Genomic DNA, 144,179 nt, shown 5'->3' with positions numbered 1-144,179 from the left:
TTATCAATAGGGGCCTTGCTGTGTCTGCGCATTCCCCCTACCATCGCATCATCAAAACTGGCACATGAAGCATGCTAGTCGTGACCTGCTAGGAGGAGAATGGGGACATGCACGCTACTTTTAAAGTTTCTCAGCATGCATATAGATTTTGTACACACGGGAACCCCATGAACAGTTTATTTTTTATTAGAACTTGTTGATTTTCTGAAACGGCCCTGGTTTATAGGTATATACAGTGGCTATAGAAAATAATCACCCCCCCTTAAAAATGATCATATTTTGTTGCTTTGCAGCCTGCAATGAAGACACCATTTTTGTTTTATCCAGCTGTATTTACTCAATGTAACTTATAACATCCAAGTGAAAGATAGAACACCAACACGTCAGAAAAAAAAATTCAAAAACAGAATCACTGAGTTGGAAAAAAAAACCCTACTAAAAATGACTTGCAAACTCAATAGGTGTAGCTAATCACCTTCTCAATGGCACACAATGCCATTTCACTTACTACTGTGATCAGCTGTGGCCATTTGATTAGCTCGGCATGAAAAGCGCTTTCCTGGAGCATTTCAGTCCCCGGTAGTGCAACTAAAGCAAACCATCAACTATAAGTGGCAAGGCACTGTCAAAAGATCTCCGAGATAAAGTTTTGGACAGTCACAAGTCAGGAGATGGATGCAAAAAAGTTTCAAAGGCTTCATCAATGCCTAGAAGCATAGTGACGTCTATTATTTATTTATTTCAGGTACTTATATAGCGCCGTCAATTTACGCAGCGCTTTACATATACATTGTACATTCACATCAGTCCCTACCCTCAAGGAGCTTACAATCTAAGGTCCCTAACTCCCATTCATACATACTAGGGACAATTTTAGACAGGATCCAATTAACCTACCAGCATGTCTTTGGAGTGTGGGAGGAAACCGGAGTACCTGGAGGAAACCCACGCAGGCACAGGGAGAACATGCAAACTCCAGGCAGGTAGTGTCGTGGTTGGGATTCGAACCAGCGACCCTTCTTACTGCTAGGTGAAAGTGCTACCCACTGCACCACTGTGCCGCCCAACTATAGTTGGCAAGGCACTGTCAAAAGATCTCCAAGATAAAGTTTTGGACAGTCACAAGTCAGGAGATGGATACAAAATTTTCAAAGGCTGCATCAACGTCTAGAAGCATAGTGACGTCTATTGTTAAGAGGTGGAAGGTATTTGGTACAATAGAGACCCTCCCTGGATCAGGACGTCACTCCAAACTGGATAAAAAAGCCAGGCGGAAACTTGTCACAGAGGCTACCAAGAGGCATACATCAACTCTGAAGCAGTTGCAGGAATGTATGACAAAGAGTGGCCATTGTGTGCATGTGACAACAATATCAGAAAATTCTCAACAAATGTGGCTTGTATGGGAAGGTTGCAAGAAAAAAAGCCACTCCTTAAGAAAGGCCACATGGAGTCAGGACTGAGCTTTGCTAAAATGCACCTTGAAGATTCTGAGGCTGCATGGAAAAGGGTGTTGTGGTCTGATGAGACAAAAATTAAATTATTTGGCCTGAACACCAAACAGTTTGTCTGGCAGAAATCCAATACAGCTCACCATCCAAATAACACCATTCCTACAGTAAAGCATGGAGGTGGTAATGTCCTGTTATGGTGATTAGGGATGAGCTTCGAGTTCGAGTCGAACTCATGTTCGACTCGAACATTGGCTGTTCGCAAGTTCGCCGAACAGCGAACAATTTGGGGTGTTCGCGGCAAATTCGAATGCCGCGGAACACCCTTTAAAAGTCTATGGGAGAAATCAAAAGTGCTAATTTTAAAGGCTAATATGCAAGTTATTGTCATAAAAAGTGTTTGGGGACCCAGGTCCTGCCCCAGGGGACATGGATCAATGCAAAAAAAGTTTTAAAAACGGCCGTTTTTTCAGGAGCAGTGATTTTAATAATGCTTAAAGTCAAACAATAAAAGTGTAATATCCCTTTAAATTTCGTACCTGGGAGGTGTCTATAGTATGCCTGTAAAGGGGCGCATGTTTCCTGTGTTTAGAACAGTCTGACAGCAAAATAACATTTTGAAGGAAAAAACTCATTTAAAACTACCCGCGGCTATTGCATTGCCGACAATACACATAGAAGTTCATTGATAAAAACGGCATGGGAATTCCCCAAAGGGGAACCCCGAACCAAAATTAAAAAAAAAAAATGACGTGGGAGTCCCCCTAAATTCCATACCAGGCCCTTCAGGTCTGATATGGATATTAAGGGGAACCCCGGCCAAAATTTAAAAAAAAAAATGACGTGGGGTTCCCTCTAAATTCTATGGATTTTAAGGGGAACCTCGCGCCAAAAAAAAAAAAAAACGGCGTGGGGTCCCCCCAAAAATCCATACCAGACCCTTATCCGAGCACGCAACCTGGCAGGCCACAGGAAATGAGGGGGGGACGAGAGTGCGGCCCTCCCCCTTCCTGAACCGTACCAGGCCACATGCCCTCAACATTGGGAGGGTGCTTTGGGGTAGCCCCCAAAACACCTTGTCCCCATGTTGATGAGGACAAGGGCCTCATCCCCACAACCCTGGCCGGTGGTTGTGGGGGTCTGCGGGCGGGGGGCTTATCGGAATCTGGAAGCCCCTTAACAAGGGGACCCCCAGATCCCGGCCCCCCCCCCATGTGAAATGGTAAGGGGGTACTTACCCCTACCATTTCACTAAAAAACTGTCAACTGTCATGCAGTGCATGACTTGGCTGGCTGCACACACAGGAGGTACGGAGAGTGAAGCTGTGGGGGGGATGGGATTGGGATCTAAAGGAGGACATTACTGGGACTGGAGCCGGGAGAAGTAATATGATGGTGAATAGAGTACATCAGTCTCTGTCCCTGGGCCCTGGCTGCATGGCATATGCAGGGGACAGAGACTGTCCACATCAGATTCATCAGTGTGCTGTGTCCTCCTCCTGTACCCCTTTCACCTCTCCACAGGTCAGGGCAGAGGTGGAAGGGGTACAGGAGGAGGACACAGCACACTGATGAATCTGATGTGGACTGGAGAAGTAATATGATGGTGGACAGGGGAGGAGGCTGCTGTGAGGATGTGTCCTGTCTGCAGTCTTTGTCCACCTCCTGTAGTATGTCCGCAGCCTCTGTCCCCCTCCTGTAGTATGTCCGCAGCCTCTGTCCCCCTCCTGCAGTATGTCCGCAGCCTCTGTCCCCCTCCTGTGGTATGTCCGCAGCCTCTGTCCCCCTCCTGTGGTATGTCCGCAGCCTCTGTCCCCCTCCTGTAGTATGTCCGCAGCCTCTGTCCCCCTCCTGTAGTATGTCCGCAGCCTCTGTCCACCTCCTGTAGTATGTCCGCAGCCTCTGTCCCCCTCCTGTAGTATGTCCGCAGTCTTTGTCCACCTCCTGTAGTATGTCCGCAGCCTCTGTCCCCCTCCTGTAGTATGTCCGCAGCCTCTGTCCCCCTCCTGTAGTATGTCCGCAGCCTCTGTCCCCCTTCTGTGGTATGTCCGCAGCCTCTGTCCCCCTCCTGTAGTATGTCCGCAGCCTCTGTCCCCCTCCTGTAGTATGTCCGCAGCCTCTGTCCCCCTCCTGTAGTATGTCCGCAGCCTCTGTCCCCCTCCTATAGTATGTCCGCAACCTCTGTCCCCCTCCTGTAGTATGTCCGCAGCCTCTGTTCCCCTCCTGTAGTATGTCCGCAGCCTCTGTCCCCCTCCTGTAGTATGTCCGCAGCCTCTGTCCCCCTCCTGTAGTATGCCCGCAGCCTCTGTCCCCCTCCTGTAGTATGTCCGCACCCTCTGTCCCCCTCCTGTAGTATGTCCGCAGCCTCTGTCCCCCTCCTGTAGTATGTCCGCAGCCTCTGTCCCCCTCCTGTAGTATGTCCGCAGCCTCTGTCCCCCTCCTGTAGTATGTCCGCAGCCTCTGTCCCCCTCCTGTAGTATGTCCGCAGCCTCTGTCCCCCTCCTGTAGTATGTCCGCAACCTCTGTCCCCCTCCTGTAGTATGTCCGCAGCCTCTGTCCCCCTCCTGTAGTATGTCCGCAGCCTCTGTCCCCCTCCTGCAGTATGTTTGCAGCCTCTGTCCCCCTCCTGTAGTATGTCCGCAGCCTCTGTCCACCTCTTGTAGTATGTCCGCAGCCTCTGTCCCCCCTCCTGTAGCATGTCCGCAGTCTTTGTCCACCTCCTGTAGTATGTCCGCAACCTCTGTCCCCCTCCTGTAGTATGTCCGCAGCCTCTGTCCCCCTCCTGTGGTATGTCCGCAGCCTCTGCCCCCCTCCTGTAGTATGTCCGCAGCCTCTGTCCCCCTCCTGTAGTATGTCCGCAGCCTCTGTTCCCCTCCTGTAGTATGTCCGCAGCCTCTGTCCCCCTCCTGCAGTATGTCCGCAGCCTCTGTCCCCCTCCTGTAGTATGTCCACAGCCTCTGTCCCCCTCCTGCAGTATGTCCGCAGCCTCTGTCCCCCTCCTGTAGTATGTCCGCAGCCTCTGTCCACCTCTTGTAGTATGTCCGCAGCCTCTGTCCCCCCTCCTGTAGCATGTCCGCAGTCTTTGTCCACCTCCTGTAGTATGTCCGCAACCTCTGTCCCCCTCCTGTAGTATGTCCGCAGCCTCTGTCCCCCTCCTGTGGTATGTCCGCAGCCTCTGTCCCCCTCCTGTAGTATGTCCGCAGTCTTTGTCCACCTCCTGTAGTATGTCCGCAACCTCTGTCCCCCTCCTGTAGTATGTCCGCAGCCTCTGTCCCCCTCCTGTAGTATGTCCGCAGCCTCTGTCCCCCTCCTGTAGTATGTCCGCAGCCTCTGTCCCCCTCCTGCAGTATGTCCGCAGCCTCTGTCCCCCTCCTGTAGTATGTCCGCAGCCTCTGTCCCCCTCCTGTGGTATGTCCGCAGCCTCTGTCCCCCTCCTGTAGTATGTCCGCAGCCTCTGTCCCCCTCCTGCAGTATGTCCGCAGCCTCTGTCCACCTCCTGTAGTATGTCCGCAACCTCTGTCCCCCTCCTGCAGTATGTCCGCAGCCTCTGTCCACCTCCTGTAGTATGTCCGCAACCTCTGTCCCCCTCCTGTAGTATGTCCGCAGCCTCTGTCCCCCTCCTGTAGTATGTCCGCAGCCTCTGTCCCCCTCCTGCAGTATGTCCGCAGCCTCTGTCCCCCTCCTGTAGTATGTCCACAGCCTCTGTCCCCCTCCTGTAGTATGTCCACAGCCTCTGTCCCCCTCCTGTGGTATGTCCGCAACCTCTGTCCCCCTCCTGTAGTATGTCCGCAGCCTCTGTCCCCCTCCTGTAGTATGTCCGCAGCCTCTGTCCACCTCTTGTAGTATGTCCGCAGCCTCTGTCCACCTCTTGTAGTATGTCCGCAGCCTCTGTCCACCTCCTGTAGTATGTCCGCAACCTCTGTCCACCTCTTGTAGTATGTCCGCAGCCTCTGTCCACCTCTTGTAGTATGTCCGCAGCCTCTGTCCACCTCTTGTAGTATGTCCGCAGTCTTTGTCCACCTCCTGTAGTATGCCCGCAACCTCTGTCCCCCTCCTCTAGTATGTCTGCAGCCTCTGTCCACCTCTTGTAGCATGTCCGCAGCCTCTGTCCACCTCTTGTAGCATGTCCGCAGCCTCTGTCCACCTCTTGTAGCATGTCCGCAGCCTCTGTCCACCTCCTGTAGCATGTCCGCAGCCTCTGTCCACCTCCTGTAGCATGTCCGCAGCCTCTGTCCACCTCCTGTAGCATGTCCGCAACCTCTGTCCACCTCTTGTAGTATGTCTGCAGCCTCTGTCCACCTCCTGTAGTATGTCCGCAGCCTCTGTCCACCTCCTGTAGTATGTCCGCATCCTCTGTCCACCTCCTGTAGTATGTCCGCAGCCTCTGTCCACCTCCTGTAGTATGTCCGCAGCCTCTGTCCTTCTCCTGTAGTATGTCCGCAGCCTCTGTCCACCTCCTGTAGTATGTCCGCAGCCTCTGTCCACCTCCTGTATGTCCGCAGCCTCTGTCCTTCTCCTGTAGTATGTCCGCAGTCTCTGACCATCTCTTGTCTCTTATCATGTCTGCAGTCTTTGTGGGGGTCCTAGAAAGGATTCAAGAGTGGGAGTGCTGCCGGGATGGGGGTTACGGGAAGAGACAGACACGTGTGGACTGTGGAGAGGTGACTATAGAATAGCCACCAAGCTGGAGCCATCTGACTGAGCCCTGCTGGGTGCACCTGAGAGGAGGTCAGTGACAGTGCCGCCAGGCCAGTCTGGGGGAGTCACTGATGTAAGGCGGAAGTGAATACAATAATGTAAGGGGGCACTGATATAAAGGTTCCCCCCCTATATTAGTAATCCCCCCCTTACCTTAGTGTATTCACACTGCGGAAGGTGGTCTCTGGTCACCATCCTGCAGACTCTGATGTAAGGGAGAACTCTCTGCTGGCCGGGTTATAGTAACCTGACCTTCATGTAAATTGAGAAATATGTTTTTTGACTTTTGTTTAACTTAAACACATTGCTAATAGCACTAGCTATGTGTTTATAGTTCAAATATTAATATTTGCAATGTTTAGCACTAAAAACAGTAATTTTAGGTATTTTTTTTGCAGTGTCAGTAAAAAATGTGGATGTGCCAGTAAATTTCATGTTTTTTTTGTCAGTAAAAAATGGGCACCGTTTGTAAATTTTGACGTTCTGCCAGTAAATTTCACTTCGGGGGGTTAGCAACACTGCTGGCCGGTGGTTGTGGGGGTCTGCGGGCGGGGGGCTTATCGGAATCTGGAAGCCCCCTTTAACAAGGGGACCCCCAGATCCCGGCCCCCCCCCCCGTGTGAAATGGTAAGGGGGTACTTACCCCTACCATTTCACTAAAAAACTGTCAAAAATGTTAAAAATGACAAGAGACAGTTTTTGACAATTCCTTTATTTAAATACTTCTTCTTTCTTCTATCTTCCTTCATCTTCTTCTTCTTCTGGTTCTTCTGGCTCTTCTGGCTCTTCTGGTTCTTCCTCCGGCATTCTCGTCCAGCATCTTCTATCTTCTTCTCCTCGGGCCGCTCCGCACCCATGGCATGGGGGGAGGCACCCGCTCTTCTCTTCTTCTTTTCTTCTCTTCTTCTCTTCTTCATTTTCTTCTCTGGGCCGCTCCGCACCCATGCTGGCATGGAGGGAGGCTCCCGCTGTGTGACGGCGCTCCTCGTCTGACAGTTCTTAAATAACGGGGGGGCGGGGCCACCCGGTGACCCCGCCCCCCTCTGACGCACGGTGACTTGACGGGACTTCCCTGTGACGTCACGGGAATGCCACAGGGAAGTCCCGTCATGTCCCGTGCGTCAGAGGGGGGCGGGGTCACCGGGTGGCCCCGCCCCCGTTATTTAAGAACTGTCAGACGAGGAGCGCCGTCACACAGCGGGAGTCTCCCTCCATGCCAGCATGGGTGCGGAGCGGCCAAGAGAAGAAAATGAAGAAGAGAAGAAGAGAAGAAAAGAAGAAGAGAAGAGCGGGAGCCTCCCCCCATGCCATGGGTGCGGAGCGGCCCGAGGAGAAGAAGATAGAAGACGCCGCGGAGGAGATGCTGGAGGAGAACGCCGGAGGAAGAACCAGAAGAACCAGAAGAACCAGAAGATGAAGGAAGATAGAAGAAAGAAGAAGTATTTAAATAAAGGAATTGTCAAAAACTGTCTCTTGTCATTTTTAACATTTTTGACAGTTTTTTAGTGAAATGGTAGGGGTAAGTACCCCCTTACCATTTCACATGGGGGGGGGCCGGGATCTGGGGGTCCCCTTGTTAAAGGGGGCTTCCAGATTCCGATAAGCCCCCCGCCCGCAGACCCCCACAACCACCGGGGACAACATGGGGACAAGGTGTTTTGGGGGCTACCCCAAAGCACCCTCCCAATGTTGAGGGCATGTGGCCTGGTACGGTTCAGGATGGGGGGGGCCGCACTCTCGTCCCCCCCTCTTTTCCTGCGGCCTGCCAGGTTGCGTGCTCGGATAAGGGTCTGGTATGGATTTTTGGGGGGACCCCAAGCCGTTTTTTTTTTTTTTTTTTGGCGCGGGGTTCCCCTTAAAATCCATACCAGACCTGAAGGGTCTGGTATGGAATTTAGGGGGAACCCCACGTCATTTTTTTTTAAATTTTGGCCGGGGTTCCCCTTAATATCCATATCAGACCTGAAGGGCCTGGTATGGAATTTAGGGGGACTCCCACGTCATTTTTTTTTTAAATTTTGGTTCGGGGTTCCCCTTTGGGGAATTCCCATGCCGTTTTTATCAATGAACTTCTATGTGTATTGTTGGCAATGCAATAGCCGCGGGTAGTTTTAAATGAGTTTTTTCCTTCAAAATGTAATTTTGCTGTCAGACTGTTCTAAACACAGGAAACATGCGCCCCTTTACAGGCAGACTATAGACACCCCCCAGGTACAAAATTTAAAGGGATATTACACTTTTATTGTTTGACTTTAAGCATTATTAAAATCACTGCTCCTGAAAAAACGGCCGTTTTTAAAACTTTTTTTGCATTGATCCATGTCCCCTGGGGCAGGACCCGGGTCCCCAAACACTTTTTATGACAATAACTTGCATATTAGCCTTTAAAATTAGCACTTTTGATTATTCATGTTCGTGTCCCATAGACTTTAATGGTGTTCGCGTGTTCGAACGAACTTTTTTCCTGTTCGCATGTTCTGGTGCGAACCAAACAGGGGGGTGTTCGGCTCATCCCTAATGGTGATGTTTCTCTGCAGCAGGAACTGGAGCACCTTTCAGGATAGAAGGAAAAATGGATGGGGCAAAATACCATCAAATTCTTGAGGAAAATGTGCTGCCCTCTGCCAAAAAGTTGTGAATGGGAAAAAAGTTTAACTTCCAACATGACAATGACCCAAAGCACACAGCAAAATGACCACACAGTGGTTGAAGGAGAAAATGGTGAATGTCTTTGCATGGTCTAGTCAGAGCCCAGGCTTAAAGCGGAGTTCCGACTAAAAAAAAAAAAAAAATTTAAAAGTCAGCAGCTACAAATACTGCAGCTGCTGACTGTTAATAATTAGACAGTTACCTGTCCCATGGTCCAGCGATGCGGGGGAACGAAGCCCCGCTCGTCTCCCCCTCCCTGCAGCGCTGGCATTGTCACTGTGGGCACACACTGCGCATGCACGAGCCGCGCTGTGACTGGCTGGGTAATCATCCAAATGTGGCATGTCAGGGGGTCACCTTCCCTTTAAAGTGGAAGTTCCATTTTTGGGTGGAACTCCACTTTAAGCCCCATTGAAAATTTTGGGAATGACTTGAAGACTGCAGGCCACAAACAGTCTCCCTGTATAATTAAACTGGACTAAAGCAGTTCTGCAAAGAAGAGTGGGCAAATATTGCAAAGTTAGTAGAGACATATCCCAACAGACTAAAGGCTGTAATTTAAAGCAGAATGTAGTTCAACAAAATACTGACATAAGGGGAGTGATCCTTTTTCCAACTCAGTGATTCTCTCTTTGAAATGTTTTTTTTTTTTTTTTGCTGACATGTTGGTGTTATATCTTTCACTTAGATTTTATAAGCAAAAACAGCTGGATAAAACAAAAGACTGTCTGTCTTCATTTCAGGCGGCAAAGCAACAAAATGTGATTATTTTAAAGGGGCGGGGGGGATGATCCTTTTCTATACCCACTGTAGTTGGTGTTGATGCAAGTGGTGCTTGGTAGAGTTGCAAAGAGTGTTGAAAAAATACCTATGATCTCATCTTGATATGTCTTTTACCACCTGTAGCCAATCTCACATGGAATTGGGATCTTGGAATTCTTTAGTGCAGCAGTTGAGGACATACATAGGGGAGCTCGTACCAGATAATCGCCAGGCCGAAGAACAGAAGACAGAGATAGCAGAACTCAAGAGTACGATTCAGGTTTGGCCTTCTGCTGATGTCTGATGCTTACTTTGTAGATTTCTGGTTGGGAGCAGTAGATTTGCACTAACTTCTGATTGTGTAATCTTATTTAACTCAAGTGCTGAATCTTAGCATATTATCTGCCTTGGTGTAATTATTACCCAATTGCCTAACACTAATGTATTAATTTTATGCATGCATAGTCTGACCACTGTCAAGGTGTGCTCTCTGCAGAGCCGTGCATACATTTAAAGTTGGCCTTTTCAAACCTAATAGTTTATACAAAAGAAGAAGGAAGGGATGTGGAGTTGAAAGCAGTAGGCCACCGCAGGCTTACTGGGGAAAACAGAACAGGACAGGTTCACACTTCTTTTTTTTTTTTTTCTCCTTCCTCCTGACTGTGCCAAAGTTGGGTATCTCCAAAAGAGATTCAATCATCACCTAATCTGATACAAACAAATAGCCACTGCTTTCACATATAACTGCACTTTGCAGCATGGAGCACATGGAAGGGCAAAGCATGCAAAACAAAACCAAATTCCCAGCTCAACCTACCGACCAGCTTGCAAACAACCAAATTATCCTGTTTAACAGTATGCGTTAAAAACAGGGGTTTTGTTTGCACACATTTGCAAATGCATGCGTAAGCTACACAGCCCTGTCGAGGCACCCCGGTATTTTTTGTAGTCCTAACTCTAAATTTTGAGGGCCTCCACAATGGAAGCACATGCATTATAATAGGCAGCGGGCAGATGAGCCTGGAGGGAGCCCACCCTTTGCCTATCCATTATAATGCATGTGTTTCCACTGTGCAGGCTCTCAAAATTTAGAGTTAGGACTACAGAAAATACCGGGGTGCCTCGACAGGGCTGTGTAGCTTACGCATGCATTTGCAAATGTGTGCAAACTAAACCCCTGTTTTTAACGCATACTGTTAGGATAATTTGTTGTTTTGCAGGCTGGTCGGTACGTTGAGCAGGGAATTTCTCTGGTTTTCTTTATCACCTAATCAGATGACTGTCATCTTTTGTTTTATAGAAGAAAGTGGTTTAGTTCTAAAAGGGGAGTTGAAATGTCAGGTATTTTACAGGTCTGCTTTATTTATCTTAGGAAAGTGCAAATGTGTTTTGGGAGTCAGGTACGTTCCCTTCATCAGAGCCATGGTAAATCACTAAAGTCGGACCTAGATGGATTGAAGTTCAGCAGGAACCAAACAGAATTTTGGTCTGTCTATGGGCAGGCAGGTTGTACTGAAGCCAATCTATCAATCAACTTCAGTATAACCAGCCTGTCGTTTTTTTTCATATGATCACTGCCGATGGCTATAGCCGGCAGGAGTGAGCATTGTATTCTGATGCGATGCCAGGGAAACGTCCCACTGTCAGAATACAATAGCGGAGAGGGAGGGATTCCCCCATCAACACGGTCAGTGTGGTTGAAGGAAAGAAAATTTCATAATGTATGGCCAGCTTAAGCATAGTATGGATGGTATCACACCCAGAGTTCAAACACACTATTCTGGTAGCTGTGGACAAATGGTAGCTTTTGGTCTAATACTATTTTTCAGTACTAAGCTTACTAGTCACTATACACTTCCAGACAAACAATCCGATCCATTGACTGCCACTAACCTCTTGATCTTATGTTTATGGAGTTCAGTGATGCCTGAACACAGGGCTTTCTTTAAACAATAGTACCCTGTGAAGGGACACAACCCAGTTAAGGGCCACACGAAGAATGGAAGTATAGAAATCACTGGATACTGATTTTTTTTTTTTTTTATATATTGGAATGTTTACATCTGTGTCTTTGGGTATTTCCAGACTCTGGAGAAGGAGCGAGAAGCTTTGCAGACCTCTATGTCTCTCCTTCAGACCCGTTTGTCATCTCTCACACACATATTGACGCTACAAGAAAACGATCTTTGCAAAAAGACAGTAAGTCATTTTATGATTTATCCATTTGAAAATATAAACCAGTAAATGGAATGGTCTGTCAAGGCTTTCATGTAGTTGTAATAAGCTTATGGAGGCTGCCGTTGTCAACCACTTCTGAAAATAACCGCTGTCATGCTGACACTTTGGCTTCAATGTTTTACAGTCAGGGATTGATAAGCCTCAGATTGCTGCATCTAATTCCTTACATTGCTTTTAAAAGAAATGTGAAGCAGATTGAAATGAGGAACAACACCAATTAATTAGTGTTTAGCATCCAGTACGTGAAGGGATATTTAGCTTAACCACATCCATTTTATAATTTAGTTTCCATTTTGTGTTTTTCCCTGTACTCTATTTCACATATTACTAGGAGTGTAATGTAATCTAGTTTCGTTTCTCACATCCCAGTTATCTTTTGTGTTTCGTTTCCTGTAAAGCATGTGATATGTTAAAAATAATTAGTTTCACTTTTGTCATAAATTGTTTCTGTATTTTATTGGATAATTTGTATGACGCGGTCAAGGGGCGGTAGTTTCTGAAAGCCCCCTTTAAATATTCACAACAAAGAATAAAGATTAGATTTGCTCGGCGAGACTTTTGAAGTTTTTTATCATTGTCTCAATGGGCTAATCTCACAGGCCTGTGGGGATTGTAAGGTACATCTTATGACTTATCGAGGGTCTAAAAATATACCTAGACAATCTACATTTGCCAACAGATGGCGGCTCGTCCCAGATTGATCATAATACGTCCGGTGATTTTGATTTATATTTATTTTTCTCTTGCCGTGATTTATTTAGGGATTGATTCCTTTTAAGGGACCTGTAATTAGTTTTTTTTAGACCTCGATAGATAAGCCCTGGGTGGGCTTCAAGAAACTGTTCTGAGAAACAGTAAGATAAGCCCTGGGTGGGCAGAAAATTGCTCTGAGAAGCAATAAAAAAAACCTGGGTGGGTTTTAAGGACTTTAAGGAGAAGTCCATAGAATAAGACTGCAGCGGACTGTTTTGGGTAAACAGTAGAAAAAAAGCCTTTGGGAAAGGTATACAGTACTGTAATTATAAGAAAAAGTCTGATAAGGTGTGCCGGACAAAACCCGATCTTTTTGCTTATCTTCCTGTTGCGTAGCTGTCATAAGATAATTTGTAATCTGTGTAATGTTTGTCCGTGTGGAATTTGTCGGGTGTCATAAGGTAAGATGACACCTTTTCCACTGCACTGTTTATTTTTTAATGATTTATATATGAATGCTTTGACTCTAAAGTTTAAGATATAACTTGTATCATATTGTAATCGGCAGAATGATTCTGGCATTGTTTCAGTGAGTAAAAATATTTTCTTTTCCTTGCAGTAATCAGACTATGAGTGTCATTTTAGAGAAAGAACTAAAAAGAGAACTAAAATATTGGGTGGTCTGACAGAACTAAGTCTTATACCGGAATTATTGTTTTAAGGTTTATTGGTGTTTAGTTTCTGCTGATTTATCTGTATAGAGTTGAATAAGAATTTTAGAGTTTATAAGGAACCCTGGATTGGTGAGTATCCAAGTTAATTTTTCTCTTATGTACTAACAAATGTCTCTGAAGTGTCCTGATTGTATTACTGGTTTGTTATTCTGTTATATTGGTCCTCGGACATATCTTGTAGCCAATGTCCCAGGAGGGTATAATTCTAAACTAGGTAAGGGACCCTTATTTAGAGAAGGTAAACCAAGGGTTCAAGTTTTAAGGTTTAATTTACATAACAAATTTGTGTTTCAAGAACGGTTGACAGTGAAGGGAGTAATGTCACTTATTCAAAGAGCAGGGGAGACTTATCAAGTCTGTCCCGGGTCTTTGATGTATTGTGACATTAGGGACGTTTTTACCAATTAAAATATGGGTAGAGCGTTAATAACACTTAAGGTAATACATAAATTGGTGAGGATAACTTTTGACCAAAACGTGCTATTTGAATAATTCCTTTTACTACTGAAATCTCTTGCGAAGGGGAAGTCAGGTGCAAAATTTGGATTTTTGGCTTTTTGCCAACAGGGTTCAAGTGCTAATATCTCACTGACCATAATAGATAGTGGGGAATTGTTTGCGGCATTAGTGCTACCGCAATTGAAGGCACTGTTTGAACCTGTTGGCACTCTGCCAAAAATTTGAAATTTAAATAAAAATTGTTTGGTTATAAACATAGGAAAAGTAATAATATACAGAGACTTTAGTATCTACAAGAATTTAGAATGTTTAGAAAGAAAAATAAAGATGAAAATAAAAATGCATGCTGTGGAGATCCTCCGGCTGGACCGAGGCTCCCTATAGCATCCTAGCCCAAACATTGTTCACGATGGGTTTAGCAGAGTCATAGGATGGTAAATTTAAGGGTTAAATCATCCTTCTCTATGCTTGTACTGTGTTCCCCGCCTCCTCCCCCTTACATTCCAGAACCAGATAAAGACTTCATCACATAAAGACACACAGCAACATTTATTTTTTTTTAAACAGCTTGCAAGCAAAAGTTAGCAGAATCCGTGTTAGAATGCTGAAAAAAAAATTTATAGACGTTTGGACACAAGAGGCAGGATTTGTTCAGTATAACATGCACAGTCTCTTAATACAGACATATCCCAGCAACCTTAGCCTTAAACATGCACTTATAGTAAGACAGCAAATATCAGAAGCTGACAGAGAAGGATGCTGCAGGATGTTTTGACATTCCTAAACAAACACCAGTGCAGACACATTATCAAAATGATTTCTCAGGAAATCAAAAGGGGAAACTTTTATACAAAGAGGGAGGGGGCAAGGACATACAGAGAAAAAGAGGATTTCTTAAAGAAAGAAATCTTAAGGGAAATTGTCTCGCCCTACAATACTCCCATTAACCTGGTAAAGAAGGAAAATGGTGACTATAGGTTTGTACAAGACCTAAGCACCATCAATAGCCTAGTGGTACCGATTGCCCCAATAGTGCCTGATGGGCCATCAATACTTACCGCCATACCCAGGGGCGTAACTACCACCATAGCGACCCATGCGGGCGCTATGGGGCCCACAGCCGAGTGGGGCCCAGTGAGGATGAGAGCACCGCCGTCACAGTCTCCCAGCCAGGGGAAGAGAGAGGAGAGAAAGAGGCGAGTTGTCCGTATCAGCAGAGAGCTGAGTTGCCCGATGTATTAGCTTTCATTAGAACTTCCAGTGTTCCCGGGGCTCACGTCACATAGCTCCACCTCTTGGCCCGGCACCTTTGATAGACAGAACGCCGATCCAATGCGGGACATGTGACATCATCAAAGGCGCCGGGCCAAGAGGTGGGGCTATGTGACGATGAGCCCCGGGAAGACGGGAAATTCAAATGAAAGCTATTACAGCGGGCAATCCTGCTTTCTGCTGATCCAGGTGGCTTGCCTCTTCCTCTGCATAGGTGAGGCTGTATGGGGCACAGGCAGACCAGGCTGTATGGGGCACAGGTCACGCTGTATGGGGCACAGGTCACGCTGCATGGGGTACAGGTCATGCTGTATGGGGCACAGGCAGACCAGGCTGTATGGGGCACAGGTCACGCTGTGTGGGGCACAGGTCACGCTGCGTGGGGCACAGGTCACGCTGCATTGGGCACAGGTCACGTTGCAAGGGGCACAGGTCATGCTGCATTGGGCACAGGTCACGCTGTATGGGGCACAGGTCACGCTGTATTGGGCACAGGTACCGCTGTATGGGGCACAGGTCACACTGCATGGGGCACAGGTCACGCTGCATGGGGCACAGGTCATGCTGCATGGGGCACAGGTCAGGCTGTATGGGGCACAGGTCATGCTGTATGGGGCACAGATCATGCAGTATGGGGCACAGGTCACGCTGTATTGGGCACAGGTCACGCTGCATTCTGCACAGGTCACGCTGTATGTGGCACAGCTCACGCTGCATTGACACTAGGGCAGCTGTGGGGGGGGCTGTTTGCAGGGGGGCCCCATACAACATTTTGTTATGGGGCCTTGCTATTTCTAGTTACGCCCCTGGCCATACCATACGATGCAGAGTATTTTGCTGTGATTGATTTAAAGAATTTTCTTTTTCTCCGTCCCTGTAGACGAGGAGACATGGCCACTCTTTGTTTTTACTGTGTCGATTGACCAACACAGTCGTCAGTTTATCTGGTGTAGAATGCCGCAGAGTTATATAGACCTGTGGTCTATTCTATAGTACTCCAAGCCACCCTCGGGCCTTGGACTGCTCCTCATGGTTCTGTACTGTTGCAGTATGTTAATGATCTTTTGATTTGTAGTTCTTCAGAGGAGGACTGCCGAGCTGATAGCCTTTCCTTATTGAAATGGTTACATGTATGTGGTCACAAAGTGTCTAAGAAAAAGTTACAATGGTGTAAACAGGAGGTTGAGTACCTAGGGTTTGTGATATCTCCGGGAGTTAGGAAAGTCAGTCAAAAAAAAAAGAGTTGTCGCTCTTGTGGGCTTGCCCCGCCACTTACCAAGAAAGACATGCTTACCTTTCTTGGAATGATTGGTTGCTGCCACTAATGACTGACTGTTCTTTCTATGACAATATATTGAGACAAGCAACCCTCTCTGAAATGTCTGATACTGTAAAATGGCCTGATGAAATGTTAAATGTTTTTGCCATGTTGAAATGTGCAATGGTCTCCCTGAAATATGGCATAATGTATAACTTGTTTGCCAGGGAAAATTGCAGAACCATGGCGGAAGTACTGGCCCAGGAACATGGTGGGAGACTGCGCCCTGTAGTTTTTATTTTTTTCTCAAAGATGGTCCCGGTGCAGGTTCAAGGCATGCCCGCGTGTCTCAGAACTCTAGCGTCCTGAACGATGGTAGTTGAGGTGGCCACTTCTTTCACTGTGGGACACGACACCACACTTCACACCACCCACAATGTGTCAATCCCGTTGAAAAATGTACATACACAGCACAAGTCTGCTCAGAGGTTGAGCGGATATGAGGTGATTTTGCTGTCCAATCCAAAATTGCACATCAAATACGCTTCTCCCACTGCAGGCCCAGCGCCAATTTTAAACGCCCTTTTAGGATTAAAAGGTGAACAGGATGAGGTCATGCCACAACATGACTGCATTAACCTCATTCACCGAGACACATCACCCAGGTCTGATTTGTCTTCCACAGCACTACCAGACACACAGAGTGTTTTTGTGAATGGTTCTTGCTCTAGGCCAAATGATCACACATACCATGCAGGGTATGCAGTTGTGCAGCTTCCAGATGTTATACTTGAGGCCAGGCCTATCTCATGTCAATCAGCACAGGCTGCTGAATTGCACTCACTAGAGCATGCCAGCTCTTTGAAGGTGAGGATGTAAACATTTGCACTGACTCGAAGTATGGGTACGGCATGGTACACGATTTCGGTGTGATATGAAGTAGGCGTGGCTTTGTGGCAGCAGATGGAAAGAACATTTCACATTCTTCTTTGGTAATGTTATTGCTAAAAGCTATCCAGCTACCTAAAACACTGGCTATAGTACATTGCAGAGCACATACAGGCCAACAGACAGAGATAGCCAGGGGAAATGCTCTGGCTGACTTTGGTGCTAAACAAGCTGCTATCTCACAGACAACAGACATCCAAATGGCTATGCTGATACCTGACCTATCCCCATTTGAACGGTCACCTGCAGATCTCCAGGATTATGCCTCAAATTATGAGTTAGGGGACTGGGATAAAAAGGGTGTGCAGAAAGATCCAAAAACTGGACTTCTCTGCACAGAGGGGAAACCATGTATACCAGCGGTACTGTGGTACTGTGAGATGAAGAGTACTTGCATCACTCTTCATCTCACAGTACCACTGAATAGGCCACGCAGGTATACAGGTCACGGCTGACCTGCTGATCTTCTGAGTAGAGATTTTTATATTCTCAAGATGGGTCGAACTTTTCGTGACCACAAAAGAAGATGCACAAACAGTAGTGAGGATCCTCACGCAGGAAATCATTCCTCGATGGGGATGCCCACTTCGAATAAACTCGGACAATGGTCCAGCTTTCATGGCCAGGGTCTGCTAGGACTTGGTAAAAACTCTCAAGATAGAATGGAAGTTTCATATTCCCTACCACCCTCAAAGCTCAGGGACAGTAGAAAGAATGAACAGAACAATAAAAGACAAGAAAGGCCACAGGAGGAACCTTTGCCAACTGGAAAAAGGTACTCCCAGCAGTCCTGGCAGAAATAAGAATGACCCCATCCAAAACAACAGGGTAGTCACCTTTTGAAGTTTTGATGGGTAGACCTTTCCCTACCCCATGGGCCAGAGCACCTTTAATAGTAGAAAAGGGAGATTTAGACTTAATACAGGAAGAATATGTAAGAAAACTGGTTGAAACATTGGATACAGTCGAAAGAAATGTTGCTCGCACCTCTCCTTTTTCTTCACAGGAAGCTACTCACCCCTTCAAGGTGGGAGACACCATGGTGGTCCAACAGCTGAACAGAAATAAGAAGCAAGAGTATCCCTTTGGACCTCCTACCACAGTAGTTGCAGTGACCAGAACAGCCATCCTAGTGGAAAACTGCCAGTCCTGGATCCATGCCAGCCGAGTAAAAAAGGTTGCCCAAAGCCCCAGGAGCAGGAAGGAGACCTTGGATAAAGAAGGCCCTCAAGCAGAAGTCCAAGCAGATGAAGGAGGAGTTCCTGGGAAAGCAGGTCCGGCCAGAGAAGATGACCTCGCTTATTTCACCACAGACTTCTGACAAGGCATTTTGCCTCCTGATCCTGATCTCTCTGATAGTGTTCCTGCCCACCTGGATCATCACTAACTGTATCTACCACCCTGAAGATTTGGGTGCATTTAAAAGTATCTGTGGGAACACACACACACACAAGAACATTACAGTGACACAAGCTCGAACAAAGAGAGATTGGAGATAGTTTTACTGATAAGATGCTTTTGCTAAAATTTAAGTATGCTTATGCTCAAAAATCAGGATGTGAAGAATGTTGGATATGTAGCAAATTACATCCTAGTACTGCCCGAATTCCCTTTTGGCTGTACCTTTAAATATTTCCTCCTTCCTCAACGAGACTCCTCCTGTCTTCTTAACTAACATATCCACTCTGTACATAAATAACACTGTTACCTTTCCAATAGCAGGTAAAAGTCATTCCCCTGATTTGTGTTTTAATTTAGGGAATGAGACACAGACTAACTCCTCCATTTGTAGTAGGTCAATATTTAACATTTCCATGTGCGAATCTAGAGGCCAGTATACACCCCAGATACCCCCTCAAACACCGCAACAAAAGGGAATTGTTCTATAAACAAGATATTGCCTGGGCATGGTTTCCTTCTTGGACAGGATGGGGTATAGACATGATGAAAAGATTGAACAATTATTCAAGTATATTGGATGAGATAATGGAGAGGAATTCAGATGACATTGCTATGTTAAACATAGAAACTAGAGCAATTGAAAAACAGCTAGAACTACATGAGTTATCTATAGAAAGCATGAGTGCAGCTCTCACAGGTTTATGTGAAATGACTGAGGACTACGAATGCTGTACTTGGATCTCTAACACGAGTGCTAAGGTGCCTGACTACTATGATATTTATCCTTGCTCTGATTCTTTACCTCTGCTTTAAGTGTTGTATTTGCATAATTGCATGCATTCAATCTCCTGATAATAAGGTTCTATCTTACCTGGCATACATGAAGAATCATCAGGCAATCTATGCCACAATCACAAAGACGTACTAGAACACTAGATAGAATGTAGAGATCATCTTATATGATCTAAGAGGGGATTGAAGGGATATTTAGCTTAACCACATCCATTTTATAATTTAGTTTCCATTTTGTGTTTTTCCCTGTACTCTATTTCACATATTACTAGGAGTGTAATGTAATCTAGTTTCGTTTCTCACATCCCTGTTATCTTTTGTGTTTCGTTTAATGTAAAGCACGTGATATCTTAAAAATAATTAGTTTCACTTTTGTCATAAATTGTTTCTGTATTTTATTGGATAATTTGTATGACGTGGTCAAGGGGTGGTAGTTTCTGAAAGCCCCCTTTAAATATTCACACCAAAGAATAAAGATTAGATTTGCTCGGCGAGACGTTTGAAGTTTTTTATCATTGTCTCAATGGGCTAATCTCACAGGCCTGTGGGGATTGTAAGGTACATCTTATGCAGACTTATCGAGGGTCTAAAAATATCCCTAGACAATCTACATTTGCCAACAGTACGCACTGCACGCTTCAGATAATACAACCCTGGCCAAGAGCAAGTATGCAGATAAGGACGTCCTGATCTGCATACATGTTTTAGGTTTTTACTTTAGAGCAGCATGTAACACATACCATTATTATGTTCCATCATTTGGGCTGCTTGTGTGGTTGTCAGGTCTGTTGATTTTGTTATTTTTCCTCTGTAAGGGAACCCATATTTATGGACAGAAGACACAGATGCTGCTGAAGCGATGGCGAGAGAAAGTGTTTAGTTTGATGGTGCAACTAAAATCAGAAGAAATGAACAAGGAGATCGATGAACGGAAGATGCAGCAGAGGGTAAGTTCCAGGTGCAAGGTTTGGTAAAAGAGAAAAAAAGATAAATTTAAGGTAAAGTTGTGGGCTGTTTAAACATCTTCAACTGTCCAAGGAAGTGTGCAAGGATTGCACATGGTTGCGGCATGGTCCCAATACATGGGTCACATCCGACTGGCAGTATTGCCTGACAAATGTGACGAGGGATAGTCTGCTGTGAAGAAAAACATCACCAGCGCCATACGTACTCCCCCATACGCTGCCTTTGCAGCTTAAGGGAGAGCAGTTGAGCAGTAAAAATGCTGCCCCAATGGCCAGTGTAAATGAGGATATAGGTAGTCAATGGAGAGTTAGGATTCCTAATGTTTCAGGAACTCTAATAGTAAAATCTCAGCAGCTGCATTTGAAGGACTGTACACCTGCTGTTGCCATTATGAGGAGACAGGAACAGTCGGCATTATGGTAGGGAGAGGTTGCATTCAGACCAGCCCACCAGGCTCTTTTTATAACTAAAATATCTTCTTTGGGTGGACTGACCCTTGCAGATTGTTGATCGGACTCTTGGAGCTGAACCCTATCCCTGGGCTACTTTGTAAGTAGTAAAGGGATTACCCTCTATTTTTCACCTTTAGGATAAAATGCCTAGTTAGCTATTAAATCCATCAATTATTCCTTTACTTTATAGCTTAATACCTGCATCCAACCCCTGACGATTGGCACAAGGCCATGAAACGCGTAGAGTGTTCATCCAGGGTTGCCAAGCCACGTGCCAATAATTCTAACCAATCATGTTTTCTATCTGTACCTATTATGCGAATTATGCATATATTATATATTTTCTAATATTTTTTATCTGTATTTATTTGTTTTCTGCCATGTAATAGAATGTGTGTCACAAACCATGTTTAGTGAATAACCTTGTATCAATAAATTAATTATTATTATTATTATATCAACTTATGTTGAACCCTTTTTATGATTATATATCTCCATCATAAATGCTTTATTATACTATTGAATCATGTTTACTAATATCACTATCATGAGTTATCCTCTGGGATTGTGACACTCAATTTATTTACATTCTATACAAATTATTAAATACACCCACATGCCTCAATTAAAGCCCCAATTTACCCCTTTCCCCCTTTTTACATATATATATGCAGGGATGGAGGCATGTGGGTGCTTGATTAAAGGTTGAGACAGGTCATATTCATTTTTTAGTTCATTTGGGTTTAGCTGTTGTACATCAGATGACCTCCCTGCTTAAAGTTGCCTTCTTGACCATAACCAGGTGTTTTGGTAACATTGGTTGTTGAACAATTTCTTTTTTTTTTCCAACTGTTTTTAACTCTGCTCATCATTTTTGGTTCTTTACTGTCTTAATGCAAGAGAGATGGTTGCCTAGAATCCAATGACAAGACGCTGCACACCTCTCTATCAGCACTTATGAGAGCTTGCTGAAGCTCACTGCCGTGTATACAGTGTTCCCTGGATAGCATTATCACCATACTGCTTTACAATCATATGTTGCTTCCAATTACTCCTTAATATTTGGGTTGTAAGAGAAGTAAGAATATTCTTAAAGAGAGACTAGCCATAAACTTCAAATAGGATTACACGGGATAGGGTTTTTTTTTTATATGTTTATCTTTTTTGAGCATGTATTATTTTTTTCCCATATTAGATACTGTATTTATCGGCGTATAACACGCGCCGGCGTATAACACGCACCCCAAGTTTAGGAGGGCATTTTAAGGAAAAAAACTTTTAGGAGGGAAGTTTAAGGAAAAAAAACTTACATTTAAATGCCCATCAATGCAGCCTCATCAGTGTTCATCTGTAGCCTTGTCCATCATTGCAGAATGATCAGTGTCCATTTGCAGCTTGCCCAATGCCGTTTGCTCCCTTGCTAAGTGCCATTTTCAGCCTTGCCCATTGTCATAAGCAGCCTTGCCCTTAGTCATATGCTGCCTTGCCCAGTGCAGCCTTGCCCAGTGCAGTCTTGCCCAGTGCAGCCTTGCCCAATGCAGCCTTGCCCAATGCAGCCTTGCCAAGTGCAGTCTTGCCCAGTGCAGCTTTGCCCAGTGCAGCCTTGCCCAATGCAGCCTTGCACAGTGCAGTCTTGCCCAGTGCAGCCTTGCCCAATGCAGCCTTGCCCAGTGCAGTCTTGCCCAGTGCAGTCTTGCCCAGTGCAGCCTTGCCCAGTGCAGCCTTGCCCAATGTAGCCTTGCCCAGTGCAGCCTTGCCCAATGCCGTGTGCCGTTTGCGCCATTTAAATCTGCCGCTCGTCACGCTGCCCCACCTCCCTGCTGAGGATGAGAAGTGAGCACTTCCGAAAAAGACCAAGCCAAGTATACTGTGTACTTGGCTCGGCTCGCAGTCCCGCCCAGTCCTGCCATTGGACGGAGTGTTATGTCCATCAAAGGAGCTGGGCAGGACTGCGAGCGGAGCCGAGCCGCATACACAGTATACTCGGCTCGGTCTTTTTTGGAAGCGCTCGCTTCTCATCCTCAGCAGGGAGGCGGGGCGGCGTGACTGCGAGTGGAGCCGAGCACTCGGCTCGGTCTTTTTCGGCGGCACTCGTTTTTTTCCATCGGCGCTCGGTTTTTTTTCGCGGCGCTCACTGTTTTTTGGCACACAGAGAGTGGGGATCGGCGTATAACACGCACCCACGATTTTCCCCTGATTTTAAGGGGAAAAAAGTGCATGTTATACGCCGATAAATACGGTATATTCTCTTGAAAATTCTTTGCAAGAGAGTAATCAGCAGTTGGTCCTTCACTCACATGCACTGCAAAACCGGACAGCCGAGTTAGAAATGGAGAAGCTTCACAGTAAGGTGAGGAGGAATTAGAAACATGAGAAATTACCACTGAACTGATAATGTATAGTTAACCTAACAACCAAAGAGACCCTATTGAGAGATCTGCCAATCACGGGGTGGAGACTGGGATACTGGCATTCATTATATAAAAGCTGATATAAGAAAGTATGTTGTCTACACCAACTGAACATATACAGTGATTTTCACACCTTCGCTAGAAATATCAATGGAATTTGGTTGCTTTGGCAACACCACTTTTCACACATGGCGCTCTTAATTTGGTATGCAGTGTTATGTGTCTGTGCATGGATTAAACAAAATTCAATTTCTTCTGTAGTCTCTGCAGGATGAGCTGTGTGCCACACATATTGCATCTACCAGTATTTCCAGTCGAGCTGAGAAAGCAGAACAGACATTGCTCAAGCTGAAAGAAATGATTGATAGGTATGAATGTTTCTCTGTCCACATTTAGAAGATTAACTTTTGGGTGGTTGCATCTGTTGTCATTGTCCAGTATATTAAAAATAAAGCCGGGAACACATTAACAGGTTTTTTTTGTGTAACCCAGAAAAAAAAACAAAAAATCTGACCGCTCTGGTCAGAGCCGCTGTAGTAACCATGCAAGGTTAGTCCAGCAATCTCCCCCCCGCTGAGCTGTTGTGATCTGACAGGGGGACGGCCCCCCGCCAAAACACTCAGATCAGCGCTCTCTGCCATTGGCTGAGAGCGCTGATCGTGAGTCGGTCGGCTGCTGGTTTTCCAGCATGCACGTCTGACAAAAGCTGGCCGAACGGCAGGCTTTTGTATGACAGACCGACAAACACACAGTCAGAATGTCGGCTGTCTTTTTTTTTTTTTGAACCAGCAAACGTCTTCTGACATTCTGCCCATGTGTACGGTGCTTTACTCTATTTCTTGAACAATTAACAACTGCATACAAAATATCTCCACCCAAAACTGACCTTCTTTGATGTGTTTCACCACTCCTGGCTCGCTCACAAGGATAGAGAAAGTCGGGGAGGGAAAGGAATGTAAACTTCCACTAATCAAAATAGCCACGGCTCTTGAGCACTCGCCACAGGTGCAGCATTAACTAGCTATTTATAGTGTGGTTCTGGGGTGGACCTTTCCAGAGACAACCATCTTGCCCTGCTTGGGCAAGGTGGCAATGTCTCTTTAATCAGCTTCCTTTAAAGATTGGCCCTAGTTTGTGCCTGCTTGACTGTGTTGGGGAAATTCGACTGTAAGCTCTTTGAGGCAATGTCTAATGTGGAAGATTTTTTTTGTATTCTGTGGAACATATCAGTGCTGTATAAATAGAGAAATGAACTCCCGGGTGACTATCCCTATTCACATGCATTTCCATATTTACAGCCCGTTTTTAAGCTTCTGGGTTTTTTGTAGATGCGCCCTCCCCCCCCCAATAAAAAGGAAGCCTCCCCCGGGACCCTGGGTTCACAGGAAAATGACAATGGCACTCAGATAACTCTATAAGCGCAGCATTGAGACCGCCCATCAACACCTCGGGCAGATAAAGAGAACCCTGGGCAGGCATGTGACTTATTGGGCAGAAATACTTAAAAAAATACTGGGTTGGAACTGCAGTCAAGCTTTAAATGTGCCCCCATATTTAATCTTATTAATTGTGGATGTTGGTAGTTTTGTACAGGTAATGGAATTTCAGGAAAAGACCTTCAGGGGTGCTCTGCAGCGGCTGGTTACCCTGGGCCAGAGGGTCTCTTTTGCTACCAAGAGAGTTGATACTATACAAGGTAAGAAACTGTGCAGTACTGGAAAATAAACATTAGATTTTTCTTTCTCATTTACATGGTGCCAACATATTCAACTTTCTTTAAAAAAAAAAAAAAAAAAAGAGCCAAAAACACCATTCATTTCTGTCCCAGCAACCAAATATGATTTAAAGTGTAATGTCTCTAGCTCAGTTACACACAGTAGGTAAATTTGGAAGTAAGCTAAACCTACGTGGGTGGAAATTAGGGCATTGTGAGAAGAGTCATGCAAATTAAGGAAGCACATATGACATACAGTTATGGGCAAAAATATTGGCACCCCTGCATTTCTATCAGATAATGCACCACTTCGCACAGAAAATTATTGCAATTACAAATGTTTAAGCATTCTCATGTTTATTTCTTTTTTGTATTGGTATGACACAAAAAAGTGGAGAAACAAAAAGCCAAATCTGACACATTCCACGCAAAACTCCAAACATAGACTGGACAAAATTATTGGCACCTTCTTAAAATTGTAAGAAATAATTGCATTCCAAGTTTGTGACGCTCCTGTAATTTATAATTAAACTCACCTGTATCAATTAACAGGTGCGGACAATATAGAAATCACACCGGCAACCAGTTAGGGCCCTTTCACACGGGCTGTCTGATCAGGTCTTCCTGTGTATTTTCCATGTGGACCTGATCGGACCTTCCAGTCTCCCCTATGGAGCGTCGGATGTCAGCGGACACACATTCGCTGACACCTGCAGCCATCTGATCCGCAAAAATAAGACGGATAGTGGGCCTATTTCTCATCCGTCCAGCGGATCAGATTGGATGGACAGCTGGTCTGTTTCCATCTGATTTCTCCATAGAGGAGAGTGGGACTGTGTCAGTGTCCGCTCTGCACAGTGGAGCAGACACAGACCTGTCATCCGCCTACTCAACGGGGATCAGCGGTGCGATCCCCTGCTGAGCAAGCGGAATCTGCTACACAGACACGCCCCTGTGAAAGGGGTAAAATGGTGAAAACTTTCCTCAAACTTTCTGTTGTGCATCTGTGTGCCACTAGGAGAATGGAGAAGAGAAAGAGCAGCAAAGAATTGTCTGAGGATTTGAGAACAAAAATTGTGGAAAACCATGGACAATCTCAAGGTTGTAAGTCCATCTTCAGAGATCTTAAAGGGTTACTAAACCCTCGTGGTGTGTGTGTGTATTTTTTTTTTTTATAACGAACCTATCATACTTACCTTCGCCGTGCAGTTGGTTTTGCACAAAGTGTCCCTGATCCTCCTCCTCTGGAGTCCCTCAGCGGAGCTGGTGGCTCCTCCTCTTCTTGAGTGCCCTTTCGGAGAAGCGCTCTCCTTCGGCACACCCGTGTGGGTGCGCTCCTGAGTCCTGCTGCTGCGTCCATTGACACAGACGGCAGGACTCTGCCCCGTCCCCCGTGTCATTGGATTTTATTGACAGCAGTGGGAGCCAATGGCTGTGCTGCTATCAATCTAACCAATCAGGACCCAAGACACCGGCCATAGCTGGTGTGCTTGTTCCCATCGCGGGAATTACGGGGCTCAGGTTAGTAAAAGGGGGGGGGGGGCTGCTGCATTAGAATGAATTAAGGTGAAAAACCTCGAGGGTTTACAACCCTTTTAATGTCCATGTGTCCACGGTGTACAACATTGTCAAGAAGTTTACAGTCCATGGCACTGTAGCTAAGGAGACGAAAGAGAAATGTTGATCAAAGCGTTTGCCAAAACTTACCTGAGGAGGAAGCCAAAATCCTTTTGGGAGAATGTGCTGCGGACAGACAAAACAAAATATACAGCTTTTGGTTAAAGCCCATCATTTTACTGTTTGCAGAAAAACAAATGAGGCCTTTAAAGAAAAGAATACAGTATCTATAGTCAAACATGGTGGAAATTCACTGATGTTATGGGGTTGCTTTGCTGCTTCAAGCACTGAATGTCTTGACTGTGTGCATGGCATTATGAAATGTGAAGACTACCAAAGAATTCTGGGGTGCAATGTAGGGCCCAGTGTCAGAAAGTTTGGTCTTTGTCAGAGGTCATGGGTCTTACAGCAGGACAATGACCCAAAGCACAGTTCAAAAAGCACCCAGAAATGGTTTAAGACAAAGCACTGGAGAGTTCTGAACTGGCCAGCAATGAGTCCAGGACTAAAACCCATAGAGCACCTGTGGAGAGATCTCAAAACAGCAGTTGGGAAAAAGAAACCTTCCAATCTGAGAGACCTGGAGCAGTTGGCGAAAGAAGAGTAGTCTAAAATTCCAGTAGAGAGGTGTAATGCCGCGCACACACGAGCGGACTTTACGGCAGACTTTGTCCTGTGGACTTTTCGACGGACTTTACGACGGACTTTCTGAATGAACGGACTTGCCTACACACGATCAACCAAAGTCCGAAGGATTCGTACGTGATGACGTACGACCGGACTAAAACAAGGAAGTTCATAGCCAGTAGCCAATAGCTGCCCTAGCGTCAGTTTTTGTCCGTTGGATTGGCATACAGACGAGCGGACTTTTCGACCGTTCTCGAGTCCGTCGGACAGATTTGAAACATGTTTCATTTCTAGGTCCGTCAAACTTTTGAGAAAAAAAGTCCGCTGGAGCCCACACACGATCGAATTGTCCGACGGACTCAGGTTCGCCGGAACAAGTATGCCATAAAGTCCGGTCATGTGTACGCGGCATAAGAGACTCATTGATGGTTACAGGAAGAGATTGATTTCAGTTATTTTTTCCAAGGTGTGCGCTACCAAATATTAAAGGGTGCCAGTAATTTTGTCCAGTTCATTTTTGGAGTTTTGAATGGTATGTGTGAGATTTGGCTTTTTGTTTCTCCACTGTCTTGTGTCCATACCAATACGAACAAAAGAAATAAACATGAAAATGCCTAAACATTTGTAATTGCAACAATTTTCTTGGTGAAATGGTGCATTATCTGACAGAAATGCAGGGGTGGCAATATTTTCTGCAATGACTGCATACAATGTCCTTAGTTGCACTAAACCCAGAATGCCAGTGCTAGTTACTTAGTAGCCTTTTTCTGAATACTCCTAGCTGAATTGAGTTCATTGGTTTAATTTGTATCTATCTCTGATAACACTAAACCATCTTTTAATTCAAATCCATAAAAACCAGATGAATTTCTGGATTTCAAACATTATTTGAGATAATCGAGCTGTTTTTTATGTCCTATAAAATACTGGATGCGTCAGGGAGTTGAAGGCACTGAATATAACACAGGGAGATTTCCAGCTTGTTGGAGGAAAAAACTCTCCCTCTGAGCGAGTAGGCCAGATTCTTCACGGTATGGAGCAAGGATTGTAGATATTCCTGGGCATCATACCACTTATTCAAGGAGAGGTAGATATGTACTTGTTCCTCATTCTTGAAGTGATGTCGTACTGTCTTTGGCCAGGGCCGTTTTTTCCACTGGGCAGTTGCCCGGGGGCCCCACTTGTCTGGAGGGCCCCATCCTCAGCTCTGCAATCTGCTGCTTTAGTTGACTGACTGCACTGGTTGCTCACTTGCTAGAATCGCCGGCCGCCCGGCATCTAGCTAGCAACCAGTGACGTCAGTCAGAGGCCGAGGCCGCCCCAGCATTCATAGCACCCCACGGCCGCCCCAGCTGCTAGTGAACAAGCTCCGCCCACCTCTGCCATGTTCTTCAGACAGCGTGGAGAGGGAGCGGAGCAGAAAGATGGCCTCAAGTAAGTCTAACACTAAATACTTAAGTAAGTTCAAGTTGTGCATCAAACACAGCCACTCTCTGTGCCCCTCAAAAGCTGCCACTGTGCCCATCAAATGCAGCCACTGTGCCCATCAAATGCAGCCACTGTGCCCATCAAACGCAGCCACTGTGCCCACCAAACGCAGCCACTGTACCCACCAAACATAGCCACTGTGCCCATCAAAAGCTGCCACTGTGCCCATCAAACTCGTGTTATATTGTCCAAACGTTGTGTTAATGTTTAAACACTGATTTTGTTGGAAGTACCAAGAAATATAGCCTTATTGATAATTTGCATTTTTATTCTCGTGCGCGATTGTGTAGACAGGGCCCCAGTGCACTGTATTGCCCGGGGGCCTATTATGCTCTTAAGATGGCCCTGTCTTTGGCCATCCTTTAACATTGTGTAAGAGTATGAGATGGTAATATGTTGGCCCCATAAAGTATAGTCAGGGGAAATTTAGTTACAAGTGACAGGGAAAAGGTAACTGTGTTAAACACATTCTTCTCCTTGGTTTTTACAAAGGAAAAGGAGTATAATAGACTAGATAGTATTGTTAATAGCACAACATGGAAAGACTTGAAAAACCTATTTTGAATAAATTACCAGGACCAGATGGCTTGCACCTGAGAGTCCTCAAAGAACTTAGCCAGGTTATTGCTGCACATTAACATTTTCTCAAAAGTGAACTTCTCCTTTAAGAGGAGATATGATGGTGATATACAAATACAGTAAAACCTTGGATTGCAAGCATAATTTGTTCCGGAAACCTGCTTGTAATCCAAAGCACTTGTATATCAAAGCGTCTTTCCCCATAAAAAATAATGGAAACTCAGATGATTCGTTCCACAACCATTTATTTAGTCATTAGTCCTTCAGTTTGTAGTCCATATAAAAAGTTTATAGCAATGTGATAGATTGTGTAACCATAAAATATCCATTCACAAATGGCAGCCTCCACAAGGGGATTAGAAGCAAAATCCAGCAGGAGCTACAGAGTATAAAAGAGAAGAGAGGCACCTCCTAAGTGTAGCAATATGATGGCATTTAATGAAGGCAGGGCCGGACTGGCCTACCGGGATACCGGGAAATATCCCGGTAGGCTGGCTGCACTAAGTACCGCTGGGGCCGCTCGCTGCCTGTGTCAACAATCTAAAGAGCAGCGGCGGCTGCCGCAGTATGCAATGGCTGTGTCACTGGTCAGTCACTGTCTGTGTGTCCTCCGTTCCGGCGCGCCGCCCACCACATTCATCTAGAGCAGTGTTTCCCTAAAGTAATATGCCTGTGCCTGAGGGGGAGGAGCAGGAGAACGCCGTGCTGCTTCAGCACCGCCCACTAACTGCACGAGGAGAATAGAAGTGAATGGCCGGCCAGCTGCAGCACAAGAATTAAGGTATTAAAAAAATCTCTCTCTCTCTCTTTCCTCTCTCTCCTCTCTCTCCTCTCTAAAGCTGTTTACCATCAAACTGTGCCCATAGATTGCCAACACTGTGCCCTGCCCATCAAACGCAGCCACTGTACCCATAAATTGCCACCACTGTGCCTATAAATTGCAGCCACTGTGCCCCATCAAACGCAGCCACTGTACCCATCAATTGCAGCCACTGTGCCCATTAAACGCTGCCACTGTACCCATAAATTGCTGCCACTGTGCCCCATCAAACGCAGCCACTGTACCAATCAATTGCAGCCACTGTGCCCATTAAACACTGCCACTGTACCATCAAACACAGCCACTGTACCATCAAACACAGCCACTGTGCCCATAGATTGACAACACTGTGCCCTGTCCATCAAACGCAGCCACTGTACCAATCAATTGCAGCCACTGTGCCCATTAAACGCTGCCACTGTACCATCAAACACAGCCACTGTACCATCAAACGCAGCCACTGTACCCATAAATTGCCACCACTGTGCCCATTAAACGCTGCCACTGTGCCCATCAAACGCAGCCACTGTACCCATAAATTGCCACCACTGTGCCCATTAAACACAGCCACTGTGCCCATCAAATGCAGCCACTGTACCCATAAATTGCCGCCACTGTGCTCATTAAGCGCTACCACTGTGCCTATCAAACGCAGCCACTGTAACCATCAATTGCCACCAGTTTGCCCATTAAATCCTGCCAGTGTCCCCCCCGCCCGGCACTTACCTGTCTCAGGTCAGCGCGTTGCTCCACGCTCCCTCCGATAGGCATCCAATCACAGCGCCTGTCGCTTCAGCCAATCAGGTGACAGGTAACCAGATCCAGTGCACCTAATTGGCTGAGAGGCGGGTCAGTGTTAGGGAAGTGATTTATTTGATTTCCTAACACAGCACTGTGTAAGCAGCGAACGCACAGCAGTGTGCCCGCTGTTTACCAATTTGGAAGCCTATTAGAGCCGACGGCTCTAATCAGGCAATTCTAAAAACACCCCCGCCGCTGTAATTCAGATGCCCGATGCCCTTTATATATATATATATAAAGCCCTATGTGCTTTTATATGTGTCTTATCTATATATAATGCACTCTTTAAATGTGCTTTAAAATGCATGGTTTTCCATTTTATGAACAAGAAAATAATGACGTTATGCTGTTGGGCTGGTATAATAATGCTATGGGGCTGGTATGACATTTTTTCCAGGGCTGGTTTTCATTCCCAGTCCGGCCTTGAATGAAGGTATAACATTTAGCAACTCACATGGTTGATGATTTAAAGAGGCTAAGTATGCAGGCATCTGGGGTAAAGCTGTCCACATCCTCCGCACCACCGGCTCTCACCGCTGTCAGTCTGCAATAGTGACCGGGAAGACTACCCTGCAGTAAAGCAATCTTGAAGCACTTGAGTGGAGCGTGGACAGGATGACGTCCATGGTGGTGCGGAGGACGGTCTATGTGGACGTTACCCCGGATGCCTGCATACTTAGCTGTGCCTGTTTTAATCATCAACCATGTGAGTTGCTAAATGTTACATTAAATGTAACCATATTGCTACACTTGGAGGCGCCTCTGTTCTATTTTTTCTTTTTCTAGTGCTGTCTCTTTTTTCCTAAATGATAAATAATTCTGATAAAGTATGTTCCTAGTGTGCCACATCCCATGAGAATAAGGAAGGAGAAAAACGCCTAGGGGTGGGACTTTAAAGGCACTACGAAAAAACAATGAATTATATAAAAATATAAATATTTTCATATAATTCATTGTTTGTTTTTTGGTAGTGCCATTAAAGTCCCACCCCTATGGGGTTTTCTTTTTCCTGTCTCTTTTTCATATGGTTTATATTTGAGAGTTTCTTGTAGGCATCCATCTTACGAGGACCTGAAGAATGAGGTACAGCTCTTAAATGAAGAGAGAGACCATCTGAGCACCGAACTGAAGCGCAGTGCTCTCATCCTGGAGGAAAAAGTGATAGAAAAATGTAAGACTGATTCCTAGGGTGTGCAATTCGAAATGTATGTGTTTGTTCTTCATCCTAATTTTGATTCCCTGTGTTATTTCTGCAGTGGAAGCAGAGATAGCAGAGTGTCATGACACTGTCTCACTTCTCCGCCAATCTCTCCATGAGACAGAAGAGAGAGAGAAAGTCCTGACAATGCAAGTGATGGAGCTAGAAAGAAAACTACATGAAGCTTGTGAAACTGCTGAACAGCTGAAAGAACAACTGCAGGATCAGAATGGGGAATATGAGAAAGGTACAGAGGCATTTTTAGCATGCTGCCTGGCAAGAGAAGAATGTCCTATTCATATAAAATGTAGTCCTTAAGAGACAGAGTTTTAGGCTGCTTGCTAAGATGTTAGAAGTAGCTTATGCCCTTTTAAGATTCAGGTGGACATTTTTCAAAGGTTCCCTCTTCGTTTGGAGCTTGTCATGTGTGCACTAAGGCTGATGTCACCCAGGCAGGTCTGTACTCCTAGAAAAGTACAGGGAGCTCTAAGGCAGAAATGTTGACTTAAAGGCTAAGTTCACCTTTCATAACAGATTACATGTTACATTTTTATCCAGGGTGTAACATGGAACATGATACTAAATGAGCAGCCCCCGTTGTGACAGTGGGCTGGGGATCTTCTCCCCCCCCCCACCCCCTGTCACAATTAAAAAAAAATGTGGCCATGCGGGGCTCTGCCCACCTGGCTGCGTCATTCATTCAGAGTTCTGTGAATGGAAGAACTGCATCTGACGGGTTGTAGTTGTCAATGAACTACCAGGGTGCTGATGAGCACTCTAGGTAGTTCATTGATTCTTTGTGTCATTCAGTATCTGCCTGCCTGTACAAGGTATGGGCAGACAGCTACTCTGATAGTCTGAAGGAGCCATGCTTTGCTGATCTGGGATGCAATGCTCTGCAGGCTCCTAAAAAAAAAAATGAAATAAACGCACATTTTTTTTACTTGCAAAAAAAGCCTTTAAAGGGCAAGCTCACTTTTTTGAAGTTCTCCTTTAAATTGTGCCCCTCTGAACCCCATGTAGTAAATACTTACTTTCATTCCCATTCCTGAGAACTTCATTGTGTGACTTGCTCGGCACCAAACAACCTTTGCAGAAAAAGTTCACAGCCATGGCCAGTCCTACCATGCATATGCGTGGATTGCCCCAATAACTTCATATGGCTTGACCAGTAATTCTCTGGATGGCTGGGGATACCCATGTGTATGGACCACACAGAAATAAACAAAGCAAAGCTGCACACATGTGCAGTAGGATCTGTATTCAGTCAGGTGTTTTTAATGCAAAGATGTGCTGTACAGTGCAGGATCACACAACAAAGAACTCAGGAGCAGGAACAAAGGGAAATGTTTTACTACTTGGGCTCCACTGAGGGGGTATAGTAACATAAAAGTAGTCAGCTGTATTCAAATTACCCACAAGTTATGTATTTGTTTTTTTTAGTGTTAGCTTTTGTTTTGTGGCTCTAACCACAGTCTAGTCTAGGGTTTGTTTTTACCTCCAGTGCATCTCACTGATCCTTTATCATTTGCTAATAAAGGCTTAATTTCTCTAATTTTGGCATTAAGGCCCACCCCGTACCTAAACTTTAAATAAAGGTCTTGTGGAGACAGGAATTTACTTTTAAAAAAGTAAAATGGCTGACCAACTGGGCTGATATAGTGTAGTGCACATATAAATGATTTCATACACTAAATACATTATTATGTATTAATAACTTATACGGTTGCAACACAAGCTATTTTGCTATTACTTTTAATTTAATCTGCAACCAGTATTCATTTAAAATGCCATGGCTGGCAGAGGGGGCTCTCTTGATATCATAGTAGAATTGTCATAGCTGTTGGTTACACACTCTACATGTTCATCAAATTTGATTTGCAACATCCCAGCTGTTACAGCTGTAATGTAGAGGGAGACAATGCAGAGATCATAAGAGGGTTCCGCTGACAGCTGTGATGGTCTATTAGGAACAATTGGGAGAGATGTTAGAGTAAAAGCTCTGTATATGAACAGCAGAGTGAACTTTGATATATTCTGTACTCAGTCTTCACTCTGTGTATGGCTTGTATAAGAAAAGAGTTCTTGGCTATATTCTCTGCTTTCTGTATACAGCTCTGTTTATATCCTGAAAAGAGACAGCAAAGAAGTCTCTGATACATTTTCTGCTTAGTAATAGCTCTGTGTATGGCCTGTATAGGAACAGCAGAAAGGCCTCTGTTACATTATCTGCACAATGTCAGCTCTTTGTAGGTCTTGTACAGGAAAAAAGAGACCTTCAGTACATTGTATCAGAGCAATGGTAGCTTTATTTTATAGCAATGAACTAGATTACATTTTTTTTTAACCAAGTGAGGTGAGGGAAGTAGAGGAGAAAACAACTCAGCAACTGGCAGAGATGGAGAAACATCTGCATGAGACGAGGAGAGAGCACACCAAAGCAGGTACCTTACTTTTTTATATATATATATATACACACACGCACGCAAAAAGTATTTTGATTACCAGCTACACATCCTCACCCTTCGTTTGGCCACCAGAAAGATGAAAAAATACTTGGCACTCCCTTAAATGGAAAAGCACAACTCATCACCTGTGACAATTCCAGGCACTCCATGCTGTTACATACGGGTGGATTTAAAGTCCTTCAACTATCATTGTACATGGAAGGTTTATTTTCATTGGTATGTAGCTTTGGGGGCTTCCCTACATGTGGGTCATATTCTTCCCTTCCTTCAATTGGGGGTGGATTAACATTTAACCCTTAGAAATAACAAGGATCAGGTATATGCCTACCTAATCTTTTTCAACATCATCCTTAGGCTACTTATTCTTTCTGTTGTACTTTCATTCAAGGAGTTGCTCATGTTGTTCCCCCTGTTTAGCCCCCAATCCACCCGTGGGATTTAAACCTTGTCAGTTTTACAAAAAACAACATTTTGAGCCTATTCATTCCTTTAACATTATCCTGTAAGGTACTGGTCTTTGTGGCTGTCACTTCGACTAGAAACCTCTCTGAGTTATTGGCTTTAGTTTGTAAGGAGTCCTATTGGATCTTTTGAGACCAAGGACTTCCTTTTTTACCGAAGGCAGTCTCTGCTTAAATGTGGGAGTGCTAATGTGATGAAAATAGATCTCTTCCAATTTAGCGATCTCTTTGTTAATTGCTCTGCCAGTTGGTGCCTGTGTCAGATTTAAATACTATTAGCTCTCGCCAGCACTAGACTGAGAAACCTAGGGATTGTGGGATATGTACTTTAATTATCTTCATCATCATTTTAAAATAGAAAAGCAAGAAAGTGTGTGTGTGTATATCCTTTTTATTCATTTATTTTTTAAGTGATCACATAACCTCTATTCTCAACTGCATAAGAGGCTTGGAGAGGGGGAGGTGGGGGGGGGGGTCGTCATCAGGAAGCAGAGAGAGCAATACCTTCCCAGTAAAGAGCTGTGCAGTGGAGTGTGTGTCAACATAAGTTTTATCCATTGGAGGACAGGCAGACTGTGCTCCCAGCACATCCAGAAAACTAACAACACTGGGAAGGATGTGCTTCAATGCCTAGCATTTGCAATAGGTAAGCAGGGGACAGGCAGGATCTCCAGGTATTTCAAAAAGAGAACAGGATACTTTTTAACAAAAGTACATGGTACAACAGACACATGTTAGGAATATGAAATGTTGAGTGTAACAAATACTTTAAGGGACTTTGACCAGTCGGCTAGGGTTTGGCAATGCAAGGTCACAGATGGGGTGGAAAGCAGAGCCCACCAGGAAGAATAGAAGTCTAGAGAGGGCTTCCAACTGTTTAGCAGCTGCGTCTTTAAAAAAGAGGTTCATTCTCAACCCATATGGTAGTTGCTTTAAGGTGGGACACTGCTGGATCTACAGTGGGGGCAGACCATTTTATTACAGAGTTCTCTTTAAATGGGTACATCCATGTGTTTGTAATCTCCATGAAGAAATATTAGAAAAGTGGGTGTGCTGAGAAAGTCTGGGGTTTTAGGAGCTCTAAAGGACCCAAAACCGGGAATAGCACTGATAGAAGCAACAGGCTGATCCTCTACTTTTAGACTGGTGAACACCACATCAGTAGGAGCCAAAAGTCTGAATTTGGGAGTAATTGCAGAAACCTATGATTCCCTGAAGGCAGGCTCGTCGGGTTGAAACTGAAAAAACTCAGAATCAGGCAATCTCAGTGACTGATGTTTCAGAGGCCACCAATGCCACACAGGTCATATACAGAATGGTGACCCTACCCTGCTGTAGAGTGTAGACAGGGATCTTGGCTGATGAAGAAAATAATGCTATAAAAAATAGATTGTCTTTTGAAACAAAAAAAAAGAATATTCAGCCTCCTAGAACACTAGCAACAATGTGAGGCATGCTGGTAGTAGGAGGGGTTATCCTGGGCTGGCCTACAGTCCAATCCTCCTCCTGTAGGTGGCAGTATAGCCTGTGCCCGTAATAGATGAAAAAAGTTCAGTTTCTTTAAAATGCCGATATGGTTATGTGGTCATATTGCATATGAATAGTTCTTATGTACAGGGCATAATCTACCTCCTCGTCAGGCTAATTATGCTTTTTGCCCAAATACTTCTAATGCTATTGTTTTGTATAGTAATTATCATATTGCATTCTCCTAGTCGTGGCTCTTCGGCAAACAGAGCGCCAGATGCAGCGGGAGAGGAATCGGAGTCAAGAAACTATGCGTACACTAGAAGATGCCACACGAGTGCACGAGGAGCAGCTGACCCGGCAGTTACGGGATGCTGAAAGGGACAAAAACCTCATGATTGTAAGTTTTGCTAGTTCTGGAAAAATCATTGTTTCTTTTTAATCGCAACCCCATGCCTGTAAAACTTAAATTAATTTTATTCTTCAGGCTTGATACTAGCAATCTTGTCCTCCAAACCCATTTTTGTTTTATTTTGGCTTTGAATGTGGTGTGGCTTTTCTTCCAGGCCACACTTCGGCAGGAGGGATTATTTGCCACGTACCAGAAAAACCGGACAGTTGCAATCCAGTCTGTGGATACCCACACTGAGAAGGGACAGGGGCCAACAGGTGCTCCAGGGGCTATCGGAGCAACAGGAACTAAAGGTGAATTCTCCATACTTTCATACCCTACTGGGCACATGGGATGAGCTTCCTAATGAAGGCTTTCTACAACTGTAGTCCCTAAGGTTTGACCAGAGAATGTTCTTGCCAAGAATAGCCAGCACTCTGGATGAAAAGCATAATGAAACGTTACATAGGCGTGGGCATACCCTAATCACCCTGTGTGGTGCCGATTCCCCTTGCTTTCCTGATGTCTCCTGTCTTTCCCTTGCAGTGCTGCCAGCTTCCCTCCTGTCCTGCTGGCTGCTGCGGGGGATGTTTCAGGATGGATGGATGGATGAATGAATGAACACAGTGAGCGTCCTGTACCAATATCACCTGTGTTGCTTCTTAACTGAAGCATAGTAAACAATGTTTACTATGCTTCAGTATGTGCATGAACAGGAAGCCGCTCCAGCAAAGAGCACTTTCCGTTCGTTTACAGTCCAGTGCAGCTGAGACTGCAGAGAAAGGGACTGGGTAAGCCCTGTCCTCAGTTCCTTTCTCTCTGTTTAGACCCTTGACCAAAAGCCCCCCAACGGGGCTCCTAAAAGATTGTAAAAATAAAAAATAATATTGCATAAAAAAAAATATAGTAAAAAATAAGAATAATAAGAACTGCTGACACCGTCCACTGCCCTAATGACACCAGTCTCTACTCTACTGACACTGTCCACTGCTCTTCTGATATACACACGTGTGTTTGTGCTCTGGGGTGCACACCTAATAGGCTGCACACACCTATGAAACGTTAGCATAGGGATCACTAAAAAGGAACAACATACCCTGGGAAAATTATTACATCTCTGTACTTTAATAAATGGCTCCTGTAAAATTATGATGGTTGTAATGATCCAAACACTCTCATCTAAAACTACCTAAATAAAGACATTTCACTCCAAGCATAGCTTACTACCTAAACTCTGAGTGTATATTAACACAAAAAAATATATTGCAGCTTTCCTGTTTTGCATCTAGTGATCTTGCCAATAATCTGCTTCCTGTCCTAGGGTGACAGTACTATCACACTGTATTGTATCTATGGAGGAACAATGATGTCACCCTAGGCGCTGCTCTCCTGATTTGGACTACAAATATCCCACTGCACTTCACTTACATTACATGGAGAGGAGGGGTTGTGTAGTTCACAGCAGGGAGCTGGGAAAGCTGATTTAAAAAAGACATGTCTAATGATGGTTTGTGCTTACAGAATCATATTGCATATGCCTTATGTTTTTTTCTTATTTATCAGAATCTCTTTCCAATATGCTGGCCAACCTGCAGAGCCTCGGAGCTGCTCTGCTTAAAGAGGATGTTGATCATGAAGAGGAGGATGAAGAACTGATGTAGCCACCAGGGGGCAGCATATGTAATGTTATAACAGTGTACTTTTTGCACAAGATGGTCCATTTATATGCAGGGTGATCAAAAAGGAGTTTACTACCTCAGTGATATTGGCATTATTTTTAAAATTAAATCTATACTGGGAGTAATATGTAAGCTAACATGGCTGACTTTCCTGAAAATGCTAGTTGCCTGGCTGTCACACAGCCCCAGTAGCTAAGATATCTATTAGATTGTAAGCTCTTCTGAGCAGGGCCCTCTTAATCCTATTGTATTGTATTGTATTATTATAACTGTATTGTCTCCCTTTTATATTGTAAAGCGCTGCGTAAACTGTTGGCGCTATATAAATCCTGAATAATAATAATAATAATATTTGTAGTCTCTGACACAGAACAGTTCTATCTTTGCATACAACATGCTTGTTCCAGGTCAGTGACTCAAGTACTGAAGCTAGACAGGGCCAGGCAGTTGACAAAGGCAGCCTACATATTGGTCTCAGGACATTTATTTTAAGTGCAAAATTTGTAGATTTGTCTGGAATGTCTCTCATTAGCTTTTTAGGCTGGGTTTCTCCTATCGGTCACAGGAGTGCAATTTGCACTCCCGTGACCCGTTTTCAGCGGAGAATGGTCTGAAATCTGCTCTCCATTGACGACACTAAGATCATTTCAAGCAGCGTGTTATCCCAACTTAGGCAGTCTGGATCCACCAGCTGCCTGGACTAATGGCAGTCTCGGCCTCTCAGTGAGCCGCTCCCCACCCCTCCACAGCTCAGCGCTCCAATGAGTGTGGAGGAGCAGAGCAGGAAAGATGCTGACTGACAGGCAGCAGCTTTCCGCTGGGGAAGGTGAGAGAACCGAGCCATCGGCTGTATTCGGTGGCTCGGTTCTCAGTGAAGAGGCGGCGGGAGACAGATGCAGCATCGGTCTGATGCTGCATCCACCAAGGTAGGTATGAAAAGCCCATAAAAAAAAAATACTTCTCTTTTAAAGCAAGGATCAATGTGCATGATGCAGTAACCAAACTCAACCAATCAGAATTAATATATCAATTAGAAAGCTCTGAGCTACAAATCCAGCCATGTCATCAGTGTGTTGCACTATTGCGTTGTTATGGTCAAAATTGAAAATCATAGATTAATTTGCACATTGTATTTCATTTATTTATCGCCTATTAATCTGAATGATCTGGAAATCTGTAAACTTTGTGAAGATCCCCACAGTTTGCTACTTTGAATTCTATGACACATATTCACTATGCCCTGTGGATAGGCACTGGTGTGTCACACATTTCACAGAGCCTGCCTTCTATACTACAGAGGTGCTGAGAGGAGGAGTTTAAGGAGGCGGAGTCAGTGCAGGAAACACTGCTTGCAGACAGCAAGGTGTTGTGGGATATGAAATTGGAAGTAAACAGAGGAGAAGCTGTAAAGCATGGAGGGAACCCAGGAAGTTGTGGGAAGAGAAGGTCAGCAGGCAGGCAGCACTCGCAACAAGCAAGGAGATGTTGGATGGTCAAATATCACTATGGTTATGTTACACAATGCTGATGTTTTAAAGTGAAAGTGTATGCTATGATCATAGAACAAGTCAGTTGAGTGGAATGCTTGCGAGAAGTTGAGATTTACATAACTGAGCTAACAAGACCCATTTACCAGGTATAAGACCAGCACACGTTTACATTAAATAATCCAGAAAGCCAACACCTGATTATCATTCTCCTGTGCCTACAGTAAGTACCATGTATGTTTTAGGACCAACCAAAGATTGAAGTAGAGTATTTTACTGACAAAAAAAATGACCTGCTTAGAGTATAACTAAAACCTTTTTTTTGTCCCGTTTACTGTAATGGCTAAAATTGGGAGTGAAAGAAAATCCCACATTTTGGGCTGTCCCTAGAACAGGAAGGCCTGTTTCACACGAGAATCAGCTCGTGTAAGAGCAGTGTGAACAGCAAGCTTTTACAAAGCATTTATGAAGCTTTCAGCAAGCTTTGTTGAAGATTTTTAAAGCACTCCTAAACTCCAGTTTGAACATGTTGAACACAGTGTCTAATGGGAGTGCTACTTGTCATTTTAAACAAGCTGCTAGCAGGCTTCTGTGCTACTTGAAACCTGTTTAAAGTGACAATCAGCACTGCCATTTAAGATCTCTGTATTACATTTCCAAGCAGGAGTTGAAGGGTGCTTAAAAGACTAAGAGAAAGCGTCTCAAAGCCTGCTGAAAGTTTGATAAAAGCTTGCTATTCACTCTGCTCTTATAGCTGAAGCCTGCAACAGGGTAATCCTCCAATGGGGACACTGATTTTGATAACAATCACAGATTCCCTCCCTTTTGGAGGGGTTTCCTCTCTCTTACTGTTTTGGTTTCGGGACAGTGAATGGAGATTGGTGTAATGGGACACAGGCGGCGGCAACACCCTCCTCCCTTTTTCTTTTCTCTATCCAAAATGACACTAAAAGTGTTGCCTTTAGTTCTTAATTAATGTAAAAAAAAAAAATAGACTGTTGTCACCAAAATGATTTCCCCTCACCTCTTGTTTGGTGATTCCTGCCAGTATGCTGTAAAGAAAAACTCTTTCTATGGGGAAGCAGTGGTCTGGTGACAGAGGTCCTACATCCCCCTACTAAGTCAGAGCTAAAAATCTCCAATCAGCAGCGACCATGAGCTTTGCTGATTAGAGAGCTCTTGCGCTGAGTCAGCAGGGGGTGTGCCAGAACTCTACAGAGAGAACACTGCTTCCACACAAAGGGCAATTGTCTTCTTATCAGCATACTGGCAAGCAACATACTTTACTACTTGGGATGTAGCTGCTTTCTAAAGAAAGCAAACTGAGGCTTTGAACACATTTTTGTTTTGATGCACCTGGAATGTACTTATACCTATGTGACCATAAAATAAATCAATCTATAGTGTGTAATTAAAAAAAGCTATATATATTTATTTATTAAGGTGCTAGATATAATACATTTTTTTATATTCTAAAGTGCAATTAATATACACCAAAATATAAATTATGATTTAATATACAATTCATGCACCATGTGACTCCTCTTCCCCTCCAAATTTTTTTTTTAGATGTAATCCAAGTGTTCTGCTTCAAACATCACACACCTCCCAGTCAGTACTTTATCCCTAACCTTCCCTCTTTCCACTCTGGTTAAACAAACTCACCAGATGGTAGTGAAATCTATTTAGAAAGTAGGTCTATTGCACTTACTTATTGTGCCTTATATGCTTGAATCCTTGCTGCCAATCGCCTGTCTCACATGGGGAAGAAAAACACAGAGAAGAGGAAGCCAATAATGGCATTTATAAAAAAAAAAAAAAAAGACAATATTAACACATAAGTAATGATAGTAACCCACAAAAAAAGCACTGAGGAAACTCTTGACTAATCATGTAGACGCTGCCATATCGCCATTCTATGCATTAAGATAAAAAAAAACCTTGTGCAGCACCCCTAATACTTGTCTGAGCCTGTCTTTATAGTGATGTTGCAGGATTGTCTAAGCTGCCCAGGACTTCCCTCCTCCATTGGCTGAGACAGCAGCGTGGCATGATTGACACAAGCGGGAGCCTATCATTTAGCCAGTCAGAAGAGAGGGGGGCGGTCCCAGGCTGCGGCTCCGTTTCAGAATGGACAAAGGGAGCTGTAACTCGGCTTTGTGCCCGCATAGCAAGCTGCTTGCTGTGGGGGCACTTAACAGGAGGGAAGGACCTGAGAAGAGGCAGATCCAGACTGCTCTGTGCAAAACCAACTGCAGGCAAGTATAACATTTGTTGTTTTTTTCTATAAAAGAGACTTTACAATCACTTTAGTTGCATGTTACAATATGGTCTCAAAAATAAATATATATATCACAATCTATTAATTTATTTTGCTGTCATATGAATAAGCAATGTACATATTTTTTTGTTAGATTAATGTGATTTACATTAAAGTTACAGATCTATTATAGTGCTAGTCTTGGAGCACAGTACTTTGTTGTGTGTAGTGAGAAAAAAAAACAAAAAACTTCTTTTATAAGGGTTTAAGCCCAAGGAGGTGTAAACCACCTCTTGGACTTATCTTTTGTTCACAATTTTACAGAGCGTAAGGAGTATAACTGTTTGGAGAGCAGCCACTCTGTCCCGACTCTCTCCTCCCACAGTCTATGCACTCATTATGTGACTGGATTTACATAAATGCTCCATAGCTTGACAGGAAGAGGAGGGGTGGGCAGAGTGGCTGCAAAAGACTCCAACTTCTGTGGAGAAGGCCCAAACATCCAGTGGTGAAGCACTGGACATACAGTATAACATTAGCTATACTCCCAGCTCGCTGTCAAAGTGTAAAATGTAAATAAAAGAGATGGGTCGAGGATGTGGCACACACCTCCTTGGACTTAACCCTTATAAGCCAGCACAGTTTTAAAATGCATACATTCCTGTTCATTCTAGGACTGGAAACAGTGTTAAATCCTAAATGAAGGTTAACTGCTTGTAAATAAGGTGTATGTAAATACTTATTTTTTTTCCAAGATTTGTAATGGACAAAACCTTTTATAGAGATTAAATTACAAACGAAGATCATGGTATCTTTTTTTTTTTTTAAATTTGTACAATTTTTATTTCTATATGCATGACCCTATTAGAGCTTATGTGCATGGGCGGGCCAGTTGAGCCTGTTCAGCGTAACTGCCCGTGTATTTCTTCCGCCCAAGTGCAGCATACGACCTGTCTTTGACATGAGTAGCTGTGCGCAACTGTACTTGTATATAAGGCAGTGCCATCGTAAACACAAGTACAGTGTACAAACATATCTTAAAAAAAAAAAAAAACAGAGAGAAAGGAATTTTGACTTGCCCATAAATTTCATACTTTGGAGTACAGTACTTGGATTCTTTGCACGCTGTCTGTATCTGGAACTATACACCCACACAGATGTCGAATTGGGAGCAGCATCTAATTGACATCAATGGGCCTGCCTGCAAGGGGATGCACAGAACACCTAGGGTGGGATAGACATACACTTTGTGTGAACAAAGCCTTAAGATATGGAATTAGCTGGTAAGTCAAAGATCCTTATCTTTTAAGTAAAACACAGGTTCCAGATGACCCTCCCTTCCATTTCTTGGTTATATGCATGACTTGCTACAAAACTCCATGGAGTAGAGTAGGATTATAGGGGAGTTGCCCAGGGGCGTGCCCTCAAATTCTTTGCCAGTGTTCAGTCGCCTAAAGGTACGAGAAGGGTAGGCAACAACTATGCAAAGAGAACTATGCCAACAGGCCCAACAAGGGTCAGACCCAACTTCAGAGCGCTGCTCTATCTGCAGAAGACTCGACATCCCCCTGGTAGAACTTTGGAAAAGCATGAAAAGAGGACCTTGTGGCAGCCTTAAATAACTAGGGTATAGAGGCCTGGTGCCAAAATGCCCAGAAAAATCCAACTGATCTGGAGCAATGGCTGCGTAAAGGTGCCGTAGGAGATTTGTCCTTGAAAGAAGAATGTCCTGTCCGTGGGTCCTGAGAACAGGACAAACAGGGAATCCATGTAGACAACCTTGTATGTGTAAAGTATTGAAGAATGGCTCCTTACAGGTGAGGGTCACCAACTCAGAGATACGTCTGACTGACTTGATGAAAACCAAAAAGGATACTTTGCAGGAGAGATCTTCTAAGAGAACTATCCCTGATGGGTTCAAAGGGTGGTTTCTTCAGGGCAAGTTAAGATCCCAAGGAAGCACAGGTTTCTGTAAGGGGGGCTTAAAGCGGGGGTCCACCTATCTATCGTTTTTTTTTTTTGGAGTTCATTCACAAACTTTTCTTCTCATGATTATCTACTCACATGTTCTGTGTAATAAGTCCGCCTGTGTCCGATTTTGTTGTAAAGAATAACTTATAAAATTCACTGAAGGCGGTTTCCATCTTCATTGTGGGCATTTGAAGCCCACAAGCATGTATTTTCTGGATGCGGTGAATGCTGTGCTCCCAGCATTCACCGAGATGTTGTGATGACGCTGTTGCACAATGCATGCTGGGAAGCCTGAGACTAGCTCCCAGGGGACTGTGGGAGGTCTGGGAGAGGCTAGAAACACGCCTACTCCCATGGGAGGAAAACCAGGAAGTGCTAAGAAGATTAGAAAAAAAAAAAAGGTAATTACGGCGATTTAAATTTTTTTACACAGCATGTCAGCATCTAGGCAAGGAAGAGAATGCATAGAGATAATGTTCAAAATTTGGGTGGAACCCTGCTTTAATGCAAGAAACCTTTTGAAGAAACAATTTTATAAGGGAGAGCAAAGCCAAGGGGGCATTGAAAGAGAGTGGCAGAGGCCAAGTTCTGGTCAAGACCAGATTGCAAGAAGGCCAGAATGTACAGTACAGTGTAATCTCTGGGATGGAAGTGCCTGTGTTCACACCAGACAAGGAAGGATTTCCAGTTTTCTTGCTTATAGCAAGGTAAGAATAACCAATGTGGAGACCCTACTTTTCTTTTTAAAGACTTGGGCTTCAACAGTCTTCCTTTTAAAGCCAGAGACTGAAGAAGGATGGTGTCATGGAACCCCGTCGCACTCTGCTTGCATGCTTCCGTCAGTACACAGCCTCCTCCAGTCTAGACCTTCAGATCTTACAGCCAAATGTACAACACTAGCTTGAAAGAACATGGAATCTTTATTGGACAAGAAATACAGGCTTTTATACATTTGAGAAGAACACTCCCCCCTCCTGATCATATTAATCTAACAATACAACTGTAACCAGAAACATAAATTAATGTGAGCTAATTAACTGATCATTTAACTTGCCAGGGCAGACTTGCCATCTTTCAGCTCAGAGGACACAACACACATTATCATAATCATAAGCACAGGACACCTTTACACAATAGCAGGAGATCCCAGAATTAGCAGACGGTCTGTCTCCTACATTGCAGATCATGTAATCCACATCCAAGCAATGCTTTGATTAATCAGGGATTGCAGACGGCATGGCAACAGTCTACAAAACTCTTACAATGTGCTATCATTCTGATACAGTGGAATTAAATGTATCATAGATTTCTTGAGGGATAACATATTGTTGATAAATATTACTGTTCCATTCTAAGTAATCCAAGCCTCATTCTTAATGTCCATTATTTTCTTGGTCACCCTGTGCCCCTAATAGACACAGGGTAACTTAGTCATAGAAGGTGCATCGGGAGCTGAAGCAAGGATTTCCAAACCTCTCCAAGGGATTCTGGGTTCCACCAGCCCCCTGCCCAAAGTTACTCCCGTCACAGATGGGTCAGAAGTTGAGAAGAGGCCAGGGATCATCGAGTATGTCTGTGTACCAGGTTCGTCTGGGCCAGTTTGGTGCAATAAAGCCCCATACACACGGTAGGACTTTGTACAAACTTTCCCTTGGATTTTTGTACAAAGGGCGATGGCCATAAATTTGTATTGCAAACAGACGGCAGGACTTTTCCAGCCAACTTTTACCAAATCACGTGGTTTTTCAGCTCTTTACCACCACCCTTTGGTCAACTTCTGTATTGTTGTCTGATATTGTGTCAAGCTCGCCACTTTTATCGGCGAGATTGACACCTTTTGAGCCGGGTTCACATTGGTGCGGGGATCCGACTTGGATCCCCACCAATGCCAGGCACTGTGTTTGGTATGAATCTTGAGGGGGAACTCCACGCCAAATTTTAAATAAAAAAAACGGCATGGGTTCCCCTCCAGGGGCATACCAGACCCTTACATCTGGTATGGATTTTAAGGGGAACCCAAAATCCATACCAGACCCTTATCCGAGCACGCAGGCCGGCCGGTCAGGAAAGGGGGGTGGGGACGAGCGAGCATCCCCCCTCCTGAGCTGTACCAGGCCGCATGCCCTCAACATGGGGGGTGGGTGCGGCCCCCCTTCCCACAAAGCACCTTGTCCCCATGTTGATGACAAGGGCCTTTTCCTGACAACCCTGGCCGTTGGTTGTCGGGGTTTGGGGGTGAGGGGCTTATCGGAATCCGGGAGCCCCCTTTAATAAGGTGGCCCCCAGATACCGGCCCCCACCCTTTGTGAATGAGTATGGGGTACATCGTATCCCTACCCATTCACCTAGGGAAAAAAGTGTCAATAAAAAAAAACACAGTACACAGGTTTTTAAAGTAATTTATTAGGCAGCTCTGGGGGTCTTCTTCTGACTCCGGGGGTCTCTCCGGCGTCTTCTCCCGGTGTCCGGATCTTCTGCCGCTCTTTTGCTAGCGGTGGCCCGGACTTCTGGATCGGCTTCTTCCCTCTTCTCTTCTTCTGATGTTGACACGACGCTCTCTCCAGCTGGAATGCTCTCCGAGCACTCCGCAATGGACTTATATAGGCGGTGACCCCGCCCCCTATGAGGTCACAGTCCCGGGGCATGCTGGGATTGTGATGTCATCGGATGACCACACCCCCTTATGAGATGACAGTCCCAGCATGCCCCGGGATTGTGACCTCATAGGGGGCGGGGTCACCACCTATATAAGTCCATTGCGGAGAGCTCGGAGAGCATTCCAGCTGGAGAGAGCATCGTGTCAACATCGGAAGAAGAGGGAAGAAGACGATCCAGAAGTCCGGGCCACTGCTAGCAAAAGAGCGGCAGAAGATAGCGGAGGAGCCGGCAGAAGATCCGGACACCAGGAGAAGACGCCGGAGAGACCCCCCGGAGCTGCCTAATAAATTACTTTAAAAACCTGTGTACTTTTTTTTATTGACACTTTTTTTCCCTAGGTGAATGGGTAGGGGAGGGTTGGTATTTCCCGACTGTAATTAGGAAGGAGTGATGGGAGCGAAGGTGGAACCTGATGGTAAAGCTCCCTGAACTTCATGCCTTTCTGCCTGGGGTGGGGGCAGCTGTGGTCTGGGTCGTTGGTCAGGGTTGGTCCTGAAAGTCTATGGAGTATGTGCCCCTGGAGTGGCAGTCCAGGGGTGCCAATCACTTTGATTTGAGGCACCATGGTCACTGCACCATAGAACACGCTTTTTTTTAACACCTGCCTCTTGGCTGAGACCAGAGGAATTTTTTATTCCTGGCCGGAGGGCCTGGTCATTGTTTTACACAATGGCCACCTTTTTCACTTTCCTCTTCACTATCCCTTCCCCACTTTATTATATTTATTAAGCCTAAGTTTATCCCTTTTTGTATTTTTATGTTTGTTGCACTGTGTGATGAGTAGGGACAGGGGTCCTCGGGCCAGTACTGAAAGTCTTGGGAAGGGGTGGACATGGCCTTTTGGCTTAGTTTGCCCTCTCTCATGGGGTCTCCCTTCGGGGGAGCCTCACCTAGTACTTGGGTAGGTCTGTTTCAGCAGGCCCTCCAGAGAACGGGGGCCGTCTGGTTTCGGCCAGATGGACCAATTGTAAAGTACCCTTGTCCCCGTCTGGAGCCTAACGCCCGGGGATTCAGGGAAAGGTACTCTTGTGTACCTGTTTGCTCTTTTTTGTGTTTCTCTCTTTATGTGTGCACATTTTTTGGCACCGGGTGAAGTTTTTTGGGTGTGTTATGCACGCCATAGGCTTTCAAAAAAAAAAAAAAAAATCTGTTATCTTTTTCCAGTTATATGAAGTTCCATGCTTGGCTGGACAGGACCATAGGTAAGTTGAGAGAAGGAGTGTGCTTGTGTCAGATCAAAAGGATGTTGTGTTGGAAAAGTCTTAAATGATAATAAACAAACACTTTGTGAACAGGTTTCTTTATACCCTTTCATGGTGAGGAGGAGAATAAGGCCTCATGCACACTGGTCGCTTAGACTCCTTTCCTCATGGGAGCAGAGTTTTGGCAGAAAAAAATGCCTGACATCTCATGGAATGTGTTTAGAAGCTAATTCATGTCATGGGCTAGAATAATAATTTATTCTAGCTATTGCAATAAAGTAACGCTCAAGCGCCTAGTGTTTAGGTGCGACAAGCAGTTTTTCAGCCAAAACACTGCTGCTCTTCTGCTGAGCGCATTTTCGATTGCGGTTTTGCAAAGGCTCCCTTCACATAATCTCTTCCCTAACTATGTATGAGGGTAGAGGAAGTGTGTCCAAAAAGAGAATGCAACAAGTCTTGTGTACACCATTCTATAACAAATCCTCATGGGGGAAGGAAGTGCCTGAGTATCCTATAAGGACTCTAGGCGATAAAATGTGCAACTTGTAAGTCACACCTGGTCATTCACCCAAGACTAAACTCTGAGTGGTTGAGTTTTTTGGACCAAATTTGAAAAGTTTACACTGTAGTGAATACAATTCAAGGATTGCCCAGTTTTTAAAGCGTTAGTAAAAATTTAATTTTTTTTAAATTAACCACTTCAGCCCCAGAAGGATTTGCCCCCTTCCTGACCAGGCCATTTTTTGCGGTACAGTACTGTTTCGCTTTAACTGACAATTTCACATTCGTGCAACATTGTACCCAAACAAAACTGATGTCCTTTTTTCCCCCCACAAATAAAGCTTTCTTTTGGTGGTATTTGATCAGTTTTTATTTTTTGCGCTATAAAACAAAAAAAAAAAAAAAAAAAAAAAAAAAAAAAAAAGAGCGACAATTTTGAAAAAAAACACTATTTTGTACTTTTTGCTATAATAAATATCGCCCCCAAAAAAATAAAAAAAAAACAACAAAATTTCTTCATCAGTTTAGGCAGATCTATATTCTTCTACATTTTTTTTTTTCTTCCAAAAATATCGCAATAAGCTGATTGGTTTGCACAAAAGTTAAAGCGTCTACAAAATAGGGGAAAGATTTATGTCATGGCGGCAATCTGCGATTTTTAATTTTTTTTTTTATCGGAACTGTGAAGTGCGGCGGACAGATCAGACACTTTTTTTTGGGACCATTGACATTTATACAGAGCTAAAAATAGCCACTGATTACTGTATAAATGTCATTGGCAGGGAAGGGGTTAACACTAGGGGGTGATCAAGGGGTTAACTGTGTTCCCTATATGTGTTTCTAACTGTGGGGTGGATGTGAGTGGCTGGGGGAGGAGACATATCGTTGTTCCTACTTAGGAACACACGATCTGTCTCTACTCCCCTGACGGAACCGGGATTTGTGTGTTTACACACACAGATCCCGTTCTCGTTCTGTCAGGAACGATCGCGGGTGCCCGGCAGGCATCACGCGCATCGGCTCCGGGGACACGCTGCGGGCACCTGCTATAGCGTCTTAAAGAGCCGACATAGCTACGGCGATTTGTGCGGCCGTGCCAACCTGCCAGAGTATAACTGCTGCGGCAGTCAGCAAGCGGTTAAAATAAACATGTTATACTCCCCTGCTCTGTGCAAAGGTATTGCACAGTGCGGTCCCAAATTTCCTCTTCTAGGGTTCCCCTGCCGGCAATCTTAGCTCCTCCTCTTCTCCATATGCCCCCATAGCAAGCAGTTTGCTATTAGGGCACGTATGCATGCTCCCAAGCTGTGTGTCTCTATGGAGCCATGCTTTGCCCCGCCCCTCACAAACATGTGATTGACAGCAGCAGCAGCCAATGACTTCTGCTACTGTCCACGTCCCAGTGTGAAAAGGAAAAGAAGAGAAATAGTCATGCACAACGATGAATTGATTGAGGTATTTTAGGTAGGTGGAGATTTGCAAGCTGTACAGGGAATGCATTAAGGTAAAAAAAAATTGACTTTAGAACCACTTTAACGGCCAGATGCATACAGGGTGACCTTGTCTCACATGTCCACGATGCTCGACTGTATATATAAAGACCAAACTTTGCCCATCATGGTAGGCATACCCCTAAAGGGGTCTTCAGGGACTGGGTTTCATAGGGATGAACCATGGCCCTGGACCAGTATAACACCCTACACTTGCACTAAGTGCTAAGGTGAGCATCCAGTGCCTGAAACAGGCTGCCCCAAAAGCTTTTCCAGTGTCCAATCACCTGAAGGTATGAGCCTATACCTCAGAGAGTCTATGAATACGTTATGGCCTGTACTGTACAGTAAAGACATAGAATTTTTTTTTCTGAGATATACCTATACACTGTACTCTTGTTTATGATAGCACTGCCACCCTGTATCTCCGAGTACAACAGAACACAGCCATTCATGTCAGTGATAGGCTGTACGCTGCACCTGGGCTGAAGAAATACACCAGCAGTTGTACATGAGCCAGGTCAGCCTAACAGCCCTAAAGGTCTACACCTATCTATTTTAGCGTGGTATGGTTTCCAGAGAGAGCACCTCCCACATGGGTAACTGGTTCTTGAACTGGTTCTTAGTTTCAATGTCTGTACTCCAGTTTGGAGAGGTACCACCCATTACAGAAATGCATTGACACTGGAGTGTCCTTTCCAAATATGTTTACATGAAGTGGATGCAAACTGAGAAACCCATTTTAAAGTGCATCTTTTATAAAAATCCCCCCTGCATTGCAGCCCATATGCATAGTGATACTCAACCCTGACGTTATCATAAGCATCTCATCTGGCTGATGAAGCACAATACCTTTACAGTGACAGCTTGTCCCCTGTACAAAAGAATGGCCAGACTTCTATGGTTTCTGATCAGATGTACTTATATGGTAAAATAACACGTCACAGGAAGAACAGGAATACTGATCCTAGTATCTGATGCGTTCTACATGGATCATATGACTCGGGTCTATGCTGTCCTTCCCAGTAACACAAATCCCCTTCCCCAAAACAAGTTCTCTTATAGGGCATTCACAATGAAAATGAAGTGCATTCTAAACACTAATTCATTAAATAAACTGACTGCATTGATACACACAACAGTAGACAAAACTTTAGGGCCCATTTACACCTCAGCATTTAACACACATTAATGCATGTACACAAGTTAACAACTGTCAGCACCAAGAGGCCGCAAATTTGCATGTTGTCAGTGCCAAGAGGTTAACACCCTAATACTGGACATTTTCACCCCCCTCCTGTCCAGGCCAATTTTCAGCACGGTCACATTTTGAATGCAATTAGTCATGCAACACCATACCAATATAAAATTATTAATTTTTTTTTTGTCAGACAGATAGAGCATTCTCTTAGTGGTATTTAATCAACACTTTTTTATTTTTTTGCTATATAAAATGAAAAAATACCAAACATTTTGAAAAAAAAAAAAAAAAAAACCAAAAACATGTTTGTCTTTCAGCTACATTTATTTGGCAAAAATAACCCAAATTAGACCCCTTTCATACTGAGGCAGTTTTCAGGCGTTTTAACTCTAAAAATAGCACCTGTACAGCACCCGAAAACTGCCTCTCATGTCCCCCCAGTGTGAAAGCCTGAGTGCTTTCACACTGGGGCGGTGTGCTTGCGGGACAGGAAAGAAAAAAGTCCTGCAAGCAGCAACTTTGGGGCGGTGTAGGAGCGCTGTATATAGCATCTGCCTGGCCATTTATATACAGTACATATATTGGCTGGGCAGAAAGTAGTTACACCACTATGGTCAAGAAGAAAGAAGCAAGAAGGGCATAAGCAGCCAAATACAACACATGTTGACATGAAAATACACATGGAGAGGTGTGAAGATAGCGTTAAGAAAGAAGAAGTGTTTTAAATTAAGCAGTCTGAAAGAAAAAAAGAAACAAAAAAAGCAAAAAATACATTATTTTTATTATGTACACAGGGCTCTGCTTTATATACAGGCAAAGATTAAGAACAATACACACACAGAGCTGCATCTGAAATTGAAAATCTACAAAATAGGACATCACAAATAATGGGGTTTATTGGGTTTTTTTTAAACATGGGAATGAAAGATGTCTACTGCCAATAGCAACCACACACCAGTCACCATTAGTGTTTAATGGAAAAATGACAGCGGTGATCTGGTTGCTACGGGTCATTTTTTTTTAATAAATATTTCCCCTTTGTGTTTGACCAGGTACAATTTTGATGCTTCATCTTCTGTTATAAACTTGGCAATTAAGAACAATTAACCTACAGGTGCAGCAGAGTTTCCAAAAAGAGTCTTTAGTAATGCAACCAGGCTACTACAATCACTAGTGATTAAAGTCAAACTCCAGGATAATTTATTTTTCCATTTTCACTTAGAGCCCTTGCACACTGGGGCGGGGGGGCGGTGTCGGCGGTAAAACGCCGCTATTATTAGCGGCGTTTTACCTTCGGTATGCGGCCGCTAGCGGGGCGGTTTTACCCCCCGCTAGCGGCCGAGAAAGGGTTAAATACCACCGCAAAGCGCCTCTGCAGAGGCGCTTTGCCGGCGGTATAACCGCACCGTCCCATTGATTTCAATGGGCAGGAGCGGTAAACACACCGCTCCTTCACCACTCCGAAGATGCTGCTGGCAGGACTTTTTTTACCGTCCTGCCAGCGCATCGCTCCAGTGTGCAAGCCCTCGGGGCTTTCACACTGGAATGAAAGCAGCGGCACTTTCGGGGCGGTTTGCAGGCGCTATTATTAGCGCAATAGCGCCTGCAAACCACCCCAGTGTGCAAGGGCTCTTATGATTTAAATTTAAAAAAAAAGGATGGATGCAGCTCAGGCTATATTCACCCTTCATTTTAAAGCTGCCCCCCAAAAGTACCTCTTTTTTGCCACAAGATGTCATCTGTCACCTGGGTTGAATAGGCCCAGCAGGCCAGAGGACATCAAAAAAAGGTAAGAGAAAAAAAAAAAAAAACAAAAGCATAAAATTGTACTGGGGGTAGCCAGTTGACAGGTGCTAAGATGGGGACAGCACTAGCCTGGAGTTTGCCTTCATTCATTATACAGATAAAACAAATGGATCCCAATTATGTAAAATACACAATAGTGGCGATTGATCTTGCAAGTGTGTGTGATTTGCTGCAACTACATGCTACTTTGTTCCATCTGTTTAGCATCTGCTGTTCTGCGGCGAAAAATCACTAGTGATTATAGAAACACAATTGTACTGCTGAGATTTGCCCATGTTCCTCCTAAAAGTCCAGTATTGCTCTGCTACAAACATCACTACTGCAGGGTTGCCTTGCTGGTCTAGAATGTCCTTTTTTAAAAAAACAAAACACTGTTAGTCTGCATATGTGCAGCCACTCATAGCCATAACGGGTTAATCCTAATCCTAGTAAAAAGGATGAGACGTCACCAGCACCCAGTTAGAAACATATACACTCATTTAAAAATGCAAGGTAGATCTTGGGAATCCCACTCATTAGAATACGGTGCTATCCACAGTATAGGTGGATGGGTGTCACCAGAGACAATGGTACCAAAAAGAAAGACAGAAAAAGGCTAAGACACCACAGCAGCTACCATCCAAAAATAATGTTTAATGTCATGGGAAAAGTTACATATCAAAAAAAGAAAAAAAAATGTATCGGTGCGCTCTAGACGCAATCATACCCTCCCCGTACCCACCGTCTCCCTTTACTCAGAACGCCCATGGTCGCTGTGCATCTCCTATTAGGTTTCAGGGGGGCCCCTTCTGGGAGGAGGGAGGGGGGCTTTGACTCCTGGCGGGGGGTCAGATTGGATCTAGAGGGCACCGATAATTTTTTTTCTTTTTTTGATATGCAACTTTTGCTATGACATTTTTTAAACAAACAATTTTGGACGGGACCTGCTGTGGTGTCCAAAGATTGAGGAAGGGACTCAGCCCAGCGCAGCCCCGAAACTTTGACTTATTTGACTACTGTGACGCTGCACTAATAAATGAGTGTGTATAAAACAAAAAGTTGGTCTGGTTCACGGTACAACACCCAATCAAAAGGGCACCTCATCCCAATTAATCATGAGACAGAACTATGGGGTTGAGGGGATTTTTGCGGTGCCAATAGGAGTACAAGAAAAAAAGAAAAATAATGACTTAAAAATATACACAAATTTTTATTATTACAAGGTTAAAAGATACCAAATAAGTGTTCACAACAATAACATTATAGTGGTCATATTATTTGGTAGGTTCAAATAAAACTGAATACATTGCACATTAGCCCAACATGTTTCACTAATTGCTTCTTCAGGGGATGTGCAATTCAGAACAAGATTCACGTAAAGAACCTAACAAAAGTTGCCACCAAAAAACAAACAGCCAGAGCCGGAGGGCTTGACTCCATCGTGCGGCGCTTGTGATACTGTACCACTCCCTGCATTTAACACCGTGCAGGCAGTCTAAAGTCGTTTTCGATCCTATGAGCTGAAAAATACAATACCTTAATCTCGCCCTTCTGTCCTCTATGACCACAACATTGACCGTCTCCCTTGCACCAGGGGGTCACAAGAGGACTGTTGATCTCGGCCTTGTTTGTTTTTTGGTGGCAACTTTTGTTAGGTTCTTTACGTGAATCTTGTTCTGAATTACACATCCCCTGAAGAAGAAATTAGTGAAACATGTTGGGCTAATGTGCAATGTATTCATCTTTATTTGAACCTACCAACTAATATGACCACTATAATATTGTTATGAACACTTATTTGGTATCTTTTAACCTTGTAATAATAAAAACTGTGTATATTTTTAAGTCATGTTTTTTCTTTTTTCTTGTACTCTTATTGGCACCGCAAAAATCCCCTCAACCCCATAGTTCTGTCAAACGAGTGTATATGTTTTTGTAACATAGTGCTGGTGACTTATCATTTGACTGTGATCTGCTCTGTGCCATCCTCTACTGTCACTACAAGCACCCATCTATTACCAAGGTTGCAAACCAAAAGGAGTGCTGTCCTCATCCTTTGATTCATGTCAATCCTAACCCTGGGATCAGGTTGGAGCTTTCTATTTTTTATTTTTTTTTTTGTTTAAAAACAAAATTTGCCTGAATCTAGAAGAATATACTTATTCACACTATGATACAGTAAGGCTACATAAACTTAAGCAGTGAATGCCAATGGACAGAAAGCACTGCTGCACAAATCAGTGACTATAGGATGACAAGGGCAACAGAAGTGCTATCAGCTGGCATGTACAATCTAGTCTAATCTGCACAAAACTCTATGTGCATATACAGGCAGATCAGCAGGACTAAGTTTGCAGTTCCACCAGAAAAAGTCATAGTCAGCATCTGTTGTGTTTTTAAAGCAGTGTCAGAAACCCTAAAAGTTCAACTCCTAAGGATACAAGATGGGGAGTTTTTAAACCAAAAAATAACACAAATCCCCTTCAGGCACTTTGAACATGTACTGGCTTTCAGTGGCTGGCATACTCTGGAGACTTGTGCTGGGATCCTTAAATGCCTGTGTGAAAGGCTCTGACAGAGGAAGCCATTACATGCCTAATAGTTCCAAGGCAGCAACTATGCGCAGATGAGGCTTAATTACCCCAGAACAACTGCATACCACACAAGTCAAGGAATGCCAGCTTCTCACACAGAAGGCTCCATGATCATGATAGAATTTACATAATGAAAGCAAAAGGTAATCTTTTTCAACTGGAGCTTATCTACACTGCTTATTGGAGAAAAATCCTTATTAAAAATGACTGTCCTTCATACAAACTCAGCGTCTACGTTTGGCGGGAGCTGGTGCATTGTCCTCCATTTCACTGCTCAACAAGTAGGCGCTTGGATTGACCTCCTGGCGCAATATTCCGCTTAGAATAAACTCGGCTGTAGTAACTGGTATTGTCGATGGCACTGACTTGCACCGTGCTGCATCTTCTGGGCACGACACAATGACACACTTCTCCTAGAAGGTAGAATTCATGAAGATGTATGGTGTTACACAATCTGAAAAGCTAACAATGGGATGATGTGCTATTCAACTAAACTTAAAAAAAAAAAAAAAAAAAAAAAAAAAAAAAGTCTCTTAGTTACCTTAAATGTCCGGGGCATCTTGGGAAGGAAAGTTGCCCCGCTGCAGCTAACTATATCCTTCATTAACTTAGGATCTGGCTTGACACTGGGGGTGATGTGAATTTCGTAGCCCTAAAAGCACAGAATAAGCATGTCAGGAATATTAAACACAGCTGAGTGGATGAAACAGAGAATAAAAACACTGCTCATACATGTGAGTTTGCGTTTTTTTAAAGCAATCCTGGTGCTGAAAATGAAAATGCTCCTTTAATAGAAGTCACATTATACTTACCAGTCCTGGCGCCAGTTTGTAAAATCGTCACTCTGTTGCTCTGCAAAGATGCCCAAAGAAACTCTAGAGTTCACATGTATTTTCAGGTGTGTCAGATGTTTGCGTCCCTCAATATGCTCTGCAATTCCTCCCACAGGCTCCTTTGTCACTACTATGTATTGTAGTGTTTAGAGGATGGTGGGAGCGACCACAGATTACAGCATGTAACCTTCTGACCCCAGAGAGTATCTCAGAAGTAAAAGATCACTGGGGTGGCCTTGCACAGCAACAAAATCCAGATTGTATGAAGTGACATTTTCATTCTCAGCAGCAGGGGTGCTTCAGTGACCTAAAGTTATCATTTTTATTGCTATCACTCTAGAAGCTGCTCCAAATCTGTTGTATTGGTGAATCTCGTCATGTACAGTGACTTGGATTACATATATGACTGGCAGGTACAAGCGGGTTAGTGTGCCTTCGGCAGGCCACTCTTCTCAGTACATAGGGGGGTCTTATGGCAACTGCTAAACCTCAAACAAGTGTGTGGGAACAAATGGATACAGCGAATCATTTTTTTGTCAAAAGCAAAATACACAGGATACTGCTGCTGTACAACTTCTGAAAATGCTAGCTGCCTCGCTGTCTCTGGCTTCAAAACTCAATGGTCCAAAGCAATTATTCCACAATTAAAAGGCAAAGTCAAATTGCTTATCTGATCTGCATGACTTTCCTGAGCCAGTGACCGAAGCTTTGAAGACAGAGTCAACAATGGCAGCACACATTACATTTTAAAGCTGAATTCAAGGTATGTTTTTTTTTTTTTTTTTTGCATAGCTGGCCCAGGTTGGACCAATGTAGAAATGCATATTCCATATCTGGCCAATGTCTGTGGAAGCAGTGAATCCCACTACTGCATGGTAATCACAGGGAGTTGCTTGCTTGGCACAGGTGCCATTCAGAGAACACTTTGCATACAAAGCTTATCTGATTGGATGAGGTAGAGAGGCATGGTGGTGATGGTATCCCAAAGAAAGTGACTGTAGTAGCAGAGACTACAATGATTCTCCACTTTACTATTCTAACCTGATCAGATGGAAGTAACACACAATATATATATATATATATATATATATATATATATATATATATATTGTTGGCCAGCCCAGAATGATCCTCCCTACTACCATGATTCATACTCTTTTTTTGCTAGTGTTCTAGGATAATGGATGTCCTTTCTTCAGGTCTGCTATATTAAAAGACCAGCCTATTTTTTTGCCAGCACTTTTTTATTCTTCAATTTTGCATTCAAGTGGTTGTAAAGCTTTTTTTTTTGTATTAAAATAACAAACATGTCTATGCTTACCTGCTCTGTGCAATGCTTTTGCACAGAGCAGCCCTGATCCTCTTCTTTTGGGGTTCCCCGCATAGATTGCATTAAGGTGTAAAACCTTAAGGCTTTACAACCGCTTCAACTTTACCTTCATACAGTGTCTAGGAAGCATCTGCCCACCGCTGCTCCTGCTTGCAAGAGCCACGTAACATTTTGATCAGTTCCTGCTGCCCACCTACAGTGACTTTGGTCACTTCCAGTCATCATCTGCAACCAGATGCCCAGACCTTGCTTTTTACCCTGAGTCTATACATCACCTTAACATCATGCAGCAGCAACGCATGTCTGATGCTAGAACAGATGGGACAGTCCTGCTGTACTAGGTACTCCAAGCCAACATTCTACTAAAGCTGGGGCACTCCGCTTACTCCCTCTACAGAGAATGTAAACATCCTTAATAAGCAGTTTGCTGCCTCCAAGCACTTATTAGCTTGGCATCCATTTGATAATGTCCTGAATTAACAAGGCACTTACTATTCCACCCCCTTAACTTTCTAGAGTCAGGGGACATTTGCTAACCTTTGCAGACGCTAGTACAACTTTACTACTTTTGTTTCTGATGCTTGGGTGCAGAAGTTTGTATCCCAGAGCTATATACTGTAATTTTACTCCCTGCCCTTTCCTCAGTTTCTCACTTCCAACCTTCCTGTGTCACCACAAAGATTACCAGATCTCTAATTGGCCTTCTTAGGTCTTCTGGATCAAGCTGTCATGGCTTTACTTCCTGTGATGGAATGTGTCAGCGGTTTTCCTCTAGCTTATTCACCATTCCCAATCCCAAAGGGGGCATCTGCCCCCATCTTGGATCTAAAAGCTTTGAATGTCTTCTCTCAAGCCCAGAAATTCCACACAAAATCCATCAAACCCGTCTTCACCTTCCAATCATTAGGAAAACATACTGGCTACTATGGACATCAAGGATGATGTACCTGTATCTCCATATTTTTACAGCAGATCAATGCTTCTCACTTTTGGCTGTGGGGTCCCTACCCTACCAGCTCGTGGCACTGCCCATCGGCATCTTGACAGCACCTCTCAAGTTCACAAATGTATTATCCCCAGTATTAGCCCTGCTAATTGTGGGATACTTAGACAAGCTCCTACTGAGTGACCAAGCAGTACAATCTATGTTTGGTAATGTGTCTTTCACTCCGTTAGAGCAGTTTGGGTGGATCCTGAAACTTTACAAATCTTCGCTGGAACTAACTTATTATTTGGATCTGGGTCTAGTCCTGGACACGTTTCAGACTAGAGTGTTTTTTCCACAGGAAAAAAAAATGCAGACTCTCAGCTTTTGCATGACAGTCTTGGGCCTGACGGTAGCTCCCTTTGATACAATCCTATTTGCCTAGTTCCACTCCAAACCTTCTGTTGATATACGACATGTCAATCTGTTCCCTGGACAGAGTGAACTGTTTATCACATAGGAGTAGGTTTTCTATGGCATATCTGCCCAGGAATCCAGGAAGTCTTTATTTGCCGTCATTTGGAGGATCCTCTTGTTGGATGCCATTCTGCCAGGCTGGGTACCCTGTCCATGCAGTGGACTTGGTTGCTATCAAAATCTAGCAATAAACTTCCTGGAGCTTTGGGCAATAGGATTGTTATTGTTTTCAAGGATAACTGATGCCAAGATTAAGGAAGGCATTTTTTGTTGGTCCAAAGATCTGATGCATCATCAATGACAAGCAGTTTGAAGATCTGTTCTTGGGGCCAGAGAAAATGCAGAGAAAAGCAAACTTTTTATTGCGTACAAGACCATGAAGTACAACATGTCACAAAAAATTCATTTCCTACATTCACAGTTAGACTTCTTTCCCAAAAATCTAGGTGCAGTCAGTGACTAACATGGTGAAAGGTTATACCAGGACATTGCCATAACAGAAATGCGGTATCAGGGCAACTTGAATCCATCAATGCTGACTATTTATTGTTGGACGCGGCAGTGAGCTGCGCTGGACACTTGAGTACAAACAAAAAAATCACCAGCAAATTTGTTAGCACTATGGGATATTATTAGTGTCCATGTTTTGTTTAATACTTCCAAACTAACGCTGCTGATGAATGCTACGCTACTGTTAATTATTTCTTAGCACATTGCCAAAAGTTTTTAAGTAAAACTTTTGAAAATATATTGTTTTGCAGTGACTCTCGATGGACTCCAAAAAAAGAATTTCACAGTGAGTGCAAAAAAATGAAATCAAGTTTTATAGCCATATTAATATTAACATGAGGAGGATGAAGAAAATGAGCTCAGTTGCAAACAAAAGCCTATGTACACAAGCCCTAGGTTTACACGGATTTCAGATTCAGAAGCAAGTCAATGATGAAAAATGGCTTGCATATAAATTCAGCTTGAGATTTGTTTTAAATGCATTTACATTGATGCATGACAAAAAACAAAGGCAAGCGAACCCAAAACATCCAACTATAACTGAAGCAAATCAACACCCTGCCAATCATAGGCTGGAGCTTTCACTGCCAACCAGCTTTGGAGTGACGTGACAATTATAGCCCTGTACCTCAAATAGTGGACTCCTCTTGGCTTTCTGCAGAGATTGCGACAGTACAAAGTTGAAGTTTTTCTCTTGTTCTTTATCTTTCACCAGATATTTTGTATGAGACAAGAAGCAGCCACTCTTCTTACACTGTCAAAGAAGCCAGAGGAAGGTAGGAAACAATTCATTCAGACAATAAAAGCATAAAAGAAAGGGCTAGAAAATTGACATTTTTAGGCTTTCAAGTACAAAATAGATACCTCTACTGAGAGAAATTTATGGCTGCCATTGCTGACCTCCCGGCTATTTAACTTGCTACAGCAAGTCTAAGGGCCCTTTCACACAGGGGCGGTTTGTAGGCACTATTGCGCTAATAATAGCACCTGCAAACTGACCCGAAACAGCCGCTTTCACACTGGAGCGGTGTGCTAGCAGGACGGCAAAAAAAGTCCTGCTAGCAGCATCTTCAGAGCGATGAAGGAGCGGAGTATACACCGCTCCTTCACTGCTTCTGCCCATTGAAATCAATGGGACAGCATGGCTATACCACTGGCAAAGCGCCTCTGCAGAGGTGCTTTGCGGTGGTTTTTAACCCTTTCTCGGCCGCTAGTGGGGGGGTAAACCCCCCCCCCCACTAGAGGCCGAATACCGACGGTAAAGCATCGCTTTACCGCCGACGCCGCCCCAGTGTGAAAGGGGCCTAATGCACACTGTAAAAATCAGTGTAAGTGATTTCAGTACAGAAAAAGAGCCTGTACAACTGAAGGGAATGCTGGAGTTCAGCTTTAAGCTAGAGCTTCGGTCAAGTTTTATTATATTTCCCTTGGGGAGATTTCATGGCCACTTAATGTCTTGGTGGCACCAAGGCATATTTTTGTTACCCTTCCCTACTCTATTAACTTATCCAACTTTGTCTCTGTCTAAATTTAACAGATATTTATACTAGCAGCCACCAATGGAGTCGTATCGCTTAAGAACCAAAGACTAAAAAACATGCAATTTGATTAAGATCAATATGCTTTGAAAAAGACAATACGCACCTTGTCTATCCAGTCCAGTGTGACAATGGGGATGCCCCTCGCAAGTGCGCAGAGGAATTTCACTGTTCTTCGAACACGGTCTGTTATCAGGTGAGTGCAATCAAACACAGAGTCTGCAATGTCTCCACCCAACGAGCGGATTATCTCTTCACCCATTGCATCCACCACCCCTGTGAACAGGACCTGAGGAAGAGAGAAAAAAAAAAAAAAAAACACTAAACGCTCAAGTATACTGTGACATCAGTTCTTACTGCATTTTATCATTTAAATTTGGCAGAATGTTAAAGATATTACATCCCTGAATATTCCAAACAATTTGAAACAATACAGCTTGCTGTGTTTAAAGCCTAACTTCATGTTTGCTATCACTTTAAATAGTTAACTTGGGCCAAGCTGGCTCAAAACAAACCATTTTTTCCATTGCTATGGCAGTTGTCAGCACTGTACACAATGTAGCTTTAACTGCATACAGAATATGAAGCTGTGTTTCGGTATGAATACAGGACTTCCTGTCTGCTGCTGGAACAAAATCAAGTCAGGCTGAGAGCTACTCAGCCACTCACAGGATGCCTTGTATTTTGTCAATGAATACAAGGCTTCCTCTGAGGTGGAGAGGCAGGAGAACATTACAATCTCTATCTCAGCCAATCAGAGGAAGCCTTGTATTCATGGACAAAACACAAGGCTTCCTGTGAATTGCAGAACAGCGTTTAGATTTTGTTTCAGCAGCATACAGAAAGTACCACTGCTGGAACACAGCAATTTACACTGTATACAGCCGATACTACATACAGTCTATACAGCACTGACAGCAGGCACATCTGATAGTAAAAGAAATTTGCCAAGCTGCTCTAAACAAACTACAGTATTTAAAGTGATAGAAAAGCTGGAGTTAGGCTTCAATTTATACACAATACATTTACACGGAGAGCCTTCCTTCTCTATGGTGACTGTCCAAGGGACACTTTAAAGAGTGGAAGCAGCTCAGCGAAAGGTAAAAGAAGGAACCCTTTGAATTAGTCAAAGTATTTAAAGTTTCTACCTAAAAACACCTTTCACAGGGGACATACTCCATTAAATTAAGATTTTTGACTTGCCAGTAAATCCATTTCTTGGAGCACAGTACAGGTCATAGAATCTAAGTCATACCATGGATTATAAGCCATCTGCTTCTAAGCAGATAACTTCAGGTGATTGGACACTGGCAAAAAAAAGCTGCGGGTCATTCCCTCCCACTGTCTAGTTTACTGTCATTATCGAAAGTGAAAGTAAAAGAAAATCCCAGAGTTTTGGTTGACATCAGAACAGGAATAAAAATTTTTTTTTTAAAAATCTTCCCAAGGAGACATTAGGTCTGACATCCCCAGGGTCACCTCACTTTGGAGGGATTTCCTTTTACTTCCTGTTTTGGCTATGTAACAGGAAGTGAAGGGAAATCTACCGAATGGGACACAGACAAAAAACAAACAAACAACTCTTAAGGGTTATAACCCACCCTTATTCTATTCAAAATGGGAAAAAAAAAAAAGTTTTGCCTTTCGTGACACTTTACAGGCAGTCCCCGAGTTACGAACATCTCCTACTTACAAACAGAGGTGGCGTGATGTCACTTCCAGCCGTTTGCTCTCCACGCTGGTCCCGGATACAGCTGAGCAGCCATCTTGCAGCACCACACACATCCCACACTGCAGTATTGCATGGCCACAAGAGCCCCAAATAACACAACTGCACGCCCAGAAGCACCTGGAACATCCCACATCATTGCACATGCTGGAGTTACACTTAAAAATGTACTGTTCCGAGTTACAAACAAATTCGACTTGAGAACAAACCTACAGTCCTTATCTTGTTCGTAACCCAGGGACCGACTGTATTCACTTTGAACTAATGAGGCGAATCTTTAACATTTTTTCTCACATGACTGTATATTTATTTTATAGTCTTTGCATTATTCACAGTGACGTTTATTTGAGATCGCAAGTTGTTTGTCTTAGGTTGAAAATTTAAAGGGGAAGTGCAACAGACTTTTTTTTCATTAAAATCATATACTTACCAAAGGACTGAGTGTGTTATAGGCCTTCAGGTGATTGGACACTAGCATTTTAGGACAAGCCCACTGGGCACCTCCCCATAAGCCTACCCCACAAATCCTTAGTTTTGTAGCAAGCAATGCAGAGTAACCAAGGAATGGAAAGAAGGGTGAAATTTCAGTAAGTAAAATTTCTCTTATCTTACTCATACAGTACTCGTCACAAGCAAAGTAGTCACAGACCCTGGGAATTCCCCAAGCAATGATTGAGAAGGTTGAGCAACAACTAGGCAAACAGAATTGTGGCAACAGGCCCAACAACAAGAAGGGTTAGAAAGACTTGCAGGAAATGGACCAGAATGTCTTGGTATGCTGATGCCAAAGGAGTTCCCTTCACTGGAGCCAAGGGGCCAAGCCCAATCCCTAAAAAACAAACCCACACCATAATCCCCCTCCACTAAACAATTTGGACCAGTGCACAAAGCAAGGTCCATAAAGACATGGATGAGCGAGTTTGGGGTGGAGGAACTTGACTGGCATGCACAGAGTCCCGACCTCAGCACGATAGAACACCTTTGGGATGAATTAGAGCGGAAACTGTGAGCCAGGCCTTCTAATCCAATATAAATGCCTGACCTCACAAATGCGCTTCTGGAAGAATGGTCAAACATTCCCATAGACACACTCCTAAAACTTGTGGACAGCCTTCCCAGAAGAATTGAAGCTGTAATAGCTGCAAAAGGGTGGGCCAACTCAATATTGAACTCTACGGACTAAGACTGGGATGCCATTAAAGTTTATGTGCATGTAAAGGCAGGTGTGCCAATACGTTTGAGGATATAGTGCATCACTGCACAGGAACGTGTTGCGTAGGGTGCATTGCTGACTGGCAACCTTACAGGTTTTCCTCACATGTCCAGTGCGAGGTCTGTGTACTAGTCGGAGCATAGAAAAACCAATGTATCCGGAAAGAGATAGTCTCCTAATCCCAGATGGAACCATTGAAAAGATATCTATTTTTGTGCAGCGACTGCACAGATATGAATATCACAAAGACACTAGCAAAAGAAAAAACTGAAGCCTTGCCTATATGGGAAAGGTAAGGAGGGGCCTTCCAATCTTTTTTTTTGCCAGTGTTCAATCACTTGAAGGTGGCAGCATAACCTATCCTAAGGGATAGGAAGATGTCCTGTCTTGGGATGAATAATAAAGAAACCAACTTGTGCTCGACTGTTGGATGTGCTTCTCAAACTAAAAGTAGTTTGTGAATGCTGTACACTCTATCCCCAATGTAGCCAGACACTCATCAAGCAATATAAAACATGTCAGCAAATCGGTCAGGAGCAAATATAAGCTTTTCAGAAATGACTAAGAAGTTAGTATTATTCACTCTCCCTTATAAATTATCTACTTTACTTCACAGAGCCAAGCACACTGTGGCTCACATTGTATGGCCACTTATTTCAACTGGATCTTAAATTGGTTTTAAACCTTAGTCATGAAATATGAACAAAGCGCATATATCTGTAGTGTTTACCTTTCTCTCTCCAAAGCTCTAAGTGTCGTTTGTCTCTGGTACCTCTTTCCAATGTTATAAGCACAAGTCAGTTTTGATAAGTTTTCCCAAACAATGAGATAAATTTGTGATGGGGAGGAGAGCTAAGCACACAGCTTTTCTACTCAGAACAAAGTTCTGCTGAAGGGGGGTATGTTCCTTTCCTCCAATCAACTCTCACAGTGTGTCCCAGATCTCTAACTGCAGCTCTCCACCCCCTCCTCTGTGATATTGAAAAACGCAGATGGATTTCATCTAAAATCAGCACTTTGAAGGAATGTACAAAAGAGAAGGCTGCAGATAAACAAGTAAAACTTATGTAGAAGGATTTGTCTCTGTGTATCATCTGAGGCTCTTCGCTTCACTGGGTATATGAGAGGGTTTACAACCCCTAACTCACAAAACAAGAATTTTTGAACAGGTAGTGGATAGGAGTATATTTTCCCTTTAAGGAGTAGTTTGGCCATGGTCCGGCCATACTGCTGCTTTTAAAACAGACCCTTTACTAGCTCAAAATGCATCAGCTAGGACCACAATACTGTGCAATAACGCTTGAATGTAATCTTGGAATGTGGCTTACATTTTGTCCATTGTTGCTAAGACCAGCTGAGCAGGAAATATCAGACTTAGAAAATACTAGTCATAACCTTCACTGCTGGCAAACAGATGGCAAAGCTTGAAGAGACCTTCACACAGCTGCACAGATTACAAAAAAAAAACCTAAGAGTATAAACAGTATAGACAAACCTTGGGCTGTGCTCCAGACTGAGGAATGTAGGGACTGGCAGTCAAAGTGGACACAGACAATCTGCCAGTGCGTTTTGGAGTTAGGACTTCTGCGAGATTACTTATAGCAGGACTTTGCCTCAGACGGCTGCTGCGGGATGGGGATGGTTCAGGAGTGGAAATTTCCTGTGGAGGAAAGCAGAACATTGTTACAAACTACACAATGTCTATGTATACCCAGTTACTGATTCTGTACATAAATGGCACCTTTTGTGGTCATCTTGGAACCATCATAGATGGCAGCCAGGTAAAAGAACAGGAAGGTTAGTGTGGGGGGGGTCACAGGGAGGGTTGCAGAGAGGAGTTACTATGAGTGTTGGAGGTTGGAGTAAAGTTGGAGTAAAAGGGAGGGTTAGTGTGAGATGGGTCATATGGTAGGACATCACTCTCACTGCCAAAAGAGCACTGAAAAATACCATTGCTGATCTCAGTGTTGAACGCGAATGTATCATCCATGTAACTGCTCGCCAGCAAACATACAACATTCGAATAGGCAAATTTAACCTAAATTAAACAAGATTGCTGGTTGTAATAAGATACGTACAACTGCATTTTTTCTCTTTTCAAATAAGACTTTCTGTATGCGAGAGACATCACAGGACACACAAGTGTGTGTGCTTGGGAACAGCTCACCGACATTACATTTTAATGACAAACTGTATAAGTATTACGCTGGTGGGCTGTGATGCATGTGAAGGCTGCAATTTTTAACTGTGGCAGAAGCAGAACTTTAATGCGCAAGTATAGGCAATTGACATTTTTACCTGTAAAATCTTTTTCTTGTATCACCTTCATCCTAGGAAGCTTAGGACAAAAAGATTACAAAAGAATATCTTGATTCAGGTGAAATGAAGAAACCAGCTTAGGTATAAAAAAAAAAAAAAAATAAGAAAGGGAGGATGAAAGAGCACTCAGCCCCACCTTATCCTGGTTAAGAATCAGGAAAAACTCCTTGCAGAAGAGCACAGTCAATTCTGAGACCCTGAGAAAGTGATCATAACTGTAAGGCTAGGTTCACACTGCTGCGAATTCTATTGCGAATTTGAGCCGTTGCGATCGCTCGAATTCGCAAGTCATTTAAATTTCATAGATTAACATTAGTGCCGTTCACATCGATGCGTTGCGAATATAACCTGCGTGAAAAAAAGGTCCTGTGCGAGTTTGATCCGTGTGCGATGCGAATTCAGCTCTATAGACTGCAAAATTTGCAGTAGAATCGCAAGAACACATATAGAATTCGCAATGCAAATTCGCAACGCAATCGGAACAAAACCGAGCTAAATTCGCATTGCAGCAGTGTGAACCTAGCCTAAAAGACAACCTTGCTTCTAAGAAGCGACAAGGTAATTTCCTAGAGAGATTCAAAACAGGTACAATCATACAAAACACCCTTTATGGGACTTTTAAAGCAGATATAACAATAGTGTGTATATAAAAAAAAGGTTAGTATGCCAAGTTTATTGCAAAAGATCCACAAAAGTATACAAATACAATACATACACAAAATAATGTATAAACATTATTACATATACACGGCTAAAAGTATTAAAACCCCATGTGTCCATAATATATAAAAAATTTGTAGTATGTCTGTCATGGGTGTCATTTCTTCCAGAGCAAATTGGGTGGTGCAATCCATGTGTCACTCTGTACAAAGGCATTTACCAAGGAATGAAATGCGCTAGTCTCAAACAGAACAGCCAAGGCCAACATCTGCCTCTTAGTACCCAAATCCAGAGACATCTTCACAGCAGATTAGAGAAAAGCCAAAATGTGCTCCATGATACACTGTCAAACGTATAAGCCTCACACCAGGCAACATAGGCCTTCCATGTACAGTGGTACACCTTCCTGCAGGTCAACTTTCTTGCCTCGAGGAGGGTAGGAATCGCAGAGTCAGAAACCCCCCTATACCTCAGGACTTGGGTTTAAACAGCCATACTGTCAAAGCCAGTGACCATAAAACTGGGTGGAAGTTGGAACCCTGGGACGACAAATCTGGCCAATCTGAACGAGCCCATGGCTTGTCTGCCAGGAGATTTATATCTGCATATCATATTTTTCTTAGCCAAACTTGTGTGACCAGAATCACTGGAATGCTCCCCACCTTTAGCCTATGCAACAGGTAAGAAAGAAGCTGCAATGGAGGAAAGATACAGATCTGCTGATCCCAAGGACTTACCAGGGAAACCCAACGCAAATGGCTGAGAATCCCTGGTTTGGTAAACAAACTTGTCCAGTTTCTTGATGAATCTGCATGCCAAGAGATCTACATACAGTGTCCCCCACCACAGACAAATCTCTGTGAATATGTCAGGGTGAAGGGCGTGTTAACTCAGATTCAGCTGCTGCTAGCTGAGAAAGTCTGCCTGCCAATTCTCCACACCAGGAATGTGCATGGCAGAGAGGGTCAGAAAGTGAAGCTTTAACAAGACAGAAATCAAATCTGCTTCTTTCTGTACAGCGTGACTTTTTGTCATTCTTACACAAACTTCGGCTACTCTGAGGACCACATTCCCTTAACATCTCCCCAGCCCGACAAGCCGGCTTTCATTGTCTAAATCTTCCATTTCAACAAAAAGAAGATCTCCCGGTATCCAGCTTCTGCGTCAATATACCATTCCAGGGCCCACCGGGTCTTGGGAGTCAGATGCATTGGCAGGTCCAAGGGATCCTGACATTTGTCTCATACCAACAGGATACTGAGTTGAAGAGATCTGGAGTGAAACTGGGCATTGGGGACTGCATCGAAGGCAGCTACCATCTTCCCCAGAAGCATGCAGACCCGATTCAAGAAGCTTTCCAATGACCCCAGGGACTCCACCTGGGATTGAATAGACAGGCATTTCTCCTGCAGAAGCAGTACCTTCGTATGTGCTGTGTCAAAGACTAAGGCTAAATACTCCAGATGTTTTGTCAGAACCAAAGCCGACATCTGAAGGTTCTGCACTCAATAAAACCTTTCCAGAACCTGTACCATCTATTTGGATATTTAATGTCAGCTTCCAAGCTGTTTTTTCCTTAAGCAAGTAGTCCAGTACCCCACAATGGGGATACCACGGGTCCTCAAAAACCCCAGAGCCAGCAACTTTGTAAAAACCCTTGAGGTCGTGGACAGACTAAATGGTAATGCTGCAAACTGGCCAGGAAGTTCCCTGATGGAAGTCAAGCATTCTCCAAGCGGGGTGACTCCTTCCTGAATATTTGTGACTTTAGTAAATTGCTGAGCACCCACGCAGAGTCCAGGTAGCAGCCTTACAAACATGAACAGAAGCATTCTATTGAACAGGCCAAGAAGCGCTAGCACACTTGTTGGAATGGGCCTTGACCAGAAAAGGAAGAACCTGGCCCCGAATACTACAGGCCTGGGAAAGGAGCTGATGATTCTGCTTAGAAACAGTAGATCAGTATGCAGCCTGGCCACTTGAACCACCTGCAAGTAGAACAAACAGGGAATCAGATTGCCTAAACGAAGCTGCAGACTTCAGATAAACTCGGACAGCTTGAACATCATGCAAAGTGTGATGCACCTACTCCTTTGAATGCGTAAAATTAAAAGAAAAAGGATGGTGGTAAAACGTTCTGGTTTAGGAGGAACTAAGAAACCACCTTAGGTAGAAAAGAAGACCAACACCACCTTATTCTCGCAGGAAAGCACAGCCAGTTCTGAGACCCTGCGAGCCAAGGTAATGGCTACCAGAAAGACAAGTTCACGTGTAAGAAGTGACAAGGGAATCAATCTCTCAAAGAGGTTCAAAAGGGAGAAGTCTGCAAAACAAATAAGACCAAAATCAGGTCCCACTGAGACAAAAGGGGGCCATACAGGCAGAACGATCCCTGCGATACCCTGCACAAGGGCTTTAACTAAAAAATTTAAAAAGCGATCAGTCTCTCGAACAAAATGGTCAAGGCCGATATCTGTTCCTTGGTGGTACTAGGAACCAGAGACATCCCCACACCAGGCTGACCCTGTCAATGATGAAACTTACGAGCCTCACACCAGGCGAAATAAGCCTTTTTTTGTACCTAAAGGTCAACTTTCTAGCCTTAAGGAGGGTAGGAGCCACAGAAACATCCCTGTCCCTCAGAACTTGGGTTTCAACAGTCATGCTGTCAAAGCCAGTGACCGTAAAGCTGAATGGAAGATCAGACCCCACAACAGCAAATCTGGCCAATCTGAAAGAGTCCACAGCTCGTCTGCCAGGAGATTATGTCTGCCTACCACATTCCTTTTGGCCAAGGCAGTGTGATCACAATCACTGTAATGCTCTCCACCTACATCCTGTGTAACAAATGAGGAAGAAGCTGAAGTGGAGAGAAGGCATAGGTCAGGGAAAACTGGTCCCAAGGAGTCACCAGGGCATCTACCGCAAATGCCTGAGGATCCCTGGTTCATGACACAAGCATGTCTAGTTTTTGTTGAATCTGGATGCCAAGAGATCCACAACTGGTGGCCTCCAGCACAGAAAAATCTCTGTGAAAACCTTGGGGTAAAGAACCCCTTCTCCTGGGTTCAACTGCTGATGGCTAAGACAGTCTGCCTGGCACTTTTCCATGCTGACAATGCACAGTTAGAGGGCCGGAACTTGAAGTTCTGCCCAAGACAAGATCAGGTCCACTTCTGCTTAAGCGGCAAGACTTCTAGTGATGGCTGATGTATATCACAGTCGTAGCATTGTCTGACTGCAGGATGATGGCAAGGCCCCGTAGGCAGACAGACCAGTAGTACAAGAGCCAGACAAATCAAAGTTCTAGAATGTTGATGGGCAACTTACACTCCTTGGATGACCATGCTCCCTGAACAGGGAGGTTCTCCAGAACACCTCCCCAGCCGACAGGCTGGCATCCATTGTCAAGGCCTTACAATACATTGGAAGGAAAGATTTCTAGGTTTTCAGAGTCTGAGTGCTTATCCACCATTCAGAAGCCAAAATGGTCTTAAGTCAGATGCATTGGTCAGATGCATCCAAGGATCCAAGGCCTCCGGACGTTTGTCCCATACTGACAAGATATTGAGCTGCACAGCCCTGGAATAAAACAGGACATGGGGGCCATAATAAAAGGTCGCTACCATGTTCCCCAGCACTTTTATAAAAAAAAGCCTTCGATTCCGGCATGCAATGACTTCAGGGGCTCGGAGATGCAGGCATTTCTCCTGCGAAAGTTTCAGCACACAGTCAAAATTCTCCAGGACATGTACCATCTCTGCTGGACATTTGAAGGCAACTTCTGAGCCGAATACTCCCTGAGAAGCAGGGTTACAGGTACCCCACGAAAGGAAACTCCTGTTCCTGGACAACCCTTGTACCGGAAAAAGATTTTGACAGAGGTAACTGTACAGTCCCACCATTCACCTGATGGTGGCAGCATAATTCAAGCGGTCAACAACATCTAAGTCCTCCGTGTCCTGTGATGTACAATTAAGAAAACTGGGTTGGTACACCGGAAAGGTCTCAGCAGTCTTAGCAGAGACCAGAAAGAAGTCTAGACTGGGGACAGCACTGGTCCTGAAGTTTTAAAATTGTGTAAACACCCATCAATAAGAGCTGAAAAAGTCTCTAAGTCTGGAAGTAATGGAAGAGGCCTGCAACTCCTCACGGGACTCAGCATCAGGGGTCTCTGCAGCTGAAGGCTTGGAGACTAAAGCCACAGGCAAATCAGATAAACATGCACAGGCGTGAAAGCATGATTATAATCTCTGCAGTCAGATTTAGCAATCAAAGTTGCTATTTGGCCATTTAACTTCTGCATGACTGTAGTGAAATCATCACAGGATAGACCTAAGGAGGGGGTAGTTAAAGTGGAGGTCCACCCTAAAAAAAAAAAAAAAAAAAAAAAAATTGCATAAAAAAAAATTTCCTATAAAATTGGAGGAAAAAAATAATTTTTTTAACTCACCTGAAATGGCTGTTGCTAGGCAGTCTTCCTAATCTGCCTCTTCCTACGCCATGGTGATGTTCAGTCTTCTCCGCCCCGCGTTGTCTTCTAGGGAATGGGGCGCGGTGTGTTATGGGAACTGTGTGTGTCCCACAACACATCGCGTCCCATTCACAAAGCGTTGGGCGACTCGCGCATGCACAGTAGAAAATGGGCAGTGAAGCCGCAAGGCTCCACTGCCTGTTTCCCTTAGTTGGAATGGAGGTGCCGGGACCCGAGAGCCGAGGGACGGGTCGGCCTCAGGCAGCCAAAATCGTGGGCAGCCAGGACAGGTAAGTGTGCTTATTAAAAGTCAGCAGCTACAGTGTTTGTAGCTGCTGATTTTTAAATGTTTTTTTTCCCCAGCCGGAACCCCCCTTTAAGGAAGATTTCCAAGTATGGTATAGGCTAAAGCATAGAATCAAATTCAAGGATGTCAGTGCCAAACATTTGCGAGGGTGCACTGCAGGCAGCACCAGAACACTTAATGAATCATAAGCTGGAAGTACCTGGAGCAGTGGGACTGTTCCCTATGGGGTTGATTTACTAAAGGCAAATCCACTGTGCACTACAAGTACACTGCAAGTGCACTTGGAATTGCAGTTACTGTAGATCTGAGGGGAAGATCTGAAATGCGGGAAAGCTCTGCTGATTTCTATCATCCAATCATGTACAAGCAAAAATGCAGTTTTTTTATTTTCCTTGCATGTCCCCCTCAGATCTACAGCGACTGCACTTGCAGTGCACAGTGGATTTGCCTTTAGTAAATAAACCCCTATGCTTCTAGGATCTGACATGTTGCTTCCTTAACACTGAATGTGGGGAAATAGAGCACTTCAAACATTCCACCAAGCAGTCAATATTCAGTCCCAGACTCCTCTGGATGGAAGGAGAGGAGCCTGCAACGTTGCTGAAATACATTTGATCCTGCTGTAGGCCCTTGACACATCATGCAACAAGTGCAGTTAGTCGCAGAGTGCTTTAGAGGTCCAATTTCTCCATACTTTTTAGACATGGTATGTGCCATGAAAGTCCACCTTTCAACTACTGCTTAAATTTGACTAAAAATACAGTAAAATCATTATTGGCGGAAACAAAACACAACATAACTTACAAAAATCCTGCTACATCTCTGCAAAATCTAAAAGATAACTGTATTGAGTATTGGTGGACCACAGACACTTGCTGGAGATTATTGATGAGCTTGGGTCCAGGCTTAGGTTCAGTCTGAACCTGGAAGTTGGCTGTCATTGCTGGGCCAATAAGCTTCGGGCATGAGGTTCCACCTCTCTGCAGAGGATGTACACAAAGGGACGAGGGTGCTCATGACATCACTGAGCTAACTAGGTCTAAAACTGTAAAATCTACTGCAGCTCTGCATAGAAACCAATTCGCTTCCAGGTTTTTTTGTCAAAGCTCAACAAGCTCAGGTTAGAAGCCAATTAGTTACCATGCACAGCTGCACTAGGTTTTGCACTCTCCAGTTTTAGTAAATCACCCTCCTTAGGTTAGGAATAAACTGTTTCCTCGTTCTAGCCTGTGTGTAAGCTGAAGATGCTGCTTCTTTTGCATGCTATACAGCTACTCACCCTGCTGCCACCAGCACTTGTTTGAGAGTCATCTGTTGTACTCAATTTTCGTGGTCTTCCTCTTCTGCCTGCTGGTATTTCTTCTTTGGCTTCTGATGTTTCATCTGATTTCTTCCTCTTGAGATCAACATCTGCCTTTAAAGCTTGTCCTCTCTTTCTGTTAGCCACAGGGGTGGACACCTGGGGAGGCTCTTCTTTGGCTGATGTTCTACTTGTCCTTCCTTTCCTTGAGGCCTCTTCATCTGCTCTCTTCTTTGTACCCTCACTCAGTTCCTCTTCCACCTCTGTGTTTTCCGTCAGCTTTCCACTATCCTCTGTTGAGGTCTTTCTTCTTGTTCTTGAGGAGGATCTTCCAGATTGTGAAAGCTCCTTATCTGGTATAAGGTCTCCTGCATGCTCACTTTCAGTTTTTTCATCTGCTTTCACATTTCTTCTTGTTCTTCGAGAGGTGTTTTGTCCAGCTGTATTTTCCTTAGTGGTATTTGTAGTGGTCTCTTCAACTACCTCTTCCTTTGAGAGCCTTCTTGTCCTCCCAGATCTTTTGCCTTGGTCTTCTAATTGTGTATCTTCCGATTTTGAATTTCTCCTTTTCCTGGTGACTGTTTCTTTCACAGTTTCTTCTTTATCAACAATATCTTGCCCCTTGCTACCTCTTTGTGTTCTTTTTGTTGTTTGGGCTTCAGCTGTGTTGGAACTCTCCAGACTTCCTTTATTATCTTCTAATTTCTGCTCTTCTTTGCAGCTTTTTCGTGTCCTTCTTGGTAGCTTTCCCATGTTATCTTCCTCAATCTTTCCAACTTCTGGTACATCTGGTTCTGGTGTCTCCTCTTTGAGATGTTTTTGTGTTCTTTTAGGAAGTGAGCTACTTCCTGAATTGTCTTCCACAGTTTGTTCACTGTTGCTTTCTTTATTTTTCTGATTGCCTCTTAAGTTTATGGCACGCTTGGATCTCCCGGTTTGCTCTTCTTTCTGTGAATCTTCTTTAGCTTCTTCCTTCACGTTCCTCCGCTGCCTTGTATTTGCAGAATTTTGATCACCTGGACAGGTTTTATTGGCTTCTTCATTTCGGCTTGCTTTTGTGTCTGCCCCTTCAGGTTTCTCATGTTCCAAAGGCTCTGAAGTGGAAATATGGGAAGTCCTCGTTCTTCTGCCTCTTGGACCTTTGTTTCCACCATCTTGCAAGTCATTGGTTCTTGGGGTTGGAATCTTGAAGTCACCTTGTGTTTCCAAATTAGTACCACTGGTTTTAGATTCCGTCTTATCTGCAACATCATTGGATATGGTTTCTTGTGTATTATCCGGTTTTGTTTTGGTAGCAGCTTGTCTTTTGCCTCTGACAGGCTTCTTGTTGTGAGGAGCAGAAAAAGTCTCTGACTGTTCTGGGAGGTCCAGAATCTTGGACTCATTACTTTCAGTATTTTTTGAAGATGTTGAGACATTTTCTGCCTCATTAGGCTCCAACAATGTTGGGGTAACATCTTTTTCTTGGTCGCTCTCCATTTGACCTACACTTAGCTCCATGGAGGTAGGTCCAGTCACATTCTCAAATTCTGATCTTAGACCTATCTTCTCAGGGTGATTATCTGAAAGGGTTTCAAAGACATCGCTCTTCTTACACTTCTCAGGGGCTGAGCCAAAGTCCTTTTTAGATTCATCTTGCATCTTAACTAAACTTTTCCTACTTGGTTGCTTTCTCCTTATCTCGTTATTTCCTGATGTTGATGGTTCAGCCTCTAAGGCTATTCTGCTGGATCGTTTTCGAGATGCTGTTGGGATGACCAATTCATTCTTTGTTTTAGCTTTGGTCTCTGATTCTTCAGTTGCTTTTCTCCTTCCTCCTCTTCTTCTACCATCTTTCTCTGGATCAATTTCCTCCCTCATTTCAGGGACCAGAATCCTGGGTCCAGACTGTCCTAATTCACCTGCACGCAATTCAGCGGTTTCGTCTGGTGCTGAATGTGCTGCAGCAGCAGCTTGTTCTGCCAGCTGTGCTTTTTCAGTTGAAATCTGCAAAGAAAATACATGCAAACATTAACAAATTAGAATTGTTGTTACTGTTGGGTCCAGTCACAGTAAATAAATGATGTTTTACAGTTTTTCACAAGATGCAGGTAGGTCAATTAATTTTCGCACTGGTCAAGTCTTTCTTTTGTTTAAATTATTCCCACCTCCCACAGGTTTTAGGAGCTTGCAACATCCAAGTGTTTTACATTTACATTACATGCTAGCAGTAGGAGCAAGGTTACTTGATGGCAGCAAGGGGCAGATCCTGGAAATCAATTAGGGAGGTCTTTTTGCTGAGAGATAAAAGGAGATTCTATCCACCAGAAAAAGAAATATCAGTTTTGAGTGGACTGACAGATTAATACACAGAAAAGATAAAAATTGTACTAATGATCAGTTTAATCCCTGTGTTATTACTTATAAACTATACTTCGATTGCCTTCCCAGACTCCAAACTCCTGTGAATAAGGCTGAAACTCTTGAGCTGCAGAAGGCTTATTTAGTTCACTTCCCGAACAAGCACATCCAACACACAGAACAGTTAAGCAAATACTGTAGCAAGAGTGTTGACACTATGTAACATTCTTGTTGAAGTAATATAAATTTAAAGATGAACTTTAGGAATTCAGGCACTTTCTAAAATGTAAACCAAGTGCAAAAGTCAATCTGTGCAACCACGAATAAAATACAAGAATTAAAAAATAAATCTTTACAACAAATAAATCTTCTGAGTTGCTGCTATCACTGCCATTGGCTGCAAGTGCTGATCAGATGCTGGTTTTACAGCATGCTCGATTGACAGAAGCTGGTCGTGAGACAAGGAGCTGTACACACAGGCCGAAGTTCCTGCCAAACCGACCATTTTTGCCTGATTTTTTTCTCCTTGTTTATCCAGCCTAAGACAGATAATCTACAGTAGCCAGAGGTGGCTATATAGGCTTGTGTGTGTGGTTTCCAGCAGGGGGCACATGGGGAGATCGCAAGCGGCATGAATGGAAAAGCAGCTACCTGTCATATGCCTAACAAACACCAGATGGCTCCTCCCAGCGGCCCTTTCAAAACATAAATGTGTCACAGCCCAGCTTCTGCATTAATGAGATGGTACAGTGTATACGACAAGCATACATTTGGTGTATTGTTTTTGTAACCCGTATCTTTGTGTCATGACCATGAATTAAGCCCAAGCAGAAATAAGGATGACGACTCCCCCATGTGGCAAATGTGCAAGGTACATGAAAAATAAAAAAAGCACATGTTACCATAGCAACACTTGGTGCTCCTGTAATGTACAGCCCCTTGTAACTGGAGAAACCAGAAACATTGGTGACACCAATGTAAAAATTACAAATGTCACAGGTTTTTCAAATAAAGCTAGAGGAGGAAAAGAAAAATGTAATTCACTCTAATGACAGTCTGTCTGACAATGTTGCCTTAGTTTTAGATACAATTAAAGTGGAACTTCACCCAAAAGGGGGAAGTTCTGCTCGTTTGCATCCTATCCCTATCCACTGCCACATTTGGCACTTTTTGCGGGGGAGGAGGTACCTGGTTTTGGCAGGTACCCGCTCCCACTTTCGGCTTAAATCGCTGCAGCAATCTGAGCTGGAAGTTTGGCCCCAACTCGCAGTCTTCTGGGGGAGCCTGAAGCTCCTCTTTAAGGGAAGATTACCCAATAGAGCATTAGGAGGAGTGATTAGCAAAACTACCATAGTAAAAAATTAGGCCGGCTGCTGGACACTCAGTATTCTGCAACCCAGCAGCATGAAGAGACTGGTGCATTAGCCCTCTGTAAATGTATAGTGCCTCATCAAGTCCTCGCCTACATGACAAAATGAGGGAAATACAAATTATAGTTGTACAAGACGCAGTATTTGTGTAAAACAGAAAATGGGATTTGTGGTTTACCTGTAAAATCTTCTTCTTGGAGTACATTGTGAGACAGAAAAAAAATCTTCATATTCATAACAATAGGGTTATGCTAGGCAAGGCTTTCGTTTTTGTAGCAAGCCAAGGAAGAGGGATGGGATCCCTGTGATGTACTCCAAGAAAAGTATTTTACAGGTAGACCAAAAATCACATTTTCTTTCTTGTAAATCCCAGGACATAGGGTATCTTCATATCCATTATGATAGCCTGCAAAAATCGCCAACTTAAGGAAGCGTCTTCAGCGGCCTGAACAACACTTGGTCAAACTTAGAAAAATTGTAATCCGAAAACCAAAGGTTTACAAACTTGAACTACTGATGTCTAATAACGAATAGCTCAGCAAGCACCAACACTGCTGGTAGAATGAGCTGTCACCAAAAATGGTGGAACTTTGTCCTTCAGATTGTAAATATGAGCTATAAGCTGATGGATTCATCAAGGTATCGTAGATTTTGGGCCTTCCAAAAGCAAAAAAAGGGAATCCAACTGACCAATTGCAACAGTCAAATAGAGTGGTAGCACCTGATTGCACTAATCATATCCAAGACATTAAGAACACTGTCCCCTGGCATCTGAGGCTTGGGACAGAAAGAAGGGAGCACATTGTCCTGGCTGAGATGGAAAGAAGAAACCACCATACGCAGAAAGGATAGTTGAGATTATAGCACCACCTTGTCCGATGGATCTTCAGGAACAGTTCCTTATAGAACAGAGAAGCCAATTCCAAGTCTCCTGAAATAATGGTAACCAGAAAAATAGTCTTCATAGTGAGAACTAAGGGAGTATCCCAGATGGGTTCGGGAGGAGATATCTGCAATACAGAAAGTACTATGTTAAAGCGGAGTTCCACCCAAAAGTGGAACCTCCGCTTATCTGACCCCCCCCCTGGTGCCACATCTGGCAGCTTTCGGGGGGGGAGCGGGTACCTGTTTTTTACAGGTACCCTGTCCCCACTTCTGGGAGACATCGGCTGCAGTGCCGACATCGCTGGACTCCAGGACAGGTAAATGTCTTAATGTTAAAAGTCAGCAGCTACAGTATGTGTAGCTGCTGACTTTTAATTTTTAAAGGGGAGGGCGGAACTCCTCTTTAAGGTCCCATGGAGTCAATGGAGTCTTAACCAGTGAAACATTATGCAAAACACCTTACAAAAAAGGCACACACCAAAGTATGTAAAGCAATTTGTCTCTGAAACAGGACCTCTAAGGCCGAAATCTGACATTTGATCGTAGTCAAGGTCAAATCCTGACTGACTCTAGATAGAAGAAAAGCAAGGATGTGACTCACAAAATACTGGATGAGGAAGAAGCTTCACACCATGCAAAATAAGATGATTTCCAAGTTCTGTGGGGCCAACCTAAGAAAGGATGACATCTGAACATCCCAATTTCTAGTGCCTCCATAAATATTTATGTACACCACCGCTTGCGCACTGTCTTACATGGAGGACCGTGGGGATGCCTGCCCCCCCTCCTGCCTCCTTTTGTGGCTTGCTCAGGTTTTACCTGAGCTACCAGCCAGCACTACCACTGGCTGGATGGACACCCGAATAACATCGGGATCAGCTTTGATCGGTTCTCCGCTATGGTAACCCGGAAGCGATGACCTGACATCAGTTCTGGCTTACCCGGATGTAAGCGGCGCCACTTTCAAAAAATCAAAAGCATTCAAAAACACGGATCTTGGTGTTTTGAATGCTTTTAAGTGCAGATGAGAGATTTGGGGTCTTACTGACCCCAGATTCCTTCGTAAAGAGTACCTGTTACATCCCATTGTTGTCACAAGGATGTTTACATTCCTTGTGACAGCAATAAGCGTGATAAACAAAAAAAAAAAAAAATTACAGCAACTGTGCAAAAATAGAAAGAAAAAAAAATGGAAGTGCATTTGTGATCTGCAGTTGGGCCTCATGTATTGGCACCCTGGGCGATTGCAAATGACGTGCATTTTGAATGTGGTGCGGGAAACACATACAGAAAAATGCCTTTCCTGCACTGCATTCTGGTGTGAACCAGCCATAAATCTCCCATTATTTCTTAGCTAACTTGAAAGACTTACAGGATTTCAATATATCTGGATTTGCACTTCACCCAGATCTTAGGGATTACAATCTACCCATCCTCCTACCAACATAAACATCCACAATCAATCTCCTTTCTGCTTTCCTTTCATCCAATCCAGATGAGGGCACCAAAAAAATAAGTGCATGGAACCAATTAAGTGTTCATTTAGTGGTCAGGTGTTCCATTCATGAGAACATCACCATAAATAGCAATAGGGAGACAAAAAGGAAAAGTCTTTTTCTTGGCCTCACCAATGACATCTGCATACACAATGGGGGACATTTATCAATCCAGTCACATGGCAAAACAATGCTAAATAGGAGCATTGAGAGTCATCGTGAGACAGATTTACTACTAGGTTACAGCTGAAGAGACAACGTCCTCATTTTGTTGTTCTAAAGTCACACTGGTAACCAAATGCAACCGGATCCTGACTACTTCTTAATTTTGCATGGTTTAGAGCGGACATCTGTCTAGTTTTTAATAATAAATCTGCCATAGAATTTTGAAAACTGTTGCACCTGGCTGCCCAGTAATACAAATAATTTGAACACCTCTATGGCCTGTATTTGATACACCAACCAATGTTTGAGAACCAATGCATTAAACAAACATCACAAGCTTCTCACCTCCGTACTCCTCTCAGGCTGCTCCTTTTTTCTACTTCTGCTCAGACCTACAATACACAACACAAATACAAAAGGCCTGTAAAATTAAATATCTGCTTTAAAGTGGCCTTATCACCAATATCAACACTAAAATAAAGAGAGTTTACCTAGAAAAGAAGACTGTAAATGCTTACCTTTACCACTGCCATGCCGCTGAACAAGGCTTTGATGAGGAAACATCCTTTGAGGTTTGCTGGTAAACCAACACTTTTGAAAGTGTTGAACTTCTGTGCCCCCCCCCCCCTTCCATCATTGCATGCCCCACTGTGTATGTTTGTTTTTATATTCTTGTTTGCTCAGACGTGCACTTGCTGACAGCAGATGTCATTACTGCACAGAAAGATTTTCCAGCATTATGGAATATCTGACACAAGGTTGCGGTTTCCCTTTCCAATAAAGAAAAGGTAAACACGCTTTTTACCTTGTGCGCACTGGATCCACACATTGGCTCAATCTGGGACAAAATAGTGACAGATCCTGTGCAGTTGAATGCAAATGGAATTTTCACTTCCTGTTGACCACAAACATTCTACCTTTGGTCTGTGTGTCTAACAACAAATCTGAGAATAATCATAGGAACTCACCCCTTTTAGAAGATGGCTTTCCTTTTCCTGTATCAGTGAATTCGGTTTCCTCCTCCTCCACAGCCAACATAGAAACACCAGTAGACTGTGCTTCTTTACTTGCTGTGTACTCCACATCTGAGCTACAGGGCTGGGTGGCATCCTCAGTGGAAGGTACTTCCAGGTTGCTTTGAGGGACATTAGCATCAGACACTGGAAGGTTTAGACTGTAGGCTTGGGTGGCATCATCCTCATTTACTTCTTTTTCCATGCTGCTCAGTTCGTTGGGCGGGCTTTCTTTTGCTGACACTGCTGATACATCTAGTTTAAGGCTGCACAGTTCTGTGGGTGGGCCTTCGGTTAATGATGCTGCAGATACACCGGTTTCAAGGATGCTAGATTCTGTGAGTGGGCTCTCGTTTGCTAGCTCAAGTGTGCTTGGTCCTGTGGGCGTGCTTTCTGTTGATGGTACTGGTGACGCATCTCTCTCAGGTATGCTTAGTCCTGTGGGTAGTATCTGCGTTGCAGGCACTTCTACACGTGGTCCAAGGGCAACTGGGTCTTTGGGTGGGTTTTCTGTTGCTGGCATTGCTGATTCAGCAAGCTTAGTGTCTACCTGGACAGCTAGGAAGGATGGGTAATGACCTTCTTTGCTGTGTTCCTGTATGTTTGGAACCTCTAGGATGAAGGACTGTGTGGCTTCCAGCTCCAGTGGTGGTAGGTCCAGTTCATCTTGTGTTAAATCCTCTTCTGTTGAATCCTCTTTCACATTACTGGTCTCAATTTCTTGCTGAAGGCCTTTTATCCAAACTGCAGCTGGAACATCTCGTTTCAGGTGTAACAAAGTCCCTGTCTCAGCTGGAGGTTTAGCTGACAAACACTGAGAGACTGGTTCAGTGTCCTCTTGTAATATTGCTCCATGAGGTGACCTTGATCCCTCCACACTACTGGTAGGTTGAGTTTCTTGCTGGTTATCCATGACAACTTGTTCAAGTTGAGGAATCTCCTTGAAGTCAGAACCCGGTGACTGGTCTGCCCCAACACAGAACAGCTGAGTCTCGGCTATGGCATTTTCATCAACCTCCTCCTCGGACTTGTCCGCTAAAAAAGAAATATTGATTTAAAAAAATGTAATAGCCACATATCTAATAAAAAAATTAAAGTATAACTTCCTTAGAGTAAATGTGTAGTGATGAATGATGGGAAAGCACTACAGATTTCCCCTGTATAGTTTTGTAATTTTTCTGCAGCCAATAAAATACTTGCCCATCACCCTTTTCGCATTTTCATTTAGAGCCCCATTGCTGACAAAAATATGAATTAACTCTAAACCCTCCCTTGCACCCGCTCTAACACCTCTTAATACGTTTTTTAACATTTCTTTCAGTATAAAAAAAGATATAAATTACCATCCAGCTTCCTCACTACCAACACTTCTAGGTGCAGGTGACCGCTAATCCAGCATTTTATATCTGCACGTGACCACCACTCCCCTGCAGGCCCCTCTGCTGATGTCAGTTTCCTTGTGCATCCTGAGAGAACCCTGCCACTGGACAGCCTATAGGAATTGTTCACCTCACGCAGGAAGTGACCTTGACACCCAGGACTTCCCCAGAAGTAAAGAGAGGGAGAGTGGTGAATCTGGACCAGAGCATTACATAATCATGGCTTTCAATAAGTAGAAATAGCTTTTAGATGCAGCCAGGTGCTTGACCAAGAATGGAAAGTGACAGAAACACTGACTGCAGCTTCTCCCCTCTGGCACCGAACTGGTTAACAGATATACAGTGTGTAAAATAAGTATTGAACGTCACCATTTTTCTAGGTAAATGTATTTCTAAGCTGCTATTGGCATGAAATTTTCACCATGTTGGTAACAACCCATGCAATCCATACAAAGAAACCAAAACAAATAAGTTCAGAAATTAAGCTACGTGTAAAAAAATGGAATGACACGGGGAAAAAATATTGAAGACATGGAGGTGCAAAAAGGCATGGAAAGCAAAGACATCAGCTGAAATCTATCAGTAATCAGAAAGCAATCCTGCCCCTTGTCAATGCAAAATTAATATCAGCCGATTCAGTCTCAGCTGACAGCCTATAAAAAGGTGCCTCATTACCAGGGTGTCACACAAGAAACATCTCATGATGGGTAAAAGCAAAGAGCTCTCTCAAGACCTTTGCAACCTTATTGTTGCAAAACATACTGATGGCATTGGTTACAGAAGGATTTCTAAACTTCTGAATGTTCCAGTGAGCATTGTTGGGGCCATAATCTGGAAGTGGAAAGAACATTATTTTACCATAAACTGGCCACGACCAAGTGCTCCTCACAAGATTTCTGCCAGTCTGTATGCTGTTCCGACGGACCAAAAACAACGCATGCTCTGAAGCAAGTACGAGACGGAAGCTTTGGCTACTGGCTATTGCACTTCCTTTTTCTAGTCCCGTCGTACGTTCCGGATGATCGGACTTTGGAGTGACCGTGTGTAGGCAAGACCGCTTGAGCGGAATTTCGCCGGAGTTCTGTCGGAGAAACCTTCGGAGTTTATTCCGACGGCAAAACCAGTCGTGTGTACAGGGCATAAGAAATGCACTCAACAACCATAGCCTGTATGGACGCTCACCATGCAAGACTCCATTGCTGAAGAAAAAGCATGCTGAAGCTCCTTTAAAGTTTGCTGCACAACATTTAGACAAGCCTGTGAAATACTGGGAGAATATAGTTTGGTCAGAGGGGACCAAAATGGAACTCTTTGGATGCCATAATACACGCCATGTTTGGAGGCACTGCACATCACCCCAAAAACATCACCCCCATACCAACAGTGAAGTTTGGAGGTGGGAACATCATCATGTGGGGCTGTTATTCAGCATACGGTACTGGCAAACTTAATGTCGCTTGAGGGAAGAATGAATGGAAAAAATGTATCAAGACATTCTTGATAAAAAAGCTGCTGCCATCTACTAGGATTAAGAAGATGAAACTAAGGTGGACATTTCAGCAAGACAATGATCCCAAATACAAGGCCAAGGAAACGCTCAGTTGGTTTCAAAAGATGAGTTTTGAAGCGGTCATTACCAACAAAGGATTTTGTACGAAGTATTAAATACATTTCAGTTAGCGTGTTCAATACTTTTTCCCTGTATCATTCTATTATATTACACATAACTTAATTTCTGAACTTATTTGTTTTGGTAACTTTGTATGTATGGATTGTATGGGTTCTTACCGACATGGTGAAAATGTAATGTCTATAGCACATTTAGAAATATATTTACCTAGAAAAATGGTAACGTGTTCAATACTTATTTTACACACTGTATCAGCAAGAGGAGGGAGCTGTTGAGCAGGAAGAGTTTAATATCAGGCAGCACTGCACTGTAGGAACTGTAGTCCAGACGAGAGAGACTCTACTGTAATCAAGAACTTTTGACCTGCATTTCCCAGAGGGAGATTGCCAGGAGGAGGGGAAAAAAGCTACATTTTCTCAGGCTGTAGAGGACACAGCTTCCTCTTGCCATGAGAGAGCTCGGACAGTGCACATCGCTGTCCAGGGTGCTGCATGCATAACGGCGACCTGAGCAGGATCGGGACTGCTACCTCCAGGTGAGCCGACAGTCAGAGTCACCTGCTTACAGAGCAGACAGTGGACTAAATGCTGTGTGTATGACTGGATGGCAAGCTGCAATATTGTTGGAACTGACGAGCTGCTATTGCAGGGATTTACTTTCTGCCGCTAGAAAGACTGTGCCCTTTAGGAACTGACCAGACAGCCATCTAGTAGCCTTATTGCAGCCTCTAGTTTTGACTGGGGTATCCTCATGCGTTCCAATGGTAAAACTGGGCCCCAACACTAGCCAGCTGAAGAGTTAGGACTAAAGAATGTCCCTTTGCAGCTGTTAAACAGAGACCTTTAACTATTGCTTATGCTAACAGGTACCTCTCAGGAAACCTTGCACCCTATCCTAGACATTCTCCTAGAGTGCACTCTAGACTAGTTCTAGTATTTTTATTCACATTGCCTATATGCAATGTTTATTGCCGATTCATGAGTTAATCTCCAGTCTAGTGGTACACAACTCTATTCAAAGTTATCTTTGCATGGTGATTGTACTGTCTAGCGAACTGTGTCTGAACCTACCTTCTGTTTGTTCATTTATGCTCAAACCACCATTTATTCTACCCTGCACCAATACATTGAGTTAATTTATCACTAAACAGTCTTGTGTCTAATTCCTGGAATTAATTTGCAGCCAAGTTAAAGGTGAGGCTGTTCTTGGAGTCAAGGGGCAGAACAGAGAACCCAAATAAAGCAGCTCCTTCAGGGGTAGCACTACATATTTTTTTCATTTTTTTTGTCAACCTTCAAAATCAGTTAGATGGGGGGGTGGAAAGGGTGGAAGGGGTGTTAACTTCATCCTGGAGAGGGCCTTTACAGTGTTAGTTCACCTTTACAGAAAAAAAAAAAAAAAAAAATGTAAAAAGGTGAACACTGTACACCCTGCTCACCCCCTCCTGGACCCCACTGTACATACCTCCAGGGATGATGAGCTGTCAGTGCCCATGAAGTCAGTGCAGTGGTCCAGGGATTTAAAACTCCAGCTCCTCTCCCTATTCTCCATGCAGCGCTTTTGAGACGATTCAAAGCAATGCTTTGTAATGGCGTTAAAGAGGAAGTAAACCCTGATGGGTTTTACTTCCTCTTTTGCTCGCTGCTGCAGCCTGCAATTGAAAAGCATAATGGCCTATAGTATGCATCGCATACTAGCCCATTATGTGCCACTTACCTGCAAAAGAATCCAGCGATGTCCCCTGTGTGGGCAGCGTCCATCTTCTGTCCCTCTTCCTTCCGGGCCGCGGACTCCGGCTATGTGATTCGCCGAAGCTGCGTGACGTCACTCCCGCGTATGCGCACGGGAGCCGCGATTAACGGCACTTAGTTTCGTTTCTCCCCCGTGCATGTGCCATTGGAATTTCCAGCAGACTACAAGTGAAATATCTCCTAAACGGCACACGTTTAGGAGATATTTCCACTACCTATAGGTAAGCCTTATTGTAGGCTTACCTATAGGTAGAAGACCAAAAAGTGGGTTTACAACCACTTTAACCAATCAGCATTTCTCTGATCCATTCCAGAAGCACTGAGAAGAAGATGGGGAGTCCAGCTTCAATTTATTTGTGTATTTAAATCTGCTTGTACATCTAACAATCCCATGATTAAGTCACAGGCGTGACGAAACATGTCGGGGGCGTGGCCGAGCGAAGGAGAACACCACGTACTAGTGACAGGAGGAAGCGAGCGCTGCGGTTTACCTATCGGGGGAGACGGTGGATTAATCTAACAGACAGGCGAGGAGAGGGTGAGAGAGACTTCTTAGACACCGGCTGTGGTAGGGTCCGCCGTGACCGTATACCCCCTAGGAGGTTGATCCAAGCTGCTGAGTTGTTTACTGCGTTTACAGATTGCTGTGGAATTTGCTATGCTTTTTAATTTTTTACACAATGTGAGTGGAACTTTTGGAGTGTGATTTGTAGTGTGTATTATTAAATTGTTACGTTATCACACTATTGGGAGTCTTCTTTAATTTGCATATGGAACGAATCTCCGGATGGAATATGTTTAACCCTTTCCAGTAGACCTAGACTTCTATGCTTGAAAGCCTCATACGAGAGTGGAGGCATGAGGAGCTGGTGAGTTGCTTTCCACTGGGAGAGGGGTCACTGAACACACAGGTGTGGTGGAAGGACTTGATAGAAGATCATTACACTCCTGGAAAAAAGGACTTGCTGTGGCACATTTGATGTCTTTTTGCTGATCACGATCACGGACACTTTGTACATGTGTGTGTACTTTTTTACAGAGTTTTTGGTACAGTCACATAGGATTTGGGTGATACATAAAGATTATCATTAGCTTTGATGTTATATATTGTTTTTTGTGTTGTCACTGCACAGGGATTGATGTATTATCTATATGAGCAGTATTGGCACATAGTCACTTTATGTACTTTGTTTTTGGGTTTTTTTTTTTTATTTTGTTCACTAATACTTTAGTTTATTATTTTTTTAAGGAAACACCTGTAAAGAGGTGCTCACTAGAGTAGGTAATTCACTGTAAGAGGTGTGAGTAGTTTTGGAGGGAGCGCCACGATTTAATTCTCCACGTGGGGTGCATTGCACTATTAACACGTCACAGATTTAAATATTTATGTTTACATCTAACAATGCCCTCCACCAAGACAATGCTGCTGACAAATTCTGCCCCCTGTGCTCCTTCATCCAGAATGGTGTCTGTAGAATACAGAAGGTGTGTTACTGGCCAGATCACCAGGGGAAACTAAAAAAGAAAACTAATACAGCCATCAAATCTAATGATTGGTAAGCTGCAATATATTACATTTTGGGTTTAAGACTACTTTAATACTTGCCCTTCTGGCAGTGGGTGACTCAAATCTTTGCTCTCTTAAAGAGCTACAGGTGCTGCTGTTATTCTGTTATGCCACACTTTTAGGTGTGTCAAATATCTGGCCCAACTCTGCATTGTGATTTCTCCCACTGGCTGCTATGCAACATGTAGCGATGTAGTGGCCAGAATGTCATTAATGCAACAGAGCCTCATGCCTCCTAGAGATGGGCCGCCTTCTCTGAGTCTCCTAAGAAGCAATGAACTAAAGCAGCCTGGTATTAAGGTTGATTAACCAACTCCCACCCAGCCAATGCACAGATGCAGACAGGTGGGAGAGGGGTCACTCTGTGAGGATGCATCTGTGCATCCTCTCAATTCTGGCGCTTGTGTGAGGCCTTGGGGACGTGCAGCGACGCGATCTGTAAGTATAGTGTACCCGACCCCTGTGATTGACCCTGGCAGCATTTGATCACTGTGACCTGCTTACTACTGATCTCTCTAATGGGTCAAAGTGATCACATGGTAAAGGGCCAATCACAGTGGTCCTGGATCATGTGTTACCTGTGGCCAATCACATTGTAAACAATGGCATCATGAATGGATGCCAAACAGATGGAAATGATTGATAATACAGTGATAATCACCATAACACTAAAAATGTAATAGGTGGTCAGGAAATTAGATGCATAATTTATGATCCTTGAAAGCCCAAAGGTGCTCCTTGGATTTTTGTTCCCCTCTATGCTATATAGGCTGTGAAAATCTCACACGTGTGATATCCCCATACTCAGACATAGCAGAAAGTGTTTTGGGGTGGGGGGCAGATGATTAGTAAACAGCTGAACGACTCAGATGCTAATTATTTAAATAATTAATGAAAAACTTTTCCAGAGTGCTTAATGACTCCCAACCTAAATTTGTAGAGACTTCAGAACTGTGGCGTAATTATGCCCTTCCCTCTTTAAAGGATAAATTCACTTTTCGTAGCATGTTAAGCACTCTAGGTAGTTCATCGTTTCTTCCTTTCAGTGTGTAACTGTCAGCTTGTACGAGGTATGGGCAGACAACTTATACAGACAGTCTGTAGGAGTTCTGCATTACACCCGCGACCTCATTTTCAGGCTCCTAGTAAAAAATAAATAAATGCACTTTTTTTACCTGCAAAAAGATGTGCATTTATGATTTTTTTTCTTTTCTTTTTACATAAGGTGAACTTATCCTTTAAACTCAACAAGCCTATCTTACTTCTAAGCCTCCTACTTTGATTGGGACCCTAGTTCATGGGGACCTCTTCCCTGACTTTCCCTCCACCCCTATCCCTTTACCCCTTCTCTTGCTTCCCACCCCTCCTAACTGATTTTGACTACTTCACCTTCCTGAGGAAACCCATTATACCGTTTGTCCATAATCTTTGGTATAGATTAGCAATGCTTGCCTCTTGACTGCTTCCACTGATTCACTATTCTGATTTCTTCCGTTATGACTAGATGTCAATCGATGTAATTGCCCCTGCGTGGACCTCGCACAGTTATGATTTCTGCATTTGAAATTCTCAATAAAAAAATCACTGAACCAAAAAATAAATAAAAATACCAATGTTCCCTAAAAATTTTTGTGAGAAATAAAAGGCAATGAATAGTAGAGGTACTTACACATTACAGCAGAGATCTGCAGAACTCCTACAGGATCTGAAGGACCTGCATAACAACAAGAGGGTTTACAGGACAGCAGCACAAAGAAGGATTATTTAGGACATAAATAGTCTTCCATATGAGAGAGTAGTATGGCTGATCACATGGACAGAACAATGATGACCGAGGGGAGTTAAAATATTTTAACATGTGAGAATAACATTCACAAATACCACAATGATTCAAACCACATTTGGAGTTGATATCATTCAACCACCTACAACAAATATGCCAAACAAGGCTTGCGGGCCGAATCCAGCCAGCCAGCCCATTTCATGTGTCTCTAGCACCTCTTCTGCAGTTGCGGCACCCCCCTTATCTTCGCCCCCAGCTTGCCTCAGCAATCGGCAGCAAAGAGGAGGACAGAACTCCTGCGTCAGCTCCTGCGATTTTCCGCATGGCCGCAGAGAGGCTCTTTTCTGCTCCCCCCCCGGTATGTCTCAGCAGTTGACATCATTTAGATCTACAGATCCTGCTCCTCCCTGTTCAGCTGCAGCATCCTCTCTTCTCTGCCTCCCCTAGTCTCAGCATTAACCAGACACCAGCAACTGGAGCTAGCTGGAGTCTGGTGCTCCTCCAAACCCTGCACTTTCTTCTTCTTCCCAGCCCCACCCTCAGCACAAGGTAAGGGGGTGCCCTGTGATGTAAGGGAGAGCGACTCTTGACTTCTGATGGTGGGGGGGCGCTTGAGATCTGAAGTAAGGGGGGTGGGGTGCTCTGTACATCTACTTATAATTATTATGAGAAGAATACAATTCTATGCCAGTTAAAATGGTGGGTCGTACACCGATGGTACCATCCACAAGAAACTTGGAGACTGATCAGACAGAACACCAAAGCAGAACCATGTTCTGTCTGAGCAGTCTCCAATAAAGTTTCTTGTGGATGATACCAGCGGTGTGCGACTCTCCTTTGGCTGCAAGATTCAGGTGGCCGATTATCAATAAAAGAGGCTTACGTTTAAATGTATGTGGCTCTGCCCATGTGGAACTCAGGATGTATGCCTGCGTGGCTTCCTCTTCGTCTGAAAGAGTAAAGCAAAACCAAGTCATCAAAGCTTTAAAACTGAATTATAGGCAAAACCAAAAAATACAATACAAACAGTAATTTCCTGTTATAGGGTGACAATGCTCTGTCTCCATTCACTATTTTACATCTGCATGATCACCCCATTACATGACATGAGCTTCTGATGGAGACTACAAGTAGCCTTTTTAAATACACATTTCACAGGCAATGTGCACTGTTGTCACCATCAGGAAAGCAGCCCTTAAAAATACTATGTAGCCATCATGGAGTAAACATGAAGTAGTTTAAAAAGGTTGCAGGAGATCAGCAGCATTGAGATGTAACAAGGAATAAAAAAAGGTGAAACGGTATTATTAAAAAATATGGCAACTCTATTACACAATGCTTAAAAAAGACTACATGTCTTCCAGCTAGTGTTGACATTTACATTAAACTTTAAATATCTGATCCCCTCTCCTACATAGTGTTTCATTGTTAACCTTTTATTTCCAGCAGAACATCTGACCCTCCCACCATCAAATGGGTCGGTACGACCAGCAGCATCTAGAAACGTTATTCATTCAAGAACTGAACTCGGTCTTTGTCCAACCTCAGAACAATATGTATCTAGATAATATTCAAGTCTGTATATGCTCTTGAAAAATAAAAACCTTGGATCATATGTTGTGTATTTTTTTTCTGCTGATGTATAACTTTGTACTTTATGGAAACAAACACAGGGGTTCATTTACTAAAACTGGAGTGCAAAATCTGGTACAGCTCTGCATGTTAGCCAATCAGCTTCTACAATTAAGGCTGCTTTCACACTGAGGCGCTTTACAGGCGCTATATCGCTAAAAATAGCGTCTGCAAAGCGCCTGTCCTGTCACTCCAGTGTGAAAGCCTGAGTGCTTTCACACTGGAGCGGTGGGCTGGCAGGACGCTAAAAAAAGTTCTGCAAGCCGCTGTATACACCGCTCCTAAAGTGCCCCTGCCCATTGAAATCAATAGGCAGCGCTGCTGCAGTGGCGCTTTTAACCCTTCTTCGGCCATTAGCAGGGTTTAAAAGCACCCCGCCAGCACCCAAAAGCGACGGTAAAGCACCGCGATGCTTTACCGCCAACGCCCCCATGCACTCTCCCAAGATCACATGCACTCTCCCAAGAAAAGAAAACTCTCTAGCAATACACACCGAAGTGAACATTTGCAGCCTGACTCCAGTAACTCTGCCTTATCCGGACATGTTTTGGAGACAATGCAAGAAGGGGAGAATCTGTGCATACAGGATCAAACAGCCTTTTTACACAATAAGGAGGATAGGTTCCACAGTGAGTATAACAAGCATGCTTTACTGCATATACAGACTGATTTTACTGTTGTAGGTTTAGTAATACTTTAAGCTTCGACAAAAAAAAAAGCTGGAAGCTGATTGGTTTCTACGCAGTGCTGCACCAGATTTTGCACTCTCAAGTTTTAGTAAATGAACCCCGTGATCTTTAAAAAAAAAAAAAAAAAAAAAAAAAAAAAGAGAAGGATTGGTTGTAAACATGTATACACACTGCACATACAATAACTAGAAAGGACATATCCTCAAAATAAATCTGGACAGAGCCCTTGGCCTTTGAGAGTGATGTACATCACCGTGATTGATTACTATTAAAAACTGTAACCTATGTAGTTAAAGATAAGTAACTGGTAACAAAGTTACTTTCTGTAGTACAGCTACCTTCCCCTTTCATAACTCCTATCCTATCTAAGCCCTAAAACGAATACGTAACATATTGCATCTTTGCAGTTTTTAGATGTGGTGGCTACATTAGTTTTCTTTTTTTTCAGGATTTTCCCCCTTATTTTACCAGGTTATCATGTAAATAACACACTTTGTGCTGAGAATGGCTTCACTCATTCCTAAACTGTCTCTACAAAAAGGGAGCCATTGTCACTCAGGCTTCTCTACCAATTTGGACTTAAAAAAAAAACAAAAAAAAAACAAAAACACAATTTCCTCTCCATCCCAAAGAAAAGGTGGACAGAGGATTTTTTTGATTACAGAAGATAGCCTGAAAAAGAATGTAAGATGGTTTGTGATTTCAGTTTAATTCACACAAAGTGAAAAGGACACAAAAATCTTAGCCTAATAAAAGAAAACAAATGCAGCCACCACATTTAACCACTTCTTATCTGCCCTATAGCAGTTTTACTGCTACAAGGCTGCACCTGTGTGCCGAATCACATATATTTATGATCTGGCGGCTCACTTCTGCTGCCATTATACACAGCAGAAGCTGATCAGCGGGTGTCGGGTACTCGATCCCCTGGAACCTACCGATCGGTGGGGGGAGAGACAGAACTGTGATCTGCCTATGTAAACAAGGCAGATCGCCGTTCTGATAAGCAGGAAGGGATAGGGTTTGTGTCTCTGCAAAGCAGGGAATAAATTCCATCTCTTCCCTTAGTAAAAGCACCTCACACAGTATAATAAAAAAAACTGGCTAGGCACACAGTTAACCCTTTGATTGGCCCTGATGTTTAACCTCCTCCCAGCCAGTGTCATTAGTACAGTGACAGTGCATATTTTTTAGCACTGATCACTATTTGTGTCACTGGTTTCCAAAAAGTGTCAGTGCCAGGATGTCTGCCGCAATATCGCAGCCCCGCTCTAAGTCGCTGATCGCCGCTATTACTAGTAATAAGACATAAAATAAAAATAGCCCAGTTTCTAGACGCTATAACTTTTGCACAAACCAATCAATATAAGCTTATTGTGATTTTTTTTTTTTTTTACCAAAAATATGTAGATATTATAAGTAGAATACATATTGACCTAAACTAATAAAGAAATATTGTGTTTTTCAAAATTTTTTTGGACATGGTTTTTTTTTTTTCAAAATTGTCAGTCTTTTTTTGTTTATAGCGCAAAAATAAAATAAAATCAAATACCACCAAAAGAAATCTCGATTTGTGGGGAAAAAAAAAAAAAGGACATAAAATTGTATTTGTTGTACGACTGCGCAATTGTCAGTTAAAGTAACGCGGTGCCATATTGCAACAAATGTTCTGGTCATGAAGGGGATAAATCTTCCGGAGGTCAAGTGGTTAATGACTGATAAGTTGCAATATATAACTTGTTTGTTTGTGAATCAATACACACTCAGGTAGCAGTTATTCACAGCCAGTGTTGTTCACTTCAAGTAGGATTGAAGTCTATGGAAATGCAAAACCTACTTGATGCAGGTAAAATGCAGGTCAGAAGGAGGACAACTGCACCTTTAATAGAATTCTGAATGATCTAAAAAATGGCTCAAACTGGTGCTGTGGACACTGACCCTTAAATACTTTTCCAAGCCTGTCCTCTATTAACCACTTCTGGACTAAGCCCATTTTTGACACTTGTTGCTTACAAGTTAAAATCTGTATTTTTGCTAGAAAATTACTTAGAACCCCCAAACATTATATCTATCTATCTATCTATCTATTTTAGCAAAGACCCTAGAGAATAACATGGCGGTCATTGCAATATTTTTTTGTCACACAGTATTTTCACAGCGGTCTTTCAAACGCAATTTGTTTGGGGGGGGGGGGACACTTTTTAAAATTAAAAAATAAGAAAACAATAAAGTTAGCTCAATTTTTTTGCATATTGTAAAAGATGATGTTTCGCCGAGTAAATAGATAACCTAACACTTTACAATTGCATGCACTCACGGAATGGTGAAAAACTACGGTACTTAAAAACGTCCATAGGCAACGTTCAAATGTTTACCTGTTACAGAGGAGGTCTTTTGCTAGAATTATTGCTCTCGCTCTAACAATTGTGACGATTGCTCACACGTGTAATTTTAATACCGTTTACATTTGTGGGTGCAACTTACGCATTCGTTTTCTTTGGTGTGCGAGCTCACGAGGACAGGGGTGCTTTAAAATATTAAATTTTAATTTAGCACTGTCCCTTTAAAAAAATAAATACATCTGATCACTTTTACTGCTGTCACAAGGAGTGACAGGTACTCTTTATGGAGGGATCGGGGTTCTAAAAGACCCTAAATCCCTCCTTTGCACTTCAAAGTATTCCAAACGCTAAAATCTGCATTTTGGATTACTAACTTTTTTAAATCAGCGCCATTGGCAGCCGAATAAAGCGGAAGTGATGTTGTGACGTCGGTTTTTACATCGAAGACCTGATCAAAGCCATTTCCAGCTTCGTTCAGGAATCCACACAGCCAGCGGATTTGGCAGATGGTCGCACCGGTTTCCCGATGGGATGGGAGACCGGGGCAGAGCGGCAGGATGATGTATCCTCCCTCTCCTTATGATAACAGCCAAGTGGCTCATAAGCTGCATCGGTTGTTATCATGAGAGTGCCGACCCCTAGCTCTAAAAAAACGGTACCGTGGTGATGTCTGCAGCTATTACCCCTGTATAACTACTTCAACCAAATGACGTACAGGTAAGTGATTTGGCGTGAAATGGTTAAAATGGTTCTAAAGTTAAAAACTCATTCTGTGCATTAAAAAAAAAAAAAAAAAAAAAAAAGGTTCTAAAGGTTTATTTTTTTTTTTTCTAAAATAACAAACATGTAATACTTACCTGCTCTGTGCAACAAATTTCCTCCTAGAGTCCCCGGCCTGCTCTCCCTTCAACCACAAGCTTGGGTGAGAGTAACAGGAGCCATTCAGTCAAAGTCTGTGAGACACGAGCAGCCAAGCCCTGCTGTGTGTCAATGGACGCCTAGAGCCTGGCTTCGGAGCATGCCTGCACGTGAGCCCCCATAGGAAGCGGCTTTCTATGGTGATGCACGGAGAAGAGGCAGAGTGGAGAGCGCTGGCATGGGACCCCAGAAGAGGAGGTTTAGGGCTGCTCTGTGCAATACCCTTGCAAAGAGCAAGTAAGTATATAAAAATAATAATAATGACTTTACACTCGCTTTAAGATGGATTTTACAGTACAGTTTAGTCCTGCTTGAAGGCTTCATGTGCATATACTAACAGACATGGAACATAATATGTGAATCAATTGATCAAAAACTGTGCTATTACCTGGCAAGTCTTCCTCAGGTTCCTGTGGTTCTAAGAAGCACTGTGTGGCCATCAACTCATAGTCAGCACCTGCAAGGCACAATTACACAAAACCAATATAAGTGATAAAATTATCTTAAAGCAACTTTGTTGCTTCTGGTAAAAAAACAGAACAAAAAAAAAAAAAAAACACAACAATGCCCACCCTGAGACACCCGAAAAGTAAGATGCAGAATATTCATTAGGTATAAGTAGCTGCAAAAGAGGATTGGTATAAGTAGACAGAAGATTGGCATTGCAGGCAGGACAGGTAAGCATTAAAGTGATATTAAACCCTAAACATAATGTACTGCAGCTTTTACCTAATGATCTGGCCGGTAATACACCTTGTTGTAATAGAGTGCCCCCACTCTGGATGAAGTAGCATGGGAGGTAGGGGGGACTAGCAGATTTAAATACACTGATAAATTAAAGCAACACTCCAGCTCACACTTTATAATTTTCCCAAGTGCACTTGTAGTGCAAAGTGAATTTGCCTTTAGTAAATAAACCCCCCATGAGTTGAAAACAAGACACTCCGAATGTGGTTAACATTTGAACTCAACAGCTGTTTATTCGTTAAATCCCACAAAAACTATATAGATGAAGTCAAGTGTAATCCAGAAAGCAAGTGCTAATCACTGTACTGTTTCTTTGTTAAAGCCGAACTAAACACTTCAATCGTTTACAATCAAGGGAAGCTGCCGTCTTAAAGGGGTTGTAAACCTTAGTGTTTTTTTTCCACCTTAATGCATCCTATGCATTAAGGTGACAAAACATCTGGCAGTGACCGGCCCCCCAGCCCCCCCGTTTTACTTACCTGAGCCCTGGAAACTTGACCCGGCGTGGATGCGCTGTCTCTCTGCAGGGGGTTCTTGGCTCTTGATTGGATAGATTGATAGCAGCGCAGCTATTGGCTCCTGCTGCTGTCAATCAAATCCAATGATGCGGGTGCCGGGGGCCAGTCGTACATTTGGCGTCTATAGATGCCGAATGCTGGACTCGGTAGCACGCACTCAAGGTAACCCCCCTCTGGAGAGCACATCTTACGCGTTTCGTCATCAAGACGTCATCTGAGGCGCTCTTGATGACAAAACGCGTAAGGCGTGGCCTCGTGATACGCACACGTCAGCACCTCTCTGTTCGAACCTGTGTTAGTTCCGGTTCTAGCAGTCGCGCGGTGGAACGCACGCTACACCACGCTGCCCCACAGCTGTGAGCCGGTCATCGGAGTACTGTTGGAGCACTGTCAGCTCCAGTGTTTTATGGATTGCTTTTAACAAACTTTTTTACCATATTTGATATGGATTCTCAAAAATAAACTTCAATTTTTACGGATTCACGCTACGAAGTGTTTTCTTTTTCCACTTCATATGGATTCCTTTCATTGGGGACAATACTACGCCAGAGCAGGATAAAGCACCCCTGGACGGAGGATTACTTCCCGGTTCCGCCATCTCAGGATTGTCTGCATATGCCTTTTACCCCTGCAGGGGTTAGGCAGTCCGGTGAGTGCAAACACGAGTGGGGGTGCAGGGAAGGACGGGATATTAACAGTTGAATGCTGTGACTACACTTTTCTTCACCAGAAGGACACTTTTTTTAGGACTTTTTTGCGGACATTTACTTTTCATAAATTCTTGCTTCTTACACATTAACAATTTTTCCTGTTTGGATTTTTATGCACATATGCTGGGAATTTATATTTTATATTTTTTTCACATCTTCTTTCTAATCAATTGTTTGCTTTGATTGCCATTATTGTATTTTTTATGCACACATGCTGGGGATTTTTATTTTTACTTTCCACTTTTTATTTTTCACATTTTCTCCCTAAATAAATCGTTTCCTTTGATTGCCATAATTGTTTATATATTGGATTCTGTTTTTCTGCCATTTTTCAAGATATAGGCATCTTTCTCTATACACATATAATTATTGAATATAGGATTTTTGCATGCATTTTAGGAGCACGTTGCACTTTATCGTATTACACTGTATAGGTGGACTATTTACACTCGATACACTTCAGCTTTTGCTAAACACTTTGCTATATGCACAATAATATTTGTGATATACGTGTTCATAAATCACTTTTTTCATTTGTAAGAATCATCACCTATGCACACACAGTTGGACAGCGCCAATTCCCCTGCTTATAATAACTTTTTGCGTTTTGGATTTCACCTCAGTGATTTTCATTTATAGGGGGGCAGCAGTCCTGTTCCTAGTTTCTATATTCCTAAGCGCGGAATTATTGTCATCCATTTATATGTCAGACTAATGCATACAGAGAAGCACCATTTAGCTGTAGCGTCCTGCTTGTTGAGGGGATTTAAAGGAGTTGTAAAGGCAGAAGGTTTTTTACCTTTATGCATTAAGGTAAAAAACCTTGTGTGTAGCAGCCCCCCAAATTACCTACCTGAGCCCCTTCTCTCTCCAGCGATGTCCACGATCCCCTCAGCCATCCAGGGCACTCCTCCTGACTGGCTGAGACAGAGCAGCGGCGTGATTGGCTGGCTGACTGAATTTGACAGCCAATCAGGGGAGAGAGTGGCAGCCAGGTCGGGCTCTGTGTCTGAATGGATACATTGAGCTCTGACTCGGCTTGGGTGTCCCCTGTAGCAAGCTGCTGGCTGAGGGGCTAAAAGCAGCAAAGAGGGACCCGAGAAGAGGAGGATCTGGGCTGCTCTGTACAAAACCAACTGCACAGAGGAGGCAAGTATAACATGTTTGCTATAAAAAAAAAAAACAAAAAAAAAAACAAAAAGAAAAAAAAACACACAAGCCTTTATAATCACTAAAGCATTCTTAGCGCTAACAGAAAATTGAACAAAGTAGACAATTGTCTTAAGGAGTAAGACAATTAACACTTGCTCTCTGAATCCAGCCTGACTGTTTTTTTTTAGTGTCATGGAGAAAATATTTTTTTCCTTAGAAAGGGACATTTCCCTTATTTTTTTATTTTTGTGAAACCGAGTTAAATTAGTAGGTCAGTTTTAATACAAAATGTATTTAGCAGTGTTCTAGCATGCTTGTAAAAGCTTACCTTGAGAGTCAGCTTTTGGAGCCTCCTCTTCATTGCTTTTCCCAGTACTAGTATCTGCTTTAGGAACTTCACCTATCACACCAACTGATGATCCTGCAACCTTGTCTAAGTTTCCATCACCTCCTTCTGAAAGACCATCGCTTTGGAGTTCTCCCTCAGCCGTTTGTGATTTATTTAATCTCATACTTGCATCATCCTCATCCACGTCTGTGTCACTATCCATGTGTAAAGCATCGGCTTTATTTGCTGCCTCTGCTTCATTTTTCTCTGCATCAGTTTTTACAGATCCTCCTGCTTTCTTTAGTCCTGTGGATGTCCCATCATCCTCGTCAGTGTCACTATCGAAGTGCAGGTCTGCTGCCTCTTTGTTTGTCACAACTACTGCTTCCTTCTCATTTTTTACCATCTCATCTATGTGACTTTCCGTTGTTCTGCTTTGCACAGCAGCACTGGAGGGTCCCGGTCCTTGGTCTTCTTCATCCACATCTGTATCACTGTCCAGGGGGAGACCTTCTCTTGCATCTTTAACACTGTTGCTAGAGTCCTGTTTCTCTTTAGTGACCACAGTACTGGAGACATCAACATCTTCCACATCTGTATCACTGTCTACATGGAAACCCTCTTGAATGTCTATATTCTGCTTTCCTTTGGTGACATCTGTACTAGAAACATTGACGTCTTCCTCCACATCTGTGTCACTATCCATGTGGATTCCATCTTTGGTATCTTTTAATGGAACATCTGCAACGGAATCAGAGTCACCTTTCCACACTTTTGTGCTAGAGACATCGCTATTGTCCTCTACATCTGTGTCACTGTCCAGATGGAATGTCTCCTTTTTCTCTTCCACAAATTCTCTGGACTCTTGGTCAACCACTTTTCCATCAGATCTGGTTATATCTGCATCTTCAACATCCGTATCACTGTCAATATCAAAGCCGGTAGATACATTTGCCCCTGAAACGGAATGTACATTATGGACTTCAGAGTTCCCATTTCCAGTACTGGATTCAGCATTTCCAGTCTCTGACATCTCTTTATCGTCCTCTACATCTGTATCACTGTCAATGTTAATTTCACCAACCTCTCCATGCTGTACAGCTGAGATTTTCTCTTTGTCCTCCTCAACACTGGCTTCCCTATCCAAGGGAACATCAGCATCAGAGGTTACATCAATGTTACTTTGCTCTGGTGCTTTATCAGATTTGATTTCAAGGTCATCTTTTTTCTTTACATCGGTTCCAGAAGTTGAAGGAACATCTTCGTCAGAGTCTGTGTCACTGTCCAAGCAAAGCCCGGCTGCTACTTTTAGTTTTTCTTCTGTAGGTTTGAGGTTGTCCTCTTCTTGGGTTTGACTGTCTGGATTACTTTCAATTGTAGTAGTTGCTGCAATATCCCCTCTTGAAGTTTCATCTTCATTGTCCTTTAAACAATGACTGCTAGTTGAGGACACTTCAGGAGTTTCAACTTTTGTTGCATTATTCATCAAGTTTTTGTCTTCATGACTATTGCTGTGGTTAATAGCTTTGGTTCCTCCATCTTTTAACCCAGAGTCTAAAGTATCTTTTTGTACAACCATCCCACCTACACAAGGTAATCGGTCATCTGCTCCATCCGTACTTGTCTCCTTTCTCTCTTCTAAAAGCCTACTGTCTAAGACCACATCTCTCCCCACTGAGCTTAATTCTTTTTCTTCATCTGTCTGTTCTCCGACTGGCTTCTCATCTTTGTTTGTTTGTAATGACCTACTGCTTTCCACCTTTGCTGGTTCTTTCACAGCTGCTGGGGTGAATCTGTCCATTGAAGAGGGTATTAAGGAGCTTTCTTTTGTGGGAGTCCCACGGTTGTCGGTGTCACTGTCACAAGGCAGGTGAATAGATGTGAAACGCGTCCCGGAAGAGGATGTATCATTCTCCTCATCACTGGGAAGAGACAACAGTAGAATTAGCATTCCTTTAATAGAATCGTGACAGCAATATTATGGGATCGATATCAGTGGTCATCAACCCTGTCCTCAAGGCCCACTAACAGGCCAGGTTTGCAAGATAACTAAAATACATCACAGGTGATATCATTTGCTGCTCAGTGATTGCAGTATTCTAGTCTGCAACTCCCCAAGGTAATACATAAAACCTGGCCTGTTAGTGGGCCTTGAGGACAGGGTTGATGACCACTGATCTATATGACAAAGGCCAGAGAAATCCCAAGAAGCACATAACCAACACATCCTAAAGATTACAGCTGGTGCTTTAACCACTTCAATACTGCACACTTTTACCCTTTTCCTGCCCAGGCCAGGTTTCAGTGTGGCAGTTTAAATGACAATTGCGCGGTCATACAAAACTGTACCTAAATTACATTTTTATCTTATTTCGAGATAGTTAGAGCTTTCATTTGGTGGCATTTAATCACCACTAGGTTTTTTTTTTATTTTTTGCTAAACAAACAAGACAGAAAAAAAAAAAAGTTAGTTTCTGTTATAAAATTTGGCAAATAAGTATGTTTTCTTCTTCACTGATGAGGCTGCACTGATTATCAGTGTAAACTGTGTGCTGACAGCTTAGCCGGTTATCGTGTTTTCTTCCCTCACAGGGACAGCATATGAGGAAAGCACTGTCATTACCGGCAAGTCTGTTTATATGTGACAAAGGAGAAAGCGCAGAACTAGTGATCTTTAAGCTAACACCTGAATAGTCCAATGTTATAAGAGGCTCTGATGGAGAGCAAATGCTCCCAAATATATATGCAAAGTAAAAAAAAAAAAAAAAATATACAACTGACTGTGGAATATGCGACACAAAGGGGGTTATTTACGAAAGGCAAGTCCACTTTGCACTGCAAGTGCACTGAAAGTGCATGCAGTCGCTGTAAATTTGAGCGGTAGATCTGAAATGAGGGGAAGCTCTGCTGTTTTTTTTCATCCAATCATGTGCAAGCTAAAATGCTGTTTTTTATCCTCCTTGCATGTCCCCCTCGGATCTACAATGACTGCACTTCCAATGACTGCAGTGTAAAGCGGATTTGCCTTTAGTAAATAACCCCAAAAGTCTTTCCAAGGTATAAAGAAAGTCTTTCACAAGTGGCAGCCCCGGTGCGGGACCTGAAGTGGGTTCCAATAAGAACTATAGAAAAGAGAAAAGAGGTGCCACTAAGTGTAGACATTCAGATAAATTTATTACATCAAATAGCTGACAACGCACATTTAACTAGTATAATGAAGGCACATATATAAGGTATCACAGGGAAGCTGTCAGCACTGATTGCCATTGGGAACGCCATCTCAAGCCAGTATAGATCCCACAGCTGGGGCTTAGGCGCTTGTGGAGCCCAGTGTGAGACGTGGTGGCGTCACTGGACCAGGTGCAACATGTTTCCGAGCATGCACACTGCTGACCTTGTGGGAGTCGCACTCCTTTGTCAAACTTGATAATGCACCTAGTCCAGTGACATCACCACGCCTCACTCCACAAGCACCTCAGCCCTCACTCTGGGATTTTCTCCATTATTCGGCCATCTTCCTGGTATCGAGTTGGACTATACTGGCTTGAGATGGGATTCCTGATGACGATCACTGCCGACAGCCTCCCCATAATACTTTATTGATGTGCCATCATTATACTAGCTAAATGGGAGTTGCCAACTATTTGATGCAATAAAGTTATCTGAATGTCTGCACTTAGAGGCGCCTCTCCTTTTCTGTTTACATGTGATCAGCTGAGATTGGACACAGCTGATCACATGGTAAATGGGCGCTGTGATTGGCCCTTTACAGCGATCACAGAGCGCACCCCAGGGGGCACGCGGTTCTGAGAGGACATCCACACTGTAGCCGTCTTTTAGCTATGGTGCGGTATTGAAGTGGTTAACAGATGGATACGCATTACTGTGCAATCTGCTTTAGATCTACCATAAGCCATGTAGTGTATTATCTACCTAAACAATCCTTATAGAGGGTTTCTGAAAATCTGAATAAACCATTTTAATTTATCCGGTAATTTATCTGGTAGTAATAAAGCCAGGAGTAGTCCTGAAGGAACCTTTATAGGAACCCCAGCAAAAAACAAAAAATGTTTTTTTCTCACCTTTCAGGCACAACATCAGGAGAGAAAAGGGCTCCAGCTGCAGGTCTTGATGTTCTAAGAGCATCTTTGGATCCTCCTAAATTTGCAATCATTGAGAAAGGCATTGTTACAAGATTAATTATGTCAGGAGAAAGATAAGCAGAATCAAATGTAAACTTTATATTGTAAAGCAAGTCCACCCAAAAGTGATATTTTAGGCAGGCCATACACAGAGCGAATTTCGTGCCCGCAATCATAAATCATTGGCCAGAAACCGCTGATCAGCTTGTGTTGTAGTGAATGACAGCACAGTCACAGTGGCACATACACCTCCTAGCTGGAAGTGCTGGATCAAGTACATGTATGTGATCCAGCACAGCAGGGTCGCTCTGCTGCAGTAAATCTGAGGTAGGTGGTCTGCAAGCGGTTACTTATCTGTCAAACACTCACAGTAAATATACTGCGAGTGGGCGGCAGGTACAGGCACAATCACATACATGTACATGATGGCCTTCTTCCAGGGTTGGGGTGCATAGAGTTTGGCAGCAGATTTCAGCCAATGATTTTGGCTGAAATCAGATGACCAGCTGTGACCAATCACACACAGAGTTCTATGTTTGCAAACACATAGAACTCTGTACATAGAAACAGCGATCTGACTGTTTCTTCTCCCTGAAAAACAGGGAGAAAAAACAGCCAGATCAGAAAGTAAAAGCAGCGAACATTATACATTGTTAGGCACACAGTTAACTCCTTGATTGCCTTTAGATATTAACCCCTTCCCAGCCAGTATCATTAGTACAATGTCAGTGTACAATATTATCACTGTATTAGTGTCACAAGCGACGTCAGTATCAGTTAGTAACCTTCCCAGATTGCGTCTGTTAGTGCTAAATTCCCCGCCAGCCTATCACAGTCTAACTATAAGTCACTGATCACTGCCATTACAGTAAAGCATCTATAGCTGCGTAAATGCCAGTATTTACACCATAGTTTGTAGATGCCATAACTTTCACACAAACTGATAAATATACATTTATTGGGATATTTTTTTTTTTTTTTTTACCAAAGACATGTAGCACAATACATTTTGGCCTAAATTTATTAAAAAATTAGATTTTTTTTTATTGGATATGTTTTATAACAGAATGTAGAAGATGTTTTTTTTTTTATTATTATTATATAAACAAAAAAACAGTGGTGATCAAATACCACCAAAAGAAAGCTCTTTTTGCATGAAAAAATATATATAAATTTAATTTGTTTAGAGTGTTGCATGACCATGCAATTGGCAATTAATGTAGCACAGTCCTGAAAAGCAAAAAAATCCCTGGTCATGAAGGGGGTAAAACCTTCCAGAGTTTAACCAAGTGGTTAAAAAATGTATTTCTGTCTTTGCATGCAACTGGAGCAACATAGGTTTGTTTACAAACAAAACTCATGTGGTCACCAAGTCATTGCTGTAAGGCTCGGTTCACACAGGGGCGACTGGTCAGGCGACCTAGTCACCTGACAAGTCGCCTCCCGTTCTGTGCTACGGAACCGTTCTAATAGGAGCGACGCAAGTCGCTCCGACTTAGAAAAAGGTTCCTGTACTACTTTGGGGGCGACTTGCATAGACTTCTATGCAGAAGTCGTTTTGCAAGTCGCCTCGGAAGTCGTTTGCAGGTCGCCTCGCTGAGGCGACCTGCAAGTCGTGCCGCCCCTGTGTGAACCGGCACTAAGAGTGATCATGATCTGGTTAGGTCCTGATAGTTACCAGTGAAGCCCACCTCTCGCTGGCAGTGCGGTCTCACAGCTAGCAATGTACACAGCTGCATGCTCCTAGCTGTGAAAGGGAATGTAAATTAACGTTCCCACAGCATGGGGCTTTGTTCCAAGGAAATTTCATTTACAGATGGCAGCCACAAATCGGTTAAAATGAGAAGTCTCACATGAGATATAATTAGTTACAGCTGACTACCTCTTTGAAAATGCTGGTTTGTTCATTTCTAGGTGGAGAAGGGGTGGAGAAGAGGTTAAAAAAAAAAAACAACCCTGTACAACACCAATAACAAAAACGATTTTCAATTCTATGTACAAATTGAAGTTGTTATAATAATTTGGAATTTCTGCCCCTTACCTTCACCGCCATCACTCCACCCTCTCAGTACTTCCTCATCTTCATCTCCAGAGTCCCTCGCTAGCACAGCACCGCGCCCCATCAGCCGTATAGCTGCGCCTGGAGTTTTCTCAATAACCAATGGTGCCTGCGTTCCAGGTACCAACATAGAGTCATCCTCGCTCTCCTCTGCTATGGTAGTCTCCACCTCAATTTTTTTCAGTATGGTGTATCGACAAGCCACATCAGCGAAAAGCAAAAAGTCACCATTAGACAAAGAGTAGCGCACCTCTGGCTCCAGGGCCACCTTGCTGCGCCGAGTCTTGTTCAGGCTGCCATTGTCATAGATGGTATGACAGTCCCCAGTAACACACAAGACGGCATGTTTCTTTGACACAGACTGAGCTGGCAGGGTGATATCACAACTGGAGTGACGCCCAATGACATTGGAGCCTGGGTAGATGGGGAAATCTGTAAACACAACGTAAAAGTGGGGTCAGAAAAAAAAAAAAAACACTCAACCTAAAATGGACACAACATGCAATCATTGTCATTTTCGAAATATGCAACCTGTGAAGGATATTTCTGTGGTGTTAAAACTAACTTTAAAGTTGAACTAAACCCCAACTGGATGCAATTAAAGTAATATTAAACCTTTCGGTTTTTTAAAACTAAAATAACAAACATGACATATGTACCTGCTCTGTGCAATGGTTTTGCACAGAACAGCCTTGATCATCCTTTTCTGGGGTTCCCAGCTAGCGCTCCAGGCCCCTCCTCTTCGGCAAGTTCCCCCACAGGAATATTTACCCTCTATTCCTATAATATTTTGGATTGGTGAACATCAGAGTTGATATGGTGAACCAAGCAGCGGTTTCTTCAAAACAAAAAACACAAAAAAAAAAAAAAAGGATTGCTGTGGGCTCCGGTGCTTATCTGGTGGCTTTCAAGAGGCACTGCGAAGAGTTAGCAATTGGGGAAAATGGTGTGCTTATTCCAACATACCATAATAGATATAATTGCACAAAAATCCCCTAGATCAGAAAAAAATTAAAATATATAGAAAATAAATAAAATATCAATCTGTGCGTATAAAGTCCTCTTTAGTAGGTTAATAGTGACTTCTTAAAGTGTCTGTACAGTGCTCCTCCAATACAGGGAATTATACTGTGATACGTGGCACCACTTCCACCACCGGGTGCAATGCCTGCTCACCTTAAGGAGCGACCCTCAATAGGTCAAACCATGCCTTCAAAATATATTGTCTTTAGATGGTTCTGTACTGCTGTTGTAGGTAAGTAACCAGGATATCCTCCAGTGTATAGAAAACCACTGTCCCGGAATTACTCAAACCGAAAAAAAAAAATGTAATCGTGCAAACATGTATTAAAGTGTATATAATATTCCACTCACATATTCAATTGTCTTGTATATTGCATGACTTGCAAGGATTATTCCTTGAAGAAGTCACTTGATCTGTGACGCAACGCGTCAGCTGGATCCAGTGACGTCACTTCCGGTGTCTCAGCAACCCTGTAGTAGCAGTGAGGAGGAGAGCTTTGCATCTCCCCGATTTGCCTTACATTTAATGCAATATACAAGACGATTAAATATGCAAGTGTAATATTGTTATATTTAATAAATCCACTTTTATACATGTTTGCGCGATTAAAGTTTTTTCCTTTTTTCGCTTTGAGGCTGCATTCACACCTGAGCGTTTCAAAATCGCGTGATTTTACTGTGTTTTTGCCGTGATTTTGTTCAGGTCAAAAATGTAAAAGGCAGAAAAACACCTGTAATCTGCCCCAAAGAAGCTCATGTTCTTTTTTGAGCTTAGCGCTATTTTAGGAGTTTTGCTTCATGTGAACAGGTGCCATTGAAATGAATGGGATTTTGCTTGTTGGGCATTTTTCTGGCGTTTTATGAGATGAAAACGCTCAGGTGTGAATGCAGCCATTCCGGGACAGTGGTTTACTATGCACTGGAGGATATCCTGGATACTTACCTACAAAAGCAGTACTGAACCGTCTGAACCACACTGAGGGTTGCTCCTCAAGGCGAGTGGGCATTGCACCCGGTGGTGGAAGTGGTGGCGCGTATCACAGTATAATTCCCTGTATTGGAGGAGCACTGTACGGACACTTTATGAAGTCACTATTAACTTATTAAAGAGGACTTTATACGTACAGATTGAGATTTATTTTCTATATATTTTATTTTATTTATTTTTTCTGATCTAGGGGATTTTTTGTGCAATTATATCTATTATGGTATGTTGGAATAAGCGCATCATGTTCTCAAAATACTATGTAATTTAATGTTTAAGACCATTCTAATGGTGCAGCTGTTCCATGTTGTTTTTTTTTTTACACCCTCTCATACTGTTTATCTTCACACTGTTCACATATGTAGCAGCTTTAGTATCTTAAACACAAATGCATAAGTAGGTATAATCCAGGAGAGATGGTGAATAGAAGAGACAAGACCCTCGTGCCAACTTCAGGGAATGTATCATCACACCACAGTGCATACAAATATTGCTCTTACCAGATGGCAGATCAAAACCAGCATGAAAGCATTAATGCTAAAGAGGTCTCCAACTCCCAGCATGAACTGCTCCCCTACACTGCAGATAATGCAACCGCTCCCCTTTTCCAAGATTCAAAGACAAATCTCTGTGCGAGATCCAGCTGTCACAGAATTCTCTGCTCGATCATCCATTGAGGGAATTGCACCCAAAAAATGAATATAAGGAAGGGCATCATGAAGCACGTACCGGTATTGGTGACACGTACTCGCAACAGAGTAGAAAAAACAAGCATTTAAAAAAGTTTGATACCCACGAGGACACAAGCACGCTACAAGCCGTGGCTATCAAACTTTTTTAAATGCTCGTTTTTTCCACTCTGTTGCGAGTATGTTTTCGATAAATTTTTACCAATACCCATACGTGCTTCACGATGCTCTTCCTTACAGTGCCTTGCAAAAGTATTCACCCCCTTGGCATTTTTCGTGTTTTTTTGCCTCACAACCTGGAATTAACATGGATTGTTTGAGGATTAGCATCATTTAATTTACAGATCATGCCCACAACTTTGAAGATGTTTTTTTTTTTTTATTATTGTGAAGCAAACAAATAGGACAAAATAACAGAAAAAGTCAATGTGCATAACTATTCACCCCCCTAAAGTCAATACTTTGTAGAGCCACCTTTTGTGGCTATCACAGCTCCAATTCGCTTTGGATAAGTCTATGAGCTTGCCACATCTTACCACTGAGATTTTTGCCCATTCCTCCAAAACTGCTCCAGCTCCTTCAAGTTGGATGGTTTGCGCTTGTAAAAAGCAATCCAAGTCTGACTGCTGAAAAATATCCCCACAGCATGATGCTGCCACCACCATGTTTCACTGTGGGGATGGTGTTCTTTGGATGATGTGATGTGTTGGGTTTGTGCCATAGCGTTTTCTTTGATGGCCAAAAAGTTCAATTTTAGACTCATCAGACCAGAGCACCTTCCTCCATAGATTTTGGGAGTCTCCCACATGTCTTTTTGCAAACTCAAAACGTGCCATTTTGTTTTTTGCCGAAAGTAATGGCTTTCTTCTGGCCACTCTGCCATAAAGCCCAGCTCTATGGAGTGTACGGCTTATTGTCATCCTATGTACAGATACTCCAGTCTCTGCTGTGGAACTCTGCAGCTCCTCCAGATTTACCTTAGGTCTCTGTGCCGCCTCTCTGATTAATGCCCTCCTTGTCCGGTCCATGAGTTTTGGTGTGCGGCCGTCTCTTGGCAGGTTTGCTGTTGTGCCATGTTCCTTCCATTTGGTTATGATAAATTTGATGGTGCTCCTAGGGATCAAAGATTTGGATATTTTTTTATAACCTAACCCTGACTTGTACTTCAACAATATTGTCCCTTACTTGTTTGGAGAGTTCCTTGGTCTTCATGGCAGGGTTTGGTTAGTGGTGCCTCTTGGTTAGGTGTTGCAGCCTCTGGGGACTTTCAAAAAGGTGTGTATATGTAATGGCAGATCATGTGACACTTACATTGCACACAGGTGGACATCATTTCACTAATTATGTGTCTTCTGAAGGTAATTGGTTGCACCAGAGCTTTTTATGGGCTTCATAACAAAGGGGGTGAATACATACGCACATGCCAATTACCAGTTTTTTATTTCTGAAAAATAGTTTTATGTATATATGTTTCAAATTTTACTTCACCAACTTAGACTACTGTGTTCTGATCCATCACATAGAATTCATATTAAACAAAACATTGAACTAAAGGCTGTAATTAACAAAATAGGTAAAAAGCCAAGGGGGTGAATACTTTTGCAAGGCGCTGTATATTCATTTTTTGAGCGTAATTTCCTTAATGGATGATCGAGCAGAGTATTCTGTGACAGCTGGATCTCGCACAGAGATTTGTCTTTGAATCTTGGAGAAGGGGAGCGGTTGCATTATCTGCAGTGTAGGGGAGCAGTTCATGCTGAGAGTTGGAGACCTCTTTAGCATTTATGCTTTCATGCTGGTTTTTATCTGCCATCTGGTAAGAGCAATATTTGTATGCACTGTGGTTTGATGATAGATTCCCTGAAGTTGGCACGAGGGTCTTGTCTCTTCTATTCACCATCTCCCCTGGATTCTACCTACTTAATGCATATATGTTTTCAGGGCTGCATATGGACTCTTTGCATTTAGTTCATATTGTCATCAACAATAATATGCTGGCTGCTAGTGTGTATTTACACATTTTTTATGCAACATTGTCAACTTAGAGAACGTGGATATTTCTATCCCTGTTTGAATATTCAAGAGGCACTGTCAAAGCACTGAGGACCTCATACATGAGAAGTCGTATCCATTTGGTAAGGAGTTGGAGTGCATTATAATGGTGGAACACTGAAGTGGACACAGCTTGCTGATTGGATGAGGTTTATTCACAACAAACGTGGACTTTTTTGCAATTAAACTTTTGAAATGTTTAGCTTTAAAGGTGCGCTGCTGATATTTATTACTAGATCAAAGTGAATTTAGTTTAATGTTTGCAAGTTTTTGATGAGTTTTTTCACTTGTTTATTTAAAAGGGACAATTTATTTTCAATATTCTGAATTTCCCTTAATTTTTTTTTTTTTTGTTTCAGTGACAATTGTCACCAGGACAAATAGAAAGGGTGGATCTCCCCTTTGCTACTACATCCAAATTTAAAAACACACAGACGTTAAAGCTGGGCCCCAGCTTTACCTTTAGTTTTGCACGGATGTACAGGCTCCCCACACGTACTGAAACTGCTTTCACTGTACATTGTGAGATTCAGTATATGCATTAGAAGCTGCAGCAAATCGGTGGCCTGGACGGCAATGTGAGAGGACGTGTGTGACCGGAGCTCCGCTTGTGGCGATCCTTCTACCCTCATCCTGCACCTTAAAACCGGCCTGAAACCTATCCACAACTCTCTGTATCGGCGGCGCAGACACTCCGGATCATGTCCCCTCCAAAAAGAAACAACGCTGGCTCCTCTTCCCTGGACAGATACCGAAGGACGGAGCGGGACACAGAGGAGCAAGATGGCGCCGCGCCAACAACACACGCGGCACCCCCCTCAGACTCCACAGCAGACGGAACGGCAAAGGTACTAGAAGCTATATCGCTGTGCCAGACTACCTTGACGTCTAAAATCGAGGAAGTTAAAGTGGACATATCCCTTATTAGACACGACATGACTAAATTAAGGGAGAGGGTCACTGAAGCTGAGACCAGGATAGGGAGGGCGGAGGACATCTTACACCCCTTGCAGCACTCTCATGAAGATCTGCAGAGACAGCTACAACAATTAGCACAGAAACATGACGACCTTGAGAACCGGTCTCGCAGGTCCAACCTGCGTTTTATCGGCCTGCCTGAAGGCGCGGAGGGTACAGACCCTGCCACCTTCCTGGAGAAACTCCTGATCACCGCTTATGGCAGAGATACCTTCTCCGCCACCTTTGTGGTGGAGCGCGCCCACCGTATGCCAGCACGCCGGCCACCTGAAGGAGCACCACCCCGCACCTTTATTGCAAAATTACTGAACTTTAAAGATCGCGACGCTGTATTGCGAATGGCCAGGCTCAAGGGCAATATTCCCTTTCAATCTGGATTTATATCAGCATTCCCGGATTTCTCTGCTGAGGTGCAGAGACAGCGTGCACGTTTCACAGAGGTCAAGCGCCGGCTACGCATGCAACATGTTAAATATGCAATGCTGTTCCCAGCTCGTCTCCGCGTGGTTGGGGAAGACCGAGTGCACTTCTTTGAGGATCCTGCTATAGCCTCGGACTGGATAGACCACCAAGACGCTGCAAGAAATCGCCCAGCATAACAGCACTATCGCCCCAACCCTGAAGTAAGTGCCTTCTTCTATTGATGACCAGAAACACTATGATCCCACAATAACTCATGCCTAACAACTACACGCTTCCCGATCTCCTGACCCCAAACAATCCTGATGAGACTTCCATCAACAAGTCGCTCTAACAATCAGAACGTCCACTGACCCTACTCCAGAACTGTAAACTAACTTCCACAGATAGTCCCCACAGTGGTCATGCTGCAGCTGAAGACAACACACAATCTAGAACATGGAACTGACCGTCTCATCCAACCACTGAATCATCACATCTAGCCACTGGGGGTACCTCAAGACCACGCCACAACCCTGGACGCATACCCTCGGTTTGCTTCCCCACCCCTTTATTTTATTTTTTTTTTTTTTTTTTCCTTTTTGGGGGCTTCTTTCTTATTTTCTTTTTGCTTTTCCTTCTTGGTGACAATACCCTAGGCCCTGATGCCACAGCGGAGCATAGGCCCAGGTTAATGTGTCACACCCACGGTAGTGGGCCGCAAAGGTTACACGTTCTCCATTGCTGGATCCCTATCCAGAATCTGTTCGCACCCAAAGGTTGCTAGTTATACCGCCACCGGCGCTGCCAAATAGGCTTCCGCTGGTGGGGGTACGTTTAAAAGTGCATTACTGCTTTTTCTTTTTTTACTTTTTTATTCCTGATAGATACATGTGCTCAATTTTTTGTCAATGCACTAGTTTTGGGATATATACCCCAGCCAAGTTCGGAAGGCTGAGGGTTGGGAGGGGGTTAAAGGGCAATGTTAAGTTAAGTAACATGTTTAATGCTATTTCATGTCTCAGAATGTTGATGCATAGTCATTCCTCTGCAGTGAGGGGGACAGTGGGATGTATACTAAAGTGCGGAGTGGGCTGGGGTGCACACCCCCATAATATACCACACCCAACCCTTCAATATTTGCCAATGGTACTATGGCTGATATAAAATTCCTCTCCTGGAACGTCCGGGGGCTCCGTGACAAAATCAAGCGCACGGCGATATTTAATATACTTAAATCTTACAGAGCAGACATTATAGTTCTTGCAGAAACACATGCCACAGGACAACTTCAACGAGCGTTGAAGCGCCCCTGGATTGGCTGGGCTTTCCACTCCATCCACACTCCGCACTCCCGGGGAATTTCAATTCTTATAGCCAAAACCACCCCATTTGCAATAATTTCGGTTTGTACAGACCCTCAAGGCAGATATATATTCTTACACTGTACACTTAACGGAATACAGTACTTAATAATGGCATTTTATATTCCCCCCCCTTACAACTCCACCTTGATCACAGAGGGTTTATTGTTTATGACACGACATCCCAATATCCAAAGCATCTGGTTAGGGGACTTCAATATGGTACTCAACCCTCGCATAGACAGATTACAAACACATTCAAATCCCCACCCCCCGGACACCACTAGATTTAGGCGCACACTAACGGAATTTTCACTAACTGACACTTGGAGATACAAATATCCCAATACCACGATATTCTCTTGTTTCTCGGCGATACACTCCACTATGTCCCGGATTGATCTTATCCTAATATCAGACACCTTACTTCCCCTACTGACCGACTCAGGTTACCACACTAGATCCCTGTCAGACCACGCCCCATGCTGGGCCACGTTAAAACTGGCCCCAAACAGTGGCCCCCGTACTTGGCGCCTACACCCCTTCTGGCTAGCTACACTGAAAGACCAAGAGGATATTCACAATGAATGGAAATATTATTTTGACACCAACAGGAACACAGCCCCTGTGGGTATGGTATGGGAGGCATTTAAACTCCACGTCCGTACCATATTGTCTTCCCGAATAAATAGAGTCAAGGCCTCCTCTAAGGCTATTTTGTGCCAGGCTTCGGCTAAACTGGACCTAATCACTGGGGAGTTCCAAAAAGATCCCTCACAGGAAAGGGCATCGGCTCTCAAGCTCCAAACCCGCCTTGTAGACCAGCTACACTTTGAAAAAGCTAAACAAAAACTTTTCTTTGTGAAGCAACGGATTTTTGAACAAGGTGAACGAGCGGGCAAATTATTAGCATACCTCTCGCGTCAAGACACGAGTCCCCCAGTGGTGGTTACACTCCATGGGCCGGACTCAATCACATACTCAGACCCTCCGTCAGTGGCAAAGGCCTTCCAAACATATTTCATGGACTTATACTCCTCGAAGGTCCGGGTCACTACACAAGAGACCCGGGCCTTTCTCAGGGACATCCCATTTCCCCAACTGACGGAGTCTCAGGTTACTGAGCTTGAGGCCCCTCTCAACTTAGATGAGATAACACTAGCCATAGCATCCCTGGCACCAGCGAAAGCCCCTGGGGGCGATGGTCTGCCACTAGATTTTTATGCAGCCTACTCGGAAATCCTTGTCCCTGAGCTATTGCTACTATTTAACCACATGTTCGAAACCGAGACCCTACCTGAATCCCTTCGCCAGGCAGTGATCATAGTGATTCCCAAACCAGGCAAGGACCCCCACCTCCCGGAATCCTACCGCCCAATCTCGCTCCTCCAAGCGGACATTAAAATCCTAGCTAAAATCTTGTCTATGCGTCTTAACCAAAGTATCCTTTCCTTAATAAATTCGGACCAAACGGGGTTCATGCCCGGCATGAATACGGCCATGAACTTACAACGCTTATACATGAACATCCCAGCTGATCATGAAAATGTGGGAGACAGAGCGGTGGTGGCGTTAGACGCCGCGAAAGCTTTTGATTCGGTGGAATGGGGGTACCTGTGGGAATGCCTCAAGGGATTCGGATTCGGGCCCAAGTTTATCAAATGGGTTAAAATACTATACTATTCCCCCCTAGCTAGAGTGGTAGTTAATGGACACACATCTGACCCTTTCCCCCTCGGCCGTGGAACCAGACAGGGATGCCCGCTGTCCCCGCTACTATACGCCCTGGCGGTGGAACCCCTGGCCATTTCACTTAGACTAAGCCCAAACGTACGAGGACTGACCAAAGGACCCCTAACAGAAAAATTAAGTTTATACGCCGACGACATGCTCCTATATCTAGAAGACACTGGCCCCTCACTCCAAAAAGTCCTCGATATTATCGGGGCGTTCGGAGAGCATTCGGGGCTGACTATGAATTGGTCCAAGTCACAAATTCTCCCCCTTGACCACTCATCCCCCCCTCAATATGCGGCCTCCCTGCCACTTCAAAGAGTGGCCTCAATTAAATATCTGGGCGTGACTATTACAAGAGATCCCAATGACTTCATAGCAAACAACATTGAACCACTCTTTCCCCTCCTAAAATCTCGCACTCAATCCTGGGCCAGACTCCCTCTAGGAGTAATGGGGAGAATCAATTTATTTAAAATGATACTCCTGCCAAAACTCTTGTATATATTTTGGAACTCTCCAGTGCTAATCCCACTAGAAATCTTTAAAAAGATGGATCAAATCATCAACACATTCGTTTGGGGGTCCAGTAGGCACAAACTTGCTTGGAACACGCTTAAAAATCCAACCTCATCAGGCGGAGCGGCCATACCAGACCTACACACATACTATATAGCCGCACAGCTCTCTCATTTCTACCATATCCACAAGACCGACGAACTCAGATACCAAACTCTGGTATGTGAAAAACCGAACACCGCCTTGCACTCCCCACTACAAGTTCTATTTAGAAACGAGCGCAGAAAACGAACAAATAAGGTGCGGCACCCGTTGCTACTCCAGCATTGCTATGTCTGGGGAAAAGCGGTCAAAATGTCCAGTACCGATTCTTTCCACTCACACACGCCCCTATGGCACAACCCACTTATGAGGGAACTAATGACCCTGCAGGGAGCTAACAGATGGGCTGCAAAGGGCATAGTGTTCCTCTTCCAGGTTATCAATATATTTGGGGTCAGACACTTTCAAACAATCTGTGAAGAATTTGACCTTCCAGCTACCATGCAATTTAGCTACTTGCAACTAAAACACGCGCTTCAGGCGCAATTCGCAAACGGCTTTCCCAACCCGCAGACGCTCCCACTGTTGGACATCATCACAGGCTCCTCTCCAGAAAAACTAATATCCAACCTATACACCGCACTACGTACTACCACCACGTCCAGAATAGTAAACATAGCAAGGTTTAGGTGGGAGATGGACCTCGGCCAAATAGACATCACTGACTGGGACACTATATTGGAAAATGTAAGAAAAACCTCACCTAAACTACCCGAACGCTTGACCCAACTCTACATTATCCATAGGTCCTATCTCACACCTGCCAGAATAGCCAAATTCTCTCCAAACCAGAACCTAAATTGCCCCAGATGCCTCAGCACCTCATGCTCCTTTTTTCACTTGATATGGTCATGCCCAGTAATAAGTGAATACTGGACGCAGATTGTAAAATTCCTCCACGACCATATGGGCTCACCACTACAACTAGACCCAGGACCGTGCCTACTGGGCCTATTCCCAGACACCTTGTCCAGGCCCCTAGATACACTTCTCAGTGAAACACTCTTTAGTGCTAGGAAACTAATTGCCAAACACTGGTTGAGAACCACCTCTCCTTCTATCCAGGACTGGTTGAGAGAGGTGAATGCTTCCCTGCCATATAAAAAACTACTCTACAGACATAGGGGTTGTCCCAAAAAGTACCATAAAATATGGAGCACGTGGCTAACCAATGATAATACCTGTACTAGATGAGCATTAAGATATACCTGTAAAAATATAGAGGATACGTCTGTCTTTACCCTAGATAGGAACTCTTGGGAAATGCCCAAATTCTACTATATTTTAACACTACAATGTAAACGGCTGTCCAAGATACAATGCCCAAATTTTGTACGCACCACTGCCCTCTTAAACCAATGTAAACAATGTTGGAAATGCAAGATAGAATATTTGTACTGTTCATAACCACTGTGGCTGATGACATGACATTCTCTTTCTATTTGTATGATGTTTTTTGTCGACAATAAACATGTTTTTTTCAAAAAAAAAAAAAAAGAAGCTGCAGCAAATCAAAACTCACCTCATTTCCTGGCTGAAGGACATCCAGTATCATATAGCTCTTTCTTGCCCAGCCTTACTTACTGTCCCTGGCCCACACTCTCATTCAATGAATTAGAGTTATGTCAATCATGGTACCTCAATATCACATGCGGGTGTAACCTAGGGTGATCTGCATGCAAATGTTTGCTTGGAAACATCCACTTCGTCAGACATCCACCATCCCTGTTTGCATTAGGGCTGAGAGCTCAAGAGAAACACTAATACAGGGTGCCCATGGCCAGATGATGTTTTGGTCAATCCTTCATGTACAACCTCTGGGCCATGTACTTAGGGATCCCCCACTCACCCTGTGCAGGTCCATGAGTCCCAGCAAACATATGCAGGTTTCCGACAGGTCTGTGTCTTTCTACCGTGGTCTCCTCTTCTTCATCTTCCCAATCTAGGCGCTGTGTCAGATCCATTCTAGAAAACAAAGGCAAATTTAGTTTCTTAGAGTACAATGAGCACATAAAACAGACAGAAATTCATATTCAACATCAAAGAGAACTGGTTTAGAACATGTCTAAGGTAATACCCATGCTGACATGAGATCTTGTGCTGCCTTCAGGTACAGGTTTTAGTCTTTAAGGTAAAAGTCACACTGCTGCATCACAGTAATGCAGTTACGTGTGTTGTTGGTCTGCAGTGCCATTCATTCAATCTGAGTCGCACCTCAATGAACATTCACTGTGGAACACTTCAACACACACTAAAGCACAAGTAAACCTCAAGTGTCCTCAAAGTGTTACCGAGCTGCTACCAAAAGCAACCACTTCATAGTGCCTATAAGTCAGCTTAGCTTCTGAGCGCCCATGTGCCCTGGATCCTGGTGACACTTTAGTATGCAAATGCCTACCACCCTTCCTGAACGGGAACAAGGCCCTGCCACCTACTGTCGTGCTATTGGCTTACTACTGCCATGGGAAGTCTCTCCGGCCAAAAGTGTAGCACAGGAGGAGGAACCAGGTACCATGAGACAAAAAAGTGACCATTTGGGAGAGCATTTAGAAAAATGTATAAGAAATATAATAAACTATGGAATGGCAAGAACACCAAAAACAAAAAAAAAAAAGGAAGGCTGCATCAAATGTTAATTTCAAGAAAACATTACATTGCCAAGATTTGCTCAGTCCTTGCTGTAAAAGTCATCGTCTACTGTGGTAAAGTAACAATAAACTAAAGGTGATGACCTTAGATCTTGGGTGATATTACCAGGTATTACCTTTGCTTTGTTGAAAGGAATAACTTTTTGTTGACATCACCACTGTGTACACATGACCAGTCCTTTTAATCAAACTTCAGAAATACCTGAAAACATGCTATTCTGTGTAAGGATAGGTTCACATTGATCTGGTTCTGCAAGCCTTGTTTTGCGCGGGCACGGCAGCCCATTCATTTGAATGGGCTGCCGTGCCTCCTGAAACACAGGGAAAAGGTCCCTGCACCATCTCTGGAATTGTAGCTCGCACAAGAGCAGCAAGTGTAGTGCAGTTCCCAGTGCAGGAGCAATTTTCAATGCACGCGGCATTGTTTTAAGGATTAATGGCACCCACACCCATCTCCTACTTTTTTCTGTGCGGGTGGTTGTGGCTGTGGGAACAAGGGTGGATCCGCAGCAGGAACGTGAACCTAGCACAGATGTGAACCTAGTCCAACACCATACATGTCTGCATAATAGACATAGCAAAATATAACCTCTATATAATGCTATTCAAGGATATTTAGATATGACATAGGCCTGCTAACATTAGATAAGATACAGATATACAGGTTTCTACAAACACATTCCAAGCATAACTTTATGGGTAATGATTATCAAAAAGAGAGGTCCATTCCACATAAATTAACATATGTCCTACTGTAAAAAAAAAAAAAAAAGGGTCCACAGCAACCAAACACTATTTTAAGGGCTCATTCATGGTTTGGCGGTCAGCGGAAGGAATGCCTGCTACAGTACTTAAAGAGGAGGTCCAGACCCCCCCCACGAAAAATTAAAAGTCAGCAGCTACAAATACTGTAGCTGCTGACTTTTAATATATGGACACTTACATGTCCAGGGAGCCTACGGTGTCGACACCCCAACTGATCTTCAGATCAGCTGTCGAGTGCAGCAGCCACCATTCCTGGTAAACAGCCGGTTCCCTATTGCAAAGCGTGCTGAGCTTTCTAATTTGCCCATGGACGAAGGAAGGAGGAGGGTGGCCGAACTTAGGAAAGACAGCGCCGTCTCCGGAAGTGGGGAATAGTACCTGCCAAAAACAGGTACCCGCTACCCCCTCCCCCTTGAAAGGTGCCAGAGAGGGGGGGGGGGGGGAGACAGATAAGCAGTAGTTCCACTTTTGAGTGGAACCCCGCTTTAAAAGAGAAGTATGGCTTTTTTTTTTTATAAGTGTGAAGAAGTGCAAGCAGTAAAAATGAAAGTGAAACCTTCTAAGCAGCTTATAAACCTTGTGATTTTACTGCACAAAGCTTGAAGTGCTTTATTCCTCCCTTGAGGAGCAAAATGGCAGCAGGCCATAAAAGAGACCCAGTTTGGGAATACTGTAATGAAGTTACTCTATGGGTAAAGCAGGTATGCGTTCAAAATGCAACAAAGATGCACGGCCTGGTGGCCCCAATGAAACATCATAAGAAGACGTGCTGTGACAAAAGGAAGTTTTTTCTATGTGGACCCATCTGACATATTCAGTTCTTTTGTTCGTTTGTTTTTTCAAAGGTATTTTGTTTATGCACCTCAGTTACTAAACACTGATGTTTAAGCAAATACAAGAATATGTAATATGTTATTGTTTTAATTAAATAAAAGAATTTGAGTAGTTCTCCAACTATGTGTGATTCGCCTAAAATCAGTTCTGACATCTGTTTTACTAACCTGACAGCTTTTTTTTCTAAATAGGAAACCTTCATTTTGTTTGCAAATATTAAAGATTCTATCTACCAGCAAGAATGAGTCCTTACATTTAAAGAGCACCTGTCATTTCAAATCCATCATGGCAGCGCCCGTTAGCGGGCATCCACTCACCTGCTGCCGATCAGGTCCCTCCCCTTGTTATGTTACTGCCACACCACAATCTGTCCCATGAAAGTGAATGGGACTGTCGTGAGTCAACAGCGGCTCAGAGAAGGAGCGGCTGTGGGACAGAAATGACAGTTGCTCTTTAAAAATTATGATTTAAATCAAGCCATTTTTACCAGTGATTTAAATCGACTTGATTTAAATCAAATCCACCCTGGTACTTCTCCTTTAATGCTCAAGGAACCCCTGGTCATGGAAAGCTGGCTTAGATTCATTCTGAGTCAACATGTGATAAAGGGTGAAAAAAGAACTGAATCAGTGATCTTGGCCTTTAGCTGGTCACATGACCAATGCCAGGGCACTGGCTGCATGACCTAAGGTGATGGAGAAGGGAAGGTCACTGTTCAGACAGAGCTGCCGTTTGGCCGGTGACAACTAGACATTCGCCCACCACTTGACAAATACCACATGACACATTCCACAGCATGTGGGCTGCATAACCTTGCAGCATGTCCGCCTTCTTTGGCAGCTCTGCGGTGCATAAAACTTTGGCTAAAAAGTCATTTAGTAACACTTTAATAAAAAATAAAGCGGAACTAAACCTATTAATTTAAAGCTGTAACCTTTAAACCACCCATATTTAGGATGTAACAGGCTCCTGCTGACAGCGGGTGGGGGTTCCTTTCCCTCCCACACAACCGCATCATTCATTCTTCACAGCAATCACACCTGAAGAAGGGGTCCTAAGTGGCCTCGAAACATTTCTACTTTACGTTGTGATGTAATTATTTCAATAAACCCTCTCAGAAGCCATCTCAGAAATCCTTGGTGTGCTGGCGACAGATCTTTCAATCTGACAAAAATACAAGTCCCGTCTGCCACCGCAGCAAACGGCTTGTTGTTGACACTTCCTCCAGCTTTCTAATAGAAAGCCCATACAGGGATACAGGCAGAAAGCTGGAGGAAGAATGTGCAGAATCCTGACACTGCACCTGCTATCCACTGATCAGGGGCGCGATGCTTTGCAGGATCTTGGGGGAAAAATTATAAATGCACGTATTTTTTGAGCAAATTCACATGTATAATTTTTTTATCTCCAAAGCCTTTAATGGTTTGTCTTGGATGAGACCTGTTACAGTTACTAGTGTGCTTATGTGAGCCCTCAAGCGATGTCAACCCATCCAATGAGGAGGGTGTCATAGCTGATCACATGTGCATCACCATGGCAACTGCAGATCAAATAAAAGCCAAGATGGCAGCTTCCTTGGCTGTAAAGGATAAGAGGGTTTAGTTGCGCTTTAAAAAAAAAAAAAAAGTAAACAACGTGAAGAGTTTGCACCAATGTATCGCTCTGACGGAGCCATAGGGGGTCGAATTATCAAGGTTTTCACCCATAAACAATAAAAAGAGACCCCACCTTTTCAGAACCTGGGAAAGTCTCTACCAATGAGAGGCATCTGATCATTACAGCACCCCCAGTCACCCCTGTAATCATACATACAGACATCTCAGGAAACTTGAATGCATGGAATGATCAGCCCCTCCCCCAGCACACTCCTCGTCTGCTCTACTTTGTTCAGTGTCCAGCAGTCCGTCCCCCCGGTACATGAACGCTCACAGCCGCCCCAACCCGCCATACAGACCCTCACACACCACACGTGGGACACACTACACACTAAATGTACATAAACATTGTATACACATCAACTCAGCTCACTTCCTGCCTCTCTCCCGCTGCTCCAATGCACGCAGGACCTTCTTTCCGCCCCTCTACCAACCAGCACACTCTGATTGGTCAACCCTCCTGTCCTTCATCCCCCTGCGTGGCTCAAAAAGGAGTTCGGAACGCCGCGCCAGTGTCTGCTGCTGAATACAGATTACTCATTTCTGATTGGCTTCTGCGTTATAAGTTTGCTTCTGATTGGCTCTTGCGTTATAAGGTCGCTGAAAGTTTGCTTCTGATTGGCTCTTGTGTTCTAAGTTCGCTGAAAGTTCAAACACTAGAGAAGTAATTATCGTAATGTACGTGTCCTCCCCGCCGGAACCATTTTGTTGGAAGGGATTAATTGATCTAGGGGGAAATGGCTGCCCGTCTTGCGCATTCTCAGTATAGCTGTTTGAAGATGTGCGGGCCCCTTGTCCTGTGTAGGATGTGGGGGCTGTGTGTGTGTTCAGGAAGTTCTACCTCAGCTCCCTGCTGTCGGTTATGTGGAGCTGACTGTACAGTTTACTGTTCTGTTAGCAGGAAATCCTTCTCAGCTGCCTGTGCTGGCCATACACATATAATTTGCATTGATTACCCTACAATCCATTGAGATGTTAAATTGCACATCAGATTTTATCCCGTCTTACCGGCAATAATACAATTTACAAGTCATGATTGTTTGCGTTCCTTTCAGGATAACTGTACTTTAAAGCGGAACTAAACCCTCCTATTCTTTACAGCCAAGCAAGCGGCCATCTTAGCCTCTTTTTGATCTACAGTTGGTGCTGCACATGTGATCAGCTAACAGGGATATGCAATTAGCGAACCTCCAGCTGTTCCAGAACTACAAGTCCCATGATGCATAGCAAGACTCTGACAGCCACAAGCATGACACTCAGAGGCAGAGGCATGATGGGACTTGTAGTTTTGCAACAGCTGGAGGTCCGCTAATTGCATATCCCTGAGCTATGACATCCGTCATTTGATAGCTTGAAAATTCAGTTGAGAGCTCAAGCAACTGTGACAGTTATCATTCCCAGTAAGATTAAATTCAATTGTTTTGGGAAACCATTAAACTGTTGCCAACCGCCCCACGTACATTTACTGCGGGGCGCGGCTCCTCTGCACAGAATCACGTACAGGTAGTACATGATTCTGCAGTTCCGGGTCTACGGTGCGCATGCCCGCCGCCAGCGATCCGCTCCCGATGTGATTGGACACAGCAGAAGCCAATCAGCCATCTTTCCCAACAGAGGCAGAATGGCGATCTGCCTATGTAAACAAGGCAGATCACCGTTCTGTTAGTAGGAAAGAGAGATCCTGTGTTTCTGCTAAGCGGGAAAATGGATCTCTGTCTTCCCACAGTTAAAGCACACACCCCACCCCCGCACAGAAAAGCTATTTTCACACGGGAAAAAAAGTCCTGCAAGCAGCATCTTTGGGGCGGTGTATACAGCGCTCCTACACCGCCCCCTGCACATTGGAATGAATGGGCAATGCTTCCGAAGCGCCTGAAAAGCGATTTGGAAGCGCCGCAACATGGGCGCTTTTAACCCCTTTTTGGGGGTTAAAAGCGCCCGAATATCGCCGCTAAAACTTGTGAACCCGCCGCCCCAGTGTGAAAGCTGCCTTAGCAAGCATTCCCTATGAACACATTTAACCCTTTGATCGCCCCTGTTAACCCCTTCCCTGCCAGTGTCAGTACAGTGACAGTGCATTTTTTTAAGCACTGATCATTGTATTGTGTCCCTGGTCCCCAAAAAAGTGTCACCTAGTGTCTGACAATGTCGCAGTCCCCCTATAAGTTGTTGATCGCCGCCATTACTAGTAAAAAAAAAAAATCCATAAAAATATCCCATAGTTTATAGATACTATAACTTTTGCGCAAACCAATCAATATACGCCTATTGGGATTTTATTTACCAAAAACATGTAGCAGAATACACATTGGCCTAAATTTATGAAGAAATTAGATTTTTTTAAAAATTTTTATTGGATATGCTTTATAGCAGAAAGTAAAAAATATTGGGTTTTTTTTTTCAAAATGGCCAGTCTTTTTGTTTATAGCGCAAAAAATAAAAACCGCAGAGGTGATCAATAACTACCAAAAGAAAGCTCTATTTGTGGGGAAAAAAAGGACATCAATTTTATTTGGTTACAGCGTCGCACGACAGTGCAATTGTCGGTTAAAATAATGCAGTGCCGTATGGCAAAAAATGGCCTAGTCATGAAGGGGGGTAAACCTTCCGAAGGTGAAGTGGTTAAAGTGACACTAAAGTCTTGGGGGGTTTTTCGTTAAAAATAACAAACATGTTATACTTACCTGCAGTGGTTTTACACAGAACAGCTCGGATCCTCCTCTTCTCGGGTCCCTCTTCAGCACTCCTGGCCCCTCCCTCCTTTTGAGTGCCCCCACAGCAAGCAGCTCGCTATGGGGGCACCCGAGCCGAGTCACAGTTCCCTGTCTCCATTCAGACACGGAGCCACAGCCCGTCCCCACCCCGCCTCCTTTCTCTCCTCATTGGCTCACTGACTTTGATTGACAGCAGCGGGAGCCAATGGCGCAACGCTGCTGTCTCAGCCAGTGAAGAGATGCGTTCCAGACAGCTGAGTCTCTCGCGCAACATCGCTGGATCTAGATGGACCTCAAGTAAGCATTAGGGGGGCTGCTGAACTTTTTGCACAAGAGCACTTCTCTTCACATCTTTCCATAAAGAGGACATGTCATGCCCCATGCTATCACAAGAGATATTATTTATCCTTTCTGATGGCAATAAAAGTTATTTAAAAAAATGAAAGATTCAGTGTAAACATTTTTTTTAACTAAAATAAATAAAAATAACAAAAACATTTTTTTAAAGTGCCCCCATTCCCCCTATGCTCACGTGCAAATGGGAATGAGCATGTAGGTCCCGGACACATATGTAATCGGCAATCACACCACACATGTGAGGTATGTAAAAAGGGAAATAATTTTAGCGCCAGACCTCCCCTGTAACTCTAAACTGGTAACCTGTAAAGGCTTTTAAAGCGTCATCTATGGATATTTTTAGGTACCGTAGTTTACCGCTGTTCCACGGGTAGATGCAATTTTAAAGTGTGACATGTTTGGTATCTATTTACTCGGCGTAATATCTTCTTTTATATTTCACCAAACAATTTGGTATTATATTGTGTTTTTGTGCATTAAAATTCATTAAAGTATAATTTTTCCAAAACATTTGCACTTGAAAAACCACTGCACAAATACTGTGTGATATACAAAATCACAACACCCACCATTTTATTCTCTAGAACCTCTGCTTAGGAAATATATAATGTTTGGGGGTTCCAAGTCATTTTCTAGCAAAGAAATCTAGATGTTTACATGTAGGAGAGAAATGTCATAATAGGACTGGCATTGAAGTGCTTCAACAACGAAGTCCACAACCGCCTTTAGAAGAAGTTTCCTCAAATCCTCTGCAACCAGCCATCGCTCTGTCCCGAGTTAGTTATTGTAAGGATGGAGCAGCTGATGGGAACAGCACCCTCTAATGTCATGGGAGGTAACGCCGTCCTGTTCTTTTGGCCCACATATGTGCAGTGTATACTCTTTCCTGTTGCAGCCACTGAGCCCATCATAGGAGACATATATTAATAGGATACAAAAAATACCAGGTAGGAGTTATGGGAATATTTCTTTTATAATTGATTGTGTTATATGGATTTGTACCAAGTGCACCTATAAAGTCCCATACCTCCTACCCGGTATTTTCTGTATCCATATTTAGGGGATGTTGGTGCCAAACGTTAAATACTAGTTAATCCTGGACTTGACCACATACTTCACCATATATTATATATTAATGGGAGTCAATAATGATTGATCAGTATCTGGACCATTTGGAAGGAGTCATTTCAAATATCCTGGAGCTTCTAGTGGCATGTATAGTGTTGAAACACCTTGCCACTATCATACGCTACAAGCCGGTGGTTTTCTAAATGGACAATTGCTTAGCTGTCGCCTATCTGCAGAAACAAGGCAGGAACCACAGTCCCCTCCTATAGAAAATTGGCCTGATCTTATCTGAGCAAAAAGAAAATCTAGTCACAAACAGTACATTTTGGGGTGTAACATAGCTCCCAACTGTCCCTGATTTTGAGGGACTGTCCCTGATTTGGAGCAATGTCCCCCTGACCCTCATTTCTCCTCATTTGTCCCTCATTTTGGTCTGATCTTTATGGTTGTATATAAAAAGCACTTTCTATCAAAAAGTGTATTCCATTGCTAAACCCTTCATCTGATTTCTAAATTGCTGCATTTGTAAATTCCAAAAGCCAATATAAAGGAAATGTAGTGGTAAAAAAAAGCACTTTGGGGTTTAACCAATCATGTTTTTTTGTACAATTCTCCTTTAAGGGGTGTGGCAAGGGGTGTGTCCTATCCCTGCATACTTTTGCCGATAGGTGTCCCTCATTCCCATCTCAAAAAGTTGGGAGGTATGAGTGTAAGTATGTGCAGGTGGGTGGATCTGTTCAGGAAATTTCTATGAAAAAATGAATGGGAGCTGAATCAAGATTTAAAGGCAATGGACAAGTTCTTCCAGCCCAGGGAACAACAGACGTAGACGGTATTGTTATTATAAACCATCATCACAAGTTCCAGCCATGCAGTAAAGTGGGATTGCTGACAGGTCCTCCGGACAGTAGGTGGCAGCATGCGGTGAGCAGCAACGTGGCATCCGGAGGTTTCTGGGACCATTGTGGAGCATAAGTGACGTCACGCCGCCTCCATCTGTAAGTACAAGTCGTACGTAAGTCGGATGTTCGTAACTCAGGGACTGCCTGTATTCAAAATGATTTGCCAGAAGTGGGGCAGACCACAGATAGATCTGTTTGTGTCTCCAGGGAATGCCTTTTCTTCTCCAGATATGCATGCAAGGAAGCATTAGATGTTGATGCATTAACTTAACACTGGGACTTCAGTCTGGGGCATGTATATTTCTCTATATCTATTGTCCTAAGGTTTCTACAGCAGCTATCAGGGGAGAACATGACAATACTGGCAGTAATAGCTTTCTGGCCATGCAGGATGTGGTTCATGCTGCTATTTATTCTCGTGATTAACAAAACTCTGAAACCTCCCATAATTCCTCTTGTATCTGTTTAAAGTGGTTGTAAACCCACTTTGAAAAAAAAAATAAAAACTAACACCTGCAAGACAAAGGCATAATGAGTTAGTATGCATATCATACACAGCACCGGCCGGGGACATCGTTCCTGGGGGTTGCTTCCAGGTATGCCGGCGCCACGAAGACGTCACTCCAGCGCATGTGCGCTGGAGCCGCCGGTAACGGCACACTTACTGAAGCAATGGCACATCCGTGGTGTTGCTTCAGTGCGCATGTGCCGATAACATTGGCACATGCAGGGGACAGGGGATATCTCCTGAACCGTGCATATCCTGGGTAGCTACAGGTAAGCCTTATTATAGGCTTGCCTGTAGAAAAAAGTGGTCTGTAAGGGTTTACAACCACTTTAAATCATACTTACCTAGGTGGATGCACCATCGATCTGATGCTGTCAGCTCTAAGGGTGAGAACTAGGCGATCAAACATTGCTGATCGCTCAGTGCTGACTGCTGCTCTGCACAGAGAACGGTGACTGTCAATCACCGCTCTCTGCTCTGCTCCTCCGGCGCTCACTGCAGAGCAGGGCTAGGGAGGAAAGGGAGCGGCCGGCTCAGTCTCCCAGTGGTGCAGCTGAGAGGCTGAGCCGGGTGCTGGTCCAGGCACCTGGGTGGATCCCGACCGTATGGTCGTGATCTTTCCCCAGCCTAGACCAGCTCTGTGACGTCAGCCTAGAGTGGACTTTCTTTATGTAGCAGCTGGGAGGAGCAAAAGAAGTAATATAGAGTGGGGTTGCTGTCATCATGTCTAAGATAGTGGCGGCCAGAAGCAGTCTCAGGGCTTTTGCAAGTAAATAATCTGCATAATATTTTTTTTAAATAAAGATTGATGGGGCCTCTATTTTCATATCCCCCACCTCCCTGAGTTCAGCTTACCTAGTAAAATACTTACCTTCTTATTTCCCCTTACAAGCCCTCTAACTCTGCCACTTACATGTCCACAATCCACAGTTCTGTGCTGTAGGACCACAGATTTCTGCTAATTCTTTTCAATTTGCTATGCCATGCATGTGCAATAGAATCCCTATTCATTCCTATAGAATGGCTGTCAATGGTCTTTACACTTAACACCTATTGTTCTTCTGAGATCTGTGCTGTACAGCCCTCTGGGTGCCTTTGCAAAAGTCTCCCAATTGGGCTCTTCTTGTAGAAAAAAAATCTACAAATTTCTATGGAGAGGCCATTTTTACGTGTCCTAACAGTGGATGTCCTCTGTATAACAATGAATAGAGATTCTTCAGCATGGAAGAACAGCCCAGCTGGGAGTCTTCTGTACTAAGTTTGCTTTCATTTGCATGAGTCTCAGCAGATCAGACAATGTGCACATGTTCAAAAATGAGCAAATCAGCCATTCGCTGGCTTTGGTCATCACTATTTGGGAGTAATTTGTAACATTTGTGTCAATTCATTTTAATTTATGATTGTTTATCAGTAAACTGTCATCCTTTATTTTGCAGAATGTAACAGATTATACATGTTTTAAAGTGTAAATGTATCTTTGGTGAACTCACATTTATATATGAGGACCCTGCGTCCCCCAGCCTCCCCTTCCACCCTTATACCCACCTTTGCCCATCCAGCAAGATCAGTGGGGTGCACAGCCTATACACACACGCGTGTATATGAGCAGAGCAGTGGATGGTGTCAGTAGTGTTTTTTTTTTTTTTTTTACAATTACATTTTTTTAATTATTTTATACAATATTGTTTTTTATATTTTTTTTTAACAATTTTTTTAGGAGCTTTGGTGAAATATCAATGGTCTAAACAGACCCCTATGTCTCACTTTTAGAGACAGAGAAAGGAACTGAGGACAGAACTTCCCCAGTCCCTTTCTCTGCAGCCCTGCAGCCTCAGCTGCACTGAACAGTGAACTAATGGGAACTGCTTTGTGCTGAGCAGCTTCTTGTTCATTCACAAACTAAAGCATAGTAAACATTGTTTACTATGCTTTATTTAAGATTGAACACAGGAGCGACCGGTACAGATCACGCACTGTGTTCATTCAGAAAAGGAAGGGGCCAGTAAATGAAATATTTACTGGTCCCTTCCCCTGCTCTCCATCCTGAAACATCCCCGAAAGCAGCTGGCAGGAAAGGAGAGGAGAGTACAGAAGCTGGCAGCACTGCAGGGGGAGACTCTGACTCATAGGTGTACGCAGCCTAATGCATTAGGGTGTGCACCCTTAAGCTCAAACACACATGCATGTGTATGTATCTACATATATATGACTCCGGCACATTGATCTCCCTGCTAGCACAGTGAAAGAGAAAAGGATAAACACTTCTCTTATGGCAGAGCCGGTAAGAGGGAGATGTTTCCCATGTTCCTGTTGCTACACATAACTATAACACTAGTGTGCATGGGGGGATTAGGGTGTGCCTGGGCACACCCGGCACACCCTGTGCGCACACCTATGCTCTGACTAAATTACCTAGCCTTTTGTAAATACATTTTCTATCCAGGCCTGGGCATGTATTCTGCAATGTTAGCGCATGTACTTATATGTCTTTAGGTATTGTTCATATTGTAGAGTGGTGGACTGGTCAGGGCAGTTTAAGTCATGATGTGCTAGTGTGCATCACACACTAGCACATTATGAAAATGAAGCCCTCTAGCAGTGTACTGTCACCGCTGAAGGCGCTTCCATTTTACCCGTTTTTTTTTCCGGGTTTGCGGGCTTTGGCAATATGAATGGCCGAACCGGTGATGACATCAGCACGTGCAGGAGTTGCTGTTTATGGCACGGCTCTGAAGGAACGGCAGGGATATGCTGTTCCTTCAGAGCACATGCAACGGTGACTTCACCAACTGCATCTAAAGTAAATATCTCCTAAATGGTGCACATTTAGGAGATTTTTTCTGTACTTATAGGTAAGCATTATTAGAAGCTTACCTATAGGTAATAATCAACCAAGGGAGTTTACTCCAACGTTAAAGGAGAATTATACAAAAAAATATTAGTTAAGCCAACTACTTACCACTACTAGTCCTTTATACTGGCTTTTGAAATTTACAAATGCAGCACTTTATAAATTGGATGAAAGGTTTAGCACTGGGAAATACTTTTTGAAAGATAAATAGTGCATTGTATATACAACTATATAGATCAGACCAAAATGAGGGACAAATGAGGAGGAAAGAGGGACAGTCCCTCAAAATCAAGGACAGTTAGGAGCTATGTTTAAATGCATATTCCAATGATATAGAAAATGTTCACACTGTCTGAGTGCTTCCTGATTGATTTGATCTAAAGGAAAATGTTGAAAATTATTGAAATGGTGACACTTGTTCCGAATTTCTATAGCTCAGTGGCGGCCGCTCCATTAGGGGCGCAGGGGAGACGCCGCCCCTATCCATTACTCCAGCCCCCTAATCTACATGCAGGGTGCCGGATGCATGGCTTCCAATTAGGTTTTTTTTTTAAGCACGTGATTAAAGCCAGAGGCTCTAATAGGCTAGAGCACTGTGCCCTGAGCCCACCCAGTTGTGTGGCAATAAGGAATAAATATTCCCTATTGTCACACTGATTCTCCTCTCAGCCAATCAGGAAGCGGGTATTGAGACCCGTTTCCTGATTGGCCGAAAGGAAAAGCAACCCTATTGGCCTAGGAGAAGGGAGGAAACGCACGGCCACCATGATGCCGAGGAATGTGGATGTATTGTTTGCCGCCTCCCTCCTCCCAAAAAAAAAACACCGGCTGCCACTGATCAGAATATATAAAGAATTGGATTACTGATGGACCAGACTAACATATTTATGAGCACTAAAGGCCTGATGAATAGTATTGTTCAGCTGCTGATCATATTCAGATCTGCCCCAAAGGTTTGAATTCTGATTTTAGATTAGAGCATACATTGTGAGAAGACCACAGCACAATGTATATCACAGCAGATAACAAAACAGTATTTTACAAAGTGATAACAGAATCAGCAGGTTTGCCAATTAACTTTTGATTTGCCTAAGAACCAGCTCACACGCTCACAGCGCTTTGTTGCAGTGCAATAACAAATTCACATTGTGTTGTGCTTTGTGTTACGGCAGCCAAGACACCCTAACAGCCAAAATTTGCATATGCCCCATTTTATCAGATTAATTTGCATAGTGGTGTGCTGCAAGACAGGTGCATTGCCTGCTACTTTAAGTGCACTGGGGTGCCATTAAAAATCAATGACGCTTCAGTGCACACCAGATGCACTGGGGCTTTGCTGGCAGCTATTTCCAACAGAGCCCCAAAGCGTAGACAAGGCAAAATGCCTTGTTTCCTATGCAGGGAATGCAAGAGTGTGATGTCAGGTAAAGTTCAGGTACTGCAGCCAACGAACTATGACCGTGTCACCCGGCACACTCCCAGTAAAAGATTTACTGTACTGAATAATGTGTACTTTGCCTTCCGGACCTCTTGTGGTTGTTTGTTGTTTCGCTTTCCCAGAGCATGTTTTTTTTTCTGTAATTTCTTCTAAAAAACGTGAAATAAAAAAAAAAATTTAAAATCAGGTACTGCTTTCATTTAAAAAAATATAGTCGGGGTTTATTTACTAAAGGCAAATAGGCTGTTCACTTTTCAAGTGACGTTGCACTATGCAAGTTGAATTTTCCCCAAAGCTTATGTGTTTCTATTGAAGTCTATGGAACCAAAAACGCAACCTACTGCAGGCAAAAAAGTCCCTGACCCTTTCCAAAAAATGCACCGGTTGAATATGCACAGATGTGAACATGACCCATAAGAAATCATGTTAAATGGACTGTAGTGCGTTTCTGCAAAACTGAAAACGCACTTAAAAACGCATAGGTGTGAACCTAGGCCTTACTCATTGCCAAATTCTGTTGCAAAGTGCAACTTTCCTTGCAAAGTGAACAGCCTATTTGCCTTTAGTAAATCAACCTAAGTAGGTTTGATTTACTAAAAGGTGTAGAGAATGTCCGCTTGGTAAGTGAAAATGCTCTACTTTAGTAAATCAACGCCAGTATGTATTTTTCTGAATTCACACCTGAGCCGAGTGTATTCCTGTATGTTCAATGTATCAATCTTCAGATGTTTGTTTCCTGAGCAGGACAAGGAGAGGAGAGTAGTTGTAGAGGAGGAGAGGTTGAACTAGAAGGACTTGTGTCTTTTTTCAACCAGACTAAAGCCTCGTACACACAATCGGATTTTCCGCAGACAAAACCTCAGACTTTTGTCCCAAGGGCGTTGGCCAGGAATTTGTTTAGCATACAAACGGCAAGGAATTGTCAGCCAACAAACACGAATGTAGTGAAGTACTAGAGGTACTATGAGCCGAAAAAGAGGAAGTTCAATTGTCATGCGCCACCCTTTGAACTCCTTATGCTAATTCCGTGTTATTAGAAGTTTGGCGAGTGTTGATTCACGCTTTTCATTTTGCGCTTTTCGGTTTGTTTCTGAATGGCTGTTTGTCAACCAGCTATGCTGCAGAATCGGAGGAGATAACGTGTTATTTATTATTGGCCTTGGAGTTATTGCTTTGACCCAAGTCCAGGAGAAGGAGGATTTCTTGGACCAAAAATTGGTTGCTTTATTAATCGCGACCAATTATGTCATATGCCTTTGCTGCGGGAGCTCCAGGAGAATAATCCAGATGATTTTCGGAATTATCTCCGAGTGACGGACCCCTGCTTTCACCAACTCTTGGCATTGTTGACCCCCTATATTAAGAAGCAGGATGCATGCATGAGGCTTTTATTTTTTGGTTGAATAATGATTTGATTTGGTATATTTTCTATATTTTTAGATGCATAGAATGCACTTTTTGGTTAAATTCTATTGGCAGATAGCATGTCTAGTTTTATTTGTTTTCTTTTTTTAATGCACAATAAGAAAAATGTCTAAAATAATACTTGGCTATGTGTTTTACTTCAAATGATAGTTTGGGAGTAGGCAGTTACATTAAAAAAAAAAAAAAAAAAAATGTAAAATTAACAAGGGACACCAACACAGTTGTATCTTTGATCTTACAAACTACAGGATAATGGTGTTGTGGTAACTTGCACCAAAAAAAAAATAACAAGCATAATAATATTATTCTTGCTATCACTAGAAAAAAAAAGCCCTTGAAAATTTGTTTGCAATAACTCCATCAGTATCACCAGCAAAGCAGCTTCATTATTATCCCATTAACTACTTCAGATCCGCGCTATAGCCGAATGACGGCTACAGTGCGGACTTACTTTGCCGGGAGTACGTCTATTAAAGTCCTCCCGTGCCCGAGCGGCCTGTGCGCCCCCTGCAGGTAGCGAGCGGCACGCTCTGTGATCAGCAAATCTATGAGACTCTCTGGATCACAGATCGGAGTAAGGGGTCGATCCCGACCCCTTACCACGTGATCAGCTGTCATCCAATGACAGCTGATCATGTGATGTCAACAGAGTCGTTAATCGGCTATTTTTTCTCCTCGTGCTGACAGCATGAGGAGAAAAAAAAAAGCCGATCACCAGCGGCTGTGAGAGGGACATCAGTCCAGATCACGGCGAGCTGCCGCCAGATCCTCAGAGCCCATCTGTGCCCCCTGCCAGTGCCACCTAGCAGTAGGCAACAGTGCCACCTACCAGTGCCCACCAGCGCCACCCATCAGTGCACACAGTCCCACCCATCAGTGCCCACAGTGCCACCTATCAGTGCCTCAACAACAGTGCTGCACATCAGTTCCACCTATCAGTGTCACCTATCAGTGCCCATCAGTGCCGCCCAGCAGTGCCACCTATCAGTGCCACCCATCCGTGCCACCTATCAGTGCCACCCATCAGGGCCATCTTATCAGTGGCCATCAGTGCTGCCATAACTGTGCCTATCAGTGCCCACCAGTGCAGCCTATCAGTGCCCACCAGTGCAGCCTATCACTGCCCACCAGTGCCGCCTCATCAGTGAATATCAATGAAGGAGAAAAATTACCTGTTTGCAAAATTTTATAACAAACTATGAAAAATGATTTTTTTTTTTGCAAAATTTTCCATCTTTTTTTTGTTTGTTTAGCAAAAAATAAAAATCACAGCTTTGATTAAATACCACCAAAAGAAAGCTCTATTTGTGGGGAAAAAAATGATAAAAATGTAATTTGGGTACAGTGTTGTATGACCGCGCAATTGTCATTCAAAGTGTGTCAGTGTTGAAAGCTGAAAATTGGTTTGGGCAGGAGGGGGGTTTAAGTGTCCAATAAGCAAGTGGTTAAAGAAGAAGAGAATTGTGCGCTGCATTTTGAGATTTCATAATTTGCCACGTCACGAATGTTAATTCTCCATAACGAACGCTAGTTTACAAGACCGACCGCTTCCGGCTCGTCCTTGCTTCCGAGCATGCCTGTTTGTACTTTGGACTTTTGTCTGATGCACTTGTGTACTCACACTCGGAAAATCTGACAACAGACATTTGTCTGCGGAAAATCCGACAACAATTGTCCGATGGAGCATACAAACGGTCGGATTTTAGGCCAACAGTCTGTCATCACACAATTCCCAGCGGAAAATCCGATCGCAGCTTTACTATGTAACTATATATGTAATTATGAGTACTTCAGGCGCACAAGCGTGCACAGTTATAAGTGAAAATGTATGTATCGCAGACAGTGCCTTGAAAAAGTATTCATACCCCTTGAAATTTTATACATTTTGTCAAGTTATAATCGAAAATGTAAATGTATTTTATTGGGATTTTATGTGATAGACCAACACAAATTGGCACATAATTCTGAAGTGGAAGGAAAATGCTAAATAGTTTTCAAATATTTTTATAAATAAATATGTTAAAAGTGTGGCGTGCATTTGTATTCAGCCCCCTTTACTCTGATACCCCTAACTGAAATCTAGTGGAACCAATTACCTTCAGAAGTAACCTAAATAGTAAATAGAGTCCACCTGTGTGTAATTTAACCACTTCAGCCCCGGAAGGATTTACCCCCTTCCTGACCAGAGCACTTTTTACAATTTGGCACTGCGTCGCTTTAACTGCTAATTGCGCGGTCATGCAATGCTGTACCCAAACGAAATTTGCGTCCTTTTCTTCCCACAAATAGAGCTTTCTTTTGATGGTATTTTATCACCTCTGTGGTTTTTATTTTTTGCGCTATAAATGGAAAAAGACTGAAAATTTTGAAAAAAATGATATTTTCTACTTTTTGTTTTTAAAAAAATCCAATAAACTCAATTTTAGTCATACATTTAGGCCAAAATTTATTCAGCCACATGTCTTTGGTAAAAAAAAATGTCAATAAGTGTATATTTATTGGTTTGCACAAAAGTTATAGCGTCTACAAACTAGGGTACATTTTCTGGAATTTACACAGCTTTTAGTTTATGACTGCCTAACTCATTTCTTTAGGTGCTAAAATGGCAGGGCAGTACAACCCCCCCCCCCCCCCCCCAAATGACCCCATTTTGGAAAGTAGACACCCCAAGGAAATTGCTGAGAGGCATGTTGAGCCCATTGAATATTATTTTTTTTGTCCCAAGTGATTGAATAATGACAAAAAAAAAAAAAATTTACAAAACGTTGTCACTAAATGATATATTGCTCACACAGGCCATGGGCATATGTGGAATTGCACCCCAAAATACATTTAGCTTCTCCTGAGTATGGGGATACCACATGTGTGGGACTTTTTGGGAGCCTAGCCGCGTACGGGGCCCTGAAAACCAAGCACCGCCTTCAGGATTCCTAAGGGCGTACATTTTTTATTTCACTCCTCACTTCCTATCACAGTTTTGAAGGCCATAAAATGCCAAGATGGCACAAAACCCCCCCAAATGACCCAATTTTGGAAAGTAGACACCTAGCTATTTGCTGAGAGTAATGTTGAGTCCATGGAATATTTTATGTTTTAACACAAGTTGCGGGAAAATTACAAACTTTATTTTTTTTGCACAAAGTTGTCACTAAATGATATATTGCTCAAACATGCCATGGACATATGTGGAATTACACCCCAAAATACATTCTGCTGCTTCTCCTGAGTACGGGGATACCACATGTGTGGGACTTTTTGGGAGCCTAGCTGCATACGGGGCCCCAAAAACCAATCACCACCTTCAGGATTTCTATGGGGGTAAATTTTTGATTCACTCCTCACTACCTATTACAGTTTCGAAGGCCATAAAATGCCAAGATGGCACAAACCCCCCAAAATGACCGCATTTTGGAAAGTAGACACCCCAAGCTATTTGCTGAGAGGCATGGTGAGTATTTTGCAGAGAAGCAACAGAATGTATTTTGGGGTGTAATTTCACATATTCCCATGGCATGTTTGAGCAATATATCATTTAGTGACAACTTTGTGCAAAAAAAAAAAAAATTGTCTCTTTCCCGCAACTTGTGTCACAATATAAAATATTCAATGGACTTGACATGCCTCTCAGCAAATAGATTGGAGTGTCTACTTTCCAAAATGGGGTCATTTGGGGGGGGGGGGTGAACTGTCCTGGCATTTTATGCACAACATTTAGAAGCTTATGTCACACATCACCCACTCTTCTAACCACTTGAAGACAAAGCCCTTTCTGACACTTTTTGTTTACATGAAAAAATTATTTTTTTTTGCAAGAAAATTACTTTGAACCCCCAAACATTATATATTATTTTGAAGCAAATGCCCTACAGATTAAAATGGTGGGTGTTTCATTTTTTTTTTCACACAGTATTTGCGTAGCGAGTTTTCAAACACATTTTATTGGGAAAAAACACACTTTTTTAAATTTTATTGCACTAAAAAACACTATATTGCCCAAATGTTTGATGAAATAAAAAAGATGATCTTAGGCCGAGTACATGGATACCAAACATGACATGCTTTAAAATTGCGCACAAACGTGCAGTGGCGACAAACTAAATACATTTTTAAAAGCCTTTAAAAGCCTTTACAGGTTACCACTTTAGATTTACAGAGGAGGTCTACTGCTAAAATTACTGTCCTCAATCTGACCTTCGCGGTGATACCTCACATGCATGGTGCAATTGCTGTTTACATTTGACGCCAGACCGACGCTTGCGTTCGCCTTTGCGCGAGAGCAGGGGGGGACAGGGGTGCTTTTTTTTTTTTTTCTTTATTATTTTTTTGCTTTTTTATCTTATTTTTAAACTGTTCCTTTCATTTTTTTTAAAATCATTTTTATTGTTATCTCAGGGAATGTAAATATCCCCTATGATAGCAATAGGTAGTGACAGGTACTCTTTTTTGAAAAAATTGGGGTCTATTAGACCCTAGATCTTTCCTCTGCCCACAAAGCATCTGACCACACCAAGATCGGTGTGATAAAATGCTTTCCCAATTTCCCAATGGCGCTGTTTACATCCGGTGAAATCTAAGTCATGAAATGCTCGTAGCTTCTGGTTTCTTAGGCCATAGAGATGTTTGGAGCCATTCTGGTCTCTGATCAGCTCTATGGTCAGCTGGCTGAATCACCGGCTGCATTCTCAGGTCCCCTGTTGGGACAGGAGAGCCAGAGAAAAACATGGAAGACAGTGGGAGAGGGAGGCATTCCCTCCCACTGCTTATAAAAGCAGTCTAGAAGCTAATTAGCCGCTAGGATTGCTTTTACATGAAAGCTGACCGCTGGCTGAAAAGAATGATACCAAGATGATACCTAAACCTGCAGGCATCATTCTGGTATAACCACTCAAAGTCCAGCAACATACCAGTACGTTGCTGGTCTTGTTGGGCATATATTGTAAACTTTTTTTCATGCAGCCTGTGGGCTGAACGAAAAAAAGAGATTGATCAATGGGTATGCCCACCATTAGAATACCTCCCTTCATCCACCCACTTCTAATGATGGGCATACATGCACCGTTCGTATATGCCGAAGGGCAGGCAGGGACGTACAAGTAAGTCCTTATGCCTGCCCATGCCATTGTGTCGACTTACATCGTCGTGCGGCGGTCGGCAACTGGTTAATCTCAGTATAAATACAGCTCTTCTGTGAAGCCCTCGGAGGTTTGTTAGTGAACCTTAGTGAACAAACAGCATCATGAAGGCCAAGGAACACACCAGACAGGTCAGCGATAAAATGGTGGAGAAGTTTAACCACTTCAGCCCCGGAAGATTTTACCCCCTTCCGGACTAGAGCACTTTTTGCGATTCGGCACTGCGTCGTTTTAACTGACAATTGCGCGGTCGTGTAACATTGTACCCAAACAAAATTGACGTCCTTTTTTTCTCACAAATAGAGCTTTCTTTTGGTGGTATTTGATTGCCTCTGCGGTTTTAAATTTTTGCGCTATAAACAAAAAAAAGAGCGACAATTTTGAAAAAAACGCTTTTTTTTTACTTTTTGCTATAATAAATATCCCCCAAAAATATATAAAAAACTATTTTTTTCCTCATTTTAGGCCAATATGTATTCTTCTATATATTTTTGGTAAAAAAAAATTCGTAATAAGCATATATTGATTGGTTTGCGCAAAATTTATAGTGTCTATATAGAGGATAGATTTATAGCATTTTTATTATTATTTTTTTTTTTTTATTAGTAATGGCAGTAATCTGCGATTTTTATCGGGACTGCGACATTATGGCGGACACATCGGGCGCTTTTGACACTATTTTGGGACCATTGTCATTTATACAGCGGTCAGTGCTATAAAAATGCATTAATTACTGTGTAAATGACGCTGGCAGTGAAGGGGTTAACCACTAGGGGGCGGTGAAGAGGTTAAGTGTGTCCTAGGGAGTGATTCTAACTGTGGGGGGGCTACACCTCACATAACAGCGATCACTGCTCTAGATGACAGAGAGCAGTGATCTCTGTCCTGTCACTAGGCAGAATGGGGAAATGCTTTGTTTACAAAAGCATCTCCCCGTTCTACCTCTCTGTGTCACACGATCGCGGGCACCGGGCGGACATTGAGTCCGCGGGACCCGCAGTCACAGAGACCGCGGCGGGCGCGGGCGCGCAACACCGCTTCTTAAAGGGGACGTACCTGTATGCCCTTTTGCCCACCAGTGCCATTCTGCCGACGTAAATCAGCGTGCGCTGGTCGGCAAGCGGTTAAAGCAGAGTTAGGTTATAAAAAAAGACATGGCCGCACACCTAAACTGACAGGCAGGCCAAGGAGAGCATTAATCAGAGAAGCACTGTGGAGTTGTGGAGATCCACAGCTCAGGTGGGAGAATCTGTCCACAGAACAACTATTAGTTGTGCACTCCACAAATCTGGCCTTTATGGAAGAGTGGCAAGAAGAAAACCATTGTTGAAAGAAAGTCATAAAAAGTCCCATGTGCAGTTTGCGAGAAGCCACGTGGGGGACACAGCAAACATGTATGTGGCAGAAGGCGCTCATTTTGGCCTAAAAGCAAAACGCTATATGTGGCGGGAAACTAACACTGCACATCACCCTGAACACACCATCCTCACCGCGAAACATGGTGGTGGCAGTATCATGTAGTGGGGATGCTTTTCTTCAGCAGGGACAGGGAAGCTGGTCAAAAATTCGGACCTGATTCGCACCTGAATCGGTGAACAGACACGTACCGGACCCCCTGCTGCATCAGTGTGAACCCAGCCTTAGAGTATGCAAAAGACTTGAGACTGGGGCGGAGAGTCACCTTCCAGCAGGACAACGACCCTAAACATACAGCCAGAGCTACAATGGAATGGTTTAGATCAAAGCATATTAGAATGGCATAGTCAAAGTCCAGACTTAAATCCAATTGACAATCTGTGGCAAGACTTGAAAATTGCTGTTCACAGACGCTCTCCGTCCAATCTGACAGAGCTTGAGCTATTTTGCAAAGAAGAATGGGCAAAAATGTCACTCTAGATGTGCAAAGCTGGTAGAGACATCCCTAAAAAGACTTGCAACTGTAATTGCAGATAACAGTGGTTCTACAAAGTATTGACTCAGGGGGGCTGAATAATAATGCACGACACACTTTTTCAGATTTTTATTTGTAAAACATTTTGAAAATCATGTATGTTTTCCTTCCACTTCATAATTATGTGCCACTTTGTGTTGGTCTATCACATACAATCCCAATAAAATACATTTACATTTTTGCATGTAACATGACAAAATGTGGAAAATTTCAAGGGGTATGAATACTTTTTCAAGGCACTGTATTTACAGGAGATTCCATTAAGGTCTATGGGGCCAAAAATGCAATGTAAGCAGAGACAATTAGTAAGAATGTGTTGCACTCTTATCAGTTACACTGTTTTCAGCTACCTGTGTAGACTACAAAACATCCCTCCATGTTATGGAGAACAGGAGGTGGGAGGTATTCTGTAATCCTACAGTAATACAACACAGTGTATTGAATCCCAACCTCGGCACTACCTGCCTGCAGTTTGCATGTTCTCCCTGTGCCTGCGAGGGTTTCCTCCCACACTCCAAAGACGTGCTGATAGGTAAATTGGCCCTCGTATGTGTATGTATGAAGGTGAGTTAGGGACCTTAGATTGTAAGCTCCATGAGGGCAAGAAGTGATGTAAATGTAAAATATATATGTAAAGCATTGTGTAAATTGATGGCGCTTGTCACGGAACGTCCCTCCACACTCCAGGGTCCCTAGGCATGCAGCTCACAAAGCGCACCGTTCCCCCAAATGCCAGGGCCCATAATCGGTAGGCAAGAGGCTGGCATTCAGTCCCCTCCAAAAGCCTCTGTCCCGGGTGAGTCTGTCACAGCGCTATGTAAGTACCCGTAATAAATAAATAATACTTCCTGTCCTATGGTGACAACACTGTTAATCCATAGTGTTGTCACCATAGGACAGGAGAGTTGTTACTTTGTGACAAAGAATGTGTTACTGGCAGGTTAATTAGGTTAAAATAAAGTGAAAAAGCGTGAAAAAGAAAACGTATTCAGCTACCAAAGAACTGGTAAGCTGCAGTTTATTGCTTTTTTATTCCTTTGTTTAGATATACTTTAAATGTTAAGTTTCATAAATTATATTCCTGCCAAACAGCACATGCAGGTCTCCATCTTCCAGTGCAACAGGGCAGCTTGCTCATGAATGACCCCCAGCCTGTTGATTTTCAATAGGAACAGTAGTCTATTGATATATAATTACTGTGCTTACTCTTCTTGTTAGCACATATGCACTTCTTTTCTTAGTCTGAGTGCTCCTGTGTGAGGGATTATTGGGGATTTTAGGTACTGGTACTTGTTGCATTTGAAATTCATGTTTTTTAAAATTAAGTTACAAATGCTTTTCTTACTATTTTTTAGTTTTTAGCCTTCAAATCACCCTATCCTGTGACTTTTCAATACATACAGGTGCATCTCATAAAATTAGAATATCATCAAAAAGTTCATTTATTTCAGTAATTAAATTCAAAAAGTGAAACTCATATATTTTATATAGATGTGTTACACACAGAGTGATATATTTCAAGCATTTATTTCTTTAATTTTAATTTAAATTACAGCTAGTGAAAAGAGAAAAACAAAAAGAAGGATTTCTAATACAGAAATGTTGGCTTACTGAAAAGTATGTCTATGTACGGTATAGTATGCACCAGGGCCGATTCTAGGGTCAGAGACACCTGGGTGCAAAAATATTTCTTGCGCCCCCACATGGGCGTGGTCATCTCTTTAACTCCTCCCCTCTACAAATGTTTCTATGGCAACAAGTCAATGGCACCTGAGGATAATGCTCAATAGCTTATCACCGGTAATTCTAAACAGTTGTTTCAGTAAGCCTAAACTGCAAGCATGCCAACCACATCCTGAATTTTACCAGCATTAACTAATCACAGTTCTACTACTTAGCAATGTAGGGATTTGGAAACAAGAAATAAAGAACCTGAATGCAGTAAAAGTCTGCAGCTTCCATTGGCTCCTTCAACATTTCTAACACTGATCAAGGCAAATGAAATAATCCTTTCAAAGGACGTATTAGCACTTAATTCATCCCGGCACCATGCTTGATATGGTGTCAGGATGATTGAATCACATTATTTCTATTACAACATTGTAATATATAATGAAATAGTTAAACTCACCCTAATGCCAAATCGGAGGGAACCCTGAGCTTGTCACCTGCCACCAGATGTAGCGTGCCACAGTCACCTGCCACCAGATGTAGCATGCCACAGTCACCTGCCACCAGATGTAGGGTGCCACAGTCACCTGCCACCAGATGTAGCGTGTCACTTGCCACCATTGCATGCCACCAGATGCAGCGTGTTACTTGCCACCATTGCCTGCCACCTGCCACCATTGCTTGTCATCAGATGCAGCCTGTCATTTGCCACCATTGCCTGTCACCAGATGCAGCGTGTTACTTGCCACCATTGCCTGCCACTTGCCACCATTGCCTGTCACCAGATGCAACCTGTCACTTACTACCATTGCCTGTCACCAGATGCAGCCTGTCATCTGACACAATTGCCTGCCACCAGATGCAGCGTGTTACTTGCGACCATTGCATGTCACTTGCCACCAATGCCTGCCACAATATGCAGCGTGGTACTTGCCACCATTGCATGTCATCAGATGCAGTGTCAGTGTGTCACTTACCACCATTGCCTGTCACTTGCCACCATTGCCTGTCATCAGATGCAGTGTCAGCGTGTCACTTGCCACCATTGCCTGCCACTTGCCAACATTGCCTGACACCAGATGCAGTGTGTTACTCATAGCCTGCCTCTCTCTCCCTCCCCTTTAGCTGGGCATGTTGGGACCTGCAGTTTCCCCCTAGGATTGCAATGGGCCAGCCAGTCCTTGGGACTACATGTCCCATGTGTTGTGGAAATGTTATTAAGATGTATTTAATATGTATTGTCACAGTGTCTCCCAGTGTTAGTTCTTCTGCAACCCGCTCTAAAGAGCGGACTTGGGCAGACTGACGCCAGTTGAGACCCGTTTTGGTAGTGGAAAGCTTCCTATAAGTTGCAGAGAAGTGTTTGCAGAGTGGGGATATGTCCGCCAGCGAAGGGCCCCTGTGCAATGCACAGATGATCGTCTGGGGGGATGTGTTCACTCTGCGAAGACATTATCGGTTATGGGGGATGTATGCTTGTGTCTCTCGTGTGTCTGATCAGCACATGCAGGGGCTATGGCGTGTCTCTGCAGATAATCTCCCATCATCAGGAATGGTAGAATAATCCGAGTATGCGTTGTTCTCTGAACAATGCAGAATATGGAGTCATGCCAACGGTAAAAACGGGAGTCTTTGTGTGCATTTTGGTCGGGGACAGCGTTCATGAATTCTGTGGTTTCTATCGGTAGCCAAAGAGCACGGACAGGGGGCGGGAAATCATACACACTGCCCCTGCACAGACACGCCTATACACTCCCCTAGTCATTGTTCATTGGTTGAGATTTGTATAACTCCTCCTGTTTGCCTGTGCTTGATTGGCCGATTGTGAAGCCATCAAGCTCTATTGTCATCGCTATTATAAATAAACAAAACACAGGCTTTTGAAGGAAGTCTGCCTGTGGAGGACGTGATGTGAGGACGGTGGTTATGTCCGTTTTACTTAGGAAGATACAGGTATACATAGATGCATCATACCAATAGGCTGAAAGGGTGCTTATTAGTGCAGGAGATGTGGATTACGCATAGCATATAGTGAAATCTCCATGTCACATGATCCTCTTTTCTCCTCCTTTTTTTTTGGTTTTTTTACCCTGGCCAAGGGGGAGGAAACATAGCGGCCGGCTGTCCTGGCAAGCACCTCTTGCGAGAACAGCAGCATGAGGAGGAGAGGGACGGGGGAAAGAAGAGTCTGCAGCTGCTCTCTTCCCACCCAGGGACACAGCCGCTCCGATCTCCCATTCTGCTGCCCGCTGATAAAAGGAGGGAGGGGGAATGGGCAGGAAACAGAGCCCTCTTCTGACAGTGGCGCCTCAAGCGAGGGTGGGGGAGGGAGGCAGCACAGTTTCTCCTCCTCGGACCCGCTCGCCGCTCCTATTATTTCCCATTGGGAGAGGAAGCGGGAGGGGGATCCGTGGCACCTGAGCTTTGGCACCCCCCCTCTACCTCAGCTTGTGGCGCCTAGGCGCCATGCACCCTGAGCACCCACCCAGGATCGGCCCTGGTATGCACTCAATACTTGGTCGGGGCTCCTTTTGCCTGAATTACCGCATCAATGCAGCGTGGCATGGAGGCGATCAGATTGTGGCACTGCTCAGGTGTTATGGAAGCCCAGGTTGCTTTAATAGCGACCTTCAGCTCATCTGCATTGTTGGGTCTGGTGTGTCTCATCATCCTCTTGACAATATCCCACAGATTCTCTATGGGGTTTAGGCCAGGCGAGTTTGTTGGACAATCAAGCACAGTGATACCATGACCAATAAACCAGGTATTGGTAATTTTGGCAGTGAGGGCAGGTGCCAAGTCCTGCTGGAAAATGAAATCAGCATCTCTATAAAGCCAGCAGAAGAAAGCATAAAGTGCTCTAGAATTTCCTGGTAGAGGATTGCGATGACTTTGTACTTAATAAAACACAGTGGACCAACACCAGCAGATGACATGGCTCTCCAATTCATCACTGACTGTGGAAAATGTTGCATTTCATTTGGAAATCAAGGTCCCAGAGTCTGGAGGAAGAATGGAGAGGCACAGAATCCAAGTTGCATGAGGTCCAGAGTGAAGTTTCCACAGTCAGTGATGATTTGGGGAGCCATTTCATCTGCTGGTGTTGGTCCACTATGTTTTATCAAGTCCAAACTCAGCACAGCCCTCTACCAGGAAATTCTAGAGCACTTCATGCTTCCCTCTAATAACCAGCTTTATGGAGATGCCGATTTCATGGGACTTGACACCTGCCCACACTGCCAAAATTACCAATACTTGGTTTAATGATCATGGTATCACTGTACTTGATTGGACAGCAAACTCACCTGACCTAAACCCCATAGAGAATCTGTGGGGTATTGTCAAGAGGAAAATGGGAGACACCAGACCCAACAATGGAGACAAGTTGAAGGACACTATCAAAGCAACCTGGGCTTCCATAACACCTCAGAAGTGCCACAGGATGATCACCTCCATGCCACGCCGCATTGATGCAGTAATGCCTCCAAAAGAAGCCCCAACCAGGTATTGAGTGCATACTATACTGTACATGGACATACTTTTCAGTTAGCCAGCATTTCTGTATTAAAAATCCTTTTTTCTTATTTGTCTTATATAATATTCAAATTTTCTGAGATACCGAATTTTGGATTTTCACTAGCTCTAAGCCATAATCATCAAAATTAAAAGAAAGAAATGCTTGAAATGTATCACTCTGTGTGTAATGCATCTATATAAAATATATGCGTTTCATTTTTTGAATTGAATTACTGAAATAAATGAACTTTTTGATGATATTCTAATTTTATGAGATGCACCTGTATATGTATCTTGCACTGTCACACAGTGCAGAGTGAGAAATCTCCTTCCCTGCCCCCACTACTAGAGATAACATGGTAATTGTGGCCTTGGAAACTGCTGGGCTTGTTACCATGGCAGGGGTCTAGAGGGTGAGGTTGGAGAAAAGTCTTCTTTATTTCCCATCTTTTAATGAGTTTGCAGACATTGAAACTGGCCCTAGAGATGATGAACTGGACATTTCAAAGGAGGAAAAGAATCTCTTTTAAAAAAAAAAAGGCTATATTCTGACACTCTTTATCATAGGCATTTACACTCACCAGCCACTTTATTAGGTACACCTGTTCAATAGGTTGGTAACACAAATTGCTAATCGGCCAATCACATGGCAGCAACTCAATGCATTTAGGCATCTAGACGTGGTGAAGACAACTTGCTGAAGTTAAAACCGAGCATCAGAATAGGAAGAAAGGACTTTAAACCTGGCATGGTTGTTGCCGCCAGACGGGCTGGTCTGAGTATTTTAAAAACTTCTGATCTACTGGGATTTTCACGTACAACCATCTCTAAGGTTTACAGAGAATGCTCTGAAAAAGAGAAAATATCCAGTGAGTTGTGTGGACGAAAATGCTTTATTGATGTCAGAGGAGAATGGGCAGACTGGTTTGAGATGATAGGAAGCCAACAGTAACTCAAATAACCACTCATTACATGGTATGGTATGCGGAATACCATCTCTGAATGCACAACACATCAAACCTTGG

The 144,179-nt window shown here is 43.5% G+C and overlaps 2 protein-coding genes across 3 annotated transcripts in view; one reads left to right on the top strand and one right to left on the bottom strand.

The window, feature by feature from the left end:
• LOC141108960 (coiled-coil alpha-helical rod protein 1-like) overlaps positions 1-38,516 on the top strand; it is a 43,775-nt gene extending 5,259 nt beyond the window's left edge. The window contains 13 exon segments of the mRNA XM_073600919.1: positions 9,705-9,840; positions 11,646-11,759; positions 20,171-20,307; positions 23,018-23,123; positions 23,446-23,552; positions 24,768-24,895; positions 31,873-32,001; positions 32,087-32,275; positions 34,012-34,021; positions 34,381-34,472; positions 36,673-36,824; positions 36,991-37,129; positions 38,379-38,516. Coding sequence (XP_073457020.1) covers positions 9,705-9,840; positions 11,646-11,759; positions 20,171-20,307; positions 23,018-23,123; positions 23,446-23,552; positions 24,768-24,895; positions 31,873-32,001; positions 32,087-32,275; positions 34,012-34,021; positions 34,381-34,472; positions 36,673-36,824; positions 36,991-37,129; positions 38,379-38,476 — 1,537 coding nt within the window. The 3' untranslated portion in view covers positions 38,477-38,516.
• Positions 38,517-54,890: 16,374 nt separating this feature from the next.
• On the bottom strand, positions 54,891-120,137 carry MDC1 (mediator of DNA damage checkpoint 1). Of its 2 annotated transcripts, none has more exons than XM_073598921.1 (16): positions 119,995-120,137; positions 115,569-115,684; positions 103,857-104,306; positions 101,756-101,831; positions 97,674-99,595; positions 94,607-94,675; positions 89,521-89,586; positions 88,524-88,568; positions 80,483-81,562; positions 79,860-79,906; positions 73,238-75,244; positions 65,694-65,858; positions 61,363-61,545; positions 60,347-60,472; positions 56,185-56,295; positions 54,891-56,056 (listed from the first exon to the last, which is right to left on the bottom strand). In XM_073598921.1, exons 2-16 carry the CDS (start codon positions 115,681-115,683, stop codon positions 55,868-55,870), a joined length of 6,651 nt encoding a protein of 2,216 aa, XP_073455022.1. In that variant the 5' UTR covers position 115,684; positions 119,995-120,137; the 3' UTR covers positions 54,891-55,867. The 2 variants fall into 2 exon arrangements, with proteins under 2 accessions (XP_073455022.1, XP_073455023.1); XM_073598922.1 differs by having other exon boundaries at positions 119,978-120,095.
• Between the last annotated feature and the right edge of the window lie 24,042 nt (positions 120,138-144,179).

The sequence above is a fragment of the Aquarana catesbeiana genome, linkage group LG09, assembly GCF_042186555.1.
Source record: "Aquarana catesbeiana isolate 2022-GZ linkage group LG09, ASM4218655v1, whole genome shotgun sequence".
Taxonomy (NCBI): Eukaryota; Metazoa; Chordata; class Amphibia; order Anura; family Ranidae; genus Aquarana; species Aquarana catesbeiana.
This window is presented reverse-complemented; position numbering and strand designations above follow the sequence as displayed.

What these genes read in the sequence shown, in the direction of transcription:
- MDC1 (XM_073598921.1), bottom strand. Translation starts at nt 115,683, where the DNA reads ATGGATCTGACACAGCGCCTAGATTGGGAAGATGAAGAAGAGGAGACC. An exon ending in AGAGCCACATACATTTAAAC is followed by an intron (nt 88,569 to 89,520) that starts GTAAGCCTCTTT and finishes GTTGTTATGCAG; the next exon opens with GTCCTTCAGATCCTGTAGGA. An exon ending in CAAGTGCTGGTGGCAGCAGG is followed by an intron (nt 65,859 to 73,237) that starts GTGAGTAGCTGT and finishes TTTCCTCCACAG; the next exon opens with GAAATTTCCACTCCTGAACC.